The sequence below is a fragment of the Heteronotia binoei genome, chromosome 3, assembly GCF_032191835.1.
Source record: "Heteronotia binoei isolate CCM8104 ecotype False Entrance Well chromosome 3, APGP_CSIRO_Hbin_v1, whole genome shotgun sequence".
NCBI lineage: Eukaryota > Metazoa > Chordata > Lepidosauria > Squamata > Gekkonidae > Heteronotia > Heteronotia binoei.
The window spans coordinates 90,357,471-90,501,649 of NC_083225.1; the positions used below are offsets into that span (position 1 = coordinate 90,357,471).

At 42.6% G+C, this 144,179-nt stretch overlaps 1 protein-coding gene across 1 annotated transcript; it reads right to left on the reverse strand.

Moving 5' to 3' along the window:
- Positions 1–8,517: 8,517 nt before the first annotated feature.
- Positions 8,518–67,267, reverse strand: DIPK2B (divergent protein kinase domain 2B). The gene is made up of 5 exons (XM_060234180.1): positions 66,901–67,267; positions 51,964–52,228; positions 18,026–18,199; positions 12,848–13,136; positions 8,518–10,127 (listed from the first exon to the last, which is right to left on the reverse strand). The coding sequence occupies exons 1-5, from the start codon at positions 67,125–67,127 to the stop codon at positions 9,790–9,792; spliced, it is 1,293 nt and encodes a 430-aa protein (XP_060090163.1). The 5' UTR covers positions 67,128–67,267; the 3' UTR covers positions 8,518–9,789.
- Positions 67,268–144,179: the final 76,912 nt, after the last annotated feature.

Sequence of the window (144,179 nt, forward strand, 5' to 3'; positions counted from 1 at the left end):
TTACAAGATTATACATGGGATGGAGAAAACAGAGAAAGAGGTGCTTTTCTCCCTTTCTCACAATACAAGAACTTGTGAGCATTCAATGAAATTGCTGATCAGTCAGGTTAAAACAAATAAAAGGAAGTACTTCTTCACCCAAAGGGTGATTAACATGCAGAATTCACCGCCGCAGGAGGTGGTGGCTGCTACAAGCATAGCCTGCTTTAAGAGGGGATTGAATAAAATTATGGAGCAGAGGTCCAACAGCAGCTATTAGCCACAGTTTATATATATGTGTGTTTGTGTGTGTGTGTGTGCGCGAACACACACACATATATTGGGCACTGTGTGACACAGAGTGTTGGCCTGATCCAACACAGCTTCTCTTACGTTCTTATCATGATCTGCAACTTGTGTTTCACAACTTGGTGCATGCTTAAAGTCACTGTTAATTACTCGATCCCTTTTTAAGATTGGCAATGTGTGGTGATTAACATGTGGAATTCACCGCTGCAGGAGGTGGTGGCAGCTACAAACATAGCCAGCTTCAAGAGGGGATTGGATAAAAATATGAAGCAGAGGTCCATCAGCGGCTATTAGCCACAGCATTTTATTGGAACAGTCTGGGGTAGTGATGCTCCGTATTCTTGGTGCTTGGGGGGGCGGGGGGCAAAGTGGAAGGGCTTCTAGCGCCACTTGTGAACCTTCTGATGGAACATAGCTTTTGTTTTGGGGGTTTTTGCCACTGTTTGATACAGAGTGTTGGCCTGATCCAACACGCCTTCTCTCATGTTCTTATTACGATCTGGAACTTGTGTTTCACAACTTTGTGCACACTTAAAGTCACTGTTACTTATTTGATCCCTTTTTAAGATTGGCAATGTGTGGTGATTAACATGTAGAATTCACCGCCGCAGGAGGTGGTGGCAGCTACAAGCACAGCTTGCTTTAAGAGGAGATTGGATGGAAATATGGAGCAGAGGCTATTAGCCACAATGTGTGTATGTGTGTGTGTGTGTGTGTATTGGCCACTGTGTGACACAAAGTGTTGGATTGGATGAGCCATAGGCCTGATCCAACATGGCTTCTCTTATGCTCTTATGTTCTCAGTGTGTTTTACAGGAGAAACTGTTGCAAAGACATTCATGACTAGTTCTGCAACCCATTCTAATAACACTGCCCCGCTAATTATTAATTGCAAACACCTACAGTTTCTTATTAACATTAAAACCCATCCCTGTCTTCATTGTTGGGGATAAAGCCTGCATCTTTGAAAACTGCCACTGTTCTCTGCATCTTTGAAAAACTGCCACTGTTCTCTGCATGCACACAGGGAGCTTGCCAGTCTCCAGGGCTGGAGAATTAGCTCTGGCTGTCAAAACAAAACGCACATCCTTGCAAACGAGTTCTCACAGAATCATGTCTGGGAAAGTGAATTCCAAAGTATCCTTTCCCACCTTCTAAATTGATCGATCTTATATATTGCTAACTGGGAGACAAAAGTATTTAACCCCACAAACTGTCCTAAAAGGTCAACTGCTCAAGGGCAGTGAGTTTATGGTGAGAACTGTAGAAATTTATATATCTCAGCCTTCTAATCTGATCGATCTTATATATTGCTAATTGTGAGACAAAAGTATTTGACCCCTCAAACTATGCTAAAAGGTCAAGTGCTTAGACTGGGTCAAGATAAACCGAGGAAATTAGGTTCTCAAGCAATATATTTTCAGAGTCAAGCTGCCATATGTTTTCTGAGCCCCGCACCCAAACAGATATAAACAGAAGCCCAAAGCTTCAATCAAAAGAATCTTGGCAAATTACAAAAAGATTTCTGTACATTGCCCTAAACGGAAAAGCCTTATAATTCTTATTAAGGATCTCCAAATATATCCAGCTCAGAGAAATCCACAGGCAGAATTTCTAGAGGCAGGGTGTCATAGCGGTTAAAGTGTTAGCCTGGAATCTAGGAGACCCAAATTTGAAACCCCCCCACTCTGCTAAGAAGCCCTGCTAGGTGGTAATTTTGTTTTTTATTTATTAATTTACTCTGGCTTTATATCCCACCCTCTTTGCAAACGGACTCAGGGCGTAACCTGGAGCTAAACACTCCCTCTTTCAGCCTAACCTTACAGGGTTGTTATGAGGAGAAAATAGAGGAGGGAAAGTTTTTATAAGCGCTGAAATCAAAACTCAACTCCAAGAACACACTCAAGGGATCAGTCAAATTAAGGAGAAATTTAAGGGAACTTTATCTCAAGAAAGGGCCGCCCAAAGGATCAAAGTTTTGGAGGTACACTGAGAAACCATAATCTACACTTCAGAGGAGTGTTTGAAAATTTCAGGAAGACCAACCTTGAAGACTGCTTCTCAAAGCTTCTACAGCATGGGTATCAAACATGTGGCATAGGGGCTGGATCAGGCCCCCAGAGGGATCCTATCAGGCCCCTGAGCAACTGGCTCTTGTCTGTTTCCTTTTCCCTCTCACTTCCTTCTGCATCGCAACTGACTTTGCAAAGCTTGCTCAATTGCACAGGAGCTACAGAGCAAAACATTGATTTTTCTCGGTTGAGGTTCCTCCCCTTTCTGGTCCCCTGAGGAGGGAGGGAAAGAGCCAGAGCTTCCTTTGCCCAATTCCCTGGATCCCATGGGAAAAATACAAAGAAAGCACTTTAAGACCAACAAGTGCTAATGTTGTAAGCATGTTTTAAGGTTTTTTTTTTAAAAAAAACTTTAGTCATGTTTATGTCCTTTAAAAAGTTTATATCTCTGCTACCTAATCTTAAATAGGCCCAACATGGCCTGGCCCGATAAGGTCTCATGTCAGATCTGGCCCTCATAACAAATTAGTTTGACATCCCTGTTCTACAGGATTACTTAGAGGCCTCAGAAGATCCTCCTGATAGTGATCAAATATACAGAATCAAGTCAAGGTTTGCTTCCAAAAGCAGTCTGCCTGGGGACACAACTAGTCATATTTACACTCAAGAAAACAAGAGACTCAATATTGAACAAAGACACAGCCCACTTGTAGTTTTTGACAAAGAGACACAATTTTTTCAAGGTTTACCTACCTCTGTATTGAAGAAAAGGAAAGATTTTAACTTTCTCAGACAAATTTTAGAAAAGAAAGGAATAAGATACTGCTGGAGAATCCCATTCACCTTGGAATTCTCCTTATTTATAGGCAAAAGGGCAATTGTGATAACTGAACAGGCCAGGCTTTTAACAAAATTACTGGTGGGGGTAGAACCCGAGAAATTGGAGAATCATGGAAAGGAAAAGAAGAGAAGCTCGATGAAGCTACAGCTTTTTGATAGAAATGGATACTATGAAGATTTCATCAGTTATTATCAATGGCCTAAATTCTCTCTCCAAACAACCCAAGATATTTAATTGATTAAAGAAATATAATTTATCTATAATTTGGTCCAAGCGGGCAGCCGTGTTGGTCTGAAGCAGCTGAACAAAGCAGAAGTCAAGTGCACCTTTAAGACCAACCAATTTTTATTTAGAAAGTAAACTTTCGTGTGCTCTAAGCACACTTCATCAGACGAGGAATCCAGCATAGTGAGCAGAGCCATACATAGCTGGTAGGCAGTGGCCCAGAATGCAAAATGGTACAGATTTAAGAACCAATGACAGTGAAGTAAAATCATCTGGTAGGCAGTGGTTTAGAATGTAAAATGGTACAATGACAAAATAGTAAAATTAACAAATTGAGCAAACTTTGATCTGAGTAGCATGAGCATGCGAAATGTGTCAAAATGTGAGATTGTCTGTCAGTGACAATGAAAGATGGTCAAAATGTGAGATTGACTGTCAATGACAATGGGAGATGGGTTCAATATATGTAATGGGATAAACAACCAAAGTTCCTGTTTGAGTGTGTCAATACAGCTAAAAGAGAAATACAATGGATTCTCTTTTAGCTGTATTGACACACTCAAACAGGGACTTTGGTTGCTTATCCCATTACATATATTGAACCCATTGTCATTGACAGACAATCTCACATTTTGACATACTACTGTTTTGTTGCTTTCACATGCTCATGCTACTCAGATCAAAGGTTTGCTCAATTTGTTAATTTTCATTGTAGCAGAATTCTGATGGGAATTTTCAAGAGAAGGTAATCTTAATTTAGAGGTGAGGATTTAAATGAAACATTCTATAAATTTGTTTTTTCAGCAGCATTTTTATGTTAATGTCAGAGGAATGGAAACAAATGTAGGGAGTGTTTTTCTTAAGGAAAACAAATTCATTGGTTTACTTTGAGATGAAGTAATATATAGCAATAGAAGAAATACAAAAGGAAGGAGCGCAGTATATTAAAATGCAACTGGTAAGCTGTCATAAAATTACATTGTAAAAACAGGCCAGGGATTACAAATGTCATCAAACTGAATGAACAATTAACTTAAGGTCAGATGAAGACTCATGTCATAACCCTTTGAAAACAAATATAAGTTTGATAGCATATCCACATCCATATATTTGCAGCCTGAAACACAAGAGGAGACTGGAATCCAGCAAGTGCAGTAATACAAAATGGACGTATCTCAAAAGTTGCAGTTGTGTGACAGACCTTGATGAAGTGCCTAAAAAATCCAGGCTAGAACATTACATTCCAACAGTGAATTCAAAGCTTTGTAATGAAAAATGTGTTACTCTTAATGGACTAGCCAAGCCCATTCAAAGCCAGGAGGTGCTTCTTCCCCTTAATATCCATGTTCTCCAGCAGACTTACCAAATTTCCCAGTTCCTTTCAAGATCTCTTGTGGTGGAATAGCTGACAAAGAAAATGGTTCAGCTGACAAACACTGGCTGTCTGCTTTGTGGGACAGGCTTCAAAGAAATCCAGAAACCAGAATGCATCAGGCAACAGTGTTCAGTCATCATGGAGTTCTAGCACAAGATAACAAGAACCTGAGGTAGGAATTAGTTCACCAGCATCTTCTGTGCCCATGCGAAAGATTTGCACATACTTCCAGAGAAAATCTTAAAGAAGATTAAGCAGTGTTTTGTATTTGCTGCAGTGCTTGTATATCCTTTATGCTATTGAAAGTGAATTGTGTGTTACTCATAGAAAGAGAGCCCAGTGTTCTCAGCCTTTAAAGTTTTATCCCCCCCAAAAAAAATATTTTCAATTCTTTTAAAATCTGTTACCCATTTATTTCATTAATTTAGGTACGACATTGGCTAATGGAAAGGATTGCTGAATATAATGTAAAAGAACTGTTTGAGGTTAAAGTGAAAGTTCTAGCTTGTAAAAATAACTTTTATACTAGGTTCGTAGCCAGAAAAGTTTAGGGGGGGCCCAGGGGAGAAATTTTTATGTGTGGGGCTTTGGGGGCCAAAATGACATCTGACTTTGAGGACTACAAGCAGGACTTCATGGTGCTCACTGCCGAGGTCACGAACTACAATGGGAAGGTACCCAAGTTGATGAGCAAAGCAAGCAGATTGGAGGCCCTCCATTGGAGGGGCCACACTGATGGAAGGGGGGGTCTGGGTCCCACTGATGAATGGAGTGGCCTGGGTCCCACTGTAGCTATGGGCCTGATACTAGCATCTTTCATAGTGTTTGTATTTCTTCTATGGAAACGGCCATTAAGATCTGGGGCTATAATATTGATTGTTCTTAACTTGATTGGTATTAACTTGTGGACTGCTTTAAGCTCTTTGGGGAAGGGTGATCTATAAATAAAATGGTAAAATAGAGTCATGGTTGTTAGAGCCATAAGTGCTGTTCAACCAACCTCTTCTTGTGGTGTGCCTCAGGGGGCAGTTCTCTCCCCGATGTTGTTTAACATCTTTATGCGCCCCCTTGCCCAGATTGCACGGAGGTATGGGCTGGGTTGTCATCAATACGCAGATGACACCCAGCTCTATCTATTGATGGACGGCCGGGCTGGCGATGTCCCTACAAATTTGGACCGGGCATTACAAGCCGTGGCTGACTGGCTCAGGCTGAGCGGGCTGAAGTTGAATCCGGCGAAGACTGAGGTCCTTTGCGTGGGCCGCGGCGGACCGGGAGGGGAGATCACTTTACCGGCCTTTGACGGTGCGCCACTGGTACCAGTGCGCAAAGTCAAGAGCCTGGGAGTGCTACTGGAATCCTCTTTATCAATGGAGGCCCAGGTAGCCGCCACTGCTAGATCCGCCTTCTTTCACCTTAAGAGGGCGAGGCAGTTGGCTCCCTTCTTGGAGCGCACCGACCTAGCAACTGTGATCCACGCAACGGTCACTTCGAGATTGGACTACTGCAATGCCCTCTACATGGGGCTGCCCCTATACCGAACACGGAGACTTCAGGTAGTCCAGAACGCGGCGGCCAGGCTACTGGAGGGACTACCACGGTGGGAACCTGCGCGGCCTGGGCTGCGGGATCTGCATTGGCTGCCGGTTGTCTACCGTGTTCGCTATAAGGTGCTGGTCATCACCTTTAAAGCCCTATATGGCCGAGGACCTGCCTACCTAAAGGACCGCCTCTCCCCATATGTGCCCCAGAGAGCGCTGAGATCCGGTTCTCAGAACTTACTAACAATCCCTGGGCCAAGAGAAGCTAGGTTGAAGGCTACCAGGGAGCAGGCCTTCTCGGTGATAGCCCCTCGTTGGTGGAACGACCTTCCTGAGATGGTGCGAGCCCTGCGGGACCTGAACCAGTTCCGCAGGGCTTGCAAAACATTTCTTTTCCAGCTGGCTTTTGAGATAGAACTTGATTAACCCAACGAATGGACATCTAGCCATCTTGCGTACATTATGATACAGTATTTTAGCACCATTTTATATATTTTAACTATTTTAAATAATTTATTTGTGACTGATATATTTAAAACTGTTTATGTTGTTTTATGTGAATCATGGGATCCCCATGTCTGTTAGCCGCCCTGAGCCCGCCTGGCGGGGAGGGCGGGATATAAAAATAAAATATTATTATTATTATTATTATTATTATTATTCTGTTTCAGTAAGTCTCAAGGCATCATTGACAATGGTGGAAGACATCCAGCCTAAAGGAAGGCTGTTTGGTGAATGTTAAATAGATCTTCTCCCTTCCTGGTTCAGGTAAGTTGCTGCACAGTGCTGAGCTGTGGGATGGAGGAATTATGTAGCTGTTGTGGTCTTCTTCTTCTACCTCCTACAGCTGTTCTTTAGAGCAGTGGCTCCAAACCTATTTGGCACCAGGGATTGGTTTCATGGAAGACAATTTTCCCACGAACTGGTGGGGGAGGCGGTGCTGGGGGTTTTGCCACTCCAGGCTGCCCCCCCTGCCCATGCCACATCTGTGCCCCCCATGGGGGTCTTTAAATGGGGGGGGGAGACTGGGGCTGTTTCTGCCTCCCCTTCCCATTTAAAGACCCCCGCCAATCAGCTGATCGGTGGTCTATAAATGAGGGGTAGGCTAAGGTCGCAGTGGTGCTGCCCTTCTGCCAGCTCAGGCTATGCCGCCTCTTTAGTCTGGGGCTGCTCTGCCATGTTCCGCAGCCCAGTTGCTAGCAGGCCACGGACCGGTACCAATCCATGGCCCGGTGGTTGGAGACCCCAACTTTAGAGAGGCCAACGAGGAGAAGGTTCCAACTTGATTTGAAGCAGTGAGCATATGGTGCATTAGGGTATCAGAGAAAAGGCAAGTGTGTGTGCAGAACAGTGAAGGGTGTGTATGTTGCTGCAGCAGTGGCTGGACCTCACATCCTCCTTTGGGGGAATCTGTATAGAATTTAGTCATGTTATTTCTAATAACATATACATACAACCTCCCCCCCCCCCAAGAGTTAATTATAAAACAAATGATTCCTTAATGCTGAAAGAAAACCAGTCTCTTTCCAGAAAAACAGGAGCTAAATAAGCAGGAACCAAACACTGACCACATAGATTAACTTGGTCTTGGAACTGCATTTTAATTTTTTTCAGTTGCCACAAGTCAAATTGGGGAAGGGGATGGATAACAGAAAACATTAGAATGCAATAAATTGCCAATGATGCCATCTGGATTACCTGTGAACAGCAAATTCCAAATGAAATGGCTGCTTAGAATGATTCCATAGAATCCTGGAACAGTTGCCACAGCAACAAATAACATTTCTCTAGATAGGAAAATTAAATAATTTTTACCATCTGTGATAAAAGAAAGTACAGTAGAAGCAGTTGGAGAGTGAGACCACAGAGTATGCCACTGGCAGCTTTAGTTCTTTGTCATCCCACTGGGGCAGCCAAAGTGTTTTTTAGTTGCACAGAGAGAGATGCCTATTTCAAGGTCCTACCAAAGATGGAAGAGGGAGAATGGTAGCCTTCATCAGGATTATCCACTCTGCGTTATTTGAGAATAACCAATAACAAACAAAGTGATTTGATATTATTCAGATGTTTTCCCTGCAGCTGAAGTAAGTTTGCTTCCTACAGAAGAAATCAGTGACACCAATGTGGTCCAACACACTCTGGATAGTATTGGAGAGGTCTCAACAAGCAGGTTGCAGAAAGGTGCACAAATTCTTGTTGAAAGAATGTGTTAAATTGAATTAAATGTCAATTCAATTCAATTCAATCAGTCTTTATTGCCACATAGCAAGCTAAATGTCATTCTTTCGACTTCAAAGATGAAAGAGGCATGTGGATGACAGCTCCAGCATTCCAGGCAAACATATTTTTACTATTTGATGTTGTAACAAAGTTAGAGCCCAGTTGCACTTTTAAGACCAACCAAGTTTTATTTAAGGTATGAGCTTTTGTGTGCACACACACTTCTTCAATTACATAAAAATGGAAGGTAACAGTTAAAACTTATAGACAGAGGCTGATCAGCAGATTAGCATGTAATATGATGAAGATATGTGGAGGCAAAACAGGAATAATAAGTTTATAGGGTCGAAAGTTGTTTGGATTTAATTACCCAGTTTGATGTAGTGGTTAAGTGTGTGGACTCTTATCTGGGAGAACCGGGTTTGATTCCCCACTCCTCCACTTGCAGCTGCTGGAATGGCCTTGGGTTAGCCATAGCTATTGCAGGCGTTGTCCTTGAAAGGGCAGCTGCTGTGAGAGCCCTCTCAGCCCCACCTACATCACAGGGTGTCTGTTGTGGGGGGAGAAGTCAGGAAATTGTAAGCCGCTCTGAGTCTCTGATTCAGAGAGAAGGGCAGAGTATAAATCTGCAGTCTTCTTCTTTTTCTTCTTAAAGAGGAACAACAGTGAAGCAATAATTATGTCAAAATAGGAAATAACTGTAAAAAAATATTTCTAATTGTGGGAATTATCTGAGACTCCTTCACAATGCTCCATTTGTCACTTTTCACACATGAAGGTAATAAGCAGTATTTTTTGTTGTTGGGGTGGGGCTCAATGTTACACATTTCAATTTTCATTGCATTACGTTACAATAACTATACCAATATATTCTAAATATTGTATCAATATTTTGTTCTTTAGAGGTGTTGTGTCAGAGAAATCTATTCTTATATATTGCATTGTGTTACAAACAAGATTCCAACATGTTATTCCAAAGAGAAGTGCATTAAAATTCAGAGGATGTATAGCCCTTCTTGGGGAGAATGTGTTTAGCATATATAACTTAACTTGTTATTCCTGTTTTGTCTCCCCATATCTTAAAATACTTCCATCATGTTACATGCTAATATGCTGTTCAGGCTCTGTCTTTAAGTCTGAACAGTTATCATCCATTTTTATGTATCTGAAGAAGTGTGCATACATACGAAAGCTCATACCTTGAATAAAACTTCATTGGTCTTAAAGGTGCCACTGGTCTCTATTTTTTTTCTTTTGCTTCAGACCAACATGGCTGCCCACCTGGATTTATTTGGTATTGTATTTGCAATCAGGGTAGCGGTAGGCAAAATGAGAGTGGCAAGGTTGGAGAGGCTTCAAAATCTCTGCCAGCTTCTGAGCTCCAGAGATGACTTTTTGTTGAGCTAAGAAACTGTCAGCACAAATGGCCAGAGCACTGTCAATCTCATCTTGAATAGAAGGCAGGAATTTGTCCTTTAAAAGTTTAGGCAAAACCTCCTCACACACCATGAAGAGGTTCTGAGTGTGCTTGATGGAGTTACAGGAGGGAAGCACAGACTGACAGTCCACAGCCAAGCAGCTGAATATGTCATTATGTGCTTGCTGGTCTTCCATCAATGCGGTTCCTAGCAAAAAGAAATGGAAACATTAGTTTACAAACATGTGCGAGCAATGTTCTATTCATACACTCCTACGGTACTTCATACTATGAAGCAAGTCAAGCAACAAACTGCTCACCCCCTTCCTGTCTCCCCCACTGAGAGAAGACATGAGCCAAAAGAATAAAAGCCACTTCTTGGTCATATGAAAGCCCTTGCTTGTCTTATCATTCCCTACATCAATATTTTCTCTTATATGGAAAACTAGCAAGGAGTAAAGAATTTTCTCTCACAGCCCTTAAAACTTTGTTGATCTTAAAAGTGCCACTGGACTCTAACTTTATTCTAGCTTTTAATGTGTAATAGATTATTGAGCAAACATGTGTCGTCCCCCTCCTGCAATCTGAAATTATATAGGTCCTATGAAGATGGCAGTGTTGAATTCTTAACTGTCTTCTATGTAACGTTTTGAAGTTGAATGTAAGGACTGCAAGATTCAGTTTTTCTTTACACGCAGTCTGAACGTCATAACAATGTGGAGATAGTGAACAACACCATCACTGAATGAGTCACTATTCCTGTAATTAATGATTTTGAATCCTGTTTCAGCCTCTCCAAATAGCTTGGGGTGGAGGGTTTTCTCAAAGGTGTCATAAAGTTACACCACAAACATGGCATAGACTACTGAACTTTACAAACATGTAGTACTTGCAAATTGATTTTTTTTTTAAATTGGAGCATACAAGAGAACTTCAGAACAAAATCAGCTTGTGTTTCATAGATTACATGAAAAGCTATAGTTGGCTTTAAAAGAAATGGGTGTACCACAGTATCTGATTGTTCTCATGCACAACCTGCACTCTTGTCAAGCATGCGGGTTCAATGACGAGTCGAAGTTGATACAAAGACTACATTTATAGATAGACTGATACTTTAGCCAAAGGCATTTCTTGAGAGTAATGAAACTGATACATTGATACAAAACTTTTAAGGCATACTTCAAAGGGATTTCAAGGGAGGGGGCTGCGGGGAAGCGTTCACACCTAAACTATCAGACTGTATACTTTCCCAGAACGTTTATCAGAACTTTGTCCTTGCTTTCACCAGATGTCTCATCCTCCCTCCGGAGGATATATGGGAAGGTGCTGATTACTTTGTTCCCTTCACACTACTCTAAATTAACAGTCATAAAGCGGGAAGAAAAAAGGGAAAGAATAACAAACAAATGAACTGAGGTCCTTCATGACAATTCACAGACCAGATATAGGCAGGACCTTAAAGCAATCAATTGGCAATAATGTTCAACGATGCTTGACAACTCTGGGAAACAGGCTACTGTTAGGAGAGAATATAGAGAAATAGAATGGTTTCCAATTGGCAAAGGTGTCAGACAAGGATGTATTTTATCTCCCTATCTGTTCCATCTATATGCAGAACATATCATAAGGAAAACTGAATTAGACTTAGATGGTTGAGTGAAAACTGGTGGAAGGAACATTAACAATTTAAGATATGCAAATAACACATTACTGACAAAAAATAGTGAAGACTTGAAACAACTGATGAAGGTTGAAGCAGAAATTGCTAAAACTGGATTACAGCTGAACATGAAGAAGACAAAAGTGATGACTACTGAGGAATTGCAGTTTTAAGGGCTGCTGATGAAGAAACTGAAATTGTTCAAGATTTTCTATGCTTTTGCTCCATCAGCCAATAGAGCGACTGCAACCAAGAAATCAGAAGAAGATTGAAACTGGGAAGGGCAGCCATGAAAGTACTAGAAAAGATTTTTAAGTATAAGGATGTGTTGCTGGCAACCAAAATCAAGATAATTCATACTATGGCATTCTCTGTTACAATGCATGGGTGTGAAAAACGAACAAAGAAGAAAGCTGACAAGAAGAAAGTTCATTCATTTGGGTTCAGTGGATTCTCAATCAAATTATAAATGGATTAAATTAAATTAGTGGGCTCTGGATCAAATTAAGCCTGAATTCGCCTTAAAATGACTAAATGGAGGATATTGTACTTTGGTCACATTATGAGAAGACAAGAGTCACTGGGGGGGAAAACAATAATGTTAGGAAAAGTTGAAGGTAGTAGAAAAAGAGGAAGCCCCAACATAGAATGGATTTTCTCAATCAAGGAAGCCACAGCCCTCAGTTTGTAAGACCTGAGCCAAAGCTGTTAATGATAGGATATTTTGGAGGTTATTAACTCATGGATGACAGGTGATTTGACAGCCTGACAATTTTCCAATGTAACATAACCACTTTTGGTGGTTGGAATGTGGAGTGCCCCCCAACTAGTCTCCATTCAACACACTTTAGGCAAGCTGAATTGTGTGCAACTGTTTTTTACCTAAGGGGGCTTCTCTAATATTTGTCTTGTTTTTGGGTCCCAGCAGCTTGAAAGCTAATTATTTTGCTCTCTTTCATCCTAATCTGCATTGCATGATATTTTATGCACCCTCACACCGCTTTGAAACTATCCAGCTTTCCTTCAGGTGGGCATATTTATAACTTAAAAGTATTCATTTCAGTACAATTAAACTAGACCTGTAGCAGTGTTGTGCTACAGCAAAATGTATGGTTTATGTGCTAGCCAATATTTTTCCTCTTGGACTTTTAATTAACCAATTGCCTATAAATGCTAGAAGCTAAAAACAGGTTAATAACATTTATTTTTCTTCCTCCCTTGTTATATTCTCTTGTGCTATATGATGAATGAAAGATGAAACTGTGTACCTTCTTGCATGTCAATGATTCCTAGTCTGCTGGCATCCCGGATGAATAAATACCCATTGGTAAAAACTCCAAATGTGTCAGCATCAACATGGGTGAAGTAGAAGTAGTAATTCAGATCATTATTCATCATGGAGTCAATGATAGCAAGAAGTTGGAGAGCTAGGTCTGCTGCCACATCAGGAGAAACACTATAAAATTCCTTCAAAGGTCTGGTGCTGGTAGTGACTATTAGCCGGCCACAAGACCCCAAGTATTTTGGAAAAGGCCACCCTTCTGCTTCAGGAAAGATCTGCAAGGGAGAGGAAACGAAAAGGGTGTCCATATTAAAGTGGCAATACAAATATGATCATTGAATATAAAGTGCATTTATGTAAAACAAAAATCTTGAATCTTGCAGAATTATTTGCTATATTGCTTTACACTCCTTCCTTTCCTAAGTAGGATAGAGTTCCAAGAAGGATTACAGGGATATTTGGTGGTGGCCAATGGCATGAGGTCACTTCTGGAAAAGCATTACTTGGCAAAGTTTCATGAAGACAAATCTGGTTCTACTTTACAGTAAAGAACACAGCAAGACACTCAATGGGAAGCCCTATGAATTCACAAAATTTTAGCCTCTTTTTACAAGTTTCTCAACAATTTCAATGGGATTTAGGTTTGCTTCATACTCAGGAATAGTGTCAGGAGTAGTTATGTTCAATCATCTGCCAGTTTGGCTCATATACTTATTGAGAGTTACACACTTAGGGACCTGATAATTCACCAATCTGCTAAAAAAAGTTCACTTACATGATTAATGGCTTTCTCAGTGCTGCCACCATCTACTACTGCCCCTAATTTCTAAAAGCAATAAAGTTAAAAGGTATGAATCTTGAGATTTTTGAGTTGTGAATTACTACTTAGATGCCTTCAGTGTCTGTCCAGGAACCAAGCTAATCTTGTGATCACTTCAATATAGCTGCTGCTAATTGTGCAGGTACTAAAAGTGGATCCAATGACCATCATTTTAAGGATACATTCAACCATGCAAGTGTTAAGAAAAGGAAAACCACAAGAAATTCCATTATTTACAGATAAATTAGTTTAATGATCTAATGATGCTGAGAAGTGGCTGCTGCTCCTTGAATCTTCCTGCCTGAATTATTAGGTGTGGCATGTTCACTGTGTGGGAAGGGAGTGGAGGAAGAGGGAAAGACACTGTCCAATGCATCACATGTAAACAAGAACTTGTCCCCATGGAACTGCTAGTATGGATGCAAGCCAGCGACTTGTGGCATGATCACAAATAGATTTTGTTTGGTGACATTTTACTGCCTCAAGAGACAATTAACTTTGACATAGGGTAGTGAATATACCCCAACATGACTTTTCTAAGTTTTTTTTCACACTTATGTATGAAGCTACTCAGTGCTTCACAATTTTCAGTTTTACATCCTTACTCATTATTATATATATATTCTGCATTTTACTCATGAATATCCTCAGTTTAAGTTCTGAAAATTTTCTCTTACAGAATGAACCAAATCAAGGGTAAAGTCATATAAGTAATTTTCCTTACACTGTTCTCCCAGTTTAAGAGGTTGAGAAAGTGGTCTCTGACATCAACTGTGGAACACCTGCAGCAAGGCTTATCAGAATGGGTGAGAGTAGACACATCTTACATAAGCACACCAAATGTATAGCCAGTTTTTCCAGACTGTTTAGTATAACCCATGTTTCATTGTCAATGGTCAAGATGCTGTGTAGTAAATTAGTATGTAAAATTTCTGAGAATACCTAGCCTCTTGAAGAAAGGAAACAATGGAGATCAAAATCTTAAATATTTATTGCTTATTTTTATAATGTTTAGTGTGTTTTTTAAAATAAAATGATTTAGCACTCACATTAACAATATGTCTATTGCACTAAACACTTCACAATACCAATTAGGCAACAATAGATATTAGCCACCAGAAGCTGTCTTGAAGTTGTCTTGTCTTCAGTGGGAGAAATATACAGCTATAGGGAGTGAACATAACACACATTGTAAGCTTTCAGATGTGTTCACTTAGAATTCTGGCTTGATGGCAACCTCACAGCAATGCCAAGGGCAGAGGATCTCTGGGATACAATCTTTGTTATCTACTGAATTGTTTTTATTAGAGTTATATTAAAGGGTTTACAAGGACTGTGATATATTTGTTTCACCTGCTAAAATAGTCAAATACACCCAATTTTTCTAAAAACGGATGCACAAGAATGGTCAAAAATAATGAATTGTGTTCCTCATTTAAAAAAAAACCACACCAATATTTGCATTTTGCATGGGATATTGCCTAGACCTTACTTGCAGGATCTCAGATTGTTTGAAACTCAGTTTAAAAATGCAGCTTTTTATGCCTTAATCCGCAGGCCCAAGTATGCAGTTTTTTATGCCTTAATCCGCAGGCCCCAAAATGCAGTTTTTTATGCCTTAATCCGCAGGCCCAAGTATGATTTGTCACATTTCTTTATGGTCTTTCATGCTGTGCCCACTTTCTTGCTCTCTTCCTGGCTAATTCAATTCCTGGCTAACCTGCTATGCAATTTCTCATGTGTATGAACAGATGCTGTGCAATTCTGTAATTTAGTTTATATTGTATATTCTGGCAAATGGCACTCCTAGTGTCTAATTCAAAAACCCTGACACTATAGAAAGGCTTCCCAACCCTCTCGCCCTGGCGGGGGACCCCAGGATTTCCACCCTCTTCCCCTGCTCCCCCAAAAAACGGAAGCGGGGGAGGGGGTGGAAACGGCGCCAGGGAGCATGGCTAGCCGCTGCATCCCGGAGCCGGTGAGGTCGCTGCGCCACTGCTGCCCCCTCCCCTCCCACCGCAGCTGCTCCTCCGAGATGAGCCCAGGCTGAGCCCATCTCAGAGGAGCAGCCAAGAGGCGGCAGCAGCACAGGGGAGGGCGAGGCAGGCCAGGAGCATGGCGAGCTGCGAATCTGGGCCCTTCTAGGACCCGGACTCGCAGCTCGCCACGCCCCCAGCCCACCTCCACCCCCCCGCTTCCACCCCAGAGGCGGAGCGGGCGTGGCGGCAGCGGCGCGGCGGCCTCTTCTCTGCTCGCTGTGGCTGCTCCTCTGAGATGGGCTCAGGCTGAGCCCATCTCGGAGGAGCAGCCACAGCGAGCGGAGAAGAAGCCGCCGTGCCGCTGCCGCCTCTTCTCCGCTCGCCGTGGCTGCTCCTCCGAGATGGGCTCAGCCTGAGCCCATCTCGGAGGAGCAGCCACGGCGAGCGGAGAAGAGGCGTCAGCTGTGCAGCGGCGTCGCACGCTCCAAGACGGGGCGGCTCGCCGTTCCCCCCCTCCCCCCTAGCTCCACCCCAGTGTCTCCTGGCTCCACCCCCAAAGTCTCCTGGCTCCACCCCCAAAGTCCCCAGATATTTTTGGGGTTGGACTTGGGAACCCTAACTATAGACCACATTTAGTCTGTATAGGGAAGTTTCTATATGGATTGAAATAAATTCATTTATTCAATTTATACTCAGGGCAGCTTACATCATAAAACCAACAAGATAAAAATAATGAACAATAATTAAAACCAACAATCAGTAACAAAACCCCCATGTTTTACATCAGAAAAACCCATGTAAGCAGTGGTCATTTTGTAGAAAAATAGGTGGCGGAGCTCATCCAGGGATTGTTATGCAGCTGCACATACTATCCAATGGACAAGGAGGTGAAACTCTCAGGAGGAGGAGGTGGAACTCTCAGAAAGGTTCAGGAGCTGTGCTCCTGTGAGCTCCCACTGAATCTGTGGCTTGCATGTAAGCAGATGTACTTTATGTTACTACAGTATTGCTAAAGAAAATATTTTTTCCAGTGCCATTTCTTTCTTGAGCACAGTGAATCCCAGGACAATGTGCTCTGATTCTGGTTTTATGAGGTTAAGAACTTGCAATCTACCCCTCTGTCTTCCAGCCTTGGACAGTCTGGCCAAAAGCACCACCAAAGCCTGACAATATACCCTAGAAGTCGCAAGGCCTTGCACCTGGGCTAATACATGGCACATTTCCAGATGCCAGCCAAAGGGCCAGACCAGCTAACAGGATCCCAGAATCTGGAAGATATTTCAATATGGAAAAAGGGCAGCTGTATTCACATAACAACAGCTCTTCTCACAATTTGGGGTAATCCAACAGGAACATTTTCAGCATTCCAGCTAGTGTCTCTTTGAAAATATCTCTTTTTCCTGAAAAACTTCCCTTTTACATGCAAAACCTCTGGCAGTAGTTTTATGATATCTTTCCACAAAATTACCTACATTTTTGTTATCAGTATTCACACTGATCATTCTTTGCGTTACCAGGAAACATTAACTTTTGATGTTAGTTGCAGATACATCAACTTTGAGCCATCAGCCCTAGATTCATACATTCAGGATGCACCATTAAGGTGCCATCCCACCTACTGTTCTATGGCTGGGAGCCCCACCAACTCAATTTACCCCTGCATCCTGCCTCTAGGACACCTTTTAAAATCTATAAAAAGGAACACCCAAGCCCCAGTGCTTTGAGTCACTCTAGGGTACCTAGAGAGCCACACCCCCAAACTTACAATTTGGGTCCTGGGTCATGATACACTGGTTGTTCACATTCCCTTATTCACAGATATCTGCACAAATGGATGGTAAATATCACCTCTCCCTTTATGTCTCCAAGCTCCTCTGTTTCTCGGTAGTCTCGTATGTGTGTATGTTTGATTGCTTTGGTATGAGTGTATTTTTATTTTTAGCAGTGGGTTTTCAATAAAAATAATTTTCTTTTAATTTGGACTGGTTTATTTTGAGTGCCCTCCTGGAACTGACTTTGGTATACACAGGTATAGGTCTTGCCTGTTACATCCGTTTGCCAGACTGCTCTCTATGCTAATTTCCCAAGACAGCCAATTTGGGTAATAAAGTGGTCTTGATTTCAAGGAAGATGAAAGTCCAGCACAATTTGGAAATCAGATATATACATTTAGGCTAGTTTTTAGCTCAAACACCTCAAAGATTCAGAAGTTACAAGATCTACCATGTCTGATGTAGCATGGTGGTGATGAAGCTGACTGATACTTCTTTTCAAAGTACGCTGCTGCTGCTCACACTGGGCAAGGAGATTTACAAAGGGAAGATCAGGATAGCAGTTTACACTACAGGAAGGTAAAAACTTGTACCTGTAAGATAATGGGATGTGTATTAACTGACAGTGTATACAGTAGGCGTAATTTATCCCGATCTGAGAAATGGTCCATGAGGATGCTACCAGCATCTGGCACTTCAGCATATCGTCGCACAATCCGGTCCAGCAGCCTCTGAGATGGGCAGCGAAGCAATGGTGTAGGAAGGCCCTGAAAAGAAGAGGAGAGAAAGAATCAGATTTTTTCTTATGCACATAATGTGCAGATTTGATAGAATAGGCCTGCATTACATATGCAATTTACATTTTTAAAATTTATTTAAAACAATTTTCTGCCACCTTTCTACCTGATTGGGGTCACCAAGGTGATAGACAAAAAACATTAAAACATTTGAACAATTTAAAACAACATAAAATTATAAAATAATTAAATAAAAACTCATAACATAACAGAGCCAGGGAGGAAGGTCAATAACCAGGAAGCTTAACCTGTTGGCAGAAGACACAGATTGAGAGAGACAGTTTGCACAGTACAACAGATTTTTATTTTATTTTATTTTTTTTTAAAAAAAACCTTTCATTTAGGAAGTACAAAGTGAATATTTTCAAAGGTTTCAGAGCCTTTTCACCATTGGAATGCAAGTATTATAAATGCTGTCCTCTTCCAAAAAGCACTACCAGAAGCACTCTTTACTTTTACTTTTCCTAGCAGAAAATTTAAGTGTAATAAGAATTAAACTTGGCAAGTGGTGGCAGATCTGTGATTGGACCTTCCCAGCATAAATTGTGGCTGCCTAAAGAGGTAAAAGAACTTTTGTGATGCTTTTGAGGTATGGTGCTGGAGAAGAATCTTGAGAGTACCTTGGACTGCAAGAAGATCAAATCAGTCAGTCCTAAGGGAAATCAATCCAGACTATTCCCTGAAAGGTCTGATGCTGAACCTGAAGCTCAAATACTTTGGCCACCAAATGAGAAGAGAGCACTCACTGGAGAAGATCCTGATCTGGGAAAGACAGAAGGCAAAAGAAGAAGGGGACGGCAAAAGATGAGCTGGCTGGACAGCATTACTGATGTAACAAACACGAATTTGAGCAGACTTCAGAGGATGGTGGAAGACAGGAGAACCTGGCGTGACTTCGTCCATGGGGTCGCAAAGAGTCGGACTCGACTGTGCGACTGAACAACAACAAAGAGGGAAGAGGGAATTTAATACACAAACACAATTTTGCTTGTTGAAACTGCTCTCTCCATATTGCTAGTAGTCCTGGAAGAAGGGGAAAACTTCATTTCAGAGATAAGAACAGTATGAGATAGGTGAGTCCAACTGCCAATAATGTTTCTGGGTGAAAGGTATTTTTTAAATTTCCTCTGTCTGCATAGCTCAGATCTACATAAGGGCTGTATGAGACTGCAATTCAGTTTTCAAAAATAGGTAAGATCCAGTCATGGATCTCCCAATGCCTCATGAGTCTACATACAATTACACTGTAAGTCACCTCTAACAAACTGCTAATTGACAAGTGTCATTTATGGATCCCACCCTGTCCAGCTGTTTATTGTTATGTTATACACAACAGAACAGTAAATAGCCTCTGGTTTCTATGCACAATGGGTGGTGCTGGGGATGAATTGGTTCACAAACTAACTTTCCATGAACTTTCCATCAGCTGGCATTAACTTTCCTTGAAGTTCAAAGAGGTTTGTGCTGGTTCATGAATGGATACATTTCCAGGCAGATTGCCTCCTCTCAAACTATATGTTTATCAAACTACAAACCAATATTGGGGGGGGGGGGGGAGAATTCTCCAGCTCAGGAAATGCTGTTGTCAGTGGCCTCCCATTATTGTTTTATGATTTTACAAAGGAAGGAAGCTAATGATGGGCCCCTAAATGTTTTAAACTTTCTATAATAAATACATGTATTTTTGCTTATGATTTAATTGTATAATTTCCTCTTAATTTTTGGCCCTTAAGTTGTATATTAACCTTTTAGGTTCTTGATCACAAACTGAGCACAGAACTGAAATGAACCGCATTTTCTCAGTTCGTGCCTATCCCTATTGCAGTACTTTGATTTATTCATAGGTCTGAATGGCTGCTACTTTCATTATTTTTATTGTTATTATTTGTCTTTATAATGTTGGTGCTTTATTGACTGTTGACATTGTTTTATTTGGATTTCATTAATTGCGTTGTGAACTACCTACTGTGTTACTTTCATATTATAAGAATGTGTTAGAAATTTTCTTGAAAGAACAAATAAATGGGCTGGAACGAGGAACTCTAAGGAGCTCTTTCTCCCATGTGAACCTTCCACTGTCTTTAGATCATGTTCTGAGGCACTATGTGGTCATCACAGGTCTTCTTAATGGTGACATTTGCCTTCTGGAACTTTCTCCCAAGAGAGAAATACCTGTTTCATTGCTTATTACTACTGAGGGGTCTGGTTGAAAACATCTGTTAGAAAGCCTTTTAGAGGTTTTGGTCTTTTATAGCTCATGTCACTCACTGCCTTTATCTTGAGCTATATGGTTTTTGCCCTTCAGTTTTATTTAACATTGTTTCAGAGAGTCATAATGGACTTATTTGCAATTTTAGGATACAAGGGAATTCTTGATACAAGGAAATTGCTAGTAAAATGAATAACATATGGTTCTGTGGACATGTGTATTCATGAATGAAAGCTGAAACAAATTTGGAAGCAAAATTCTAAGAAACAGTGCTACTAAATTTGCCGGCAAAATTTCAAATGTATGTTCTCCAGGAAGTAGAAAGAAAAAGACTGTTGTTTTTACTGCTTGGAGCCTGAAATGATTGACTGCAATAATTCCTTCCATCTGTCAGGCCCCTTATGACTTGCTATTACTTTTGTGGACTGCATTCATAGTGATAAACAGGACCTCCACTCTTTACCTGAGGCCAGTCCAGTATAAGCTTAGTAAATTACAGCCTGAGGCTATGTGCCATATGTGCATGTCAGAGAGTTACACTAGATAGAAGTCATATGGTGTGGACCAAAAGGACCTAGAGGTTTTATAAAATACATATGTAATCATATAGAAACATTAAGAAAGTGATCCTGCTTACTCATGTGTAGCCAACGAGTACAGAATGCGCAGCTTGGCTGTTATCAGGAGCTAGGTGGAACATGCATATTAGTTACTCTCATTCTGTAGTCACTCCACTGACTGACCATTAGTTACCAGACTCGGTTGAAGGTATTGACTATCACATATAAAGCCCTTCATGGCCTTGGACTCTTATATCTATGAGACTGTCTCTCCCTCTATGCTTTGCTACAACAGCTGGGCTCATCTGAATAGGGCCTTCTGCAGGTTCCAACCTGCAAATGAGCAAAATCAACAACTGTCCATACGCGTGCCTTCTGCATTGTGGCCCCCACCTTGTGGAATGGCCTGTCTGAGGTCAGGAAGGTTTCCACTATCATTTCTTTCTGCAAATGATGCCAAACTGAATTATTCAAGAGGACTGTTCTGTGTAGGTGATAGGGCTGCACTGTACAACTGAGTTACTTGGACAGATTCTCAGTCTATGTGATATATACTACTGTGTGTAGTTTGCTGTAAGCTGGATCCTGCTATATAATCTTGCATCACTTGATGTGTCATGCTAGGACTTTTGCTTTGCTTCTGTTCTGTTGTGTATTTTTTTAAAAAGATTTCTGGTTGATGCTACAGCCCTATTTCATTATTTATTGAATGCCCCATCCTGTTGACCATCTTGACTCATTTTGTATAATCCACATGGAGTCTCTGCTTGAAAGGCAGACTAAATAACATAAATAATAAATAATAGTAATAAATGGGATGTGGATGAATAAACATATGCGCTGTTCACATGACAGAATTGGTTATAGCAAGAGACTCAGAGGACTGGTTGTTCGCAAAATGTCTGAGCTAGATGGGATTATTCTCTCTCCAAAACTTCAGGCAGAACTTTGGAGGTACTTCTGTATCCAGCATTTCTCCTGGATGCTCAGATTTCTTAATATGTCAGCTAGGCCTGCTACCATGGAAGATGGAGACCTGGAAACCATCAGGCATGATATGATACCAATGTTGTAATGTTTTTGATCTGAAGCTGTCCTGGTAGATGGTCCATGAATTTTAGCTAGAGCAAATGCTGCTGCTTAGTTCTTGAAGAGGCCCAACTAGCACACTCATATTTCACTTATTCTGGAACATTTGTACTGGTTCTAATTTGTTTATCTATACTAATGTATTTATTTATTTCATTTATAGTTTGCCTTTGAAACTGAAGACATATGAGGTTCTACTTCATATTCAGTCTTACATAGAGATCCCAAAACTACTGCATATCATCCCTCAGAAGATTATTTAATTCTCTCTTGTCCTCTCAATGAACTTTAAAACCTTCACATTTGTCACCTTTAAATAAGATTTTTAACTTCTTTTCTGATGTGCTTCTGTGGATTATATTTATGTTTGTTGATATTTTAAATTCTACGGATAACTATAGTTCTGGTTTTAAATTCTGTAAATTACTTGGAAAGATTTTTATTGAAAAGCAGTCTAAACCCACTTTGAATGAATAATAACCAACCTAGTGAAGACTATTTTTACAATATTTATTGATTTAAAAAAAAAACCTTGGCTGATGATTTTGTTTGGAATTAAGGTAGTCTTGACACCCCTTCGCCTCCTTTGCAAGTGAGCACTGGATTGTTGAGTTTTCAGTGACTGGCTGTTTAAATCAAATGTAAAGGTTTCTTTAATTAAAATAATTGTTGACTGAATAACAGATTTTTTGTTCTGTGACTGTGCTTTGAAAGCTCACAAGTGCTGTATAAACATGTGACATGTAAAGGGTTAATGCCTCACATGGCCAGACAGCCTTTGTGACAAGCTGCTCAAATAGATTTCATTGGCTAAAACAAGTTGAGAAGAAAGAGTTGGGAACTGCCTGCTGAAAAGAATTCAGTTTACCACTGACTGAGGACTGGGAATGTTGGCAAGGAAGAGTGGGAGAATCAGTGAAAAGGACAGAGCTTCTAGTTTAGAAAAGTAATTCCCTGCCCAGTTGAAAAGGGAGATTTCTAAAGAGTGGAGTGATCCCTGGCTTGTTTAGAGAAAGAATTTGAGTACTTGATAGTGAAACCTGAAGAGTCAGTTAAAGTTAAAAAAAACTTATACTGGAGTGTCTAGCAGACACTGAAACCAAAGCTTCTCATTTAAAAGATTATAAGACTTTGTGAAAAGCTTAAAACTCTTACTTTCTGGAAACATATGAACTGGAGTTTGTGAAATTACTAAGTTATCTCAGAGTTATTACTGATTCACCATAGACATGTTACCCCAGATTTCACCTGACCACCTGGAGAGCCAGTTTGGTGTAGTGGGTAAGTGTGTGGACTCTTATCTGGGAGAACCGGGTTTGATTCCCCACTCCTCCACTTGCACCTGCTGGAATGGCCTTGGGTCAGCCATAGCTCTGGCAGAAGTTGTCCTTGAAAGGGCAGCTGCTGTGAGAGCCCTCTCCAGCCCCACCCACCTCACAGGGTGTTTGTTGTGGGGGAGGAAGGTAAAGGAGATTGTGAGCCACTCTGAGACTCTTCGGAGTGGAGGGCGGGATATAAATCCAATATCTTCTTCTTCTTCTTCTTAAATAAACTATTTTCTTTATTTTTTAACTTTCTAAAGTCTCTTGAGTGCTGTTATCAGAAGTATAAGTTAAGGAGGTGATCTTGTCTCTTCCCTCAAGTCCCTAGGCTGAGCCAGTATCAAAATATAATATTGTAACAGGGTGGGACAGTCATAACTTTCAAATAAGAAGAAAACAGATAAAGGGGCTTCTCAACCAGAAAGGAAGAAAAAACAGATGGAAAGGGAAGGAAGAGGGTGAGATCACCATAGGTTCCTTGTTATATTAAAAAAAGAATCTAATTAATTCTAACTTTTTTTTAAAACTTTAAACATTTTATTAAGGCATAAAAGTAGCTTACAATCCATAGCGCAAGAAGTTTACCGTCAAGATTAACAGAAATAACATCATAAGCTTAATAGACAGAATACAGAGCAAAAACAACCTTTAAAAACAAAATACAAACTGAAGGTAATAGTAATTATAATTATAATAACACAGTATTTGAAAATAAAATAAGATCAGGGAAAGGAAAAAGGAAGATATAATACACTTTAAATAACTTGAAATTAACTTGTTAAGAGAATTTTATAGCAAAAGGAAATCCTTATACATTTTATTTTTAGAATAAGAGTTAGCATAAAATGGATCGGTGTCAAGCTTTTCTAGAATGGGAAGCCAAGTTGCCAGATATTTAGCGTAGGCTTGGTATGGGTCTTTCTGGTCTATGGCTGCCTGAATTTTATCCATTACAATGTGTTCCCAGACTTTAAGTAGCCAGTTGTCAAGTGTCAAATTCAATGAGTTTTTCCAGGACTGCGCAATCGTGGTTTTAGCAGCTGTCATGAGTTTAACTATCAAGGATTTTTTAGAAGATGAAAGACGGGTATCGGACCAATGATTGAGACGTATCCTTGTTGGTTCATCTGGGATCAAGACCCCAGTTAGGGAGGAGAGATAGGCACAAATTGAGGTCCAGAATGGTCTGATTTTGGGGCAGTCCCACCAGCAGTGAAAATAAGAGGCTTTGAGCCCACAGTTTCTCCAGCAGTCTGAAGAGCCTAACTGGGTCATATGGGAGAACTGGTTAGGAGTAAGGTACCAACGTGCTATCAATTTAAAGTTTTGTTGATATATATTTATAATGGTAGATTGTAGGGCATCACTAGCCCATATAGAGTCCCATTGGTCGGGAGAAAGGATGATGCCACAGTCTTTATGCCATTGGGTGGTGTAAGAGGGTAAGGTTGCTTCGAGTTTAGACAATAGGATTCGATACAGCCGTGAAATGAGACTTTTAGGCGTTCTCTCTTCGTGAAAATGAAGAACCAGATGTTCGTAGTCAGATGAAGGGCGAGAAAATGAAGAGATCACTTTAGGGTCCTGAAGAAAGTGCCTGATTTGAAAGTATTCAAATCAAGGTGCTGGCTTAGTCAAAACTTGGTCTAGATCATTTTTAGGTAGAAGTTGTTTAGAAGATGAAAGAAGATTAAAGAAAAAAACTTTTGAGGAGTCTCTCCAGACCTTGAAAGAAAAGGGTAGTTGGGCAGGAAGGAAATATTTTTGTCCTATAAAAGATGAGATAGTAGAGAGTCCTGGAGCCAGAAAATGACGCTCCGAATCCCATACTGACAAGAGCGCCCTGAGGAATGGGTTCATGAATTGCCACGGTGGGCGTTCATTTTTCTTGAGCCATAATAGTTCGTAGTATTTCAGTGGGGTAAAGTGAGCTTCCTCTATGGGTGTCCACAGCGGCGGGGGATGTTGGTACAATATTTTGGTCATCTGGGATAAAATAGTAGCTTTATAATACTTTGCAATGTCGGGAACTGCTAGGCCACCTTTTTGTCTTGATCGACATAAAGTTGAAACTTTGATTCTAGGCTTTTTATATTTCCAGATAAAGGAGGTCAGTATTTGTTGCCAGGATTTTAAAGTAGGCTGAGAGATCTCAATAGGAAGAGCCCGAAAAAGATATAAAAACTTGGGAAAAATAAAGGATTTAATTACATGGATTCTTTCCATCCAGGATAGTTGCAACTTATCCCATTGCTTGAGCGTGGTAGTAATCTCAGAAGCCGTGGCCGTGTAGTTAGTTTTTAATAGGCCAGCTATATTTAAGGGGATTTTCAGCCCCAAATAGGACCAGGAATCAGAGACCCAATGAAAGGGGTAGTTTGCAACTATGTCTTTTTTAGAAGTATCGGAAATTTTAATCGGGTAGAGAATTGATTTCGAGTGGTTAACTGAAAGACCTGAAAGTTTACTATAATCAGACAGGAGAGAGGAAATGGCTTTAATAGACTGTAGTGGATTTGTAATATATAAGACTATATTGTCGGCAAATAAACTTATTTTAAAAGTAGAATTTTGGACAGAGATACCAGAGATCTCTGAAGAAAGCCGTATCAAATTTGCAAAGGGCTCTATGACAATGGCGAATAGCAGTGGTGATAGGGGGCACCCTTGACGAGTCCCTCTTTCTAGGATAAGTGAAGAGGACTGTTGACCATTGATTTGTATAAACGCGGATGGACAGGAATACAAAGAATCTATAACCGTTCTGAACCTAGGTCCGAAACCCATGTGATGTAAGACTTTTTTTAAGGAAGAGAGGTTCTACACTATCGAAGGCCTTCTCTATATCTAAGGCAAGAATGCAGGAGTTGTATGGCTGAAAAGTGCAATATTGAATTACGGTAAGTTAATTGTTTGTCTAGTATTGTCCGTGATATCGCGATTTGGAATAAATCTTGATTGGTTGGTGTGAATATAGAGCCCTATGATTGTGTTCAATCTAGCAGTCAAAATGGAAGTAAATATTTTATAATCGTTATTTAGTAAAGAAATGGGGCGGTAAGATTTAACATTTAATGGGTCTTTGTCTTTTTTGGGAATCATAACTATTTTCGCCTGGGACCAGGAGGGAGGCATACAGCCGGAGTCTAGAGCAAACAGTGGTAAGGTGAGGTACCAGGGAAAGATTGAATTTTTTATAAAATTCTGAAGGTAGTCCATCTCTACCTGGGGTTTTATTGATTTTGGAGGCCTTAATGGCGTCAACGACTTCAAGGGAAGAAATTGGAGAATCTAAAAAGGCTTGGTGTTCGTGGGAGAGTTGGGTAAGGATCTTCTGGTTTTGAAAAAAGTGGTCTATTAGGTGAGAAGGAGGATTGGACGAGGTATATAGCTGTTGGAAAAACTGATGGAAGGTGTCCAAGATTTTCTTATTTGATGAGTGTATTTTGCCAGAGTTGCCTCTAAGACATTTAATCTGTCTCTCACCTAGCTCTTTCCTGAGTTTCCACGAGAGTAGCTTCAACGAACGGGGGTGGTTATACCAGTATTTTTGTTTCACGAATAGTAGATTTTTTCGAATATTAGATGTTTCCAATAAGTCTAGTTTCTGTCTTTCGAGAACAAGTTTTTGGTAAATTTTATTCGAGCAGGTTTGCTTGTGTTTTTGTTCCAAGTGTTTAATATTGTCTAAAATAAGCTGTTTCAGTTCTAATTTTCTTTTTTTGTAGGCCGAATGCAGGGAGATACACTTGCCTCGCAGAACAGCTTTCATTGCGTCCCACACAATTTCTTTGGAAACCCCACAATCCAAATTGTTTTTGAAATAAAGATTAATCTCTTGCTCTAATTGTGTACAAAATTCTTGGTTCAGAAGGAGTGATTTATTTAATGTCCAATTAAATGAAGGCCTGTCCTGAGAACCAACATGCAGTGTGCACTCCAACCAGGCGTGGTCGGAAAGTGTCCTGAGGCCAATATTGGTGTAAGAAACCTGGTTCAATAAGGAGGGAGAAATAAGAAAATAATCAATCCTTGTAAAGGTATTGTGTAATGCCGAGAAGTAGGTGTAGTCCTTAACCCCCGGGTTATGCAGTCTCCAAACGTCACATAAGTTAAAATTATGAAGGACAGATTGCATAGGTGCTGGGGAAGAAGTCGGGGGAGAGTGTGGCTTAAAGGATCTGTCCCACCTGGGGTCTATGATTTGGTTAAAGTCCCCCCCCTATAATGACTGCCCCTTCTTGGAAAAGGGCAAGTTTAGAAAGCGTGTCTTTTATAAAGGTAATTTGTGAGTAGTTGGGAGCATATAGAGAAACCAGAGTGAAAGGAGAGTCATTAAGTGTACCTTTTATAAAGATATAACGTCCTTGGGGATCGACTTCTTGAGCCGACAAAACAAACCGGGTATTTTTTGAAAGTAGAATGGCGACTCCGCGTGATTTAGAAGAACCAGGAGCTACGTACTGTGTATGGAACCACTTAGATCGAAGTATGGTGGAGCTTGCCGACTTAATGTGGGTTTCTTGTAGGAAAAGAAGATCAGGTTGTAATTTGGTCAAAGCGGAAGAAAGCCGCTTGGCTTTAATAATGTTGTTAAGGCCTCTGCAGTTGAGAGAAATTAACTTTAAGTCAGACATAATTTAGATACATTAAAGTAAAAAAAAACATTGTTAAGATCCATATAACGCCTGTAGAACCCGGACTGGGGCTCTGTATAACAATGATGAGAAGAAGTAGAAAAAACAAGTAGCAATGACCAGATTTCCCTTGTTCTCACAACACAGAATAAACAAAGAGAGAACACTGGGGTGGGAGTACCAGGATTGGTGACCTGACTGCAAAAATCTAGGTTCCCAACGACAACCATATTTGTCCGAACCAAATTGAACAAACACAAACCACTTTTCAGTATAAATGTAAAAATTTCCAAAAACCCAAACACCGCTAAAGGGATCCACTGAGTTCGTGGGTCATGGCCAGAGTATACCAGAACATACCAGTGCTGGTCAAAAAGCACCGTCTGAAAAGGGCCATAAATAAACACCAGTAAAAGGTACCTTTTCCCCTTAAAAAAACAAATCAACAATATTAACAACATAAATCTTACTAAACTGTTCATTGTTTCCAACCAGGAAACAATGCAACTTTACTCAGTATATAAGAAATATACAATCTAATATGGAGGGAGCAAAAAGAAGGAACATCCCGGCTGTTCCCTTAACAATGTGACATAATAAGAGGAAAGAAAGACCCCACTCCCTTAAACCAGAACAAGATGGCATGGGTAGTGCAAATACAACTGTTCAGAAGCAGGAGATGGAAGTAGCAGGAGGTGAACTGAATGTCCGTGGAGAAGTCAGCGTCGTCTTCTTGGCTTGAAAGAAAACGGTGGGTTGGTTGAACGAAATGAAGTAGCCCCACTTGAGTCAGGAGATGAAGGAGAGTCAATGTTTAGTTGTTTAAGAAGATCACAGCCGGAGGTGAAATCAGAAGCTGTTAGCCGAAGGCCCTGGTGAACAACCAGTATCTGGATAGGAGAAGCCCAGCGGAAGCGTATTTTGTGTTCAAATAGTGAGTTTAGAATCGGCTTCATTTCTTTTCTATGCTGCAGGGTTTCCGGTGAAAGATCAGCTAGAACCAGGATCTTTTTTCCCTTGTAGAGTAGACCCTCTTCAGATCGGGCTCTCTGTAAAATCAGGGTTCTGGTCCTGGAGTCTGGAACCGTGGCGAGTATGTCTCTTGAAAAGTCTTTTGACTTGGGCTGTAATGCCCCCAGACGGTAGGCAGAATCAATAAGAGGGGCGACTCCATCTTGGAGGTGGAGGGCTGAAGCAAGCCATGAGGCAATGAAGATTTTTACCTCCTGGTTCTCTTCCGCCTGTTCTGGCAGGCCTCTAAATTTCAGGTTAGCAGCCCTTAATCTGTTATCCAGGTAAAGCACCTTCTCATGGAGCCATAGGTCTGAGCTTTGCAGGGCTTGTACAGCCTCGTGGGCCACCGTAGCCATATCCAGCGCTGAGTCTGCAGTTTGAGTGACTGCTGAAAGCGTTTCATTAATTTTTTTTAGTTCTAATTGTAAGGGGGTAAAAGCTTTGCTGATCTTCTCCCCCATTGTGACCCCTATTGAGTCCTCCAAGCGTGAAATCGCCGCTTGAAATGTTTGAGTTGTTAATAAAGAGCCCTCTTCCTGAGCAGGGCCGGGGGAAGGGCTGGACGCCATTTCAGAGAGAGGTAAGGGCCCGGGGCTCGTTGGAAGAAAGTTTAGTACCTGCTGCGTCGGTGTGGCTTTCGCAGGAGTTTTCTTGGCTGCCTTGGTGTTCCCTGCAGTTCGTTTGCCCATGCCAGGTGAAAGAAATAGTTGGGAACGGGAGCAGGAGAAGCGGGAAGGGACTGTGAGCCGGGAGCTGCCGCTTCAAGCGTCCGCCATCTTCCGCGTCGCCGTGCGCCCCCCCCCCCCCAATTCTAACTTCAATGTTGTCAAGTTACAGGTATTTCTGGAATTTTTTTTTTTAATCCATCAAAATCAAGTTTGGAATGTGAACAGTATGGACCAAAATCTGGCATGTATTTAGAATTTAAATCAGTGCTAAATTTTTAACAGTGGAGAACACACTTTTCAGACAGAGGACCACAGATTCAGTCCCTGGCATCTTGAAGTTCTCAGGTAGCAGGAGAAGTAAAGCCCCCTCTGTCTGAGATTTTGAAGAGTTGCTGTCTGTCAGAGTTAGTAGTACCGGGGTGGATAGACCATGGCTTACCATGGTTAGTATACTCAACAGGAAAAATTGTATTTTAAACAATAAGCTAAAAGAGACAAATCTGCAGGACTGAGAATGTCCTGATATATTATGGAGTATGATTATTATCATTGTCAATAGTTTTTTAATGTTAACTTTGTAAGAAGATTTTTAAATGTTAGCTCTGTAGGAGGATCTTTATTTTAAAACCAAATTACATTTTATGTTATAGTTATGAGTCTTAAATATATTTAAAACTCCAAACAGTTCAGATTGAAGTCATGACTTCTGGAATTGAAAAGCAGACATGAGAGATGCTCACTAACTATATTCTATCTGCATATGAGCATACAGTTAATGTCAGGTTTTCTCTGGGGCAACCAAGGTTTTCAATATTGGAGCATTTGTAGTTTACTATAAAGACTTTCATTGTGACAGATGAAATAATCATTGTGGCAGGCAACTCAGTGGATAGTTCAGTCAGACAGGGCAGGCAATGTAAAGTGAAAAACATTATTTCATGGTCCGTCATTCTGATTCATTGTTAAGTTTTGTCATAAGTCCTTTCACTATAAAAGAAAACTACTTGAGCCATTGAGACAAGTTCCATTTTCTGGTCTTGGTGAAAATAAGGATCTTAGATTTTGTGTAGTTAATCACCAGACTTTCTTGACAACAATAACTGGAGAAAGATTGCAAGGCCCTATTCAGTCTGACCCTGTTTTGAGACAAAATCACAGCATCATCCACATAAAGCAAAATAGGTAGACTAATCTCAGCTAAGGTACACTAATGGATGGCAATAATATAAATTAAACAAGAAAGGTGGATTTGTTAAATTCCCATTGCAACCACATTTATTTATTGATTTATTATTTTCTACTTATAACCCACCCTTCTCACAATGGGCGGGTTATACATCATACTTGAGCAGTCAAATCTAAGGATAATGTTGAATAAATTCAAGGAGCCTCTTGTCCATGGTAGTTTGATTAAGTTTGTTCCACAATCTTGGGTGATTTATGGAGTTGAAGGCCCCTAAAGGTCAATAAAATCTGCATATAATCTCCCCCTTCTTAAAAGATGAATATTTCTCAGCCAAGTAATAGAGAACTAGTCAGTAGTCATATGTCAAGAAATCCTATCTGTTCATGCCCCAGTATGGTTTCTGATTTCATCCAATCCAGGAACTTCCTTAGTAAGTAAGCAGAATATAATTTTCTTAGAGCAGAGAGAAGGCTGATAGGTCAATAACAGGATGGGTCACTCCAGGATTCCTTTTTAAATATCAAGACAATAATAGAATGTTTCCAGGAATCAGTTATTTGTCCTCTGATGTTAATCTAAGTGACAACTGGGACCAGGACTGTGGCCCACCACAATGGATCAGCCTTGAATAGCTCATTAGGAATTGGATCAGAGCCCAGAGCTTTAGATGCCCTGAACCTGTTTTTGGGAAGGGCAGGATAGAAATCTAAATAAATAAATAATTGTATTGAGATAGACCAGAAGGCTTTACTGTCATTATTAGTGATAGCTGAGATATCAATATTCAGCCTTTATACAGCTTCGAATACTTCATTAGGGTTTAGATCAGATTGTGCAAATTACGCAATTACACACTGAGTCATACTGCAAGACTTTGTTAACAAGGATGTTACAATATATGGACCCCATAGTTTGAGCCTTATCACTAGAGTTAGAGCTCCAACATAAATAACGGACTTTATTTTTATTTTGTGTGTGAGAGAAACTTCGTGCTGCAATAAGATAGTGTTCTAAGGATAGGTTTATAGATAAAGGCCAAGAAGCAATCACTTCCAAGAAGTGCTAGGGTTGCTAAGTCCCCCGCAGCCGCCTGCAGGAGACTGTTTCCATGTGTGAGGCGCATTGATGTCACTCGCAAGAGATGATATCGCACCGGCGACATCATGTGCTGGCCGCTCTCATTGCTTCTGGAAAAACTCTATGGTTTTCCCAGACGCTCTAGCAATTTGGGAAGGAAAACTCTAGAGTTTTCTCGAAAGCTCCTAGAGCGGCCAGCATGTAACATCGCCAGCACGATGACATCATTGCGAGTAATGTCATTGTGCTGGCGACATTGGGAGAGCCATCCCCCTTGCTGGCCCAATGCGGGCCAGTGGGTTGGGAACCTCCCGGCACGGGAACTTGGCAGCTCTACAGAAGTCACCAACTTTTAGGAACTTAAAATAGGGAAGATATTCAGGTGGCGCCAGGATATAATCTATTACACTGGTTCCTTTGAGACACATGTGTGTGAAGTCTCCATCTCCATCAAACTTAAGAGTAGCCATTCAGAGGGATAAAGTTTCTCTGAATCACAAATTTAGCCAACTCTAAATCACTTCTGTTTATTACATCATCCTTAGATTTTCTATTATGCCAAGCAGGGCTAAAAAATTAATCGTTATCAGAGCCCAATAATTTAGAGAAAAGCATATAGTCATTACTGCCAGTACTTGCATTAAAGTCACCCACTAGTACTAAAGGAGTCTCTGGAAAATGGGCTTGTAAGTCATCAACAATTTTACCCAGGCAATCTCATCTCTGGACCAATATACTAGGAGTGGAAGGGGGAATGTAAACAGAGGAAAGGACAACTGTCATGTCATCTGTCTGACAGGCAATGTTCTCTGTGCAGATTTGGGGCAAGAGGAAAGGAAGAGCTGAGTTCAATCACATAAATATCCATGTGTAGTCTGAAAATGAACAGTGAGGCCTTCTCAGAGTCTCTGAGGTGTCTGGACCACTTCCAGCTTTGAGGCCCCAACCATAATAAAAATGAGAAATAACACAAAACATGCCTTTTTAAAAGCTGCAAAACTTATCAAATACCAGAAAATTAGCAAGTGTCTAAATCTGAGGACTGCTTTGAACTTGAGCTGTCCCCCTTTTGGCCCTAGGGGAAGGCCAGGTCTGTGCTGGAAAATATCTGGAGACTTTGGGGGTAGATCCAGGAGAGGATGGGGTCTGGGGACAGGAGGGGCCTCAGCATGGTACAATGCCATACAGTCCACCCTTCAAAACAGCCATTTTCTCCAAGGGATGAAAGAAAAGTCCCAGGGTGACAAAAGACTTTTTGCTGTTGTTCAGTTGCACAGTCAAGTCCGACTCTTTGCGACCCCATGGACAAAGTAATGCCAGGCCTTCCTGTCTTCCACCATCCTCCGAAGTCTGCTCAAATTTGTGTTTGTTACATGAGTAACACTGTCCAGTCATCTCATCTTTTGCCGTCCCCTTCTTCTTTTGTCTTCTGTCTTTCCCAGCATCAGGATCTTCTCCAGTGAGTGCTCCTTTCTCATTTGGTGGCCAAAGTATTTGAGCTTCAGCTTCAGCACCTGACCTTCCAGGGAACAGTCAGGGTTGAATTCCTTAGGACGGACTGATTTGATCTTCTTGCAGTCCAAGGGCTTTAGGTACTTAACAAATCTCTAAAGTATTTTAACATCTGTAATTAAGAACAATCTGTAAAGGTACAAAGCCTACTTTGTCAAGGAAATTTACAAGCAACGAAGGGGAGCTGATCTTTGCCAGATGGAGATCAGTTGTAAAAGTGGGAGATCTTCAGGAACCACCTGGAGGCTGGCAACCCTAAACCCAAATAATAAAGGTTTACTGGTTCACATGCTATTTATGACCAAGGTTTTTTCTTTCTGTTTCACAGTAGAAAATGGGAATTAGGACAGCAGAGTTGCTACAGTGCTAAATGACAAAAGGTGATAAAGCATTGTACACAAGATAATGTGTTAAATATGTAGATGATTCTTAACAAGTCTTGCACTGAAACCTTGGGGCAGAATGAGAATAAATAATGGATTATTTTCCTCCTCAAGAGAAAATAGTCCACCCTATTGTACCATTTTAATATGTCCAGTCATTAACTTTTTAACACTGCAAGTTTCACTATTTCAATAAGTTTCATGAAGGTCTGGTAAAATCATTACCAGAAACGATCAAAATATAGTGTTGGCACCATAACCAGAAAGATAATTTTAAAAACTGGTGTATACCAACAACTGGCATGTGCGCTGAAAAACATTGATACTTCATTATACAGCATGCAAAAAAGTAACAAGTTTTATTCAAACTTGTTTGAATAAAACAAGTTGTTTTTCCCACTGAGTTCTGAATGCTCCCCCTTGAGCTGGCACCGGTCACTTGATTTTCCAGCACATGTTGCACCTCTGTATAGAGGCATAGCTGGCACTTCCTGTACAGGCATGAAACTTTAGCCTGTAAGAGAACTGGGACTAATCCCAACACCAGGGAGTGCTCAAATGGAAAGAACGGAGGAGTTTGCACAGTGAGAGAGATCTGTGTGGGACAGGCCAACCAGCAGACATTGGGTTTCATCCAAACTGAGCAAGGGGAAGAGGGAGTGGAAAGGGGAGGCACCCAAGCAGAGGCAAACATTTCTTATATGCTCCAGGGATATTTGTGAAGTTTGCTCAAAAGAAAAAGAAGTAATTACATGCTAGATCTCATACTTAAATGACTGTCCGTTTTCTAAATGAAAAGTTTATTGTTGCTCTTGATTTATAGCAAGAGTGCTCCATGGTTTAAAAGCCTATATACTTGCAATAGGAGGTCTTCTTTGCCAGATGGAGGTTTCCCATGCTTTCCCTGCACAGCTGCAGTTTTGTTTGGCCAAAAAATGCTCCATGCTGCCATCTTGTGGAGTATGGAAAAAGACCAATGGGAATGGGGGTTGGAAATTATGCAAGGCTGCTTCTGATCTTTATGAAAATGATCAAATAAAGGTCTAAAGTGTTTTAATACTTTCAGATCAGACATAAAACATAATGGAAAAATAATAGCAGTTATCTGAAAATGAGTTCTGAACAAGTAGCAGAGCAGGTAGGAGCAGTATCTCTAAAGTACATGTATTGCTTAAACTGGGTTCCTGCTGTACATAAATATATAAAAGAGTGGGGGAAATAATTTAAAGCAAATAATACAACAGAAGGAATGATCCTGAATTTTGAAAATTGTCCCTATAAAATTAATATCTGTGGATGTGAAAGAGAATTTCTTCAAAATCATGTTCTGTTGTATCTGACCCTTTATAGATTAGCATGTTTGCGTGGAACTCCAATAATCTGTGTTGGAGACACAGATTTGCAGTAAAGCAGATTTGCTCCAGACATTTTGGGAGCATCCTGTCATGCAAATATTTTAGATGCACATGGTGAATTTGATTAAGGACATGATGTTTTATAAAATCTCATTAGATTCTGAGATGATTTTGTTGTGCTATCTAAAAGTGTTAGTGACAATACAGATACAGAAATTGTTTTGAATTTGTTAATTGCAGCTTGTACATATATCTTGGCTTTTTGAGAAAACTGGGAATCTCCAGCAATCTCTGATTGGTTCTATTGTATATGGATTAATTTATATGACTAAATGGACATATTATATTATAAACACGGATGATGAACACTGTTATTGAGGTTATTGAGGAAGCCTCAGCATAGGTTCTGTAAGGGAAGATCTTGCCTCACTAACCTGTTACATTTCTTTGAGGAGGTGAACAAACATGTGGACAAAGGAGACCCGATAGATGTTGTTTACTTTGACTTCCAGAAAGCTTTTGATAAAGTTCCTCATCAAAGGCTCCTTAGAAAGCTTGAGAGTCATGGAGTAAAAGGACAGGTCCTCTTGTGGATCAAAAACTGGCTGAGTAATAGGAAGCAGAGAGTGAGTATAAATGGGCAGTCTTCGCAGTGGGGTAAGCAGTGGGGTGCCACAGGGCTCAGTACTGGGTCCCATGCTCTTTAACTTGTTCATAAATGATTTAGAGTTGGGAGTGAGCATTGAAGTGGCCAAGTTTGCGGATGACACTAAATTTTTCGGGGTGGTGAGAACCAAAGAGGATTGTGAGGAACTCCAAAGGGATCTTTTGAGGCTGGGTGAGTGGGCGTCAACGTGGCAGATGCGGTTCAATGTGGCCAAGTGCAAAGTAATGCACATTGGGGCCAAGAATCCCAGCTACAAATACAAGTTGATGGGGGTGTGAACTGGCAGAGACTGGCCAAGAGAGAGATCTTGGGGTCGTGGTAGATAACTCACTGAAAATGTCAAGATGGTGTGCGTTTGCAATAAAAAAGGCCAATTATTAGGAAGGGAATTGAAAACAAATCAACCAGTATCATAATGCCCCTGTATAAATCGATGGTGCGGTCTCATTCGGAGTACTGTGTGCAGTTCTGGTCGCCGCAACTCAAAAAGGATATTATAGCATTGGAGAAAGTCCAGAGAAGGGCAACTAGAATGATTAAAGGGCTGGAACACTTTTCCTATGAAGAAAGGCTAAAACGTTTGGGGCTCTTTAGCTTGGAGAAACGTCGACTGCGGGGTGACATGATAGAGGTGTACAAGATAATGCATGCGATGGAGAAAGTAGAGAAAGAAGTACTTTTCTCCCTTTCTCACAATACAAGAACTCGTGGGCATTCGATGAAATTTCTGAGCAGACAGGTTAAAATGGATAAAAGGAAGTACTTCTCCACCCAAAGGGTGATTATCATGTGGAATTCACTGCCACAGGAGGTGGTGGGGGCCACAAGCATAGCCACCTTCAAGAGGGGGTTAGATAAAAATATGGAGCAGAGGTCCATCAGTGGCTATTAGCCACAGTGTGTATATGTCTGTGTGTGTATATATATATAATTTTTTTTGGCCACTGTGTGACACAGAGTGTTGGACTGGATGGGCCATTGGCCTGATCTAACATGGCTTCTCTTATGTTCTGATGTTCTTAAGTCAGCAGGACAGACATGTTTGTATGTACAAACAGACCTTATACTTCAGTAGTCAATAGATTTGACCTTATGTATTTTTCAAGGCATTGTAATTTAACTTATTATTTCTATTTATTATGTGTATATATGTGTATTGCTGAATCTGTAATAAACGTATGTATAAAAGAGGATCAAGTACATCACTTGAGAGGATTTTGGTTCAACTGGTTAGAATGTTACTGTGGGTTTATTAGTGCTTATTCATTAACAAAGCTAAATGAAAATCTGTGGTTACAGGTAGTATATATGTGATTACCCAACATTAAAGGTAAATAATGGTGTCAGCTATTAAATATTTGTTATCCCTTTAAAAATTTCCACAGAAGAGCAGCAAAGAGGAGGAAGGTGGAGAAAATACAATGCCCTGACAGAATGACTTTACTTACCTTAACCATGCACATACATGAAGCTGCCTTATACTGAATTAGACCTTTAGTCTATCTAGGTCAATGTTGTCTACTTTGACAGCCAGCAGCTCTCCAGTATCTCAAGCAAAGGACTTTCACATCATCTACTGTCTGATCTTTTTTACTGGAGATGTCAGAGATTAAATGTTGGACCTTCTGCATGCTAAGCAGATGCTGTACCACTGAACCATGTCCCTTCCCCAAATCCCCACTCAGCATTACAGGTTGGCTCTTCCATGTTTCTGGAGATGAAACTGCCTTCTATGCTGCTTGTTCTAGTGACCAAAATATTGTGGCTGCTTTGTCACAGTTCTGTAAAAGGAAAGAACAAAGCAGGACAACGTAGTGGTGGCCTGTACTTCGCTGTAAAGATATGCACATTGATGAAACTGATGAGGCTTTCCAATCCCCAAGTCCCAGCAGGGGATCCCTGGTTTTACAGGCTCCCCCATCCCCAGCCAGCTGGCCAGTAGCGGAAAGCCTCACCCCTACAACCACCATGTACCTCTAGATCTCTGGCAGGTTTAAAAACCTGCAAACAGGCCTGGTTTTAAAATGTGTGTGTGTCCCTTTAAAAATTTGAGCAGGAAGTACTTCATGGGGAAGGGTCAGCAGCAGAGCCTCACCAGAGCACAGCACCTCCATTTGTTTTGCTTTCATTTCAGAGCAAGTAAGTGTGTGTGTACTCCTGTACTTTTCAGAAGTCTTTGTAGGGGAGCCAGTAATAGTATGTGTCTGTCTCTGTGTTTGTTTTGCATTGTTTTCAGAGTCTTTATATAGGAGCCTGTTTATGGGATGGAGGAAAACTTCACCTCTCTTTTTATTTGCCAGTGTTAGCCTGAAGAAGAGCAGTTCCTGTGAGTAAAGCCCCAGTGAGATCACAAAAATGTGAGCTTGCAAACTCTGTGCATTTTGGGTGCTTTTTTTGTGTTTACACTTTTATTTATTAGAATTGCAGCTATTGGGGGATGAGGAAATGATGACTATTCAGGTGAACGGCACTGCTGTATTTTTATGTATTTATTTTGGAAATGGGAAAGTCTGGCTCTGCCCTAAAAGTCTCCTGGCTCCACCCCCAAAGTCCCCACATATTTTCTGAATTAGACTTGGCAACCGTACTGATGAATGAGGTATAGTTATCCAACTATGCTTACCCTTCAGTTACTCAGATAGATGATTCCTGTTTCAGAAGTCCATTGTGCCGCAATTAAAATGCAATCTTATGCAGAGTCAGATTCAGGGCTTTTTTTGTAGCAGGAACTCCTTTGCATATTAGGCCACACACCCCTGATGTAGCCAATTATCCAAAAGCTTATAGGGCTCTTAGTACAGGGCTTACTGTAAGCCCCATGGGGTAAAAGGATTACTGAAGGAGGATAGGGAAATGGCTGAGAAGCTGAATGAATTTTTTGCCTCCGTCTTCATTGTGGAAGATGAGAGCTTTTTGCCCACCCCAGAACCACTAATTTTGGAAGGGGTGTTGAAAGACCTGAGTCAGATTGAGGTGACAAAAGAGGAAGTCCTACAACTGATAGACAAATTAAAAACTAATAAGTCACCGGGTCCGGATGGCATACATCCGAGAGTTCTGAAAGAACTCAAAGTTGAACTTGTGGATCTTCTAACAAAAATCTGTAATCTTTCATTGAAATCTGCCTCCATTCCTGAGGACTGGAAGGTAGCAAATGTCACCCCCATCTTTAAAAAGGGTTTCAGCGGAGATCCAGGAAATTACAGGCCAGTCAGTCTGACTTCAATACCGGGAAAGTTGGTAGAAAGCATTATCAAGGACAGAATCCGGCCCTTACCTGACCGCGCCGCCGCAAGAGGCTGTGGGCGGGGGCCGCGTTTGCCTCCCCAGATGGAGCGAGGCAACGCTTCCCGCCCATCCGGGGATTGTGCAGGGCAGGGGCTGGGGCTTTATAAGCCCAGCCTCGCCCTCCTACACGCACTTCGCCGCGTGTTTTGGGTCAGTTCGGGATCTCGTCGGCTTCCTCTCGATGCGGCCTGTAGCGGCGGAGGCGATCTTCTCTGGCCCTCCTGCTTGTCAGCGTCGTCGTCGTCAGCGGCGTTTGTGCCGCGGCGGCTTCCTCCCCCTGTCAGCTGTGTTCCTCTACTTTCCTGGGAGCGGCTGCGTGGAGCGACGGCTTTTCCTTTGCTGCGGCGGTTGCTGGCTCCAGCTGGACGGCGCTTTGTAACTGGCGGTAACGGTGGCGTTTGAGCCGCTGAGGGCTTGGGCGGTGTTTTTGGGAGCGCCATTTGGGCACTGGTTCAGTGCTTTTTGGTTTCTTAGTGGCTCCCTGGGGCTGATTCAGTAGGAGGCAGCTTCCATTTTCCTGAAGGTTTTTCTCCCTGCTGGCTGCTTTTGGGGTTGCCCTGGGCTGTGTTGCCTGGGAACTTGGCCGGGGTCTCACCTATTACCCACTGGCATTTGGACCTGCTGTACTGGTTCTAGGCAGAGAAGCCTTGAGAGCCGGGTGGGTTGGCCAGTGTTCAGTGGTTATTTCCTGTTGGTCTTGCAATGCCTCCCAAGAAGGGCCAGGGGACTTCCAAAGGCAAGCAGCCCGCGAAGGCCCAAGGCCCTGGGTTGGAGATGGAGACTAATACTAGGCAGGCCATTGTTGATCATTTGGCTGCGTTAGAGCGCCAACATGGTCTTGACCCTGGTACATCTGGGTTGCCCCGGGGGCGGAAAGTCGCAAGGGCGTCCACAAGGGCTTTCGAGGAAGAGGTCCTTGCCCGGCTTTCTACCTTACAGGACATGGCGGCCTGGCCCGTCCAGCGAGCCGACTCACGTTCCTGTTGATCATACCTCGGACTCCGATGATGGGGTTGTTCCTGCGGAGGGCCCTGAGCGTCCCGATGATCGCAGTGGGACTACACCCGTAGTGCTTGCGGTTGGCGTGCCTGGTCAAGAAGGTAAGCTGGGCGGGTCTGGGCCGGCGGGCTCTTGGCCATGGGGCGTTTGGGGCCCCCTTTATCAGCCTGCAGCTTCTCTCCCGTCAACCTCAGTTGGACTGGGTGCCACCACGGGGTCCTTGGGTTCTTTGGCCGCAAGTGGTAGTTGGGGACCTTGTGGGCAGGGCCAGATCCTGCCGTGGGGTGCTACGTCCGCCTCTCCAGCGCCCTGCCCCCCATCTATGTCCCAAAGTTTGGGTGGCCAGGCCATTCAAGATGGATCTCTGCCATGGGGCCAGTTGTGAGGGGGTCAATGGCCTCTTGGTTGGCCTAGTACCTCCAGTGGTTTGGGTGGTTGGCCCCCAGCCTCAATTGGGTCGGTCCCGTTCCAGTGTCGCCTCTTTGGTGACACGGCCATGCCATTGGGTGACCACTTGACGGTGGCCACTTGTGAAAAGATACTCAGGGGTGAGTATGTGGACGTCTTTGGCCTTCTTTACAGGGAGCTGGAGAAGAAGGACAAAGGCGAATTGGATGAGAGAGACAAAGAAAAGATCAAACGCAGGAAGGTTGAAAGGAATTGGGCAAACTGGTTGCCCAGATTTCTAATCTATGCTGGTGTAATAGCGCGTGCACAGCCTTTATGGGCTGCACCGCTATTCCAGTATTGTGATATTGTCTACAAGGCGTACATGGACTTCTCGGGAGCTGCGTGGCTGCAGTACGACGAGGAGTTCCGGATGAGGGCTGCTCTCAACCCCACCATGCCTTGGGACCAGATAAATCAGCAGCTTTGGCTGCAGCTCATGTCCCCTGCTAAGCCTAATGCAGGGGACAGGTCGGACAGTGGGCACCTGGTGAGTAGGCAGGCTGGTGCGTCTGGTCCCCACGTTGGTGCGGGGCAGTCAGTTCAACCCTGGCTTTTGTGCTGGGAGTACTCGTCCCAGGGGGGTTGCAACCGTAAGACCTGCAAGTACAAGCACGAGTGCCCACTGTGCGGGGGCTCGCATGCCTTGTCTGCATGCAGCAGGTCCAAGCCCCGGAGTGGCCCCAAGAGGCCGGGGGGCGGGGCCGGAGCCCATGGTTCTGGTAAAGGGTCCCAGCCCCATCAAAGTGAGAGTTCTCGGTAAAATTTTAGCGAGCTATCCTAGAGTGAGTGATAGAGATTACTTACGGGAAGGTTTTTGTTTGGTTTTCGTATTCCATTTCAGGGTCCACGTGGACCCTGTATGGCTAAGAATTTGATGTCCGTTAAAGGGATGGAACGAGTTGTTAGGGAAAAGATTTCGAAGGAGTGCGCTGAGGGCAGGGTGTTGGGCCCTTTCGATGCCCCTCCTGTTCCTAATTTGCGGGTTTCACCTTTGGGTGTAGTTCCCAAAAAGGCCCCCGGAGAATTTCGGCTAATTCACCACCTATCTTACCCCAGGGGTGGGTCGGTGAATGACGCCATTCCCGATTTCCTGTGCACTGTCCGCTATACTTCCTTCGACCAGGCTGTCAAGGTCGTTCGGCGCTGTGGGATTGGTGCTGAGCTGCCTAAGTGCGACATAAAGTCTGCATTTCGCCTGTTGCCGGTGCACCCGGACGATTTTGAGCTCCTGGGCTTTATGTTCGACGGTAAGTTTTACATGGACCGGGCACTGCCCATGGGGTGTGCTATTTCGTGTTCGGCTTTCGAACGCTTTAGCACTTTCTTAGAATGGGCTCTTCGTGAGCGGGTTGGCTCCGCCAACACCGTTCATTACCTGGATGATTTTTTGTTCGTGGGCCCCAGGGGTTCTGGCCAGTGTGGGCAGCTTCTTCGTTCCTTCCTCCAATTATCTGAGGACCTTGGCATCCCGCTGGCTCACGAGAAGATGGAGGGCCCCTCCTGTGTTCTGACCTTTTTAGGTATTGAGCTGGATACAATCAAGCAGGCGTCCCGCCTCCCAGCTGAAAAAATCGAGGGCCTCCGTCAGAAGCTCGCTGGGTTGAAGGGCAAACGCAAGGTTTCTCTCCTAGAGCTCAAGCAGGTTGTGGGCCACCTTAGCTTTGCTTGCAAAGTGGTGGCCCCTGGGAGGCCGTTTTTGCGGCGCCTATATGACGCCATGTGTTCTTTACGTCTCCCTCATCATCGGGTCAGAATCAGCAGAGGTATGCGGGAGGACCTCGAGGTGTGGAAACAATTTCTTTCTGACTTCAACGGGGTTTCCTTTTGGCGGGAGGATATGCGGATTGAGGCCGATCTGCAGATTATGTCCGACGCTGCTGGCGCTGTTGGTTTTGGGGTCTATTTCCGTGGCCGATGGTGTGCTGAGTCTTGGCCCGCCACTTGGTTGGATACGGACCTTTGCCGTAATTTAACGTTTTTGGAATTTTTCCCAATTGTGGTTGCGGTACGATTGTGGGGTGAGGAATTGGCCAACCATGTTGTTCACTTTTGGTGCGACAACATGGCTGTGGTCCAGGTGATTAATACCCTCACGTCCAAGTCAGTGCCGGTTATGCGCCTTGTTCGCTTTTTTACCCTGTGTTGTTTAAGGTTAAACATTTTGTTCCTCGCCAAGCACGTGCCTGGTGTGTGCAACGGGGTCGCGGACGCTCTGTCTCGTCGGCAGATGGAGCGGTTTCAACTTCTCACACCAGGGGCCGACCTCCTGCCGGCTCGGATGCCCCCAGAGATGTGGCGGCTTGGAGAGTCGAGGCCAACCGGGCCATGATGCTGGCCCTAGCCCCCTCTACCCGTAAGGCCTATGATCGCTCCGTTGAGCAGTTCACGGCCTTCAGGGAGCAGGTAGGATTGGCCGACCTTTGGCCGATTCCAGCAGCTCATCTCATGCAGTTCTACGTTGAGTTGAAAGGTAAGGGGCTGGTGGTAAGGACCATTAGGGCCAAGTTGGCGGCACTGGCGTTCACCAGCAAGGTGAAGGGGGTAGCTGATGCCTCTGATGACTTCAGAATTCGTAAAATGTTGGAGGGCTGGGCCCGTGAGCAAGGCCCGCGGCCTGATACACGGCACCCCTTTTCCCCTGAGGTGTTGAAAGGTTTCCGCAAATTATGGCCAGTTGTTTGTTATTCTAAATTTGAGGCTGCTTTGTTTCAGGCAGCCGCCATGTCCGCCTTTTTTGGCGCGCTTAGAGTCAGCGAGTTGGTGGTCCGCTCGCGGAATGCTTGTTCTGGCTGGGCTCTCCAGGCTGGAGATGTTGAAATTACAGGGGACTCCGCAGCCTTAAGGATGCACAGGTCTAAGACTGACCAGAGGCAGCGGGGCGTCACGATTACATTGGGCTCGTGCCATGATCGTGATATTTGCCCTGTTTTAGCTTTGGCCGAGTACATTGCTGTGCGGGGTGACGATGCCGGCCCCTTTTTCCGGCACGAAGATGGCTCCCCGTTAACCAAATTCCAATTTTGGTCCATGACCAGCCAAGCCTTGGACAAGCTTGGGTTGTCGGGATTTCGGTTTGGGACCCATTCATTTAGGATTGGGGCGGCGTCCACTGCTGCGGCCATGGGGTACCGGGGCCGGCCATACAACATGTTGGGAGATGGCGGTCTTCGGCGTACAAGGGCTACGTTCGTCCCGTGCTGCCTGGCAAGTTTTAGCTGGGCTGGTTTTAACATTGTTATTTTCTTCTGTTTTAGGTGCTGTGGCGCAGGGCGAGAGGTGGAGGATACTGATCGCCGGCCACAGCATGGTTTTTTGGGCCGCCCACCAAGCCCGGCGTTCAAGTTTGGGATCGCAGTTGGGGCTTAGTGAGTGGGCGGTCGTTGAGTGGCAGGGCCGTCGGGGCCTTCGCTGGGACGGGCTCCTGCCACTCTTGTTTATGGGGAGGAACGGTCCTCCGCCACACATCTTGCTTATTCACCTGGGAGGCAATGATTTGGGCCTGGTGCAGGGGAGGGCCCTGTCACTTCAGGTAATCGAGGACCTCAAGGTGATCCGGAGCAGGTGGCCCGAGGTGCGGTTACTTTGGTCCGCCATTCTTCCGCGGCGGGTGTGGAGAGCGGCTTGGGACCCCGTGGGGTTAGAGAGAGCCAGGCGCAAGGCCAACAGAGCGATTAGGAATGCGCTCCGGGAGGGCCTTGGCCTTTTTGTCCCACACCCTGCCATCAGGTCGGATCGGGCGGACCTGTACCGGCAGGACGGAGTCCACCTGTCCGTGGCAGGAAACAGGGCGTTTTTGGGCGAGCTACAGCTGGGGCTTCGGCAGGCTTTAGGCCTGCCGGTGGGCCCAGTGGCCTAAGCTGAGGCTTGGCCCTGGGTTGGTGGGTGTTTAAGTTGGTTTTCAGGTTTCGGTGAGCACCCACGGTTTTCCCTGATTTAGGGAAGTAGCGGGATGGGACAGTAGCAGGGTTCTATGGCCCTCTGCTGTCTTGCCCGCTATCGGGTCGCCTCTTCAGGCAGGCCGTCCCTGGGTGGGCGGCCGTGCCGTGGGGTGTATACCTGGCCAGTGCCGGCCTGGCAGCAGCCGCTTCTAGCTGGCTGCGGCCGGGGGCAGGGTGGATCGCCCTTCCAGACAGGGAAGGGACCTGGGGTGTCTCCCTTGGCCTGTCCGGCAGTTTGTTAGTTTTGCCCCATGCTGTTCAGCTCAATAAAGTTGCCCTGTTTTCCATCCAAATATGGCTTTGTCTCGTTCTTCCGACTGGGCGGGCAATCCGGCCCTTACCTGACCGCACCGCCGCAGGAGGCTGTGGGCGGGGGCTGCGTTTGCCTCCCCGGATGGAGCGAGGCAACGCTTCCCGCCCATCCGGGGATTGTGCAGGGCGGGGGCTGGGGCTTTATAAGCCCAGCCTCGCCCTCCTACACACACTTCGCTGTGTGTTTCGGCCCTCCCTCCCTCCCTTTAATAGTACAGGTTTTCCGGTCGCCGGTTTTCGGTGCCAGGTAGGAATTTTTTCATCCCATCTGATTGGCCTTTGCTGGGATGTTTTTCGCCTACCTTGTACTATTTGAATTTAGGTTGGGTTTTAATCGGTAACTTTATTGGCGGGTCTTTAAGTTGGTTTTCAGGTTTCGGTGAGCACCCACGGTTTTCCCTGATTTAGGGAAGTAGCGGGATGGGACAGTAGCGGGGTTCTACGGCCCTCTGCTGTCTTGCCTGCTATCGGGTCGCCTCTTCGGGCAGGCCGTCCCTGGGTGGGCGGCCGTGCCGTGGGGTGTATACCTGGCCGGTGCCGGCCTGGCAGCAGCCGCTTCTAGCTGGCTGCGGCCGGGGGCAGGGTGGCTCGCCCTTCCGGACAGGGAAGGGTCCTGGGGTGTCTCCCTTGGCCTGTCCGGCAGTTTGTTAGTTTTGCCCCATGCTGTTCAGCTCAATAAAGTTGCCCTGTTTTCCATCCAAATATGGCATTGTCTCGTTCTTCCGACTGGGGGGGCAATGAGTAGGCACATTGATGAACACGGGTTATTGAGGAAGACTCAGCATGGGTTCTGTAAGGGAAGATCTTGCCTCACTAACCTGTTACATTTCTTTGAAGGGGTGAACAAACATGTACCATCTGCAGCAAGCTTTCTTCTGCCTGCCCTCCAAGTTTGGCAAAGATTGGATTTGGGATGTTCAAGCTATAGCTTGCCAAAACAGGAGCCTCCAGAGAAGCTCAATTGTGGCTCAGGTCCCTGAAACTTCAGCAAAACATGGCAGTGGCAAAGGAGCTCTGGCGTTAGACCTCCTGGTTTAACAGCATTTTATTGCCTATATTAAATCACTATACTCTCTTTAACTGCCTATGCTGAATGATATGCTGCTGGGGAAGGTGAGGGTGATTTATATATAAATGGAATAATCCCTGAAACCAGAGCAAGGAACACCTTCCCAGCCAAGAGAGGTGTTTTAAAATAATGTGCCACTGTTTGTGGGAAAAGGAGTCCCTCAAAGCCTCCCCCTGAATCATCCAGTAGAAGTAATTCTCCTCCAGACTCTCACTGGAGGACTAACTCTTCCTGCTGCAAAGTGAAAACAGGGTGTGGTGTAAAATCTGTTCCCATACAGCAGAATGGGAGCTCCATGGTTGGCTTCCAGAGCTGACAATCAAGCTATGGACAACTACTTTTGGTGTTTCTAGGGCTCTCCACAAGTCCACCCCCAGCATTGCCTAGGAATTGATTGAATCGGTGCCAGGCTGTCTGGCCAACAAACCAACCACCCAAACCTCCATGGAAAAAAATGGCAGTTTGTTGTTGGTTCAGGAATGGTGCAGGCAAACAAACCAGGTCAAAACAAACCACAAATCTGCCCAGTTTGAGTAAAAATTCAGTTTGTTTTGCGGTTTTTGCCCATCCCTAGTCAGTATTATCTCATACTGTGGCCAGGGGGAGCAGCTGTGGTTGTGGTTGAGAGGAGATAATAGCAGAGGGAAAATTTGAAACATGTCAAACTTTAGCTCATCATTACACTATGCTGTCTTTTTCTCTGTCTCAATAGCATTAGCTTTAAAAAAAAATACTGCACAGATTTTAAATAGAGATAAGTAAATTTTGTCAAATACTATTTTATTGTTGGTTTTAACAAAATAAAGTTTTAAACTATTATTTAAGCCATTTTGAAGTATGGGGAAAGGTGGAATATATATGTTTAAATAAATACATTCTGAACAGAGTGTGGCTCAACAGTTCTGCACAATGGGACCATGGGAAGATAGATGAGATTTTTTTTTCAACAAACCAGTTTGCATGAAAATGAGAATGGGGATTTTTTAAAAAACATCCCAATTACAGGAAAAATGATATCTAGCCTTTTCTAGGCTGTTTTCACATTTGAGGGAAAACTCATTGGGGCCAGGCTTGCCAGCAACCACCATGTGACTTGATACTATGCCACTAAAATAACTCCTACATACCTGCTGCTTGCTGCTGTTCAACAGCAGCCACTGCACAAAAACTAATGTGGTGTAGTGGTTTGAGGTTTAGATTAATATCTGGGTTCAAGCCCAGTTCTGTCATGGTGCTCATTGGGTGACCTTGGGCCTAACCCACCTCACAGAATTACTGTGATGATAAAATGGAGGATCTGAGAATGATGTGAGCTGTTCTGGATCACCACTATGGAGAAAACCATAAATAAAATAAATAAATATAGGTAAAGATGGGGACAGACTGGTAAGTGGGAAGGACAGAAGGATGCAGAGAAAGGTAAAAAATATGGGTGTTGCCAGTAGAAGGGAAAAAGAAAATAGTGTGGGGAAGGGGATACATGGAAAATGGGTACCCCCCAAGTCCTTGAAGGTTCCCTGCTGTGTAGCCTGGCCCTGAAGCTGGCATTAGGCAACTGGACCTGGCCAATGGTCAGCACCATGCAACTGGGCCATAGTTTTCCCAAGTAGAGCCTGCTAGGAGCAGGGAAGCAGGGAAATCGGGGGGGGGGGGGCAGATAAATACAAGTTGGCTAGTGAACAGAAAGAAGAAGAGGAAGCAAGAAAAGGGGAGAGACTATTGGGGGTTTTAAGGAAGGGAAAGGGGAAACAGTTGTTGGAGGAGATATGATACACCTGCTTGAAGTCCTTGCCAGTTTGGTGTAGTGGTTAAGTGTGCGGACTCTTATCTGGGAGAACCGGGTTTGATTCCCCACTCCTCCACTTGCACCTGCTGGAATGGCCTTGGGTCAGCCATAGCTCTGGCAGAAGTTGTCCTTGAAAGGGCAGCTGCTGTGAGAGCCCTCTCCAGCCCCACCCACCTCACAGGGTGTTTGTTGTGGGGGAGGAAGGTAAAGGAGATTGTGAGCCGCTCTGAGACTCTTCGGAGTGGAGGGCGGGATATAAATCCAATATCTTCTTCTTCTTCTACTTGGGTGCAATGTTCCCTCTAAGCTCCACAGTGTTGTGATCAGAAATTCTACCCCATGACTGAAAAAAGCTAGTAGCATTTAAGTTGAGAGTATCATGTAAATTGGTTTTTAGAAGATTACTTCCATAACCATGTAAAAATATCAGAATATATTATTTTAAATTACACTATACATTAAGAATAATGTAAACATTATAAGAGAAAACAGAATCAAGTCAAATTTCACTCACTTCTTTCCACTATATTGGTCAACCTGGCCTCTGGAGAACAGGTCTGCCCACCCCTTTCCACTATACTGGTAGACATGGCCTCTGGAGAAGAGATCTACCCCTTTCTGCTATATTAGTAAACTTGGCCTCTGGAGTACAGGTCTACTTGCTCCAATCCACTATATTGGTAGAGCTGGTTTTGGACTCTCACCCTGTGCTGAGCATTAGAAAACATACAAGCACTGGGGGGTGGGGGGGGACTCTTTCAGTCTACTTTGGGGTGGGGTTTTTTTGTGTGAGATATGACAACCAGCACATACAGAGAGTTACAATAGTTTAATCTGGAAGTGATCGTTGCATGAATCACTGTGGCTAGATCATGGTAAGTAGGGTAGGGGACCAACTGCTGGGCCCACCTCAGATGGAAAAAGGCAGCCCTTGCAGTGGCGGTGACCTGTGCCTCCATAGATAAAGAGGCATCCAGGAACACCCCCAGGCTCTTCACCTCTGTTGATGGCGTCAGTTGGGTGCCATTGAAGGGTGGGAGTCTGATCCCACTCCCCACCCCCTTCTGACCCAGACACAGGACTTCTGTCTTTGACAGATTCAGTTTCAGCCGGCTCTGAGGCAACCAACCAGCCACGGCCTGCAATATCTCACCCAGTTCTTCAGGGGCAGAGTCTGGGCAGCCATCCATAAGCAGATAGAGTTGGGTGTCGTCAGCATATTGGTGACAGCCCAGCCCATATCTTCGGACCATCTGGGTAGATATTAAATAGCATCGGGGAAAGAATTGCCCCCTGCGGCACTCCACATTCTAGTGAGTGCCGCTGGAACAATTCCCCCACGAGTGCTACCCTCTGTCCCCGACCATGGAGAAAGGAGGTCAACAACTGAAAGGCTAATTCCTGAATCCATGCGTTGGCAAGGCGGTGGGCCAACACCTCAAGGTCGACCGTATCAATGCATGTATGCAGAGATGATATTTTTCCTTTGCACAGACAAAAGTGGTTTCTAGCAACATCAATACTTAGAAAATGGAAAATACGCAATGCATAGTTTCTCAGCAGTAAAGCTTTTTTTTGTTTCTAACAGCTGACAATGAACCTTTCTATGTGCATTAGAGGCAAATATAACAACTGGCTTCATTTAATTCAATGAAAGCCCTCCTCAGGTAACCATTCCCCCATATCCTCCATTTAGGAGGAATGCTGAGATAATTCCTTTGCTGCTTATTTGGCTGAGAACAATTCTTGATCACTTAAGTTTTGCTCCCTCAGTTTGTGTACTTTTCAGCCTGTTTATTCCAACTGATGGTTTTTGCTGCTTTGAGTTATTTGTAAGCTTTTCACAACTCTTGTCTCATTAGCTTTTCCCTCCTGTTCAGAAGAGTCAGCAAGTGCCCAACCATGATCCTGAGACTGCAGGAACTGTGGGCAGAATACAAGATCTTCTCTTAACTGTGTGATTCATAAGGAATTAAGTAAAAAGGCCTGCAGAATTCCTGCTGCATAAAATGTATTGCTATAGAAGGATGACAGTTTAAAGAAACTCAAGAGTCCTAGTCTTGTGCCTTTGAGCTCTGGGCCACTAGATTGTGCCTGATGCTGATGGAGTACGACACAGGGCTCTATACCATGCCTATGTCTGGAGGAATTCTTCCTGGAGGCCCTTCAGTACCATCCTTTGATATGACGCACCACCTACAGAATGGAACTGAAATCAGTCAAGACACAAATGCTGGTTTGCCTTTTGACAAAGTCCCCGGCACCAATGCTGAGTAGGTGGATCTAAAATGGTGTTTCCCAATGGCCACCAGGCCACGCAGGCCTCGATGCTAGTTCATGGGGCCTCCCATCCCCTGACCTTCCCCCATCGCATCACTCTTTCTTTCTTTCTTTCTTTCTTTCTTTCTTTCTTTCTTTCTTTCTTTCTTTCTTTCTTTCTTTCTTTCTTTCTTTCTTTCTCTCTCTCTCTCTCTCTCTCTCTCTCTCTCTCTCCCTCCCTCCCTCTCTATCAGTCAGTCTTTCCCCCTGTCTTCCCTCTCCTCTCTCTCTCTGTCAATCTTTTCCCATCTTCCTTCCTTCCTTTCCCTCTCTCTCTCTTTCCCTCTCTTTCTTTCTCTCTCTCTTTCTGACAGTCTTTTTCCCTGTCTCCTTCCTTCCTTCCTTCCTTCCTTCCTTCCTTCCTTCCTTCCTTCCTTCCTTCCTCCCTCCCTCCCTCCCTCCCTCCCTTGCCATTGTTAATCTGAGTAGATCCGGGGGGGGGGGGAGGAGGAGGAGAGAGAAGCTTGAAACCCCTTGCCATTTTCCCAGGCTGAGAGCATTTTATATTTTTAGTTTTCTGCTATGTGATCTTTGTGCTTTTTCTTGATGTTTTATTTTTAAAATTGCATTGCAAAATCCCACTATTGTCCTACCTTTTCTAAACAAAATATTGCAAGAGTTTTAGGCTTGTTTGTACATAATTTCCTGTCTCCTGGCTCCACCCCCAAATTTTAGTGGGTTATGAAGGAGAAGTGTAAAAATAAACGGGTGGAGGGGGGGAAGTTTGGGAAACCCTGGTGTAAAAGATTAAAGGTCATGTTCCTATTGTTTATTGAGACTTGTTAACCAATAGGAGCTTCCTTGAAAATTTGCTCACCTACTACTTCACATATTCCTGCGCTAAACTCTCAGCTTTCTACTAGTCAACATCTTCCTTTCCCCTCCCTTATGTCATTCCTATAAGCAGAAGACAATTGCATTGACATGGTATGCTTGCTGCCCACTTCACTGCTTAACTTTTCTGCTAGCTAAAGTGATCTCAGCATGGTTTTGAGAGTTCCTGTGGTGGTGGTGGTTGGGGGTACTTAGCCATCCATGATAAGGTCTTTTGGCAGATAGCTCAGAATTTTATGAAAGCCATATCTGTCTCAAATTATGTCTGCCACTACACAAAGTATACATTTGATTCGGTGTCCTATTCAGGGCAAGAGCATGATATGGTAGGGGTGGGGGGGGGAGCTTAATATAGCTCCTTTGCCATAAAGAAATCATTATCTGGTGGGGTTTAGACTCCCAGTAAGACTGACATTCTGCAAAGGACCAATTCTATATTTCCTGAGTGTCAGAAGTATGGTGGGTTAGCTCTAGAGACATGGCTTTATCTGTTCTGGAACTGAAATGCTAAAACTCCCTCTCTATAGAGGCGTCAAGCTTGCTTGGCACCAGCCTTTTAGGTGGAAGGCAAAAATATTCTTATTCCTTCATGTCTTTGAGTAAAGCTTTTGCTTCCACTACCATGGGGTTTTCACCACTGGTGGTAATGCAGCTTTTATGACTTTAGGTTTTAGACTCTTGAGTTTTATCTGAAGTTATCACCTTTAATGGGAATTTTTACCTGCTCTGATACATATTACCTTGTGTTGCTGGTTCTTTATGTTTTTAAAAATTGATTGTGAGATATAAATAGTTTAAATAAATAAAGTGTGATTACCTTAGTAAATTTCCATTGGCAAATGACAAATCTGATAACTCTCAGTTTTAGTTGCAAATATTTAGCCCATTATTTCCCCTTCTTTGTTAATCAGTTCATAGCAGATGCTCATAAAGTTACAATTGTTTCTTTGTGACTTTTAATGTGTGTGTTGCATAGGGGAATAGCAGCCTGTAACAATAAAGCAAGCATTATGAAAAGAGGATTCCAAACATAATGCATTTCACAAGCCTGTGTACCAACCTGAACTAGGTCTAAGGTGAGGCGTTTTGCTTTCAACCATTTCTGGAATCTCTCAGTCTTCCATAAAGCTCGCTCAATGCTGCAGCTTTTAGCAAAGGTAAGAGAAGTACAGATTCTCTTGTCAGATTGGTCATGCTGGTATTTTGTCATTAATCTGGAGATTTCAACTGGCCGCCAACTTTTAGTGTCATCGGTGTAGTTTCCAGAGTAGCAAAGGAGGTAGTTCGGAGGCAGTTTTAAATGAGAAGAAAGCCAGCTGTCAAATCTATCATTAAATCAAGAAAAATTACAACACAGTTAATCCACCTTAATCCAGTCAAACATTAACATATTGCGGTTGTTGCCAAATTCTTACAGCTTTAGATAGGATTCCAAAACTGATCTATCCAGCACATTTTTATTTCACCCTTTCTGCCAGAAGCTCAGGGCAGCATACATAGTCTTCCTTCCCACATTTTATTATCATATCATCCCTGTGATGTAGTTGAGGCTGAGACAGTGTGACAGGCTCAAAGGTTCTGTCCTTGTAGATACTATATCCTTTTTGTAGGGTGTGGAATCTTTGACAAACAACTCATTGTTGCTCGAGGATCTACCATTGCTTAGTTTTTTTATTCTATGCAATGTCACACAAAAGCTCCCAAAACCAGCAGAATATGTGTCAAGAATCCCAGAAGTATGTAATGGTGAACATCACCTGATACAAACAGTCAATAATCAGAACCATATCTAATATGAAACACAATTATGAAAAAGATTGGGGATAGGAAATAAATGGGTCCTAGAAAATAAGTTCTATAATGCAATTGTGAAAGGTGTTCCACTTCACAACATTGTTCCTCTTCTGACTGCATATTGTCTAGGAAATTGGAAACAGTTAAATGCTTGTTTGATGTATGGCTATTGATTGTGCCTTGAGCAGATGATACTTTTTATATTGTGCTCTTTTTATCTATTTCTGAGGTTTCTCTATGTTGCCTTCTATTACTTAAAGTGAGGTTACTTTATCCCCCTGTTATGTATTTGTTGAGAAAAGGAATGAGACCTCTAATTAAGATATAACATAAGAAGAGCCCTGCTGGATCAGACCAATAGTCTATCTAGTCCAGGACTATGTCTCATACAGTGGCTGACCAATTAGGACAGAGGCCAAGGCCTTCCCTTGATGTTGCCTTCTGGCGCTGGGATTCAGAGAATTAGTGCCTCTGAATGTGGAAGCTCCCCTCAGTCACCATGGTTAGTAGTCTGTGGCTCTGCAAGGCAGTCCATTACATGTTTATACAGCTCTTATGAGCTTTTAAAGTGCAGTCTGTCACAGTAGTTGAAGTCCTCCAATATAATAGCATTAACTGCTTTCATCACCTCCCTTATTTCATTCTCCATCATAAGATCAGTCTTAAGGATTTGATCAGGTGGGCGATAGTACACCCCCACTTTTAAGTAACCCTTTCAGTCCAGTATTTCCACCCCATATCACTTCTATTAGGGAGTTAATTTCCCTGATGCTTTCTTATCTGATTCTATGCTCTCTTTGATGTACAATGCAACACTAACAACAACCCATCCCTTTCTGTCTTGCCTTATATCCAGGAATGACAGCATCCCATAGATTTTCCCCTTTTCTACCATGTTTCTGAGATGCTTACTATATCTAAATTGTCACTGGACACCAAGAAGTCTAGCTCCCCTTGGCTTGGAAACTTCTAGCATTGGCATATAGACACCTATAATGTGTTTTCCTCTTCAGTAACCTTTGCCTCCCTTGGCCCTATAGTTGCCAAACATGACCATCTTTTTTAATATCAATCACCAGCAGCCTGGATCCCTTTTGGTGAAAGTGAGACTCATCTCTTTTGTACAAGTTCAGCTTGTCCCAAAATGTTCCCCAATGCCTAACAAATCTAACCCTCCTTGCAGCTCTGTGCGTGGAACTGGCAATGCTTCTGAGAATGTTTGACATTCTGGCCTTTAACCTTCTGCCTAGTAACCTATATTTTTCTTCCAGGACCACATGACTGTATTTCCCAATGTTATTACTGCCAATGTGCACCATGACTGCTGACTCCTCCCCTATCAACCTATCTAGACAGGTTGTGATGTCTGCAACCTTTGCACCAGGCAGGCAAATCACCATGCGGTCAAAATGCCCATCACAGACCTTACTCTCTATATTCCTAATGATCCACCCACGATCAGAAGCCCATCTTCCCCCAGCCCCTAGGGGTATCCCTGATATGATATCAGTCCATCACACAAAGAAAGGGTCCCTTCTAAGGAATCACATCCATCCTCCACAGACTGACACCTTCTGACCTGAAGACTCTCACTCTCCACAACAGCAGAAGAACTTTCCGAACAGGAGTGGAACTGTTCTGGTAAGTTCCTGAAGGTCTCTTCCCCATATCTCTCCCCCTCTGTCTCAGTTTCTTTAGGAGGTTGGTAACTCTAGTCTCAAGGGAATGAGCCTGCTTCCTGAGAGCCATGAGCTCCATGCAGCCACACCCATGATTTTTACCCTGTGGGTAGAGAATCGTACATGTGGCATTCTCTGCAAAATATTGGATAGCTCTTGCTCTTCTGCTGTTTTTTTACCTTCATAACTGATTAGTGGTTTAAAGAGAGCTAGAATAATGCAGGGTCCCCAGACCTAATTCCCCAGGCTAAAAGCCACAGTCCAAGAGTCCTTTGACTCTTACCCTCTGCCTAGGAGGAGCTTTACAGTTCAGAGATCACAGCCCCCACCTCCCAGCAGCAACAGCAGAGGGTGGGGACTGCAATCAGCTCCAGGCAAACAGCCTTGCTCAGTGAGCAACAGACCAGACAAAAGATCCAATAGACTAGGGATGCTAGTCCCCAACGACCCCCCATTTTCATGGGCTCTTGCTCGCTGCTGGCTGGCTGGCAGGCATGGGAAACCCCACCCCAACAGTGACCACTGGTGACCACCCCTCTTCCTTCCTCCTGTGAGATTTAAAGGGCCCTCCAGCTGATCGACGGGAGCACATGACCCTGATTGGTGGGAGTTCAGGCATGCGCATTCCCACTTACAAAAAGCACTTAAATGGTCCCTTTAAATACTTTTTGCAAGTAGGGGCCATGCACACTTGAATTCCAAGTGGTGAGTTTGCCACTTGGTGTTCAGACATGTGGGGCATCAGTGTGCCAGCTTGCAAAAATCATTTAAAATGGTTCTTGACAGCCAGTGCCAATGGCACCTTCCATGGGGCTGCATCCATAACATGATGATGTCACTTTTGTGTGATGTCATCATGTTGGGGACATTCCTGCTCCCCTCTAGGAACACCCCCCAATGTTGCCTGCTGGCAAAAAGGCAGGACCTGGCAACCCTTCAACAGACCCAGACAAAAATACCACTTTTTGGCAGCTGCAAGCACCCACTCACCTGCAAACTGTGTTTTCTTACAAAGCAACTTCAGTTAATGCTCCCCAGTAGTTTAGCAGTTTAGGAAAGGCAATCCCCCACCCCCCAAAAAACACTCACCTTCCCAGAAGCTTTCTTCTGGGTTCTTTCTCCCAACCCAGCTGGCTCAATTAGATGTTAAAAATTTGTGTGTTTCATCAAATTGCTCTAAACAGCCTCCCCTCCCCCATTTTTTTCCTGTGTTCACAGAGAAGATAACAACAATTAGGACATTTTATTGAATGCCTACCATTGGACTGGGGAAAAAACACCCTCTAGTGTATATTATCTGAGCCTTTTACAGACTTACGTACAAAATAGTCAGTCTTGTAAATGTTCAAATAATGTTGGCTGTACATTTTTTTGTCTAATGGGAGGCATTTAAGAAAATTTTCTAATTGTAAGAACCTTCCCTGTGAATATGGGGTGGGAGGGAGGGGAGTCCTAATTTAACATCATCACAACTCTAATAGTAGTAATTCAGACATGACTATAGCCTTGGCAGGATGTTCTGACTAGGGTGGGGTTATCTTATGAAGCTGTATTAACAAAAAATAATGAAACTAATTTCAGTGCTTTAAAACTGGAATTTCTTTCCTGCTTCAAATGATTTTAATTTAAAAATGCAGATGGCTTCCACAGTTAATGAGAAATGAGTATGATTTCGAAAAGAGCCTAATGGTGTAGTCACCCAATCTAAATTTTAAAAATGATTTAGGAATGTATGAGCCTTGGGCAATAATCCTCAATTAGAAAGCAACCCCAGTGGAATCCCTGAAGAGTGTTTGGCTTGACTATGGCTGTTTTTGTGATCACTTAATTTAAAAATGTATTTTCTTCTTTCATGGAGAGTAAAATCTGTTTATTTATGCACAAACACTTAAATTCATTTGAATTACCAAGTTATATTTGTGAATGACAATTTATTAAATGGTTAAATAAATAACACTGAGAATCATTGCAGTGCAGCTGTGAACTAAGTCCAGGGAGACCTACAGGGAAATCCTAAGCAAAGTTAGCTCCACGAAGTCAGTAGATTTAGGGTATAATTCTCCTTAGGGCTGCACTATTAGATTTAAATCCTCACTAATGGTGCAGTGTTAAGAATTCTTCCCAGAAAGTAAGCCCTGTTGAAATGTCCTGAGTGGCATTTAGGGGTGTGCAAAAAAACAACAACACGGAATTACACGGATTCGGAAATACACGGGGCCAAAAAGATATGGAATACCACGTATTTCCTATTACCGTACTCAGAATAGCCGCATGTATGGTAGATGCACAGCTATTTCCGAATATACAGCCCCATCATACCCTATGGCCATTAAAATCAATGGCAAAATAGAGTATATTGGAAGCCGCCTGGAGGGGAGGGGGTTTGAGGGAGAGCCCCCAATTTTGCAGGGGACCTTCAAGGGACTCTCCCCTACAAACCCTCCAAGTCCCAAAAAGATTGGGCCAGGGGGTCCCATTCCAGCCCCCAAAACTGCAGGGAACCCGCAGGGGACTCTCCCCCACAAACCCTCCAAGCCCCAAAAAGATTGGGCCAGGGGGTCCCTGTCTTTGGGCTCCCCAAAAGGCCCATTGCCACAAATGATGGTGAAAGCCCAATTAGCCACTTCCTCCACTATAATTGCTGTGGGGAAAGTGGCTCTGGTCAGAGGGGGGTTTGAGGGAGAGGCCCCAAAACTGCAAGGCAGCTTCAGGGGACTCCCCAGCATGAAACCCCCCTGGCCCAAAAAGACTGCACCCATCAGTGGGCACCCCAAAAGGAACACTGCTCCCAATGGTGAGAAAAAACCAATTAGAGCCACTTCCTCACTGTAATTGTCGTGGGAAAAGTGGCTCTGGGGAGCAGGAGGTTTTGAGGAGAGCCCCCCAAACTGCTGTGCAGCTTCAGGGCACTGTCCCACACAAAACCCACAAGGCCCCCCCAAAAAAATTGGACCAGGGGGTCCAATTCCTGGAGCACCCAAAGCCAAACCTAACTTCACACCAGAGAATCTCTATAGGACTCAAATGCACTACATCCCTCTATCTACTTTATGAACCTTGCAGGCCTGGAACCAATATAAACCCAGTTGCCAACATCACTGCCACACAAAACACAATCTGCTCAAGGCTGCAGCAAACACAGATGCCAGCTCTCCAGCCCTGCCCCAAACAACACGGGGAGAGCTGGCCAAGCACAACAAGCCTGCTGGTTCTGGGTCTCTCACCCAGGTGCCAGCTTCCCTGCCACAGAACACACAATCTACAGATGCCAGCTCTCCAGCCCTGCCCCAAACAACATGGGAAGCTGGCCAAGCACAACAAGCCTGCTGGTTCTGGATCTCTCATCCAGGTGCCAGCTTCCTCCCCCCCCCAAAAAAAACAGAACCAGGAAAAGGGACAACAGGAGAAGGCCAAGAAACTCAACTGTTAAAAAAGTGGCCTTTTAAACAATAAAAATTAGGCCAAACAGCCCCCCCAAGAACCAGAAGAGAAAAGGAACAACAGCAGCACAACACAGCAGCAACTAATCAAACACAGAATCCTTTTAAAGCAGTAAAAATCTTAACTTTTAACAATACAGAAACTCTACCAACCCCTCCCCCCCAACCCCCCCCCCCTTCACTCTAACCCCAAGAAATCCAAGCCACCCAAATCAAGAAAAGTAAAAGGACATTGCACTTTTAAAAGTCCTCTCACTAAAGTAAGATACGGGCAAATTGACAAACCCCCTACCCCACCCCAAGCCCCCATCCCCAGCAGAATCCCCTAACCCCAAATAAGCTACCCAGTACTCACCCACCCAAATCTGGATAAGTAAAGGGTCTCTGAGTCTTAAAAAGTCCTTTTACTAACTAAAATAAAAACAAGAACCCCAAGACTGTCTTACTTTAGACGTCTTCTCTTCTCAAGGCAGGTTGGAAAGGCTGAGAGAGAGCAGCAGCAGCTGAGGCCAAGGGCCAGTGCAGCACAATCTCTCTCTCACACACCAACAGAAAACACAACAGCAATGGAATGGAGTGCAGCCAGGCAGACTCTGACCCTACACAGAGCAGTTTCAAAAAATAGCACTGCTCCGTGATTGGCCAGAGTAAACCCAAGTAAACAAAAGAACAACAATGTAGCTGATGGCTGAGGGATTAGCCCAGCCATCAGCTACACAAAAGCCCTTCAAAGCATGCATTTGCAATGCATATTGCAAATGCATGCTTTGGATTGGCTGCTGGGGCACCTCTCCCCCTCCCTCCCTGATCCCAGGGAGGCTATGGGAGAGGTGGGAAAAGGCTTCCAAAGGTGGGAAAGGAAGCAAGCAGCTCTCCTGAGGCTGCAGAAGCTCCTTTCCCGCCTTTTCCATTGACTTCCGTATACTTCCGAATATAATGGCCCATTTAATGGCCTGAAAATGGAATTGGAAGTATACGGTGCCATATGCTTCCGAATCAGGGGTGATTCGGTGGTCTATGCAGTTCGGCCGAACCAAATGCACACCCCTAGTGGCATTCTGACTAAACCTATGTCAGTTCAGTTCAGCAAAATTTACTGTGTAAAGCCATTGTCCATTGCAATCACAGCAACTTACAAGTTAAAAGCAGTCAAGGACTCTAAAATTAACACATTCAAATTTAGATTATTCACAATCTTGGTTACATATAGCATCCCCATGATTCCATAATCAGGCTCTAATTGTCCAATTAACAACATAATTTTACTGTCTACTGGATATTGCTTTTGCCCTAATTTTGCTAGCAGCCAAAGCAAAAAGTGCTACCTTATAAGAAAACATACAGTCAATATCTGAAAACAGAAATATTAGCTTATCCATATCAGAAGCAATATACAATTGATTTGTTATTGCAGTCAGAAACTTGCATCTAGGTTCTGAATACAGTGAGCAAACCATAACTTAATGAAAGAGGTCCTCCACAGACTAAACCTATATAGTATTGCTCTCTAAACTATGAAGCCTAGTTGTTCATTTTGAGCCAGCCACTATCTCATCTTTTCTAATAGAGCTTTTTGAGTAGATAAAATGGAGAAGAACCATGTACACGTCCTGAGCTTCTTGGAGGTAGCAGGATAAAAATGCCACAATAGAAAGACAAAACATCACTCTCTTCCAGAAGTCTTCAGACAGGAAATGTTGGCTACACTTCAGTTTTGTATGTCCCGTCTTTCCTATTACCTTCTCCTCATAAAGTGCCATTAGCGTTAGCTGCCTCATGGAGTCCCATGTGCCTGCAGTTAAGATCAGGGATCATGGAAAAGTGTGTTAAGTTCAAAGTGCTTAAGAACTGGTGAACTTGCCTATTTTTCAAGCTCCATGTCACTTAGTTAATGAGGAAGCAGAACTACAAGCTATCTATCATACCCCAATATTGCTGGAATCACAATCAAACATAAATTTGAATTTTAAAAATATAAAACCTAGATATTGTCTTGACCAAAATAACAGTTACAAAACACTTATACAATCATGGAGTTAAAGTATAGAACATTTGTAAAGCTAAGCCATATTATTCACTTTAAAGAAAAAAGGGAAGGATGCAACATAGTAAGATACTTTGTAGAAAGTTGGATACCTTGCATTTATTATTTGAACATTTGATATGGTCAGCAAACACACACACAGAGTACATTTTTTTACGATTTGTAAAACACAGTACAAATCTGCTTCACTGTATGTATAAAATGGCTTGTTATATAAACCCACATACAAAGTACATATTTTTAGCATGTGTAAAATACAGTACAAATCTGGTTCAATATACATATAAAATGGCTTGTTATATATCCAATTTATATTTCATTCATAAAATAACTTATTTGAACCACAACAATAATAGTGGTGCACTTGTACCAAAGAAAATGGGCAGCAAGAGAGGGAGAACAGTGTGTGTACCTAAACTGAGGGTAGGTGACACTTCAATGTGTTGCAAAACAGTAGCAGGACTTACAATTTTATTCTCTTTGCAGTAAGCTACTTCTCTGCTTAAGCAAGTGAGGGAACCACAAGAGGTGCTGGTACAATCACTTGAGCTAATAATATAACAGAAAGCAACAGGCATGGCTTATATATTTCATTCTTTCTAAGACCTACACAGCTATACACCTAGATGGGTAGAGAGTCTCTGAGGTACTGGCAGTGCCACCAGGGCTGTTCTCCCCCCCCCCCCCCCCGCCAGCATGTCTGTCCAAGCTCAACCCTCATCTACCATCGCTTCTTTTTGCTTGTTTCACAGGCTCTGTGGAGCCCACTCAGCTAGAGTTGTCAATCTCCAGGTGGGGGCAGGGGATCCCCTGGTTTGGAGGCCCTCCCCCTGCTTCAGGGTCATCAGAAAGTGGTGTGGGGGAGGGAAATGTGTGTTGGGCAGGCACTCCATTATTCCCTATGGAGACCGATTCCCATAGGGTATAATGGAGAATTGGTCTGCAGGTATCTGGGGGTCAGGGGGGAGCTGTTTTTTTAGGTAGAGGCACCAAATTTGCAGCATAGCATCCAGTGCCTCTCCTCAAAACACCCTCCAAGTTTCAAAAGGATTGGACCAGAGGGTCCAATTCTATGAGCTCCCTAAGAAGGTGCCCCTATCCTTCATTATTTACAATGGAGGGAAGGCATTTAAAAGGCATAAGGTCCCTTTAAATATTATGGCCAGAACTCCCTTTGGAGTTCAGTTATGCTTGCCACAACCTTGCTCCTGGCTCCACTCAAATATCTCTTGGCTTCACCCTCAAAGTCTCCTGGCTCCATCCCCAAAGTCCCCAGATAGTTCTTGAATTGGACCTGGCAACCCTACACTCAGCAGAATTTGCTATTGGTTCATTTTAGTTATCTAGTCTACATGTCTTACATGTGAAAATGCCCTGACAGAACCTGTTGCTGAATTTGAAACCTTTCTTCACAGGAGGCAGTACGGCCCAGTGTCAGTTATGGCCTTGAAAGAGCCAGGAAGAAGCCAACTGCCTCAGCCATGATTAGTTTCATTCCCCATGTACAGAATGAGAATCTCTATAACTTGCCTTCCAAGGTTCCTCTAGGGAGAAAGACAAGTAAAACAGTTCTCAAGTAATGGTTGTAAAAGTTCACTGCAATTTACCAAAATTGCTCACTCCTACAGATTACTACTCAATATAAAAACATTAAACCAGATTAATATTTTCCTCCAGAAACTTTTAAAGGTAAGGGTAGTCCCCTGTGCAACTACAGAGTTGTTACTGATCCATGGGGTGATGCCACACCAGGATGTTTTATGGGGTGGTTTGCCATTGCCTTCCCCAGTCATCTGGAGTTCACCCCCAGCAAGCTGGGTACTCATTTTACTGACCTTGGAAGGATAAAAGGCTGAGTCAACCTAGGACTGTGCTAAAAGGCAGTGCAAACATGACTGGGTCATACATCAGGTCACATGTTTAACCAGTGCACTAATGACCTGAAATGTTTAGTAAAGTGTCATCCATGCCAGAAAAATAGTCCACCCTTATATCATGTTCTTTCATCCAGGGACTGTCAAGTATATTTCTATGTACCAGTTAATTAGATTGCTCAGCAGGGTGGGGATTTGGTAATCTCATTCTGCTAATGAAAATTAATCAAAACAAAGAAAAGAAGAGGAGGTAGCATGGGATTGCAAACTACCACAACAGACACTGCTGTTGAATGGTAACATCTGCCAAAGAACATGGACTCTACATTGTCTTCTGGCAGGTAGGAAGTCTATCTTGAGTGGTCTTATTCATTACTTCCTTCTCTCTACAAGTCAGTACTTGTTGTCTACAGTACTTGTTTTTATGAAAGCCCCATCTAATAGGGGACCTGTAGCTAAAAGCTGCTCACAAGATTTCAGCAGAATCACATCACACGCTATGAAGACCTGCCAGGAGGGTGGTCATATTAATCACAGGAGCAAAATGCACTTTCCTTGTAGCTACATATTGCAGGAGCAGATATCTAGAAATAAAGCAAGTGTCTTTCATGAAAATTTGCCCACAATTGTTCTAATTGATGAGCACCCAAGAGGCTTATTAGACATCCTAGATTTCCTTGGAACATGTATTTGACTACTATGACACTACATTAATAGGACTTCTCAACAATTCATATTACAACCACCACAGCAATCAGGATGTCCTACACCATTTCTTCTCTGTTATCAATTGGTATCCCAGTTGATGAGTCTATGGTGCCAGGGAAGGTGCTCACCATTCTCTTCAGGGGTGTTGAACTCCTTTGTTATGAGAGCTGGATCAGACATAAATGAGACCTTGTTGGGCTCTGGGCCATGTGTGTACCTATTTAAGATTAGGTAGCAGAGATACAAGCTTTATAAAGGACACAGACAAATACAATTAAAGATTTTTTAAAAAACTTAAAACATGCTTAAAACATTAGCACTTATTGGTCTTAAAGGTCCTTTCTTTGTATTTCTCCCATGGGATCCAGGGAACTGGGCAAAGGAAGCTCTGGCTCTTTCCTTCCTTCCCCAGGAGACCAGGATGGGGAGGAACCTCAGCCAATAGAAGGAAGAGAGGCTTGGCTCAACAGCTCTGCTGTGTGATTGAGAGAGCAAAGTAAGCTCTCCCTCCTCCCCAAGGGAGGAGCCTCAGCCAATGGAGAAAACGGAGGTTTTGCTCTGTAGTTCCTGTGCGATTGAGCAACCCTTGCAAAGCAAGCTGTTATGCAGAAGGAAGCAAGAAAGAGGGAGAAGGAAGCAGACAACAGCCAGCTGCTCAGGGGCCTGATAGGAACCCTCTGGGGACACCCCTGCTCTAGATCATTGACTGCCATAGAGTAGCAGCTAAACTAACGTGTTACTTGAGAAGGTTTGGTGAGATAGGTTTAGCTTAAGTTCTGTTGTGTATGTGGACTTTATGTTTCATGTGTGGTGGTAGTTCCTGCCTGGCTCATTGGAGCCTTAAGGACTGAGTTTGGGGACACTGGAACAACTGGAAACAAGATCCAAATCTCTGCTTCCACAGGCCAATCATCAGCCCCCCTGCTGATTCAAATGACCCAATGAGGTTCTAGCGTGGGAACTTTGGTGTGTATATCGTTGACCCTATTGGCTTAGTACAACAGTTTGACTATTACCATGCTGGAATTACAATGAAGAAGCTTTGAAGAAGAAGATTGTAGATTTACACCCCGCCTTTCTCTTTGAATCAGAGACTCAGAGTGGCTTACGATCTCCTATATCTTCTCCCCCCACAACAGCCATCTTGTGAAGTGGGTGGGGCTGAGAAGGCTCTTACAGCAGCTGCCCTTTCAAGAACAACTCCAACTGCTACCATTAAGTTTCCAGCAGCTATTTAATCTGGTCCCAGCCCATCCTAAAATGAGATATCTATGTGCAAGACTCAGGGGGCAGATGTGTGCATGTGAGTGCGCACATTAAATCCATATGGAGGCATGGCTAGATTGGGCCAAATCTTTTGTGTGATTGCATCCACAGTCTTCAGAGGCAAACTCAGTTTGTAGTGAATATTCACATTCACCTAGCCACTAATGATCTCTACTTTGCCATGTTTGTGTCTACATACAGAGCACAGAGTTGCACCTCCCTTGCCCATCCTAATAACAGGCATTTTGCTAGTTTGGAAGGGAAAAAAATCCAGGCAACAATGTTTCCAAAGCTAAGTCTTATAGCTTTAGTGCAGTATCATTTATGTAAGAGTGAAGTCCTAAAAATGTAGTTTTATTCAACTTGGTCTAATAGTACTAGTATAGTTACAAGTGGAAACCCTCATGGACTTGCAGGAGACATTCCATCCCACTATTTTCTCTTTGCCTTTCCTGAAAATACCAGGCGTCTCTCCTTCTCCTGCTTCTTTCTCTGCTTCCAACCCATAGGGAACCTACACTTATGTATACCTTTATCTTGAATTTTCCCTCTTCCAGCCCAGCAGACTCCGCCTAGGAAAACTATATCCCAGGTGTGTTGGGATATAGCGGGTCAGGCCCACTTTCATGGTTAGGAACCCTAAAGGGCATGGGGAGGATGTCATTTTCCCCTGTATCCCCTGTATTTTCCGCTTTATCCTGCCTTTTATTAGAATTCTGTGCTTGCCTAGCAACAGCTGCTAAAGGACTCTGTTTCTTAAAGCTACAAGTGCTGCTTTTATCATTTTGGTTTTCTTAAAACCTTTCAATGTTTTTTTAAAAAATATGTCAGATTTTTCTGCAATTCTGGGGTGTTTTTCAAGTTTGTAGAAAGTTCTGTCTTGCCCATTATCAAGTCCAGTCACTGGATTTAAGTATCTGTGGATATATCTTTGCTATTAGATATACAGATGATGATTGTTGTATTTTATCTCTAGTTTATTAGTACATTTTCCTCCACCATGTATATTCCCCACACACTAGTAATTTCCCTTCCCAATACTTCTAAGGCTCTAAAATCGGGGTGTCAAATGTGCAGCCTGGGATTAGGCCCCCAGAGGGCTCCTATCAGGCCCACAAACAACTCACTGTCATCTGTTTCCTTTTCTCTCTCTTGCTTCGTTCTGCATCATAGCTTGCTTTGCCAGGCTTGCTTAATCGCACAGGAGCTACAGAGCAAAGTCTTTATTTTCTCCATTTGCTCATACATGAAGCAACTTATGTACAAAAGCTCACAATGCCCAGCCATTTCATGTTTTCTCTTGGGTCTTAGACTCAAAGCATTGACCATGAGATTTCTATAATGAAATCAATAAATCAATAGTAGGTTTACAGCTTACAAACACACACCTGAACAACATCTGAACAGCCTACTCAAGATCGCTACAGCACAGACATCGTCTCTAGATTTTTATGTAATAATTCAGAACAAGAGGTGTCAGTTATCAGAGACTGTTAAATAAACAATATATTGCAAGAGTGCTAACCTTTTAAGCATATTACATTTTTTTTTAAAAAAATCATTAATTGTGTATGTCTGTGCCCTTTAGAAAGTTTATATTTCTGTTACCTGGCATTACATTTTATTACATTTATGGCCCGGCCCAACAAGGCCTTATTTATATCAGATCTGGCCTTCATGAGTTCAACACCCCTGCTCTAAAAGCATCTTTAGGACTTTAAATCATATTGTAAAAGAATGAACATTTCTCTCGTACAATGCTCTACCTGTTGCCATTTTACCTTAATAACTTTCATTCTAGTTCTCTGCGTTTGGGAATGAAAACATATCAAATCATTGTGACAGTTTGGTGTAGTGGTTAAGTATGCAGACTCTTATCTGGGATAACCGGGTTTGTTTCCCCACTCCTTCACTTGTACCTGCTGGAATGGCCTTGGGTTAGCCTTAGCTATCACAGGAGTTGTCCTTGAAAGGGCAGCTGCTGTGAGAGCCCCCTCAGCCTCACAGGGTGTCTGTTGTGGGGGGAGAAGATATAGGAGATTGTAAGCCACTCTGAGTCTCTGATTCAGAGAGAAGGGTGGGGTATAAATCTGCAGTTGTCATTGACAATGCCTTAAAAAACACATACATTTGACAATTGTCATGGCATTTTGTACAAAAGTTCTAAATGATAAATCAGCATTCTTAATATTTCAATCAATTGTCATGATGTGAAAAATCCTTAAGTATAGTCAACCTAAACTACAGTATTTTTAAGTGCTGGTTTTAAGCATGAAAATATCTTGGTTTGAAGTATGTGGATGAATGCCTTCTCAGGCATATTTATCTTGTGCCTTGGGATCATCAGTTTATTCCTTCTTTGTATATACTTCCACTCCAAAAGGTTCAGTGGGTAGCTACAAGAGTCTAGTCCTGTATGATACCTAATGAAGATAATTCAGTCAGTTCCTTCAAATTGCTTAAAATCCGTTCAAGAAAACATTTTAGTCTGGTAAGTAAGTGGCATTGGTTGTATTTAGCTTATTTTTAGCTACTGATTTGAAAAGAGAATTCATAATAATTTACTGTGGATTTTAATATATTATTTTAAAAACATTAACAAAACCTGGGAGAATCTTCAAGAGTTTACATTTATTTTCTTGAAAACAAGTTCAACTGGTTTCTGCAGGAAGGCATAAACTCAAAGTATGTGAAGTAAATCAGATTCAACTAGGCTTAATTTTTCTGCAATCTTGTCTCTTGAATTCTGGCATCAAACTCACCTTTCCTGACATTAATCAACATAAATAAAGTTCAGGGTATATTAAGTACACTGTCAAGATGTGTTTATGCACATGTACTATGGTGGTTGTAGTCATTTTTTAATCCCCTCCCCCTGCAAATTACATAATGGTCATAAACCAAGTTCTTATTAGCTGTTTATCAGCAAACATCTTCAGTGAACAATACCGATATAAATGTATTTTAGTACAGGTTGGTCATCTGTCTTATTAAATGACCAAGGGTTAAAATCTGAGAAATTGCTTACAGTTGTTGTAAAGGTCTATTTGTTATTGATAAAGTAGACATACAGAAATGATGACCTTATAACAAATTATTTTGAGTCCTTTTTTTTTCAAAGCAGGAAGGAAATTTTAATAGATGCACTAACCCATATTCTCCCCACCCACAATATGCTATGAAGATTCTGACCTTATTTCTTCTTTAAAGAATTTCTTGCAAATTGATGTTCCAATGCAGGCATTGCATTTATCAAGTCCCAGAAAAGCTCGACCAAAACTGTAGCTGGGTTTGATGCGGGGTAATGATGTTGGGGAAACTTTTCCTTCTAAGATACCACTGGAGCTAGGGTTCAAACACAGCAGAGACAGCAGCCAAAACACAAAATTGCAGCAAAGGCAGTATAGCCAAGCCGTCATCTCTAGTACCTGCCAGCTCTGACCTGGCTTCTGATATACATTTATAAAATTTTGGGAAATTTGTCTTAGGACAGCTAGAGCTTTTTCTTCTTGCCTTCTAGTTAGTTGGTAGCTTCAGAGGCTTTTTTGGGGGGAGAGGAGCACTGACTGGGGTAGCTGCAAGGAAATACAGGATGATGCAGATAACTTTTGTTGCTATAGTTACCTTTCCTCTACTAGGAGCAGCTGCTGACCCACCCATAACCAAGCACAGAGCGCAACAAAAGCTTTGCTCATCATCATGTTGAGGCGGACAAATGAAGGATATCCTGTCCAAGGAACACAAGGTATTCAAAGCCCAACAGGAACTGCTTCAGATATGAACAATAGTTATACTTGAAGCACATGAAGAATGAAAAATTAACCTCTTGTACGATTTGTGTAATAGTAATATACAGGTCATGATATAGTTCAGTTTTGTACAAGTCAATTTCATTCATATTGTACCGTCTAACAAATGAATTGTTAAGAATTTAAGAATTGAATGAATTTGTTAAGAAAACAGTATTGAATGTACATGTGTGCAGTTTAAATAGTTTGGTTGTGTGCTTCTTGGCTCTTCAGGGATGTAATTTATTGATAAAAATAGTCTATCCCCAAACTAACATATCTGTGCTAGACACTGTGGGAACAATAGATGGATTCTGCCTACCCCCCACAGTACATAGTAAATCATAAGAAAAAAATCAATTTAAATAAAGTTTTATAACAAATATGCAAAACTGTATTTTATGGTGGAAAAGCCTTCAGCAACTATGGTGATTTGTTGCTTAAGTCATCTGGTGGATAAATTAAATATATTCTCTAGAGAAAATGTAAACAAAATGGTTCTACAACTTTCTGGTATTCTTAAACGGGTATTCTTAAACTTAAACTATAATGCCCTAAAAACATCACGTCTGAAGGAAGATTAAAACACTATACAGCTTTGATTTTTTGATTTTGTCTTATTGTTCACTTGTCAAAAGTCAGAATACATTTACATGAATAACTAACAGAATTCTGAGAGTTCATCAGAAGACAAACCCTTCTGGATCAAATCAAGTGTCCCTCTAGCTTAACATAAGAGCCACAAAGAATAAACGTCAGATGTTTGAGAGCCGCAAGACATGAATGTTAGATGTTTGAGAGCCACAAGGAAGGAAGGCAGGCAGGCAAATGCATGGGGGGAGGAGGAAGGAGAGAGAGAGAGGTGGAAGAAAGCAACTTTAACTTAAATGTATTCTCTAAGCTGCCAGCGGGCTTGGCTTGGAGAAGTGATTTAGAGAGACAAATACCTTCTCCAAACTGGCCAATGGGGCAGTGGGGGCTTCAAGAGACACAAAATATGTGTAAAAGAGTCACATGTGGCTCCTGATCAGCAGTTTGGTCACCCCTGCTCTAGCCCATCGTTCTGTTTTTCGCAACTGCCGATTAAATGTCTCCAGAAAGCCAGCACTCCATGCACACAATAAACCTCTCCTTCTGTTGTCCCAGCAACTGGCATTCAAAAGCGTATTGCCTCTGAACATGGAAGATCCAGTTAGTAGCCCATATAGTTAATGTTAAAGCTATCCTCCATGAAAACATTACTTTAAGGCCACCTAAGATAATAGCCAATGGCCATTACTATATTTCATTCCAGTGACTTCCATGAATTAGGTTTAGCACTACATGAAGAAGTGGTGTCTTTGTCTGTAATAATTCTTCCTTTTGTCTATTGCTTATCTCCAAGTCTATTGCTTATCATCAATGTCTAGTATTCCGGGAAAGGGAGAACAAGTTCTTCTTTGCACCATCTCAACACCATACATAATTTTATAAACCTTCATTATGTTCCCTATAATCTTTTTTCTAAACTGAAAAAAATGCTTTCATTTTCCTTATGAGAAAGTACTCCAGCTGGATTATTTAAAATGTCCCTTTCTGCAGCTTTTCCCGGTCTACAATGTTCTTTTCAAAATGGTGCAAACAGTACATGATATTTGAAATGTGGTTACACCACTGATGTCTACCTAGTTGACACTTGCAGGACAATGAGGTGAAGACTTGAGCTTGTTAAATGGGCTGTGTCAAGTGCCTTGCCATTTTTTCTGTTTGCTGAAGAACTTTCACTTTTGTCTTCTCACTTCTGCTGCTCCTATCTCCTTGAAACAGTTATCAAAATTTCTTCACACTAGTCTGAGGAGTTACTATGGGAAATCAAGGTCGCTTCTCCAGATTAGGAACACCTGCGAAAGGGGCCTGGGAACAACTTGGGGGGGGAGGGATTACTGCTTCCTTCTTTCCTTTGAAATTGTAATGGTTTAAGTTAACTCTATATAAGGGGACAAAAAGCCCGCCGAGCCAGTCTTTGCAGAGTCTGTCCTGCCTATACACTGCTGTCGTGAGACAATAAACAACCATTAATGAAGTGGATTGTTTGTGGTTTTTGAACTGCTGGGATCTTGACAGACTGTATCACTTCAGACTGCAGCAGTGGATTCCAGCTATGAAAATTCCTGCTCAACCATCACCTATGAACCTCCATGTAAACATGCTGGTTGCTGAGGTCTTAAAGGTCACAGTTCTCCCCAGTATTGATGGGGTCCAGCTGATGTTTTCTGACTTGGTTAACAGTATAGAGTTTGTATTGGATCAAGCATTACTGCTGGAGAAGCAAGCTAAGAGAACTGCAATATATATTGACTCAGCAGATCTGGCCACATGAATCCATGCTTTGGTTACTTCAAGACTAGACTGCTGTCATGCACTCTACATGTGTCCTAAAAACTTCAACACTCTAGAGGCAATCTCTTTACAATGGAAACATGTGACGTGCTGTAGAGCTTGTGAACAATATTCAGTACAACTAAAATATACTATTTGTGGGGCTAGGATTGAAGGTAGATCTCCAAACATATTCCAGGGTAGTGACCAAGCTATGGTTAAATAAATGGCAGAAAACAGATTGCTAAGGGTTTGTGTAATAGAGCAAATGGATAATTCAGAGTCCTCTGTGTATTCCAACTTGCAGAAATTAATTTATTAATTTGGCTTTTCTTAGGCCTGTTTTAAAGAGACAATTCTCAAATAAAATATTATATACATTGATAGATGATAGCAGAAGTGGCTCAGCTGCATTAGAGGAAGGTGCTTGGAGCAGGGACAGAACTGCTAGTAAACTGTTGCTGAGAGAGGAGAGCCTGCTTGCCTGGGAGAGGTTGCTGGCCCCACCCTCTACTGTTGCTCTGGCTGTTGAGTCAGAGTTGGGTGGGGGCTTGAGCCTTTAAATTACAAGGCTCCTCCTTGCCAGAGGCGTGAGCCTTTAGCGCAAGCTGAAGGGTGAGAGCCAAAGGGCTCTTGGCCAGTGGTTCTTAGCCTGGGGGTTCTGTAGGAAGGTGGGCAGTTCCTCACAAGTAGTCTCAAGTGGCACTTAGTAGTGGGATTTACAGGGAAGTCAGGATAAAGAGAATTTTGAAATGGATTGCAGCAGCATGGCTGGTGAGGGAGCTGAGGCAGAGACATGTAAAGACTGCGGGGTATTTGTATTTCTACGTGAGAGTAGTAGCAATTACACTTGCAGCAAGTGTAAGTTAGAAGCTCTGCTGGAGGAGAAGATATGGGAATTGGAGGCATGATTGTCCACACTGCAGTGTATAAAGAAAGATGAGGATTTTCTTGACAGAACTCATGAGGTGCTCTTGAAAGGACAAGAGGAGGAAGAGGAGGTGGTATCTCAGCAATTGGAAGAGAACCCAACACAGGAGGAGGGTTCGTGGAAAAATTTAACCCGAAGGGGCAGGAAAATCAGGAGATGTTCTGAGCTTCTGCTGCTCAGCAATAGGTTCCAGGATCTCCCCACAGTAACTGATTCTGAACCAGTGGAACAAGGCCTACTTCCCCAGCCTCCATGAGGCTTGAAGAAAGTTTCTCAGGATCCTGTGTATAAGAAGCCTGGAGCTTCTGCTCCCCAATATAGGAAGAGGAGTGTGGTGATAATTGGAGATTCCTTGCTCAGAGGGGTGGAGCCCAAAGTGTGCTGACCAGACTTGTCATCTCGAGAGGTCTGCTGTCTGCCAGATCACATCCAGGATGTGACAGAAAGGATTGGAAGACTTATCAAGCCTACGGATTATTATCCTTTCTTGCTGATCCACATGAGAACAAATGATACTGCCCGTCACAGCCCTGAACATATTAGAAAAGTCTATGTGGCTTTGTGTCAAAAGGTGAAGGAGCTGGAATCACAGGTTGTGTTCTCGTCAGTTCTTCCTGTTAAAGGCATTGCCATGGCTTAGGACATGAAAGAAGAATACTTCAAATAAACGACTGGCTATGTCGATGGTGTCATCATGAAAGATTTGGATTTCTGGACCATGGATTACATTCTCAAGATAGTAGTATTTTTATCGAGAGATGGTTTGCACCTTACAAAGTTTGGGAAAAGGGTGTTTGGTAGCAGCCTTGCTATCCTAATAATTTAAACTAAATTGCATGGGGGAGCAAGACAATAATTCAAAGCCTCGTATGATGCCAGAAACTGGGGATAAGAACACTAAAGCTTGCAGAGAGTGGCACATATGCTAGGTAATGTTAGCTTGCAGGTATGTATGGATGCATAAAACATGGATTCCAGTGTCTCTACACTAATGCACAGAGTATAGGAAACAAACAGGAGGAACTGGAAGTCCTAATACAGGAATGAGACTATGACACAAGAGGCCTTACTGAAACTTGGTGGGATGACACTCACAACTGGAATATTAGGATTCAGGGGTACAACTTATTTAAAAGGGACAGACAAATGTAAAAGGGCGGACGAGCAGTATATGTGAAGGAGGTATAGAGTGAGGAAATATGTGAATCTGAGCATGGTAGCTCAATTGAGAGTCTCTGGGTAAAAATAAGAGGAGTAAGAAATAACAGTGATATTATGGTGGGGGTCTGCTATAGATCTCCAAGCCAGACAGAGGACCTGGATGAGATACTCCTACAACAGATTGCAAAGTTCTCCAAGAGAAGGGACACAGTGATCATGAGAGATTTCAATTACCCAAACATCTGTTGGAAGTCCAACTCTGCTAAAAATGAAAGGTCAAATAGATTCCTGACTTGTCTTGCTGACAACTTCCTTTCCCAGAAAGTGAAGAAGAAAACAAGGGGATCTGCTATCTTGGACTTGTTTCTCACCAACAAGGAAGAATTGATTGAAGAAGTGGAAATAGTGGGCATCCTGGGCAGCACTGACCATGTTTATTTTGGAATTTACAGTCTTAGGGAAGGGGAAAGCTATATGTAGTCAGACTTATAGGTTGGACTTCAGAAAGGCAAACTTCGACAAACTTAGAACTATGCTGGGTAAAATCCCATGGTCAGAAATATTTAGGAAGAAGGGGGTTCAAGAGGAGTGGGAATTTCTTAAAAATGAAATACTGAAAGTGCAATCACAAACAATTCCTATGAGAAGAAAAAATGGGAGAAGCCTAAAGAAGCCGAGGTGGCTTCATAAACAACTCTCTAAAGACTTGAGGAATAAAAAAAAGAATCCTTTAGGAATTGGAAGGAGGCCTTATAGCCAAGGATGAATATAAACAAATCACCAGTCCTTGTAGAGAAAAAGTTAGGAAAGCTAAAACTCAGTATGAGCTTAGGCTGGCCAAAGATGCTAAAAACAACAAAAAAGGGTTCTTTACTTATGTTCAGAGTAAGAAAAAGAGCATGGACATGGTAGGCCCATTGCCAGGGCAGGAAAGTGAAATTATAACAGATAATGAAGAGAGGGCGGAACCGCTCAATCCCTACTTCCCCCTCAGTCTTCTCTTCTGAGGGAAACAGTGCTCAACATGGCAAAAACAAAACATATAATGAGGGTATGGAGTTCCAACGTAGGATCAGCATAGGGGTAGTACATAAACACCTAGTTTCTTTAAATGAAACTAAGTCCTCAGGACCAGATGAACTGCATCCAAAGGTTCTAAAAGAGCTTGTGGATGTAATTTCTGAGCCCCTGGCTATTATTTTTGAGAATTCTTGGAGAACAGGAGTGGTGCCGGAAGATTGGAGTTGGGCGAATGTTATCCCCATCTTCAAGAAGGGGGAAAGGGAGGATCTGGGTAACTACCGACCCGTCAGCTTGAAAAGTTTTAGAACAGTTAGTCCCGGAACATTTAAAAAGGATAGCTGTGATTACAGCATGGGTTTCTCAAGAACAAGTCATGTCAGACTAACCTGATATCTTTTTTTGAGAAAGTGACTACCTTGCTGAATCATGGGAATGCTGTAAACGTCTTTTATCTTGATTTCAGTAAGGCTTTTGATAAGGTTCCACATACTATCCTTGTTGACAAGTTGGTAAGATGTGGTTTGGATCCTGTTCCCGTTAGGTGGATCTGTAACTGGTTGGCAGATTGCACCCAAAGAGTGCTTGTGAATGGTTCCTCATCTTCTTGGAGAGGAGTGACAAGTGGAGTGCCTCAAGGATCTGTCCTGGGACCTGTTGTCAGGCTCTGTTCATCTTTGATATTAATAAATGCTGTTACTAACCATATCCAATGCTGCATAAAAATGCTCACTAACATAGAAACGGGGATAGTCAGGAGGGAGGGGGGAAGAGTAGAAAGCAGCTTCCCAGGAATATCAAAGGTTGCCAAGGCCTCTTTGAAGTAGACATTATGTGCCAGATTCTCACCTCCTCTCTGGAGGCCCCAAGGACATTGCTCTGGGAATTGTAACCACCAACTGAAAAGATAAGGGGGGGGGGGAAGCGTTGGGAAAAGTCTCACATGCAAAGTAACCTTTTGTTTTGGGAATCAGGGGGTAGAAATGATTGCTTTGATGTAGAAGGTTAAATGCCAATAGTTCGAGCTGATCTCCATCAGTTCCAATACCTGCCATGCTGAAGTAACTCTGAAGTATCCAATAAAGACAACTTTGTTTCAAATACTAAGTCTGCTTACTTGTGAGCTTCAATGAACCTACGCCTGACACCTGTTTTGTTCAACATCTTTATCAATAATTTGGATTAAGGAATAGAGAGAATGCTTATTAAATTTGCCGATGATACTAAATTGGGAGGGGTTGCAAATACAGTAGAAGACAGAAACAGGATACAGGACGACCTTGACAGGCTGGAAAACTGGGCTAAAACCATTAAATGAATTTTAACAGGGAAAAATGTAAAGTTCTGCATTTAGGTAGGAAAAATCCAATGCATGGTTACAGGATGGGGGAGACTTGTCTTAGCAGTAGTATGTGCGAAAAGGATCTAGGGGTCTTAGTGGACCATACACTGACCATGAGTCAACAGTGTGATGTTGTGGCTAAAAAGGCAAATGCAATTTTGGGCCGTATCAACAGAAGTATAGGATCCAGATCACGTGAAGTGATGGTATCGCTTGACTCTGCTCTGGTAAGACCTCACCTGGAGCATTGTGTTCAGTTTTGGGCACCACATTTTAAGAAGGATATAGCCAAGCTAGAAAGGATCCAGAGGAGGACAACGAAGATGGTGAGGGGTCTGGAGACCAAATCCTATGAAGAAAGGTTGAAGGAGCTAGGCATGTTTAGCCTGGAGAGGAAGCGGCTGAGAGGTGATATGATCACCATTTTCAAGTACATGAAGGGCTGTCATATAGAGAATGGTGTGGAATTGTTTTCTGTGGCCCCAGAAGGTAGGACCAGAACCAATGGGTTGAAATTAAATCAAAAGAGTTTCTGGTGCAACATTAGGAAGAACTTCCGGATAGTTAGAGCAGTTTCTCAGAGGAACAGGCTTCCTCAGGAGGTGGTGGGATCTCCTTCCTTGGAGATTTTTAAACAAAGGCTAGATGGCCATCTGACAGCAATGAGGATCGTGTGAATTTAGGGGGAGATATTTGTGAGTTTCCTTCATTGTACAGGGGGTTGGACTAGATGACCCTGGAGGTCCCTTCCAACTCTGATTCTGTAATTTATTTTAACTGACTAGTCATTCTTATTGCTGGTTTACTCCATATCTATATATATGAAGTCAGGATTTTTTGCTTTATGCTGTCGCTTACTTGCATTAACTTCTTTTGCCATTTTGTTAACTGTTCTCCAGTAAGTACGCTTACTTCTTTATTCCATTCTTCCCTGCTCCTGGCATTTGGGAATTTTTTGGTTGGTTTTTCTTTTATTAGCTACAGTATAGCTGATTTCATATGTCTGAATCAAAGGAACTATGAATGAAGGAGAAGCACCACTATTATTCTCCAGAAACTATGATGTAGGGCTGAGTAGCGTAAGAATTTATGATTTTATTTATACACACATCCACACACACCCTGTTTGGTAACACAATAATTCAAATGTTGAAGAATTATTTGTTAATTGTAGTTTGAATTATATTAGGTTGCTTTGTTTAATTGTTCAAGTATAAATTTACTATTGGTAAGTAAAAAGGAAAAGGTTGATAAAATTGTTTTTTTTTCTGAAAAACATGGCTCCATAGTTTGGTTTTGGGTCCGAAGATACAAATAGTAGTGAGGATTCTACATCTACAGTTACATTGGAAGAATTCAAAGAAATGTTTTGGGCCCCTTTCAAACAGCCTTTATAATCCATTTAAGTAGCTGGTTGCTAATGGATTTTTTGTGTCATTTTAGACACAACTGTTTTAGCAACCAGCTGCTAATTGATTTTATTTATGTTTTCATACAAAGCAGCTTGCATCTAGTTAGCAAAGAAGGGTTAAGCTGTTTTTTAAGTAAATGGCTTTCTTCTGTTTTTACCTCTTGCTTGTGTTTCTGAATCACTGCAGTATGCTGTTTAAAATGACTGCAGTGCTTCCAATAGTGCTGCTTCTCCCCCTTCCCCTTTTCACCATAAGGTCTTTCTAGAACTTATTACAATCGTTCTTAGTTGAGTGCTATAACACTAGACCAAAATAGCACTTTAGTGCTGTAGAGGGACCATTGAGATGCCTTGCTTCTATTTTTGGTCTAGTTCTATAGCACTAAACTTAAAACATTTTTTTTTTAAATCCCACAAGAAAGATTGCATGGTGAAAAGGGGCAGCAAAAAAACAAACAAACAAGCAGCATTGAAATGCTAGAGAGCTTTAGAGATAGTTAATTAACAGAATGAAATTTTCTGTATGAAACCATCTCTGTATTGCATTACTCGGGGGAATCAAGTGAACTACGGATAACATCTGGTTTAGCATAGTAATATGACAGGGGCCTTGGTGATATACAAAATTAGATTGTGGTATCTCATAAGTACAAAATAGAATAAGAAAACGGGGGAAAGTGGATGCTCTAGAAAACAAAGTTGTTAATATAGTACGAAGATACAGAAGGATCTAGCAGAGCAACAAAATTAATTAGGTGATGAATTAGCAATTTAGGAACAGTTATTAGTTAAACTATCTCTATGAGTTGAATTAAAGCAAGAGAAACAGTGTAATAATGCAGGGTGTCAATGAGGTGGTAAAGGTCAGGCAGCTTCTAACCTTTGTATAAAATTGGATGGTTTCTCTATTAGATTTGTATTGCAGAAAGAAAAGCTGTCCCTGGTTGCACTGCATCGGAGATCAGAGCTTCCCTTCTCCGGCTCTTGGTTTCAGACCAGCTGCAGCATAGGCAACTCTGGATGGCTCTTGCTGGCTGCTAGCGGGCAGAGGTGGTGGGCAGGGGCGTAGACTTTTCAATTTCCCGGGGAGAGGGACTGGGGCCCAGCCAGAGGCATTTGATCTAGTGACATCATAGGGAGGAACCAGTGACATCACATGGAGGGGTCTCCATTATCACTACCTATGAATTTATAGAGAAGTTCCCTCCCCATAAATTTAGGGAGCATCCCCCCCAACAATGCCCATGGACTGGGCCAAACCCAGGGAAAGGTGGGAGTGTGCCAGTGGTTATAGTGGTATCTCAGAGGTCTCTTGCTGTGTCCTGTTTTTTAAATTCACTTTTAGAATAGTCACTTTAAGATCTGCAAATATACATATCATGTGCAAAGGACAAACCAATGGTCACAAATCTGACAGTAAAAGGCAATACAGAAAAACTTTAGGGGAACATTTTATAAGTTTCCTTGGATGTTCACTTACAGGTGTCTTTTTTCTGCCTCATTAATAAAGTACAATTGTACTGAAATTGACAAAACTATGGCATCACAGATACCTTTGTTTAATAAATATATGGGTCTCTGGCCCAGGGCAGAATATAAAAGTTTCTGGGTGCTCAATTTCTGAGCAATGTACAAAGTTCAGAGTTAGTGGCAATGTTCTCACTTCAAACTCATATCCTACAAAGTGATTCAAGTACATTTTGAGGCAATTCAGAACAGTGTCCATGGCTTAGAATACTGCTTAGAAATTCCACCATTTGGGGGGTGGGTGGGCTCCCTCTGGGTGTCCTCCCCCCCCCCGGAAAAGTGCACACGCAATACATCGCCTCTCCTTTCCCGGTGTAGTGAACGCTGTGTGGTCACTGTCTGGCTATACCTGGCAGATGGTCACTGCAATGGCCTCTCCTATATTACTGCATCCGTGGCAACACCTTCTCACTGGCCCCCTCGTTTTCACAGAGTTTGCCATGTCATGGTGCGAACGAATGTCCGGCGGTATAACCGCATGGGCAGGCTGGGCTCACCAACCTCGCCAGCCAAGAGAAGGAAAACTCTAACATCAAGCCCGGGCAGACAGAGCTCGTTAATGTAACATCAACCACCTGGAGGACTCGCTGGCGGCGTCCTGGCTTACTGGGCCATGGCAGATGACCCCATGGTGAAAGGGTGGAGCCAGTACTGCGCACACTGCGCCTCACCTAAAAATTCCTCTGCGCAGGCCTGCGCAGGCACATCCACAACCCACAACATACCAAGTCCTGCAGCGATGGGCAAGGGGCGGAACGGCAGATGGAAGGTGCCACTGGAAGCCGCAGTCCCGATCCTGCATGTAGGCGGTTCAGGGTATTGGTCGCCTGATACTGACCTGGAGACGAAAGCATTTTTCGGCAGTACCCTGAACGACTAAGCAGCCTTATTTAGGGACAGCACTGCTTGCTCCGTATGGAGAGGGGCCTAGAAAAGGTGGCCTAAACAAAGCTTGTCTTCTCCCCCCCAGTTGGCTAGCCACGGTCAACGGGCATCCTTACTTGCGGTCGAAAAATAACAACAAAGAAAAGGCATGCACCTGCCTCACAAAGTGTGCAAAGACTAAAGCTTGCGTGTTGGAACATCAGAACCATGCTTGACACAGTAGACAGTGGTCGCCCTGAACGACGCTCTGCTCTAGTTGCCCACGAACTTCTCAGGTTGAATATCGACATAGCAGCTCTCAGTGAGATTCATTTCCCTGAGGAAGGTAGTCTTCAAGAACACGGTACTGGCTATATCCTCTACTGGTCGGGTAAGTCAAAGGCTGAGAGCCGCCTTTCTGGTGTTGGCTTCATGGTCAGGAATTCCATTGCCTCTAAACTCGAAAACCTGCCAACAGGTCACTCAGATCGCATCATGTCTATGCGCCTCCCACTTCAAAACAAGCAGCATGCAACACTCTTCAGTGTGTATGCCCCAACCCTTCAAGCAGATTCTGCAGAAAAGAACAAGTTCTATGCTGATCTATGCTACCTCGTACGGAAGTCCCCTACAGAGGACAAGGTGATCATCCTTGGCGACTTCAATGCCAGAGTAGGTAAAGACTCGGAAGCCTGGAAAGGAGTTCTTGGCAAACACGGCATTGGCAACTGCAATGATAACGGGTGCCTCCTGCTAGAATTCTGCACGGAGCATCAGCTCACCATTACCAACACTATCTTCCAGCAGAAGAACAGTCTGAAGACAACCTGGATGCACCCACGGTCCAAGCATTGGCACCTTATTGACTACATTCTGGTGCGCCAGAGAGACCTTCGAGATGTCTTACACACCTGAGTAATGCCCAGTGCAGAATGTCATATGGATCATTGTCTTGTACGCTGCAATCTCTGTCTTCACTTTAAATCTACACCCAGGAGAGGCGGTATCCCCCCGAGGAAGTTTCAGGTTGGCAGCCTTCACTCAGCCGAAGTTAAAGCTGCCTTCCAGGCAAAACTCCAAACAAGAATTGAGGACCCCAGTTGCCTCACAGATCCTTCTCCAGAAGCACTCTGGGAACATCTAAAAACTACCATCCTGTTGACCTCTGAAGAAGTCCTCGGGTTCTCCACAAGGAAGAACAAGGACTGGTTTGACGAGAACAATCAAGAGATCCAAGAATTACTGGCGAAAAAGAGATCTGCCTACCAAGCACATCTTGCTCAGCCCTCCTGTCCCGGGAAAAAAGCAACCTTTCGCGCTGTATGTAGCAACCTCCAGCGCAAGCTTCGAGACATTCAGAATGAGTGGTGGACCAAGCTTGCAGAGAGAACCCAGCTGTGTGCAGACACTGGTGATTTAAGAGGGTTCTACGAAGCCCTGAAGGCAGTATATGGTCTATCATATCAGGCTCAGAGTCCCTTGCGTAGTGCAGACGGCCAAGTGCTCCTCACAGACAAGGCATCCATACTGAACCGGTGGTCGGAGTATTTTCAGGTTCTCTTCAGTGCCAATTGCGTAGTTCAAGATTCAGCAATCCACCTCACCCCACTTCAACCAGTGAAAACAGAGTTGGATGAGATCCCCACCCTAGAAGAGACTGTTAAAGCCATCAAGCAACTGAAAAGTGGCAAGGCAGTGGGAGTTGATGGAATCCCACCAGAGATCTGGAAGCATGGGGGCATAGTACTACATAGCACATTTCACAAAGTACTTGTCACCTGCTGGGAACAAGGCAAACTACCACAGGACTTTCACGATGCAATCATTACTCTACATAAGAACAAAGGGGAAAAGTCAGATTGCTCCAACTACCAGGGGATAACCCTGCTCTCCATCGCAGGCAAAATCCTTGCTAGAATACTCCTGAACAGACTGGTGCCCACTATTGCAGAAGAACTCCTCCCAGAGAGCCAGTGCGGCTTCAGAGCTAACAGGAGCACCACCGACATGGTATTTGTTCTCAGGCAGCTCCAAGAGAAATGCAGGGAACAGAACAAGGGTCTATATGTGACTTTTGTCGACCTTACCAAAGCTTTTGATACCGTTAGCAGGAACGGCCTGTGGCAAATCTTGGAACGTTTAGGATGTCCCCCAAGGTTCCTCAGTTTGGTCATCCAGCTACATGAAGACCAGCGAGGCCAAGTTAGACACTGCAACGATCTCTCGGAGACCTTCCCAATAGGCACAGATGTAAAGCAAGGCTGTGTTCTCGCGCCAGCTCTCTTTACGATCTTCTTTAGCATGATGCTTCAAAGAGCCGCAGTAGATTTAGATGATGACGATGGTGTCTACATCCGCTATCGCACTGATGGCAGCCTGTTCAACCTGAGGTGACTAAAGGCCCACTCCAAGACAATGGAAAAACTTATCCGAGAGCTACTGTTTGCTGGTGATGCTACACTCGTCTCCCACTCGGTATCAGATCTGCAGCATATGACGTCCTGCTTTGCAGAGGCTGCCAAGCTATTCGGCCTAGAAGTTAGTCTGAAGAAGACAGAAGTTCTTCACCAGCCTGCACCCCAGGAAGTTTATCACCCTCCTTGCATCACTGTGGGTGAATCAGTTTTGAAGACAGTCCAGCAGTTCAGCTATCTGGGGTGCATCATCTCCTCAGACGCCAAGATCGACAAGGAGATTGACAACAGACTGGGAAAGGCAAACCATGCGTTTGGCCGACTGCATAAAAGAGTGTGGAGCAACAAGCATCTGAAAAAAGGCACAAAGATCAATGTTTACAAAGCGGTTGTGATGACAACCCTCATCTACGGCTCCGAATCATGGGTTTTATACCGTCATCACCTGTGACTCCTTGAGCGCTTTCATCAGCGCTGCCTTCGCACCATCCTCAACATCCACTGGAGTGACTTTGTGACCAACACTGAAGTCCTCAAGCGGGCGGAGGTTACAAGCATCGAGGCATTTCTGTTGAAGACGCAGCTGCACTGGGCAGGGCATATCTCCAGGATGAAAAACCACCACCTTCCCAAGATTGCCCTGTATGGCGAACTTTCCACTGGCCATCAAAATAGAGGGGCACCAAAGAAGAGGTACAAGGACTCCTTGAAGAAATCCCTTGGTACCTGTTGCATTAACCATCATCAGTGGTCTGACCTAGCCTCAGATCGCAAAGCATGGAGGCACAGCATCCACCAGACTGTCTCTTCCTTTGAGAACGCACGCATAGCTGGTCTTGAGGACAAAAGGAGATCGAGGAAGAATCGTACTGCTACAGCACCAACCCCAAATCAGACTTTTCCCTGCAGCCACTGTGGCCGGACCTGCCTGTCCTGCATTGGTCTTGTCAGCCACCAGCGAGCCTGCAGCAGACGTGGACTACTGCACCTTTCTTAAATCTTCGTTCGCGAAGTCAAGCCAAGAGAGAGAGAGAGAGAAATTCCACCTTAAAAACACAGATATTCAGAACAAATCATTAATGAAAATCACAGGATTCAATTTATGGAAAATGACTGCATTCCTGTGCATGGTATATTTCTACTCTTTAGGTTCAACTTGCTAAACACATTGAGCTTCAATAAATGATCTTCAGACAGCTGAAATACAACTTTAACTTTTAATTAACAACACAAACTGTTTCTTTAGAAATTACTTTTAGAAATTACACTACCATCAAATATTCTCCCAATCCCCTGTTACCCCTTCTGCTCCCACAAGCCTCCTTTCCTGCTATACCCCACCTCCCCACCCAGCAATTGCCACGTGCTGCATAATTTGTGGCAAACCTTAAAGATTGCTTCATCTAAGTACAACATAGCTGTTAAGGTGCAGCTATTCAGAAACTCCTGTACTTAACTGACACTGAATGTGTTTTTTCTAATAGATGCTCTTTGAATGAACTCATTAGCTATAACATTAAGATCAATTTCCCCACAGTTTCTTCTGCAATCATTAAGTTTGAGTCCAGTAACACCTTTAAAACCAACAAAGTTTTATTCTGAGTATAAGCTATCCTGTGCTAGCACACTTCCTCAGATACATCGAAAACAGTTTCCTCAACCCTTACTTACAGGGGTTGAGTGGCTGTCAGAAAAGCCAAGATGTAAGGCCAGTTGTGAAGAAACGGGCTCTAGAAGGAGGCTCTGGGCAAGTGCCTGCCACCCTTGCTGTCTTCCCACCCAAGTGAAGGCATTGACCCCCCCTCCCACCTCAAGGGGAGCTAATGTCTGCCATCTAGAGAACAGTTGTAAATTTGAGTGACCTCCAGTGCCTCCCCAGAAGGAAATGGCATTGTACCTGTCTGAGGTTCCATCCCTTCTCAAACCCCACCCTCTCCAGGCCCCACCCCTAACCTGGAGTTGGCAACCCTATCTCCTTTCCTTTATCTGTCCCTGCAGCTTCTACAGTGGGGGGGGGCAAAGTAGTTTGCAGCATTCCCCTCTCCCCCCATGTGATCTGAACAACCCTGAGAGGCAGGTTAGGCTAGAAGTATATGGCTGGTCCAAAATCACCCAATCAGCTTTCACAGCAAGAACCTGGGTCTGGCAGATCCCACTCTGAAGCCCTAGATTGTATGTCCTCCTCAAATTCCACCACAGAATCTCCAGAAATTTCCCACCAACTTGGAAAAGTGCCACTAAAGGCCAGCATCCCAGGAAAGGTGCCTCCGTTGCCCCAATGCTGGCAAGGGCGACCGCAGCTGTAGCAAGGTTCCTGGTGTCATTGTGCACACCACCACTGTCCACCATTGCTCTGCCTCGCATCTGTGATGTAGAGGCAGAGTGACAGCGACAGCAGTCGGGAGCCTCGCTGTTGCTTCTAAGTGGACTACCTCAGTCTACTAAGTGGACTATTTTAGTCCACTTAGAAGCATGGGTGGGAAAGAGGACCCAAACCTGTGCCATCTCCCCAGCTCAGCACTCCAGTCAGCCACCTATTGCGGCTCAATGGATGTGCCTGGCCTGCAGCCAGTTGCTGGGGGACCTGTTAGGAACTCTCTGGGGGCCTGATTTGGCCCCCAGGCTGCATGTTTGACGCCATTGGTCTAAAGCATCATTATCTTTATCTCTACTCTCTGGAAGAACAGGAAGCTAATTCAATTGCCAGCCATAGTTATGCAAATGAATCAGCTTGCAAAGGAATGGAGGGATTTGGTGTTAGGAATCTGCAGGTGAGTCCTGGAGGTTTTCCTAGAATGACTCCCAGGAGGGATCCCAGCATGCATTTGGGACCTGAGTGGACCAGGTAACAAGGGGTAGAGAATGATGTAAAATGGGTGGAGTCAGGGGTTCATTAAAAGTGCTTGCCCCAAAGTGGGGAGGGTCTCTTGTAGCTGGCATTGGAAGAGAATAGACTGCTACACTCTGGTCAGCAGTAGGGATGTGCAAAAAAAAAAAAAAAATTCGGTAGTACATGGATTCGGAAATATACGGGGGGGGGGGGGAATACGGAATCCCATATATTTCTGAATTCCGTAGTCAGAATAGCCGCATATACAGTAGTTGTGTGGTTATTTCCGAATATATGGCCTTATTATACCCTATGAGCCACTGAAATCAATGGCAAATAGGGTTTATTTGAAGCCGCCTGGAGGGGAGGGGGTTTGAGGCAGAGCCCCCAAATTTGCAGGAGACCTGCAGGGGACTCTCCCCTACAAACCCCCCAAGTCTCAAAAAGATTGGGCCAGGGGGTCCAATTCCTGGGGCACCCAAAGCCAAACCTAACCACACCAGAGAATCTCTATAGGACCCAAATGCACTATATACATCTATCTACTCTATGAACTCTGCCAAACAAAACACATTCTGATCAAGTTCTGCTTTGAAGACCTGGCTGCAGCAAACCCAGATGCCATCTCTCCAGCCCTGCCCCAAAGAACGCGGAGAGAGCTGGCCAAGCACAACAAGCATGCTGGCTCTGGGTCTCTCACCCAGGTGCCAGCTTCCCTGCCACAGAACACACAATCTACAGATGCCAGCTCTCCAGCCCTGCCCCAAACAACACAGGGAGAGCTAGCCAAGTACAACAAGCCTTCTGGTTCTGGGTCTCACACCTAGGTTCCAGCTCCCCCCCCCCCCAAAAAAAAAACCAGAACCAGAAAAAGGGCCAACAGGAGAAGGCCAAGAAACTCAACTGTTAAAAAAGCGGCCTTTTCACCAATAAGAAACCTCAGGCCAAATCAGTCAACAACACCCCCCCCCCCCTAAAACCAGAACCAGGAAAAGGGGGATAACAGGACAGGAGGATGCAAAACCTGCAGCAATAGATCCTGCAGAATAGATCCAAACAGAAGGCCAACACAAACTCAACTGTCAAAAAATGGCCTTTTAAACAATGAAAATTAGGCCAAACAGCACCCCCCCAAAGAACCAGAACCAGAAGAGAAAAGGAACAACAGCAGCACAACACAGCAGCAACAAATCAAATACAGAATCCTTTTAAAACAGTAAAAAACTTAACTTTTAACAATACAGGAACTTTACCAACCCCTCCCCCCCAAAAAAACCTTCACCCTAACCCCAAGAAATCCAAGCCACCCAAATCAGGAAAAGTAAAAGGACACTGCACTTTTAAAAGTCCTCTCACTAAAGTAAGATATGGGCAAATTGGCAAAACCCCCCCCACCCCAGGCCCCCTCCCCCAGCAGAACCCCCTAACCCCAAATAAGCTACCCACCACCCAAATCTGGATAAGTAAAGGAACTCTGAGTCTTAAAAAAGTCCTTTTACCAACTAAAATAAAAACAAGAACCCCAAGACTGCCTTACCTTAGACGTCTTCTCTACTCCAGGCAAGTCTGGTAAGGCTGAGAGAGAGCAGCAGCAGCTGAGGCCAAGGGCCAGCACAGCACAATCTCTCTCACACACCAACATAGCAGCAATGGAGGAGTCCAGCCAGACAGACTCCTTAAAAAGGTTCTCTGGCCCTACAGAGAGCAGTTTCAAAAAAATAGCACGGCTCTGTGATTGGCCAGACAACAGTGCTTACTTGGATACCCAAGTAAGCAAAAGATCAAAAGAACAACAATGTTGCTGATGGCTGGGGGATCAGCTACACAACAGCCCTGCAAAGCATGCATTTGCAATGCATTTTGCAAATGCATGCTTTGGATTGGCTGCTGGGGCTCCTCTTCCCCCTCCCTCCCCTGATCCCAGGGAGGCTATGGGAGAGGCGGGAAAAGGCTACCAAAGGTGGGAAAGGAGGCAAGCAGCTCCCCTGAGGCTGCAGAAGCCCCTTTCCCACCTTTTCCATGGATTTCCGTATATTTCCGAATATCTATACGGAAGTATACGGGAAGCCATACTTGGCACCCGCATAATGAGCCCCAATTGGCTCCTTATACAGCCGAATCAGGGGTGATTCGGCGGTTGATTCGGTTCGGCTGAACCGAATGCACACCCCTAGTCAGCAGCCAGCAGCCATATTTGACCACGTGGCTGGGCCTGGCTAGATGCAGGAAGTATAAAGCAATGATGTATCCTTAGAAAATGTTGTAATTTACTAAGTTTAGATTTGCTTGCCCTACTTCTACATCTCATAGGGCCAGGACCTGATCTACATATTTTTTGAGGGGGAGGGGGCAAAATTAAAAAATGGCGCCCCCTTATGGGCCATTCTATCTTATGGTCCCATAGAATACAATGGACTCCATATCCAATTTGGCACGCTCCCTTCCATCAGCACCTAGGGCAAGCACTCCCCTCTGCTCCCCCTTGATCCGGCCCTGCATAGGGCAAATTGTTTTTAAATCAAGGGGAGATGGATGTGATTAAAAACAACTTTTATTTGTCCTGATTGCTAATCTGGTGCTGTACTAAAAGATTTCTTGTAACCTTTCCCTCTTATTAATAAACATTTTACTATTTTGAATGCTGGCAGTAAAGCTCTGTGCCACATAGTTCCCCAACTGCCTTAGACCATGCTGTTTTAAGAGGGGAGTCCTGGGAAGAGGGGAAGCACATAGTTGGCAATGGTGCCAATCCTCCAGGGGTCTCTCAAAGAAGAACATTGGCCTCCGTGGTAACCAGGTGCTGGGTATCAGAAAACTTTGGGGTCAGGCATCAGAACTGGAAAGGGGCACTGAGAGTCCTGTTCCTCTCAGTCAGGACCCCTAAACTGAGCAGGTGGTGGCAGCATACCCTAGTGGCAGGAAGCAGAATAGCACCCTCCAAGAAGGGCCACAAGCCCAGGTAGGGGCTAACAGAATTGGAAGTCAAATCAGGCCAGTTCCATCACAAACTGTACATGGCAAGTCTATGCACAGATCTTCTTTTATGTCTAAAACACATTTTCATAGCCCCCCCCCCCACACACACACAATGTGAAACAGGGCATGTGGGATATGAAATATTCTCTGAAACAGTAGCATTTTCCCAGGCAAAATGGTTCTTCCTCCCAAACGGCAGTCCTCGCCCCCTTTCTTGGCATAGCAAGAAAGAGGAAATAATGATGCCTGGTCTTGGCCAGCACAATGCAACAGCCATTGTAAGGATGCTGGCAATCAGCAGCATGATGTGCAACTCAATCCTTTGCCACTTTTGGCAGGGAAGGATCAGGAATGAGTTCTACATACCTCTGCAGATTGCCTTCTGAAATGTGGCAGTTTCTGCTGAAGGAGGCAAACCATTCACTCTGTTCATACACTCCCCTGGAAACTTCTGAGATGGGGATGGGAAGAATTAATGAAAAGGAAACCCTTTTTAGGTGAGCCTCAGTTGCTTTACCTTGGAGCCTTAGCTTTGGATTTTGATTTCCTCTGGTGCCTGTTCAAGTACTTCTTCTGTTGTGCTTGCTCTCTATATTCTGGCTTGATTAACTGATACATGATGGGTGGGAAGTCTTGCCTTGAGGCTGAGGTTTGTATTTGATAGGGTGTCCATTCCTTCCAGCATGATACCATGAGCATCAGGGCAATTTTTTGAGTGTTTCTGAAGGTTTGTGTATGACAATTGCCATCAATCCGAGTAGCCCTGAGGAGTGGAGACAGCACAAGCCTCCCTTGCAAACAGGAGCTCTGCTGCACTCCAGCTCTGTCCCTCTGCTTTGCTTGTTCCAGAGGGAGAGGCAAGAAAGGACTGGGAGTTGCTTAGCAACCAACTCATACATTTTCCAACTACTTACAGAGGAGAGTTGGAACTCTGACCTACAAAGCTAATTCTCCACCCATGGGAGTATACATGAAATGTGAGGCAGAGAAGCTGGGTGCCAAATGAGCTAGAGGAGACTCTAATGGCTTCCATATAGTGAGCTTGTGGCTATAATTGAAGCATTTCTCCTTTTATCTGATTTTTTCTTTTTATTGATGGAGCCAATTAGATAGTGTTTTATTTTTTTTTCAGATATAAGACTTATTCTCTGTTTCTGTGTGTGTGTGTGTATGTGTGTGAGAGAGAGAGCATTTAAGAAAGTGATTAAGTGCATAAAGCATTAAATGGATTCACCACTCTGTAAAGTCTGTTTTTAATGAAAACTTCACTTAAACCCTTCTCCCTCCACTGCATGACATGCCAGAAGTATCTATGGCTGTAACAGTGTTTTCTGGTGTTGTCTTTTTTGTCAGAGGCATGCTGAGAAATATTTGAGGAAAGGGCCTGCAGTGCCAGCTACTTGTGCAGGCTGACCATAATACGCTGGTGGGAACAAACAACAGGAACTATGGGAGGTAGAAGACTTCATGGTTTGGTTCTTGCAGGTGTCTTGCAAGCTAATACCTGCAAGAAAACCAATGGAAACATTATGCACTAGGAAAAAGCTGACTAAAAATCAGCTTCCCCAAAAAAACATTGGGTAAAAGTGGTCTCAAAAGACCTGAGGGAGGGGGCAGAAATGGGGAAAAACAAAACAAAACAAAAAACCCAAAATGAAAACAAAAAGCACAACAGTGTGTGCAGAAATTATGAGATAAACCAAAGCAGTATGGGACCAGAACAGCTGGGGGTGGGGGGGAATGAGGAAAAGCCCCCACTATGCAGCCATCCAGGCTTTACTAATCTTTCTCAAAACTTTGGAGTAAACCTACTTCCCCAAAGCATTGACTTGGTGCAAATAACCTGTGTGGTGCAAACAGAGGAGGAGATTGGATGTATACCCTGACCTTCACTCTGAATCTCAGAGCGGTTTAAAATCTACTCCCCTTCCTCTCCCCACAACAAACACCCTGTGAGGTAGGTGGGGCTGAGAGAGCTCTAAGAAAACTGCTTGAGAGAACAGCTCTGTGAGAACTTGTAACTGACCCAATGTCACCCAGCAGCTACATGTGGAGGAATCAAACCCTGATCTTCCAGATTAGTCTGCACACTTAACTATCCACCAGCATTATGCTGATTTATCACTAAGTACATAGAAAGGCACAGTTGAGAGAAGTTAATTCCTCCCCCTAACTAGGTGTCAGTGATACATGCCAAGTCAACCATTTCATCCAGGACTTAATCTGCTGTTTTACCTTTGACGGACCTAGCACTGAAAAGCAACATGTTATAGCTCATCAGGTTGTTGATATGATCACCAACATTTTCCCAATTAGAGGAAAAACCAGAAAGGCTAACAGCATATAAATATCTGCTGTCCCTACCCCTTACCTTCCCCCATCCCACATCATGGAAATATCCCCTATTCTGACCCAAGCACTGTTCCCCAACCAGCAGGTGAAACAGGAACAAACATGAAACCACACAGAGACACTAAACAGAAATCCAGAAACCAGCTCTCCACTGGTTCTGAACACAGAAAGACAAACTCACAAACCAGATTTCACCATATTGAAGAGCACAGTACTGGTTATTTGTTATTTATCATAATAGTGGTTTGTTTTATGTACTGCACTCCACATAGCAGATTCACTTTCTAGACACCTTTGTTGCAACTGTGAGATGGACATATAAGCATTCACTGTGTAAGAGGATCCTACCAGCTGCTACATTTATGTTTTCAATCTGGCATACACTGAATGATTCATTATCTATAGTGAAGCAGTATAATACAGCTGCATTTGTTCACTTGGTTTAGATGGGAACTAGAAAGGATTTATACTAGGTGGCATTCTTAAAACTGCACTGCCCAGTCGAAGAAGAAGAAGAAAATGATGATATCGGATTTATATCCCGCCCTATACTGTGAGTCTCAGAGCAGTCACAATCTTCTCTACCTTCCACCCCACACACACACACACCAGACACCCTGTGAGGTAGGTAGGGCTGAGAGAGCTTTTTACAGCAGCTGTCCTTTCAAGGCTGTGAAAGCTATGGCTGACCCAAGGCCATTCCAGCAGGTGCAAGTGGAGAAGTGGGGAATCAAAACCGGTTCTCCCAGATAAGAGTCCGTGCACTTATCAATACACATCAAACTGTGATGAGACAGACTGACAAATAAAATTGCCAGTGCCAAATTAGGAAATTTCTGGAGATTTTGGGGTGAAGCTTGGGGAGGGTGAGGCTAGGACAGGAGAGGGGCTTCAGCTGTGTATAATGTCAGCAGTCCACTCTTCAAAGCAACCATTTTCTCCAGGGGAATTGATCTGTCATTTGGAAATCAGTTGTAACCCCAGGAGATCTCCAACCTCTATCTGGAAGGTAACCAAAACCAGAAAACAACTGTGATATAGATGCTAAAATTTACTGTAACAAACTTATTATGCAATATCCCATAAAGATATTTTCCAAACAATATGGAGCAACCCAACCCTACAAAGCTAGACTAGTACTAGCACTTAAGGACAGAACAGGTCTCAAAGAGAAAGAACACTATTTATTACCTACAGCTCCCAGTTGAAACAGGGAGTTGAAACATATCAGTGAACTACAGCCCATGATTAACATACTTGGAGGAAAAATGTTCTGCTCTTTTAAAAAAGGTTTAATGGGATTTTATTTACCTTGATGGAACTTAACGCATACACACATAGCTCTGTGCCCTGAAAAGCGTCTGCTGTCCATTTCCACAGATTAAATCTCTGCAAAAGCGGAAAGACGTCTTTCTCCAGTTTACTGACAACCCTGCTGATGACACTTTTGTCCCACAGGCCTTGGATAGCAGGCCTTGATTTGTTTATAGACGTTGTCCTAATGTAAAACAATTATTCAACAGCAATAATGGACTTCCTAACAGAGACATTGTCATCTAGCCTCTTTCACTGAGGCTAGATGACCACTCTGGCCATGTGTCAGGCAACATTATCAGACAACCTAAGAACAGCATTTCATTTATCTGCTCATTCTCTGATGTAATACATGCAATTATCTGTCAACAATGCTCTTCTGCAGTCTACATGGGATAAGGGTGCCGGTTTCTATGCGAAAGGATTTTATATGAAAATGGCAGCATTCAGAACTGTGTGGGAGAAGATTTCAATCTGCTCAGTCTATTATTCTTCTGCTGACCTGAAAGTTTTCAACAAAGAAAATTCAGACTACAGAGAAAAATTGCTGAATTATGATTTTTCAGTAAGCTTGACTGTATGAACAAAGTGTTAAAGGTAACAGTTTCCCAGATGTTAAATTGCGTCATTACCAGTGTGAATTGTCCCTGTGGAGGAATCACCTCAGCCCTAGCAAAGCACATGCCTACTTCCCTCTACTCCCAGATTAACCCTTTCTTCTGCTACTGCCACTGCCACCACCCACTAGGGCTGCCAAGTTTCCTGGCTGGACAGGGGTTCTCCCGCTCAGGAGGTCCCCAACCCACCAGCCTGCATTTGGCTGGTGGAGGATCCTTCCCCGATATTGCTGGTGTGATTAAGTCACTTGCAAGTGATGTCATTGCACCAGCGATGTTGCGCACCAGCCACTCTAGGAGCTTCTGAGAAAGCTCTGTGGTTTTCCCAGATGCTCTAGTAATTTGGGAGAAAAACTCTATGGCACCAATCCCCTGCTGGAGGCTGCAGTCCCCCGCCAGAGTCTGCAGGAGTCTTGGCAACCCTACCACCCACTAATGGGGTGAAGAGCCTTTCTCCACAGTCTCAGTACTGTGAGGAGCTGTAGCTGAGTGGAAGAGCCTCTTCTTCATATGCAGAAGCTCCCAGGTTGAAAGGAACAGCCAGTAAGAGATGTGAAAGACCTCAACCTGAAACCCTGAAGAGCTGCTTCCAGCATAACTGAGTAAACTGACCATGGTGGACCAGTGTTCTGATTCAGTATAAGGCAGATTCATGTGTGTGTGATCTTTTATGTTTTTGACTTTTACATAGAAATGTCATGACCTGCATTTCATTTTTTAATTTTCCACATTAAGAAAGGGGGGCATACACATCACAGTTATAATATGATTATATTTTATATAACTTTATATAACTTAAATAATTTTTATAACTTTTTCAAGGCACTCATCTAAAAGCCAAGACTGTTTCAGATAAATATGGTATATCTGTTAGTAGAATACATTTTAGTTATGTGATAAAATGGACTCTAATACACATGGTTTATACCAAGAGTCCACAAACATTTTGAGCTTGCTGGGAGGAGTTGGTGAGCACCAAAATTTTGGAAGGAGTTGGTGAGCACCAACATAAATGGCTGCCACAAGAGGTGGAGTCAACCCCAAAATGGCTTCCACAGGAAGTGGAGCCAAATGCAATACCTCTTTTCCCATTTTGCAAAAAAAACTGCAGAAGGGGGATAAAAGAAGAATAAAAAGAAATGAAGAAAAGCTGCAGGGAGAGAGAAAAGGGATTTTTTTTTTTAAAAAAGGGGGAGGGAATGAAAAGGAAAGCCCTATTGCTAAGACTTAGGAAAGCTTTAACACTTACCAGTTCTTCTAAACCTCCAGAGCCTATGCCTGCTGTTGCAGCAAAAACACCCCCCCCCACACACACACTTTCATTTCAATGAGGGCAGCCAATAACAAACTTTCTGAAAAACCCAACTGGTGGCAGGGGAGGTACTGATAGAATGCCAACTCGGAGAATCTTGGCTTATACCACAATCAATTTGTTAGTCTTTAAGGTGCCACAATACTGCATTTTGGGTTTTTTTCAGAAGAGATGAAAACAGATATTGCACTGGAATTTGGCAGAAAAAGTGAATGATTGTTTTCACATAACAGTTAGCCATTTTATTTATCACCAACAAAATAACATGTTCTCTGATTTGCTTGATTGATGCTATTCTACAAGCCTTTGAGGAACAGCTGTTTCTAATAAGATGCGTTATAACAAAATAATTGGGTGTCTTAGTTGCAGAAACATTTTGTACAAATGCTAATGATGTTTATTCCCTTCATAAACATTTCCAGGGACTTTTCTTTTATCAGTTACAGCAAATAATTATACTGATAGATTAAACCAAGAAAGAAAATTTGTTTTTTAGCTTACGGGAGGAAAATTTTTTCCCTGATTTATGTCTGATTGAACGTTGCCTCCTCCAGCTTGAAGTACACTACTTGCTATTTTTAAAAGCTAACATAAAAGGTTACTTTCTTATATTACAATGTTTGGTTGCAAGATTGTTAACACAACTCATTCTCACAGACTGCCATCCTTGTGGTACTGAAGCCTCACCATGAACTACAGCATGTCAAGATGGGTTGTGGGAAGGAAAGACAGCAAATGTCCCAGGGATGAAGTAGGGGAGGAGGAAGATATGTGAGATGAAAAAGGAAATAGAAGAAAAATTAACAGAAGGAGATGGATGCATACATGGGAAGGAGGCAGGCAAGAAAGAGAGCCTGCACAGGGAGGGGAGGGATTCTCCCATGGTGTATTGATTAGGTAGCTCCAGCAAGGGGCTCTAGTAATCCCATCCATGGCCCTGTTCACATGTTACAGTGACGCAGGTATATCCTGCAAGTACATGCGTATATCTGTTTGTAAGAAAGAGCCAAAGTGTATTCACTTTACATATTAAACTAGGGACCAGTACATGGATAAATGTGGGGTTTAAATCATACTTTCAGCTGTACATGCTCCAGACATAACATGGCAACCAGGGAGTGTGTCCTAATATGCAAATGAGTCCCTGCTGGGCTTTTTCTACAAAAAAAAAGCCCTGACTGATGTCAATAAGGAGACTCACATGTAAATCTGCATAATGCTTACATTTCCTCCCCATTTAGTCCATGGAAGAGAGGCAATGTGAAGGAAGTTGAGAAGGGCCTTAAAACTTGGCAGAGGGATTACAGAGCTGTCGAAAAGGAGTGGAGCTTTGAATACATGTTTATGTTCATGCATGAAAGACAAAGTTCCCCCAGTTTGGAGGCCCTCCCCCCCACTTCAGGGTCATCAGAAAGTGGGGGAGAGGGAAATGTCTGCTGGGGGCTTCATTATACCATATGAAGACTGATTCCCATAGGCAGGGGTGGCCAACGGTAGCTCTCCAGATGTTTTTTGCCTACAACTCCCATCAGCCCCAGCCAGCATGGCCAATGGCTGGGGCTGATGGGAGTTGTAGGCAAAAAACATCTGGAGAGCTACCGTTGGCCACCTTTGCCATAGGGCATAATAAAGAATTGATTAGTGAGTATCTGAGGCTCTAGGGGGCTGTTTTTAGAGGTAGAGGCACCAATTTTTCAGTACAGCATCCTGTGCCTCTTTTCAAAATGCCCCTGTAGTTTCAAAAAGATTGGCCCAGGGGGTCCAATTCTATGAGTCCCCCAAAAAGTGTCCCTATCTTTCATTATTCCAAATGGAGGGAAGGCATTTAAAAGGCATGCAGTCCTTTCAAATATGATTGCCAGAACTCTCTTTGGAGTTCAGTTGTGATTATTACACCCTTGCTCCTGGCTCCACCTCCAAAGTCACCAGATATTTCTTGATTTGGACCCTAAATGTGCTCCAGGACCCATTTTCCCTGGTGAGATATATGCCGCTTGCTGTGTTCTTACATTGATTCTCATGCTACTTATTCTTTATGCTAGTTTAAGTAAAATTAATGCTTTAATATATAACAAGGATATTTTAGGTTAAGCTAAGCTACTTGTTCTCAAAGTGTTTTTCTGTGCAGGGGTATGCTGAATGTGATTACAAGAAAAATTTCTTGTTGGAGCTTATGTTCCAATAAAATCCCATGAAATCTATGAATCTGGTGTCCAAGTTCTTTCTTTTCCTGAAAGTCTCTTTCCCAGAGTAAGATTCAAAAAGATCCCTTTCACAAGCATGAGTTTAGCTTGGAAATAACACAGATTAACAAGGGCTATTGTCTCAAAGCCTTTAGTCAAGTTGCACTGTGGGAAACGTTATATATATGTATGTGTATTAATGATGCTAAGAGCCCCGTGGTGCAGAGTGGTAAAGCTCTGCTCACGACCTGAGTTCGATCCCAGCGGAAGCTGGTTTCAGGTAGCTGGCTCAGGTTGACTCAGCCTTCCATCCTTGCGAGGTCGGTAAAATTAGTACCCAGCTTGCTGGAGAGGGGAGTGTAGATTACTGGGGAAGGCAATGGCAAACCATCCAATAAAAAGTCTGCCATGAAAACGTAATGATGTGATGTCAATCCAGAGTCATAAACAACTGGTGCTTAAACAGGGGATTACCTTTACCTTTTATTAATGAGCTACCCTGAGTTCTTTGAGAAATGGGTGGGATAAAAATGTGTTAGGGTGGTCAATTAGTTCAACTTCCTTTTTAAAAAAATCTGGAGCACGTTCAATATCAAATATAACCAGGTATAACCATTTTGGGTTACAGTTTTTGAAGGAAGCGTAAACCATATAAGATCTCAGCCCTTCTATTTTTGTTGTTGTTATTGTTGTTGTTAGGTGTGTATCTCTGCATTCCTCCAAGGACCTCGGAACACAGTTTCCTCCTTCAGTAATCCTGTGTAGCAGGGTAAACTGAGAGGAAATGGTTCACCCAAAGCCAGTGCTGGCCCAAGGGCATGTGGTGCCCTAGGCAGGAGCCCCACCGTCCCTCCCACAGTGCTGCAACACAGCATTGCGGTGCCTGCCCACCCCCTCCTACTCTTCCCATCACCTCTCCCTTGGCAATCAGAGCATGCCACCACCACCGCCTGCCTCTCCTTTCCCTTCCCTTCGCCTCCCCCTGCGTGATCATAGCATGCCGTGCCTGGGCCGTACCAGCTGTGACACAGCATGTATATTATATTTCTGAGCATGCACTGGAGGCTTCTCCCCCCTCCTTTCCAAAACCACATTCTCTGAAAGATAAGATAAATGTCATGTCACGGCCTGTATGGCACAGGTGTGGTGCACTATGATTGCGGGAGGGGGGGAGGCAAAGGGATGGGAAGGAAAGGGAAAGGAGGGGCAGGTGGGTGGAGAAGGCAGGCAAACTAGGCACTTACCTGGGGCACCGGGGGGAGCCCAATTTGGCGCCCCCACCCTCCTGGCACCCTAGGCAACAGCCTAGTTTGCCTAGTGGATGAGCTGGCTCTGCCCAAAGCCTAGTAATGTCCTGATGGAGGTGCCTGAGGTGCCCTGCCACTGGAACTGCTTTTTTCTGTGAGTTCCTCCCTTATTGTGGCTTGAATATTTAAAGGCCTGAAACCAGATGAGGAGGACAAACCCCACTGCATCCTTCTCTTGCAAATGACAACCTTCCTCCTAGCAGGGTTCTGATTCTATGCATCTGGCATTTCCTGTGTGGTTCTGGGCTTTTAAACATTACAGCAATGCCATAGGATGCAAAAGAAGCTCCTGTGGTAGAGCTGTAACATGGAATAGGTAGCTACAATCAGTATTTGAGCCTGGGTTTCCTTTGATAAGTTCAACACTCTAGGTAAAAATACATTTTACTGCAGTTTGAAGCTGATGTAGATGCCACACCTTTCTTTGCCTCCAAAGGACAGAATTTGACGTTCAGATTTAATCTCTTCCATGAACTATGTGGCATTAGACAAGACACAGTGTCTCTGACTCAGCTTCCCTACATCAATAAGGAATAAGAAGTATTCTGCTAAATCAGGTCACTGGTCCATCTAGTCTAGCATCTGGTTTCCTACGTGGCTGACCAGATGTCCCCGAGGTCAAAACTTCCCCCTGCTGCTGCCCCTGGGCAACTGGCATTCAGAGATATGCTTGCTTCTAAATATGGAGGTCCCATTCAGGCATTACAGCTATTAGCTATTAAAGGAGCTGACCTCCAAGAATTTATCGAATTGTCTTTAAAAGACAGTTAGTAGCCATCTTTGTATCTCATGGCAGCAAGTTAATTATGCACTATGCGAAGTACTTTCTTTTATTTGTTCTGCTAGTAACAGGGCTTTTTTTTAGCAGGAATGCACAGGAATTGCGTTCCTGACTGGCTTGGCATTGGGGTGTGTGGCCTAATATGCAAATAAGTTCCTGATGGGCTTTTTCTACAAAAAAGCTCTGTGTGAAGTTATTTTGGTATCAGAGGGTGTGGCCTAATATGTAAAGTAGTTTCTGTTGGGTTTTTTTCTACAAAAAAAGCCCTGGCTAGTAGTACCTATTTTACCAGGTTGTTTTAAGGGCTTCTGAGATGATAACTGGATCCAGTCACAAAGATAAGAAAAGAGCTTTTATGTTTTCTTAAGATAGTAAATTTCACCAATTCTTCTCTCAACCTGCAGCTCTCCTTGGCCCCTGAAATTTTGTTCTAGGGAGTCAGTGGTCCTTCATGAACAATATAGCAGAGGTCTGCAATAGGAGAAGAGAATAAGCAACGAAGACAGTACAAATCTAAAGGGCACTTACATTTTCTTCATTTGGTTGGATTCAGTATGCAAGAGCAGCCATGCTGGGTGAGACCAATGGTATGTCTATTCCACAATCCCATTCAAATGCCACAGAGAAGTCCACAAGCAGGGACCACAGACCTTGATTGCTCCCCAGCTTCTGACAATCAGGCATTCTGCTTCTGAACCTGGAGGTCCTGTTCAGCTGTTAAAGCTAAAAGCCAGTTATGGAGGGGATAGAAGTTGAAAGCTCAACAGTACTATATAATATATGGTGATATATGGTTAACATCAATGTTTTCTCTAAGCTGCAGAGTTTTGTGAGCAAAAAATCTATGAGCTACTGGTATTAAAGTTGTGAGCTACTGGTATTAAAGTTGTGAGCTACTGCATAAATTAATGTGCTCTGGGGTCATCATTCCTGAGCTAAGACAAAAATGTGTGAGCTGGAGGCTAAAAATCTGTGAGCTTGTTCACACTAACTCAGAGGGAACACTGGTTACCACATCCCTACAAATTCACTTCAAGGTGCATCCTTATAATAATAAAACAGTATTGGTATTTACAAAATAGAGCCATTGGTTGAAAACTGTACTCCAACAATCATTGGCCTATAACCCATCACTCCACATCTCTGTGCACCTACTGGCTCACTCCCTTGTCTCCCACTCACAGCAGCCCCAGAATTGTGGAAACAACTGCCAAAATTCTCACATACACTCTTGCCTCTGACAGGAACACATCTCAAGCACTTTGGTGGCTACTCTCCCTTAGAACCCCTCAGAAATGGCTTCCGCTGACCAGTGCCCTCCTGAACTGCCTCCAGGCTGCCAATGCCTATGTGACTCTGCTGGTCAACAACACTGCCCATACCTCACCAATGGCCTTAAGCCCTCAGAGTGGCTACTGCTGTCCTGCACCCTCACAAAAGTCCTCCAGATCAGCAAGTACCTCAGTTGGCCCCTAAAAGGCCCACACAGGTGGCTGACAACAGCGCTCAGCCCCTCTCTCACTCACAAACTCACAAGCAGACTTCACATGGGGCCTTGCTGCTCTGCCGCACACTTCACAATGTCATTAGGACCTCCACCATCAACACCACTCTGACTCCCCCTGCAAGGCCCACAAAACAGCCCTCAAGGCTACCGCTTGCCCTGGACTGCCTCCCAAGTTCAGGCAGCACTGATCACCCTCTTCTGCCCTTCCAAGGCTGCATTCACAGCCCAGATCCTGTACATCCACCTCCGACACAGCCCCAGAGCTGCCACTGCAAAAAGTTGCCAAGTCCAATTCAAGAAATATCTGGGGACTTTGAGGGTGGAGCTAGGAGACTTTGGGTTTGGAGCCAGGAGACATTGGGGCAGAGCCAGGAACAAGGGTGTGACAAGCATAAATGAACTTCAAGGGAATTCTGGCCATCACATTTAAAGGGACGAAGTCCGCACATTGCTGTGTTGAAACAAGGTATTTACTTTGACATCAAAGCAGAGCTTAGTCGGCATAAGCCCCAATGTGACTAAGTTAAAGTTTTCCTCATACAAGCCGCTTTTATTCAACCCCAAAACAAGCAGGCTTATCTACTCAACATTCCCCCACCCCCTTGCTTTCCTTCCAGTAATCTCCCACTTCTCTGTCCCTCTGCTTATCAGTTTAGCAGAAGCTCCTCTGAGGGGCCTCTTTTATCTACTTTTACAACCTTTGAATTCACACCCATTTTGGGCTGTGTGGCCTCCAACAGTCACTCTAAATGTTGCATCAGACATTCTCTTTTGTTTTTGAAGGCAAAGACAAATTTTCATTTATTATAGGGGTGTTCATTAATTATTCAGGGGTCCCTCTTCATTCCCCCCTTTCAGTCTTCTGAAAGCTTTTTTTTAAATTTTAAAATCTCAAGGAGACTGACCATCATCAGCATTAAACAAATCAATTCTGTATGCCCACCCAGGAAGGGCAGCTAGGTGACAATTTGGTTTTCGACATTCCCAAGAAAGACTGAAATGACACTACAATGGGGTAATGAAATAGTATAATGCCAGAGATGGGGTATAGATGGGTCACGGGAGGAGAGAGACAGTGATGGGATTATCCATTCACACTGGCACATCCCAGTATTTTCCATATAGAGAAGATGTGTGTGTGTGGGGAAGAAGGTCACTCAGAGGCATGCCTTGGCCAATATGGAGCCTTCCAATATGGAGTTTTCCTGGTCTCCATCATGGGGCCTTTCTGGGCACACAAGCTAGCTTGAGAGGGCCCCCCATGTCTTTTAAGGCTACCCTCTTTATTTGGCAGCACTCTAGTATCAATTTCCCCCCCTTTGGCACTGTCCAGTCCTTGGAGGGTATGTGCCACATTTCATGGTGCACTGCTGATCAGACTTCAAACAACCAGGGTTGTGACACAGTTGGGACAAAGGGAAAGGAATGTCAACTACCAAAAATAGGCTATACATGAGTTAAAAATATAAAATAATCCATTTATGGTATATGCATTGAATAATTACATATGTCCAGTCTAAATTTGTGAACATAGATCTTGGAAGGATCCTAGAGAACTTATTTCTTTATCAATAAAACATTACTAGTTATGATGCAAGAATAAAAGAAGTCATCTCAATTTCTAAAACACACAAGGGATATATGCAAATGACATGCTATAAACTGAATCAACTCATGTGCCTTTATGGCAAACACCCCGCTTTAGCCTAGGTGATTAAGATACACACATTCAGACATACTTGAAAACATTGCCAGCTGTGGGCAGTCCACACCTGGCCACATTATCACAATACAAAAACCATTTTCTGACTAATTCCTTGTTCCCCTCCTCTCTTAGTCTAACAAAAAGTCTTCTTTCTTGAGTTCATGGAGAGTTTGCGTGTTCTATGCATGACAATCTTTGCTCAGGGAAATCTGTTTCTATTGCAGCCAAAAGGAATTCCTTTTCCTGGAAGCACAACTTGGAAGTGGAAGTGGGCTGCTGTTATGATCAGCTGGGGCAGCCAGCCTTTTGCTAGGCAGGAGAATTTCCCTGGAAATAAGTTTTCTCCACAACTCAGTTTGGATGGGGTTCTCTGGGATGCCTATCTTCCAACATCAATGAGGCATGACCAGGCAAATTTCAGGACCTCTAGGTAGATATGGAAGAGCCTGGAAAACATACTTGGAGAAACAAACTAATAAAACAGCAATAATAGGTGCTTTTTCCCTTTAAAGCTTTCCTTGGCTGTCCACAAATTGCCATAACTTGAGTCCAACCCTGTTGAGATAGGGTTGCACAGATTAGCTAAATTATCATACTTGCTTTGGACAGGAGACTTCCTCCTCCTCACATGGACAAGGTCTCCACCCTTCCAATGTTAAAGGGCAGATTTCATACACCATACATTATGCAGAACAGAAATCCACAATATAAACCTATGCATCATTTCTCATGATTCAGGCTAGTGCATATCCATATAGAAAATGAGCACCTAGTGGTTCATGAGATGCTTTTTTTGCTGCAACAGATATGAATCTAAAAAAAGAAACATAAAATTGTGCACAAAATTAGGAGCTCCAAAAAGAGATTACCAGAGTTGGAGTTACCCCTGGATTATGAAAATGGTCACAAAAAGGGAAGAAAAACTTCAAAAACAAACACAAAACAAAATTGAGGCCTCAATAGAACAATGCCAGCTTTAACATACATGTATGTGAGGGATCAGACCCCAAAAAATTAGAGAACTGGATTAGAGAATTTAAACCATTGGACATCAGTGGGGTGTTCAAGTCCCACTGAACCCCATCTTCCTCCGTGTCAGCTCATCCAGAATTTGTTCTGTGGGTCTCACATAGATGTGAGAGTGGGTTTCATCAAACTTTTAACAACAAAAATCCTAAAAACAAATAATAGTTAATCCTTAAACAAACAATTCTTAGCAGACGTACCAGTAATTCTTAAAACTACTATATAATAATGAGCATGCACTAAATTTGAATTGCAGATCCCGATTTTCTTCATATATAACAAAATGATCCCGGAAAGCAAATTCTGGTTAATACACCTTGACAAAGAAGGTTGAAATAACAGAGAGGCAGGAACTTAAAACAATTAAATGGAAATGTGCTATCCAGTAGCAAGCCTGACCAGGACTGGAGACTGGATTGAAACACAAAATCAAGCAGAATTGGAGTCCTACCTTGGTAAGAACATGAAACATAGAAAGGATTTTCTGAACAAAACACTCAGAAAAGTCATATTCTAACAAGATACTATAGATGGAGGAGCTGAATAGGAAGATTGATATGCACAGTTCATAGATGGAACATAACTATAAATGACATCAAGAGAACAAATGAAGATATACATTTTGAGGAATGCAGAACATTATTAAAGTCCAGATTTTCAATGAAGACCAAGGGTTTTCAGGAATCCTGCCTACTCAATTACCAACAAATCTAGAAAAGGTATTTCCATAGGAGACATGACACTGAGAATAACTGGATCACTGGTAAAGCAAAGTATTAGTTTCTCAAGACTTAAGAGAGAAGCTGCACAGTGAGAGGGCAGTTCCACCCAAGGAAGGGTATAGATGTTCCTCTATAACACGTTATAACTTCAAATGGAAAGAGGTCTTGTAGAAACCAAAATTTGTGAAGCAGAACCTCAAAACACTGTTCTAAACAAAAACTCAGTACCAACAAAAGGAACACCCCCAGATCCAAATGAATGAAAAGCTGGGAAGCAGTCCAAAGTAAGACAGAAAAACTGCCAGATGCAACACCTTAAGAGCACATGCTTCTGATATGAGATGTACGTAACAAAAATCCCAATAGAAATAAAATTTCCAAAAGGTTAGATACTGTATTGCTTTAGCAGAATAGATTTTCCATATAAACCCAAGACTGCAAATATAAACTTTTAACCCATTATCTCAGATTAAAAAAACTTAACAAGAGATCTGTTAGGTGCACCATTTCTTTAAAACAAAGGAGATCATGAGCTAAATATCTTAAAAATATTCCCCTTTAAATTAAAGCTACAAAATCTAAGTACAAGGGAAACTGATAACGGCCACTAGAAGAATATTCTCAGACTCAAAAGGTAAAGCAAAGAGAAATTATCAGAGGAATAGCTTCTAATCTAGAAGAACTCTTAGCCTCAAGGCAGTTTACAAACAAGGTCTTTTTTCTAGCAGAGAAAGATTAGCTGTAAGTGGAACTTTGGGATGCCAGCTCCAGGCTGGAGATTTCTGAATATTTGAATCAAACCTGAAGGTTACAAGGCATGCAGTTCACCCTCCTGGACACCCGCTCTCCCAGAGGCACCAGCCCCAATGTTCTGGGCATTACATTATATTTTTGGGAGTGATCTGCAGGTTCTACCTGGAGACTGGCACCCTGGCAAAATATAGTAGTGTTTTGAGCAAGCCAAGGAGCTTTCAAATTGGCTTGCTTATTTTAACATATACACATATTCCTTCCAGGCATCTAGGACTACTCATTTTGTTTATGGAGACACACTTGCAGAATTTTGAAAGTTTGAATTTGTATTTTTTAGACCCAAAATCAGGAGAATATGAGAATTCAGAAAAATATCTCAATTGTGCCTCCCCCTTTGATACCATGAGGCATATATATAAACACAAGATGGGTAAGGTGATGATATATCTGCTTGGTGAGGGTTCAGATTTTACACTTCATATTTCTACAATTAAGACTAAATTTGGCTAAGTGCCTTTTCTTTCCTAAAACAGCTAAAGATTGTCTGCAAAAGTTTTCCTAGCCAAAATCCAGTTGCTAGGACATAAATTCCTTGCAAAAGAGAAAACTTTGACTCTTTGCAAAGATGCTGGCAATTTACTTCTTTTAAGGAGACAGGATTAACTTTGTATCAGGGACAAGGTTTTTTTTTCTGATTATGAGAGGAGATAATTCAAGCTCTGGGTGTTTCCTTATATGCATGTGAAAAAGATGACACCTGGAGTTTTCCATCAACGTAGTCACATAGTTAAGATTTTCAAATGACCAAATTTCTTTCCTTTTCTGGTTCTGTTAAAGATTTCAGATTGATTAAAGAGAAGAGAATTAGCATTCCTTTCCAATGGGGGAAGGGCAGGAAGGGAAAAGTCCCCTGTGCAAGCACCAGTCGTTTCTGACTCTGGGGTGACGTTGCTTTCACAACTTCACAACATTTTCATAGCAGACTTTTTTTACGGGGTGGTTTGCCATTGCCTTCCCCAGTCATCTACACTTCCCCCCCTAAAGCTGGATACTCATTTTACCAACCTCAAAAGGATGAAAGGCTGAGTCAACCTTGACCCGACTACCTGAAAACCCTGCTTCCACTGGGGATCAAACTCAGGTCGTGAGCAGAGCTTAGGACTGCAGTACTGCAGCTCTAACACTCTGCACCATGTTGTTCTTGTAGGGAAAGGGCAGGAGGACGGCAAATTTGCAGTCTTTAACTTCCCTAAGCCAGGCTCCAATTTGGGGCTGATCTAGGCACTCTCTGTACATGCTCAGAGGCCTTTCCTTGAGCCTGAAATTTATAGAACTAAAGCAGTAAATATTTAACAAAACTAGTTTAATCTCTCTTTCTCAGAGGTATTTGGTTCTGGCATTTTAAAGGTGAAAATAAAGGTACAACTCTCTGAATCTCTCTCTCAACCGTGGCAATAAATTGTATTTATTTAATTTGCATCCTGGCTGCATTTTAAAAGAGCTGAATCTAAGTTCTTTTGGGCTAACTGTAATGTAGTAGCCATGCACTAACTGAATTTTAGTGCTAAGATAACTGAATAGCCTTAACTGGATACACCACAAGGGTCTGGGAAGCATAAAAATAACATAATGAGTACATTTCTTTGCCTAGCCTGTCAGACGTGTAACTTAGTTGTAGTATCAGGATATATGTAATGTACTGCTTGACATGACTAATGCCATATTGTACTCTGCTGTGACCCTGCTTTTTACTAACCGTGAGAACAACAACCTGTAGTCTTCCCCAAGCAACTCCAAACCGCAAGGAGAGGAATTTCACACCCGGCCTAGAAGCCATCTGGGCCTTTGAAGTTAGCATGCCCAAGGCAACCAGTGGGGAGCTTCCTGGGAGCAAGATAAGGGAGGTATGGGAAGCACTGGCTGTCTATGAGAGTGTGAAAATACTATAGTGTTTCCTTCCTTTGAAATGTACAAAAAGGCCAGGCACGGCCTTGGAAGTTATCTAACTCAACTCGCCTCTTTACTAGACTGACTGTTCTCAAATAAATGGATTAATTTTGCAACACTATGATCCGTCTTTGTTTGAAGTTCCTCGTCTGACATAGCCTAACCGAGACTAGAGCCTATTATGCTGAACAGCCTCCTGACATAATTCAATTTGGGGAAACCCTTGGATTCCATCTGGACATTTGAACTCTGTATGATAATATCTAGCTCTCTGAATTTATACCCAGTTAGCTAGTTACATTGAACAACTCACTAAAACCAATGCTTTCATGCCTATTTTGTAAAATAAACTTTCTTTAAGTTTATTTTTGTGGTTATTTGCTTTCAGGGCCACCACAATCTGAGCCAAACTTATCCACTAGCCCTTGGAAGTACCTACTATCAATTTGTGAAAACTGACTTGTGGAACCCCTTGCTGCAGTGGTGTGACTTAGTTTTCTCTAGAGTTTTCCTAATAGGCAGAGGCTTGACTATGGCCTCTGTGCTAAAGGATTTATCCAGTCTGGTGGCAACCTACCTTTCTGGTGTTTCTGGGGGAAATACCAGACTTTGGACCTGTGTTGGACTATCAGTTGGCAAGTCTGCTGACCCACCTCGGCCAGACAGGTGGCAGTCTTTGTCACACTAACAGAGATCTCATCTTTTGGGCAAGGCCACATTCTCTGCAGTTAGTTTTATTTCCTGAATGGGGTTGCCATATCTAGACAGGACAGATTGCTAGAGATCTAAAATGGAAGTCTAAAGAAAGATGAAATCCCAAGGGAACCAGGCTCTGAGCTCTCACTCACACCAAACTTCCATTACCCTGCAGAGAAAACTAAGTCTGCAGCCTGGAACTTTGTGCTGTGATTCCAGGAGATCTCCAGGCCTCCCCCTGAGAACTGGCCTCATCTAATTTTAGTCCAAATCATTGTTCTTCTGTTCTTTATTTTATTAAGGGGAGAGAGGTCCTTGCTACCTTACAAAGCCAGGTCTCTCCATTCTAAAAGACATTCAGAGCCAAAAGTTAGATTTTTCTTGTAGGGGAGGTTTAGGGACAAAGGAGCCTTGCCTGCCCATGTGGAACTACCATTCTCTAACATTTCCCAGAATTCTGGCTTCTAAGTCCCCATGGCACCAAACATTTAGACAAGACACTTCTAGGGAAAACAGAAAAAGAAGAAGAAGACATTGGATTTATATTCTGCCCTCCACTCAAGAGTCTTGGAGCGGCTCACAATCTCCTTTATCTCCCTCCCTCACAATAAACACCCTGTGAGGTAGGTAGGGCTGAGAGGGCTCTTCCAGAAGCTGCCCTTTCAAGGACAAGCTCTGTGATAACTTTGACTGACCCATGGCCATTCCAGCAGGTGCAAGTGGAGGAGTGGGGAATCAAACCCGGTTCTCCCAGATAAGAGCCTACACACTTAACCACTACACCAAACTGGCTCTCAAACAGAAAACAGGAGCTGCCAGTAAGGGGTCTGGCAGCCAGGGAGCCCTGAGGGTTTACACTCCCTTTCTCTTGTGACCCAGTGAGATCTCCCTACTGGGAAGTACACAAGAGAAAATCCCTCTTGCTTAGAGGCTTCATCTCTCATTCACACACACCACAGAAATCCTCCCAGATCCTAGCTTCTGTGCTTCAGCTCCAAAGCAGAGCCTAATAGACATAGCTCAAGGGGTGATCAGACCCTTCTTCTCTTCCAAGGAGAGGCAATCAGAATTCCCAGACAGTTCATACTCAGAATCTTGAAGATCTTTCAATTCCCTGCACACATCGGTTCAACCAGGCGTGGGATCTTGGTTGGCTGACCAGGCACCCTCCTCCACCAGGCAGAGAGAGCTGGACTTATCAAAAATGTGACCGTAGTGCCTAGTCTGCTCTTCCTACCATGAGGGTGGAGGGCAGACGGTTATGCAGTCATCCAAGGGGTAGAAAAAATCCTTAACCCCGTTATTTCCCGGCAAATGCCACCATTTTATACGAGACGTGATCCAAGTTGACAGGCTCGTAAGTGAACATCACCTTTGGAGCCAGAATTTATAAGGAATTTGGATACCATACGGGATTAAATAAGAAAGAAGAAGGACTGGACATCTCTGGACATTGATACACTGTGGATCCTTTCCTTTTGTGAAACTTTTTGATATACTGTGTATTTGGTATTATTTGAAATTAATATAGAACTTAGAATTATTTTGTATATATTTTATGGTGGGTTTTGTACACAGTGGTTGTTGTTTTCTGCTACAGACTGTGTTGCCACTTTTATATGGTGTGACTCTCGCTGCGCAGCTGACTCTCGCAGCACAAGTAGGGCTAGGTCTCCTGACCTCAGGTGGCCAGAGGGAAGTCAGGCCTAGTTCCTCCCTGCATCTCCTCCTCCCACCCTTCCGGACCCCAGGTCAGTTTCAGACTGGTTAAGGTGCCCCCTCTCTGGCCGATCACTTGATCGGTGGGGAAAACGGTGCTGAGCTCTCAATCAGCATGAGGGCATGCTGATGACAGGTCGAACAAACTATGTCCGAAAAGGGTGCCGCCGCTGCTGCTCCCTCCCCTGCACTTCCTGGATGGGAAGGAAGTGCAGGGTAGGGAGCAACTGCAGTGGCTCCCTTTTCGGACACCGTTAGTTCAACCTACTGCTGGCCTGCCCCCGCACTGAGTGAGAGCCCAGCACCGTTTTCCCCTCTGATCAAGTGATTGGGCGGGAGGAGGGGTGCCTTAACAGCCTGAAACTGACCTGGGGTAGGGAAAGGAGGGAGTAGGAGGTGCAGAGAGGAGTGACACCATGGAGGGAGGCGTGGGGGGCATGATGCCATGGCAGAGAGAATGGCAGGCCACCAGGGGCCCCACAACCCAGCACAAAGGCCTGCATGGCCCGGTGCTGGGTCGTGACCCTGCCATTGGGAAACGCTGCCTTAGGGCAAATCACTTGCAGGTTTGAGGTAAGTTGTCATCAATATGTTGATGATACCCAACTCTATGCATCCTTATATCCTATGTATCTCTTGATGATGCCATAAATGAGTGGTGTCAAACTAACTTGTTATGAGGGATGGATCTGACATAAATGGGACTTTGTGGGGCCAGGCCATGCATATCTTAAAATGTAATGTCAGGTAGTAGAGATATGATGGAAACACAATTAAAGCTATTATTTTTTTACTTAAAATACAAAACATGCTTAAAACTCTTGGATGTTTTGTTTAAAATGGAAAAGTGGGGAAATAGTGGGATTTGGCAATGCAATTTTTAAAAATAAAACATCAAGAAAAAGCACAAGGATCACAGCAAATACTAAAAATATAAACCAAAAATATAAAATGCTCTGGGCTTAGGAAAACATGGAATGGCTGGGCATTGCAAGCTTTTCCCCCTGCCTCCAGGTCTACTCAGAGTGGCAATGGCTCTTCAGTGTAATATCCCCCATGGGCTGTGGGTTATTTATTTATTTATTTATTTATTTATTTATTTAATGACTTCTATCTCGCCCTTCCCAACAAGTGGCTCAGGGCGGCTTACAACACAGGAATCAAACATAAACAGGGTTCCCATGTTAGAGTACTCACTAAGCCCCAGTTCTAAGGTCCATTCAGCAGAGACATGCTGGCTCAAAGCATCAACCTTTTATTTGCAAGCTCACACAACTCCAGCAAGGAACGGCTTCTAACTGGCCATATAAATGCTGAAAAGTGAAACTGAGCTCCACTCCATTAAAAATACATTGCAGCACTAACACTTCAGTATTAACCAAATCTGATCTTGAAAAAAAGATTAACTCCTCAATCTCATGGTGGCAATATCTTCAAATTACTCATATGTGTAACCAGATTAATATTTCCAACATTGTCAAACAACCCCTGACAGAGATTGAATTTAGTCTTTTAAAAGCTCAAATATCTTGAAAGCATCTGATTTCTTCCATTTACTCAGCACTCAGCTCCTGTGACAGAAAGAATGTACTTATTTATCAACCAACAAGGGACAAATTTTGTGGAAAAATATCTGAGGAACAATGGGATGAAATATGGTTTTCACCTCCTTTTAAAACTAATGTGACTGAAATAAGGTTGTAATCCTTCAAATTATTATCATTATGGTACCTGACTCCAAAAAACTGGTTCATATGATCCCTTCAGTGTCACCTAATGCTGGAAAAAATGTGGCTTGCAAGGGGACTATCTACATTGTTGGACCTTCTGCCCCAGTTTACAAGGTTTTTGGGAAGAAATAGTAACAAGAATCCACAACATTACCAACATAGCTATAGAATACACACCTAAACACATTGGCCATTTTCCCACTTACCTTACCCCGGAGCGACGTCCCTCTTCACCGCACTGCGTCTGCGCGGATTTCGCACAAACTGCTGCGCAGCACCAGGAAGAGCCGCGTAGTCCCGGGGCTTTTGCGTCGCAAATGTAAACCGCCAAAAAGCAGGTTTACATTTGCGACGCAAAAGCCCCGGGACTACGCGGCTCTTCCTGGTGCTGCGCAGCAGTTTGTGCGAAATCCGCGCAGACGCAGCGCGGTGAAGAGGGACGTTGCTCCGGGGTAAGGTAAGTGGGAAAACGGCCATTGTTAACTGGAAGGATTTCTTATGAATGTTTACCACACAAAAAGGAAACTATCTCCTTTCTTCTGTCAGCTACTAGGACAGCTGTAGCCATGAGATGGAAGTCAGATAAACATTCAGTAATTAACCTCTGGCATAAAAAAATTGTGACCTACCTATATCATGGCCAAGATAATATTGCTCAGCTTGAATGTCCTCTCTCTCCTCCTAATTTCTATGCTGTCTGGTCTCTTATTCTAGCATAACTAACCTCACAAGAAGCAGTAGAACAAAGTAGGAATCAAGTGTACCTTAAGACCAACAAAGTTTTATTCAGAATGTAAGTTTTCATGTGCTCCAAGCACACCTCATTAGATGAGGAATCAAACGAGGAATGCTGTACCTGATTCCTTGTCTGATGAAGTGTGCTTGGAGCACACGAAAGCTTACGTTCTGAATAAAACTTTGTTGGTCTTAAAGGTGACTCGACTCCTACTTTGTTCTACTGCTTCAGACCAACATGGCTGCCCATTTGGATCTACTCACAAGAAGCAATTCCTAATGTAATTAATAACTTGTCATTGCGGAAATGTCTTTTGATGGAGTCAAATGGATTTACACTAGTTTCTTATTCAGTTTTAATATCAGTTATAGGTATATTTGGAGAAATCAAGGGAATGTTTCATGCAAAGGTGGCCATGATAATGGACAAAAATGGTAGGGACCAAACAAGCAAAAGAGATCAGGAAGAGGTGGCAAGAATACACAGAAGAATTATACAAGAAGGATCTCAATGTCCTTGACAACCATGACAGTGAAATCGCTGACCTTGAGCCAGACATTCTGGAGTGTGAAGTCAAATGGGCCTTAGAAAGCATTACTAACAACAAAGCGAGTGGAGATGACGGTATCCCAGTTGAGCTATTCACAGTCCTAAAAGATGATGCTGTTAAAGTTATGCACACATTATGTCAATAAATTTGGAAAACGCAACAGTGGCCACAGGATTTCAAAAGGTCAGGTTATATTCCAATCCCAAAGAAGGGTAATGCCAAGGAATGTTCAAACTATCACACCATTGCACTTATTTCACATGCCAGCAAGGTCATATTAAAGATCCTACAAGCTAGGCTTCAGCAGTATGTAGATCAGGAACTACCAGAAGTTCAAGCTGAGTTTTGGAGAGGTAAAGGAACTAGAGATCAAATTGCCAACATCTGCTGGATTATGGAGAAAGCATGGGAGTATCAGAAAAACGTCTATTTCTGTTTCATTGACTATGCTAAAGCCTTTGATTGTGTGGATCACAACAAACTGTGGCAAGTCCTTAAAGAGATGGAAGTACCATAAAAGGGGAAATTCCAAATACTTGGTCAGAAGCTGTAATTTCGTTGATCCCCAAGGAAGATAGAGATGTCACAAATGTAAAGAACTATAGACCAATTTCATTACTAAATAATGATTATAAGATTTACACAAGAATCTTGGCAGAACGACTTAAACAATATTTGATTAACTTTATAAAGGAAGATCAAGCGGGATTTCTCCCTAAAAGGCAAATAAGAGACAATGTAAGAACTGTTGTAAATATTGTAGAATATTATGAAAAACACCCAGAAAAAGAGGCGGCATTATTTTTTGTGGATGCAGAAAAAGCCTTTGATAATTTGAACTGGGGCTTTATGTTTGCAGTAATGGAAAAAATAAATCTGGGAGAATATTTTATAAGAATGACGAAAGCAATATACACGGATCAATATGCAAAATTGTGTATAAATGCAGAGCTTACAAAAATAATGAAGGTGAGCAAAGGTACAAGACAAGGATGTCCGCTTTCACCATTGTTGTTTATAATGACTCTTGAAATTTTGTTAAGGCAAATACAAGATGACAAAGAGATAGAAGGATTGAAAATTAGAGGATTTTTTTATAAATATAAAGCATTTGCAGATGACATTGTGTTCATAACTGAGAATCTGATCCAAGCGATATCTTTGTTGATAGCTAAGATAAAAGAATATGGAAAAATGGCAGGACTATATATAAATAAAGAGAAGTCGAAATTTTTATGCAAAAATATGCAACCAAATAGACAGAAAGAATTGCAGATTTTGATGAGATGTGAAGTTACTCCTAAAGTTAAATATTTAGGTCTAGAAATAACTATGAAGAATATCGATTTGTATAAAAACAATTATGAAAAGTTATGGTGCAAGATGGACAAAGATATGATGAAATGGAATAGATTTAATTTGTCTTTGTTGGGTAGGATTGCTGCAATTAAGATGAATATTTTGCCAAGAATAATGTATTTGTTCCAAACTATTCCGATTGTGAAAGATAGCAAACAATTTAACAAGATGAAAATTTTAACAGATGCTAAGGAGAGGGGAGGTTTTCAACTTCCAGATTTAAGACTGTACCATGATGCAGTTTGTTTGACATGGATAAAGGATTGGATAATGCTGTTAAATAAAAAACTTTTATTGTTAGAAGCTCATGGGAACAAATTCGGCTGGCATGCTTATATGTACTATGGGGAAAATAAGATGGACGGTCTTTTTTCTCACCATTATATTAGAAATAATTTACTAAATACATGGATAAAATATAAGAAATATGGTGATGAAAGAAAGCCTCTTTGGATAGTGGCAGCAGAAGTAATAAAAATAACAGCTGAATCTGATGAAGAGAGAGGGATGTCATATAACCAGCTGCTAAAGATTCAAGGTGATAAAGTTGAATTAAAACCTGCAGAAGAGTTAAAAAACAAGTATGACTGGTTTCAAATGCAACAAATAAAAAGTTTGCTGGAAAATGATATTAAATCTGTTGGAATTAGACGTGAGCAAACGGAATTGGAAAGGGTTCTGCTTGGAGATAATGAAAAATTAATATAGAAAATATATAAATTATTGTTGAAATGGTCTACAGAAGAAGAAGTAGTAAAATCTCAAATGATTAAATGGGCAATTAAAGTAAACAAGGAAATACAAATGGATACATGGGAATATCTTTAGAAGAACTTGTGAAAATATCAACATGTCAGAGTATTAAAAAGAACTGTTTCAAGATGATGTATAGGTGGTATATGACTCCGAAAAAACTGGCAAAGATGAGTAAAAAGATGTCGGATAGATGTTGGAAATGTAAGGAACATGAAGGTTCTTTTTACCATACATGGTGGACTTGTGGAAAAGCGAAAAAGTTTTGGCAGATGATACAACAAGAAATATCGCAAATTTTGGGATATGATTTTAAGAAAGTAGCAGAGACTTTTTTATTGGGATTACAAATGGAAAAATTTCCAAAAGAAGATAGAACTTTAATTTGGTACTTGCTCTCAGCTGCTAGGACATTATATGCGCAGTTATGGAAACAAGAAAAAATACTAGAGAAATGGGACGATTGTGAAAGTTTTATCATGGAGTGAGATGGATAAACTAACAAGAATTTTAAGAGATTATGATTTGGAAGTGTTTAAGAGGGAATGGAAGAAATTTAGAGGATATATAGAAAAAGAGTGGAATTTGAAAGGACATTGGGCAATTTTTTAACAATGAATTTAAGAAAAAGGGAAAATTGAACTTTGATGGGTTAAGGGTACCTTTATAAGTGAACTTAAGTATATAACATCGGCGGAAGTCTAGTAAAGGAGGGAGGGGGGATTAGAAAAATATCATAGGGGTTAGGGATTGTAATGATATAATTTGACATTGTTACCATATGCTATTAATAAATTGTTTTAAAACATAAAAAAAAGAAAAGAAAAAGAGATGGAAGTACCAGACCACCTCACATGTCTCCTGAGAAACCTGTATAAGGGTCAAGAAGCAACAGTCAGAACGGGATATGGAACAACTGATTGGTTTAGAATAGGAAAAGGAGTTTGACAAGGATATGCAGAGTACATCATGCAGAATGCTGGCCTGGATGAAGCACAAACCAGAATTAAGATTGACGGGAAAAACATCAACAACCTCAGATATGCAGCTGACACCACTCTAATGGCAGAAAGTGAGGAGGATCTAAAGAACCTCTTGTTGAGGGTGAAAGAGGAGAGCACAAAAGTAGGCTTGAAACTCAACATCCAAAAAAACTAAGATCATGGCATCCGGCCCCATCATACCTTGGCAAATAAAAGGGGAAGACATGGAAGTAGTGACAGACTTCACATTTCTGGGATCCAAGATCACTGCAGATGGTGACTGTAGCCATGAAATTAAAAGTCGTTCGCTCCTTGGGAGGACAGCTATGGTGAACCTCGGCAGTATAATAAAAAGTAGAGACATCACCCTGCCAACAAAAGTCTGTATAGTCAAAGCGATGGTATTCCCAGTAGTAATGCATGGCTGTGAGAGCTGGACCATAAGGAAGGCTGAACGCAGAAGAATAGATGCTTTCGAGCTGTGGTGCTGAAGAAAAATCTTGAGAGTCCCTTGAACTGCAAGAAGATCAAATCAGTCAGTCCTAAGAGAAATCAACCCAGACTGTTCCCTGGAAGGTTAGATGCTGAAGCTGAAGCTCATATACTTTGGTCACCAAATGAGAAAGGAGCACTCACTGGAGAAGATCCTGATGCTGGGAAAGACAGAAGGCAAAAGAAAAAGGGGATGGCAACAGATGAAATGGCTGGACAGTGTTACTAATGTAACAAACATGAATTTGAGCAGACTTCGGAGGATGGTGGAAGACAGGAGGGCCTGGAGTGACTTTGTCCATGGGGTTGCAAAGGGTCGGACTCGACTGTGCGACTGAACAACAAAAATATTTCATTAGTTGTTATATGACTTATATGACTTTGTCTTGTACTTTTGGTTATATTATTTGCTCTATGTAAGCACTATGATTGTGATATGTATATTATATACTTTGATTAAAAAATGCAATAAATTGTTTTTTGAAAGAAAAAAGAATACATTGCAGCACAGACAAAGCTACAAGGAAACACAGAATGGTCTATCTGGGCACAGAGACCTTAATGGAAAGTCCATTTCACATTTCTTTGCAACTTTGCAAGCCCAGAATTGCTTATTGCTTCAGCCCGCAAAGACGAGGAAGAAGGAACTGGAAACTTTGGCAGCCTCAGAGCTTCAAAGGGAGGGGATAGGAGTGGGGAGAAAAGAGAGGGTCTAATTAAAGCCCTGAGTGGGCCCGTTCTGGACATTTGACACCTCTACCTTAAATAATTGCCTGGCTGCCATGTTTAACTGGCTAAAAGTGAACAATTTGAAACTAAACCCTGAAAAGACAGAGGTAATGCTGGTTGGAAAAGTGGAGGTCTTGAAGGACATTGTCCTCTCCCCTTTTGATAGGACTGACACTTGCTGACTAAGTTAAAAGCTTCATGGGTTATATCAGATCCAACTTTACTACTGGAAAAGCAAGTTAATGAAGCTACAAAGAATGCTTTCTACCTTCTTAGATTAGTCTGTTAGATGACCTCTTACCTTGATATGGCTGATTTGGCCATCTGAGTACAAATTTTTTATTAGTTTAAGTAGAAGAAAAGACATAGTAGGGAAATAAAGAGAACAAAGGGAGGAGGTACAACAGAGAAATAGGAGAAAAACAGAAAATATTTCAATTACATTTCTACAACAAAAAAAGAAGAAAAATACCAAATGTTTTCTATCTGCAAGTCTTTGAGTTTTAACCAAATATTACCATCAAATTCTACAGCTTTAGCAGCTTTTTAAACTTTTATACAATTCTAATACCTCTGATATAAATCTATTTATCTTTGATACAACAAGGATCAAATCACTTATCGAAAGACGAAAGAAAATCAAAGAAAAAAGAGAACTAAACTAACGGAATAGATTTAAAAATATTAGAAGTAAGCATATACAGGTAAGATGAATATACACTCTTTATCCATAAAACTAACTTATTTGCTTCCAACAGGAGTTGAAAATAAGAGCACAATACTTTGTCTATGTCAATATAAACCAATTCCAAAGTTGGAACACAAGAGCAGATCTTGGATATCATATATTATCTATATTCTCTTCATTAATGTGAGTTAAACATAACCAACTATTTGTGTAAGTTAATTATTAAGTATTCAGAAATTATTTAGAAGCTTTTGGAGAGACTATCTCCAACTATCATATTACTTTAAAAAGAGGAGGCTTGATAAACCATAACGACCTCACCCCCCATACATATTTATTTTTGCCTAGGGGGAATATAAACCAATTCCAAAGTTAGAGATCAGGTACAGATCTTTGATATCATATAATATCTATATTATCTTTACCTTAAGAAGAGGAGGCTTGATAACGTAACGACCCTATCCCCCATACATATTTATTTTTGCCCTGTGGCGCAGAGTGGTACAGCTGCAGTACTGCAGTCGGAGCCCTCTGCTCATGATCTGAGTTCAATCCCAGCGGAAGCTGGTTGTGAGGAAAAGCCCCCTACTTTTCTTTCTTTTCTTTTTTTTTGCTTTTTAATTTTTTTTATTTGGGAAAAGTGCTTCTTACAAAAGGCAGCTGCAAAGTAACAGACTTCAGCAATAATTTGATTCCATTAAAAGTGAAAGGAGACAACAATCTAAAGGAGACAGAAGCAGCAGAAGAACAGACCAAGGACAATCCAGCAGCATTAAATATAATAAAAGATTAAAGTTCCATTCGAGGATTAGGGAAGGAGAGGAATTTGGTAGCATCTGCAGCTCTTCCTAATAGATCTAGAGCCTGGCTATTGAGTGGCTCTTGGGTTCTACAGGTAAAGCAGCATGCATACTGAACAGCCCATACAAGTCCCACCTGCCCATATCAGATGTTCTGTGAGGCACCTAAGACCCTCTTTTAAATTGGGATGCAGAAATGACTGCCCAGATAAAAGTTTGCTCAGCTAGTCTGCAATGTTCCAAAAACTAATGCAAAAAGATTCCAACATGGTGATGACTTATTGGACAAATTGCTTGATCAAAACCCTCTTTGGCTAACCTTATTCCTACGCAGCCACCCACCAAAGGAGTGGAAGGGCAACCAGGAGGTGCGTGTGCATGTGCTGGTGTCATTAAGAAGGTGCCTTACACCCACATTAGAGTAGCTGGTTTAAAGACCATTTCCACAGATCTGGCTAAAACCACAATATTTGCTTCCAAGTCCAGCTGGATGTCAGACCATGCCCCTGGAGAAAGATGAGGAGTGTAGTGTGTATGAGAAGAATAAAGGGGGTGGAGTGAAAAGTTTTAATACACACACATATATATATAGATATATCAAGTTGCCCAGCCCTTGTGATACAACTTTGCATTTTATTTGTATATACATACATAGAAAGTTCTCCTTTCACACACAAACACGTTTGCCTTTCATGCCAAACAGTAAAAACCCGGAACATTCGTGCCTGGTTCTGGTTACACAGTAGTAAATAGTAATGTGCAAGTAAACAAGAGACCAAAACCACAAATGAACACATGTACATCGGGGAGGGTGAAGGGTGTTGGAATGGAGCTGAAGCCAACCAAGAAAGTCGCTGGCCTGAAATCTTGAAGTTTTTTAAAAAAAAATTGTTTCCATAGTCCATAGCAGAAAGAGAGGCCGTTGGCTAACTTCTGCCCTCCCATTCCCTGTTCCCGCCCCTCCAATGCATGGCCACTGCTCTCAGGTTTGTATCTGGGCTCTTTCAAGATGAGTGTGGAAGTCCTGTAAACATGTGAACCTTGGAACTGGATGAATCCTGTCAGGAACACAGATATGAAGCAACAAGTCTAAGCTAACTGTTTGACAGTTAAATTCATTTTTACAAAAACTAATGTTTTAAAGGTTTATTTCATTTCATTTTGTTTAACAGAAGGGGGGAAACACACTCCAGGGGCTGGGGGAGTTGGAGTTTGGGACAAGGGGTGGGTGGGGGAGGAGACAGACCCTGGGTAAGTTTATTACAACAGCAGCACCTGGAATGGATAGGCCTGCCTAGGAGAAAAACACAGGCACTGCCATGACACCACAGGAAAAGAGCTACTGCCTGAACGCTGAGCTGACGGTCCAAACTCCACAGAGAGATGCTATAGATCCAGGTCGTAATAGTCTTCCAGCTCGTCGTGAAACAAGTCCCACTCGTCCTCGGAGTCTGTCAGGCCCCCTACTTTTCATACACATGGACATCATGATCACTAGTATGGTTGCCAGGGTGCCTGGAGATTTCACTCTCACACATCTGCTCTAAGAAGTGGACTTTGCTTACAGTTTCTAAGGCTTATGTGGCAGCTTTGCATTCTACATCTCTGAAGGGTGTTAGCCAGAACTACAGACATGCTCCAGCTGCTCCTTGTGTGCCCAGTCTTGGCCACTGCAGTGGAAGAAGCCAGGCCACCATGTTTCCAGCCTATCTCCATGAACCAAAGGCTTAACAACAGCAGAATCCATCTTGCTTTCCTGATCCAAGCATACCCTGCCAGGCTGGACTCATTCCTTCTTAGAGGGAAAGTCACACGTACACACCCTGAGCCTGCAAGCAACCCATTTACCCCATGAATGGATTAACAGCTCCACTGTTGATCCTAATTGCTCAGCAATACCAGAACAATAACTCTTGCCCAGGAAGAAGATAAGGAAGAGGAAAACCATCTCCTGTCTCAACCAAGTGTTTTGTCTAACCCGGGTGATACCTAGGCCAGTATTTGATTCCCTATTGTCACCTTTCCAGATAATCCCATTTAACCTTAAGTATCCAGCCATTCCCATTCTCTCCCTAGTCTAATACTTTGGAGCCGCCCCAGGCAGCATTGCAGCTTGGAAATTTCCAGCTTCACCAGACTAAGGTGAAGTTCATTAGTCAAAACTGGCATCCAATTAGGTGTCAGCAAGGGATGTCCAGCCTCCTTGGTCATCACAGAGCCTCCCCCCTGCTCCTCCCCAAGACCTCCCAGTCCCTAAGGGTCTGAGGAAGCCTATTTAACCTCTGACCCAACTCCACTCATGTGTGTTCTCTATTCAGCAACCCCCATATCCCGCTGTATAGATCCATCCCCGATTCCTGATCAGTTTCGGGTCCATTCCCCATTCCCTCATTCATCGCCATCGGAGTCTTCCTTGGAGTCTGCGAGAGGTAGTATCACCCTGTATGTTTATCCTTATATGTACCCCCTATCGATCTCTCTATATTTCTTTAGACCTGTGTGAATGTGTGATTGTTTTTGTACCTTGTGTGAAAGAACTATTATTTCAAATAAATTACAATTGATTTTATTAAATTAGAGTCCATTTTATTGAGCATCACTCTCTGAATGGTTGAGCCTGGTATACATAGATAAAAAAGATTCCTATTAAAGCCAAGTGTCCATTAAACTAATTCCCCAACCTCGTTTTGAGGGCATTTGGCTTACATGGTTCAGGTAGCCGGCTCCAGGTTGACTCAGTCTTCCATCCTTCTGAGGTCGGTAAAATGAGTACCCAGCTTGCTGGGGGAAAATGTAGATGACTGGGGAAGGCAAAGGCAAACCACCCCATAAAAAGTCTGCCGTGAAAACATTGTGAAAGCAATGTTACCCCAGAATCAAAAACAACTGGTGCTTGCACAGGGGACTACCTTTACCTTATTAAGGAGAAAATAATGCACTCTCTACAACACAGTCTCTACTGGGTTACTCTGCTTGTATTATAAAGTATAAAACCTCCAGATTATAAGCTTCCAGCTTCCAGTTCAAAATAACTTATCAGTTCCATTACGTTGTACCATTGGTGACCAAATATAAAGACACAGTTTATAATTCCTTCTTTTTAAAGGCTTTCCAAGTTTTGATTTTTTTGAAGCCGTATATAGCTTCTCCCCTCAACATGCTCATCTGTTCTGCTGGGAACAATAATACCTATATACTGTCACTTCTCCTTGCAACAGCTTTGATAACTTGCAATTTCTGCTCTTCTTTTAAAACTGCATAGGTCGTCTCCATCTTGATTTCATCCAGCACATTTCCAGACTGCTGTTTATTCACTTTCTCCAACTCATTTGACACCTCTGGGATCACTCGACATTCCTGCTCATGTAGATTTTCAATTTCACTGTACTTCAGAAGAAAGTTTTCCACCCACTTTTCTAATAACTCCGCTAAAAGACCTACTCCATGCTTTATAGAAGATATGGTAGCAAAAAAAAATCTTTTTTATCATCCACTTCATCTTGCCAAATTATCTTTCCACATAATTACTCAGTCCAATAACAAAAGTTAATAAATAGCTCAGAGTCCCAGTTAGTTTATCCTCCAGCTCTCCTCCTGCCATGTGCTTTTCCCTTACATTCCAATTCAAACCACATCAATTCCACTCCCCATCAGATAAATTCTCTTAGAAAAATATGCAGCTTTTATTCAGACTGTATTATAATATGTTAATGTTCCAATTGTAGCTTATTTAATTATAAACCAAATCAATTTGAGTGTCTGTATTCAGTCCAATTAAAAACGCCGGAGAAAAGGATGTCAATTTTCAACAGTTTGTTCTTCTCCTTTTGGAAGCCTCTCTTGTGGGGGAGGGGGATATCGTCCTTCTCCCCCTCCTTTTGAACAGTCCTGTTTGGTTTTATGATAGGAATTCCATTAGTCGGTTAGATTGTAAAGTAAACTTACTTGCATGGTAGAGCTTCAGCAATTGCAGTAGAAAAGAAAACGCTTAGAAAAGTTGCTAAGACAAAGGAAAAGTCGGGCATTCACCTCTTGTTGCCATCATGGCAATTGGTGCAGTGGAGCATCAGAGTGACAAGAGACTCAGGGGCTGACCGCTGTCATTCTTTCCGGCTCCTGTCAAGTTCCTTGCTGTCAGGGAACCTTTCCCCGCCCCCCCCCTTGGGGTACAACACCTGTGGCACCCCTCCAATCACCTGATTCGGGGGGCTGCTAGAGACAAGCTCTGCGGACCCCACCAAAGATGAAGCACTGAAACCTGGAAAAACTGATTTGGCCATCTGTATCCATGCCACAGTATTAGACTACTGTAATGCACTGTACATTGGTCTCCTCTCAGAATTAATTTGGAAGCTCCAGCAGGTGCAGAATGCTGCAGTTCAGCATATTATTCCTACTCCATTGACTGCCCATTTGTTACTGGGTTCAGTTTAAGACATTGCCTATATCAGGGATGGCCAAACTGCAGCTTTGCAGCCACACATGGCTTTTTCATACATACTGTGTGGCTCTCAAAGCCCCATTGGCTGGCTTGGGGAAGGCATTTGTCTCTTTAAATCACTTCTCCAAGCCAAGCCAGCGAGCAGCTTGGAAAACACATTTAAAGTTGCTTTCTTTACACCTCTTCCTTCCCAATCTATTTTCCTTCCTTCTTTCCTTCCACATGGCTCTCAAACAGCTGACAGTATTTTACATGGCTCTTGTGTTGAACAAGTTTGGCCTCCCTGGCCCATAGTATACAAAGCTCTTTGTGACCTTAGTATTGCTAATCTGTGGGACTGCCTTTCGCGCATGCTCTACTACAACAGCTTCGCACATCTGAGCAGGGCCTTCTGAGGGTGCCAACTGGCAAATAGGTAAAATCAATAGCTGCCCATACACATGCCCTCTCTGTTATGTTCTCCGCCTTACAAAATTGCCCGCTTGAGGAGGTCAGGAAGGCTTTCATTCACCTGGCTTTCTACAGATGATGCAAAACTGAATTATTCAAGAAGGCTTTACTACTGAGGCAATAGAGCTGAACTGTACTAAATGATTCACAGAGTTACTTGGATAAATGATTAGGGACTGTGGTCTATGCCTCTGTGTATAGCTTATTGTAAGTAGTATCCTATTATACAATTTGTGTACCATTTAATGTGTCATGCTAATACTTATGACATAGTACAGTCCTCTCTGATTGGTTGCAAACTTCTATAATATTAATGCATTGTTTATTGAGTGTTGATGATACTGGCTTACGCTGCGTAATACACCTTGAGTCCCAATGAGAAAATCAAGCTATAATAATAATATAGCTTGATTTCAATAATATTTTGGTAGGTAATCTCTATTCTGATTGTTATTAATTTATTTTGTTTTTATTATTTTTATTGTTTATTTTGGAAACTGATTTTAATTACAGATTCCCCCTACACACTTTTAATTTAATGATAAGAGGTTCATTTTAAAAAAAACAAAACACCTGTGTGGCTTACTCAGCTGTATGTTTGTGGCTATTAATTTCTTTTAAGATATTTTGAGACCATATATGATAGAAGAGCTTATTTAAAATTTTAAATTGTTCTTATACTAGTGAGTCCTGCCTTCTTCCCTGCCTAACTTCTACCACTATAAAAAATTGTGGCCTGCCTTCACAGACCATTTTTTCACTTAGAGATGCCGGATGCCATCTTCTATTCTTTCCACGAAAGAAATAGTTCTACCACTCTGTTATAAGGACACTGAGCTCCCAACTATAATAATATTAAATTAGCTCTGCATCTAGGAAGCAAATTAAATTACAGCTGAGCATTTAATATTTTTCATTCCAGATTTAAGGAGCCAATAAACCATTTTTTCCCCTATAAAAATTGCCAGAAGCCTTGTTCGTGTGATCAGTGTTACTGCTCTTCAGCATTTCATTCCTCAAGATGGCACTCTTCAACTATAAAGCTTTTGAAGGACACTGAGTAAGAATTAGTCACAGAAGGGAATTTAAGGGGAAAAACCCAGGATATCTTGGGGAGGTCCAATTTAAGCAGGAACAACTGCAGCAATGTTCAAACAGAACAACCACATCAGACGCTGACAGCTCAACTTATTGATATTTATATTCCAAGGATTATACTTCTTCCAAATGCTAGATGAAACCATTCATTACTATTGAAATTACTGTTGTCAGAACCAGAGTGCAGTATAACCAACCACTGTAAAAATGGAAATGCTTTCATCTTGCTTCTGAACTTTGTAGTCCCAAATTCTAATTATATATATTTTATATGATATGGAAGAACCCTGGGAGACATCTTTATTATTATTTTCTTTCCAGGATCTGTTTTAATTTTTATTCTGGAGGGGCATTACATTGGGCTGTGGCAGGATGCCAAACGAGAGATCCATAGTTACCAAGAAGAAAAAGAACAGTATATTCCCATGTAATTTAAACTGTTACATGGGAACATATTGTTCTTTTTCTTCTTGGTAGTGTGTTTTATTTTATATCAGCTGTGCTGTATCTGTTTGGAGCTAAGTATTCTAACATGTTGGATTCCAACCTCCATTGCTCTTGTCTGCTTCTTCCGAGTCTTTGCTGCTGCTGGGCTCTGACTGATCCAGGACACCCAGCTCTGGCTGACCCAAGGCAAGTGGAAGGCCTTTCTGTCTGCCATTTTGAGAGGGTTCTGCTCCAGCTGCAGTCCTCACACCACATAATACACTATTCCAGAGGATCCCCAATCCCAGGAGCAGATTTCCCAGAGCTGTGGAGGGACGTTGCAAAGACCTGTTTTGTGCATGGAATTCCACTTGTGGTTCTCTGGATGCTGCACAATGAGCAGATTTGCCTTTGCAAGAAGGAAAGAGTATCTTGAACTCAAAGCATGAATTTCCCTCTTCCTGCTGCCAATATTCTTTTTAGTAAGACTTGAATTTGTGGCAGGACTGGAGTAAACAACAATATACTGCTTTTTCAATGGAGGAAACATGTCATCATATTCAGTCCAAATCAAATCAAAATTATATTATCTAAAGATAAGGTTGCCAGCTTCCAGGTGCGGCCTGGAGAGCTCCTACTTTTACAACTGATCTGCAGCTGGCAGAGATCAACTCTCCTGGAGACAATGGCTGCTTTGAACGGTGGACCCTATAGCATTGCACCATGCTGAGGCCCCTCTCCTCTCCAAACCCCGCCCTCTCCCAGCCCCACTGTTGTGTCTTGCATTGCAGTCCCTGAATTTCCAACACAGAATGGCTATGCATGCTGAGGTGACTAGCAGCAAACTGCAGGTCACCTGACTGTAAGGGACAGAGGTAATCCACCTATGAAGATCTGTGGCGCAAAGTTTAACTGGTCAGGATTGGACCTGACTAGGAAGGGGGTTGTTCCAAATAAATGAATATAATCGGGGACCTGGCCCCACCATGTTGTCTTTGTGATGTAGTCGCCAATAAAGAATGTTTCCAGTTGAACGTCTCCGAACCCAGTACATTACACTGGTGACGAGGATGGGATACTGTTGAGCCAGCCTATCGCTCAGTCACACCGCATGCTCCGCACATTGAGCTCCAGTGCTCCGCACTCAGTAGCAAAGCAACATGGCTGGGATCATGGCTGCTGCACCAGGACAATCCCTACCCAAGTTCAACTCCACCTGACCTGATCTGTGGGAGTCATGGGTGGACCGGCTCAGCTACTACATTGAGCTGCACAAGATGGAGGAAGCCGCAGAAAAGAAGGCGCTCTTCCTGAGTTTGTGCGGGGTGGGGACCATCCAGCTGATGAAGCGACTCATCGCACTGACCACCCTCGCAGTTGTCACCTATGTGAACCTGATCAAGGTGATGATGGCCCATCTATCCCCACAACCCACCTGCCTCACATGCAGGCACGCTTTCTACACATGGCAGCAGTGGCAGGCCGAGTCCATGGGGGAATATCTCACCAAGCTCTGAGGTCTCACCCTGTGATGCGACTTCACAGAGAACCTGGAGGACATCCTACTCGACCGATTCATGGTGAGAGTTCTGGAGAAGAAACTGCACCGCAAGTTGCTGGCCACTGAGGACAAATAAATTACCCTCGCAAAGGCAGTCCGACAGGTGACCACCTTCGAACAGGCACACCACAGACGGCCCGCAATGAGCATGCACCAAGCCACGACCTCATCGGCCGAGTCCGATGGCTCAGATGGGGAAGAAACACATCAGCTCCACAGGCCACTGTGCCAAGGGCAGCGATCCACAGCTCAACCACAGGTCACTGAGAAGCCAGCCTCAAACAAGTGTGCTGGCTGCGGGGATCCACATGAGCGCCGCGACTGCCCATTCCGAAATGTAAACTGCAGAAACTGCGGGAAAATGGGCCACCTCGCATGAGCATGCCAGGCCAAGGTCAACTGGAGGTGGCAGTCCATGCACCATGACTCAGCTGACACACGACTGCTTCAACCAGCATCCAGGTAATGAACTTACCCCTGGACACCCCCATAAGATTAAGGTGTCAGTCCTGATAGAAGGGGCTCCCTGCCTGATGGAACTGGACACAGGCTCCTCCATCTCCATAATCTTGGAGGAGAACCCCCCAAAATTATGCCCCTGAGACAGCCCGCCATTGCAGCCTGCTGAGTTAGTTTTGCGGGACTTTCAGAAGAACCCTGTCCAGATTAAGGGGTGGGCCAAAGTCAGAGTAGAGTTCAAACAATTCAAGGGGATGTTGGACATACTTGTGGTGAAACGCAAGCTCACCACCCTATTCCGTTTGTGCTGAAATAAAAAATCGAAGCTGAGCTGGACCGCCTTGTGGCCCAGGGGGTACTTGAGTCCATCTCCTACGCTACGTGGGAGACCCCCCAAAGTCACTCCGGTGAAACCGAACAGGGACGTGCTCATATGTGCAGACTATAAATGCACAATAAATAAAGTCCTCTAGGACCACCCATACTCTGTTCCAGTGGTTAGCCATGTCCTTGCATCCCTGGTCAGCTCTAAGATTTTCAGGAAGCTGGACTTGGCTCAAGCCTACAAACAGCTTCTGGTGGATGCACAGATGGCCAAAGCCCAGACCATAGTTACGCACCGGAGAGCTTTTAAGGTGCAGCGGTTGCAATTCGGAGTTAGCGTGGCTCCGGGAATTTTTCAAAGCATAATGAACTCTCTTCTCACAGGGATTCCCGGAGTACAACCGTTTTTTGATGATGTTTTGATCATGGCCCCAGATGTTGAAGCATTTAGCTGCTGCCTGCAAGAGGTACTCTGCCGTTTTCAGACTGAGGAACTTAAGGTGAAGTGGGAGAAGTGCTCACTCAGGGTACCGAGGGTGGAGTTCCTGGGGTTTGCAGTCGATGCCACGGGAATCCACCCTACAGCCAACAAAACCAGGGCCATAGTCCAAGCTCTTGCCCCCACGTGCAAGGCGGAGTTTCCTGGGGCTCCTGAACTTCTACCATTCCTCCTTGTCACACAAAGCTGCCCTCGTAGAACCCCTACACAGACTCCTTGATAAAAAAAACCCAGTGAGTCTGGGGAAAAAAACAGGCCACCGCCTTCCAAGCGGTCAAGGACATTTTGGTGTCTAACGAGGTACTGCACCACTATGATAAGTCCCTCCTGGTGATTTTGGCATGTAATGCTTTCCTGTACAGAGTAGGGGAGGTATTGGGCCACCAAATCCCTGATGGGAGGGAGGTCCCTGTGGTCTATTATTCACGCATAATGATGGCAGCAGAGCGCAACTATGCACAAATAGATAAAGAGGCGCTGGCAATAGTGGCAAGGGTGTACAAATTCAATGATTACTTCTACGGGCAGTGGTTCATGGTTGCCACAGATCACAAGCAGCTGCTGGGCCTCCTCGCCCCAGATCATCTGACCCCACAGATATTGTCCCAGCGCATCCTGCATTGGAACGAGTTCTTCAGTGTGTACTCATACAACCTAGTCTATCACCAGGGCAAAGCGATGGGCCATGTGGATGCCCTCAGCGGTCTTCCGCTGCCGTTGCAGGACCCCAATCCAGTGCCTGCCCACCACATGATGCTGATTGAAGCCCTGCCTGATAGGCCTCTCCACGCCGCTGAGGTTGCCCATTTCATGGGCTGGGACCGTATCCTTGCATATGTTATGGACTGGGTGGGGAGGGGCTGGCCCAAGGGTAAGGTAGATGCTGAGGTTAGGACCTTCGTATCCCATCGGGATGAACTTTCAGCACACAAGGGTTGCCTCCTTTGAGGTAGTCAGGTGGTGGTGCCCCCCCCCCACCAGAAGCAAGTGCTCGACGTCTTGCACGAGATGCATCCAGGGATAGTGCATATGAAGGCACTGTCATGTAGCTAGGTATGGCAGCCAGGGATGGACGAAGAAATAGAGGGGTGGATAAAAAGGTGCCAGCCCTGCCAAGAGTCCCGGCCAGATCTGCTCAACACCCCCACACACCGCTGGGAATCCAACTGCACACCATGATCCTGGCTACACTTAGACTTCGCAGGGCCATACCAGGGTCAGATATATTTTATCCTGGTTGATGCATACACTAAATAGCTGGAGGTGATTCCCGTAGCCTCAACCTCCACCATGGCTGCAGTCAGAGCCCTACAGAGAGCCTTTTGCACCCACGGGATCCCAGAGACCATTGTGATGGACAACGATACCGCTTTTACCTCCCAGGAGTTCCAGGAGTTCCTGGGTAGGTACCTCATCCGGCACATATGGTCCGCTCCCTTCCACTCGGCCACTAATGGCCAAGCGAAGCGCATGGTTTGCACGACCAAAGAGGCTCTGGGGAATTGGGATCACCGTCTGGCCACCTTCTTTTTTGGGAACCGGACTACCCCAAACCCTGTTACTAGCCAGAGCTTGGCAGAACTGTTAATGGGCAGGTGGTTGATTTCCTGACTAGACAGACTACATCCAGACCGAGCTCTGGACCTCCGCAACTCTCCCAAGATCTGGGAAGCCACGAGGGGGTTCTTTCTGGGGGACCCAGTCTATGCAAAGAGCTTTTCCAGCAGCCCAGAGTGGATACCTGGCTGAGTGCTGTGGGTCACCGGGTCCCGCTTGTATGAGGTCTTGACGGAGCGGGGGGGGGGGATCCTCCATTGAAATATCGACCAGTTGTGTTGCCGTACCCTGCTGAGTGAACCAGAGGAACCTGAAGATGAAGAAGATGGAGAGAATGGAAGATCGCCACCAGCAGCCACTCCACCGGCCCTGGCATCGCCAGCTTCTGAAGCTTGCAGTGCAGTGACTTTAGGGATCTATCTCCTTGGCCTCCAATGAGGAACCAGCAGCACCAATCATGATCCCAGCAGCCCTCGTTCCCCCAGACAAACCTCAGTGGTTACACAGGGAATGGCAGCCACCAGCATACCTAAACTTGAACTAGGGGGGGAGGAGTGTTGTGTCTTACATTGCAATCCCTGAATTTACAACACAGCACAGTTACACGCGCTGAGGCGACCAGCAGCAAACCGCAGCTCACCTGACTTTAAGGGACAGAGGTAATCCACCTACAAAGATCTGTGGCCCAAAGTTTAACTGGTCAGGATTGGACCTGACTAGGAAGCGGATTGTTCCGGGTGAATGTATATAATCGGCCCCGCCATGTTGTCTTTGTGATGTACTTGCCAATAAAGAATGTTTCCAGTTGAACGTCTCTGAACCCAGTACATTACACCCACTTCCAGGTATTTTCCAATACAGACCTGGCAACCCTATCTAAAGAGTTTAATTTGCCCTAAGTTTAAGCTGACCTCCAAGCATATTTTCCAAATTACATTTTTAAGGCTTGCATTAGTGTGAAAAACTGCATCTTCTCCTCATGGCAATAATTCAGACCACTAATTTGTATAAAAGCCACTGTGCCATGGTGGAGATCCAGGTTCAAATATCCATTCATTTATGAAACTCACTGGATTATTTTGGACCAGTCACTTTCTCTCAGTGTAACCTATGGCACAGCTTGTTGTGAACAGAATCTTTGCCCTGAACTACCAGATAATAATCCAGATGCAAACCAAAAATAAAAATCACATATAAAAATAAATCATATGGGTTTCCAAGGGTGACCAGGGCTCCTGGAATTTTGCCCTCCCCCTTTGCTCTCCTGTGAAGATAAAAGGTAGTATATGAATGTCACCCTGAGCACCAAAGAGTAAAGGCAGATTTGAAATGTAATGGATAGAGTCAACATGAACAGAAGAGGGAATGAATGACCACAGATCAAATCACAATGTTCATAAGGGAGATTTCAGCATTCACTCTTGTGTGGATGAACAGTAGCACTGAACTAGTAAGCGGAACAGGAAATACCTCAGTTATGAGCATGTGAGGATCTTCTTGGTGGCTACCCCTAGACTTCAGAGCTCCCTCTTATTTAGCCCCCTCACTTCGTGCCTCCTGACATCATTTAAAGACTTTAAAATTATTTCTCATGAAAATCATCATCCCTAATATTAATATTAATTTTAATATTTCAATGTTTTTGAAGTTTAAAGTTTAACTATCAATATTTATGACTGCATTTCAAAAAATAAATTGTGAACTTCTTTGGGCATCCTTTTATGGATAAGTAGCATGTAAATATTTTAAATATTTATCTAAATGGCATGTAAAATTCTAAATGTAAATATTCATTCCCTCTTCTGTTCATGTTGGCTCTATCCATTACATTTCAAATCTGCCTTTACTCTTTGGTGCTCAGGGTGGCATTCATATACTTCCATTTTATCTTCACAATCAGGAGTGCAAAGGGGGAGGGCAAAATTCCAGGAGCCCTGGTCACCCTTGGAAACCCATACGATTTATTTTATGGATAGGTATGGATGATTTATTTTATGGATAGGTAGCATGTAAAGAGGTACTTGCTACTGATTGGCTTAAACACAACATTACTTCTATGTTGCTGTTGTTGTCACTTTGGCATGTCAGCAATTTCTCACCCACATGGTTGTTAATCCATCTGGCCTAGTAGCAGCTGGCACAGAGACTGGAACCCTGAGCATGCTGTGGTGACTGATGCCTTGGTTCAGAGCCCAGGCTCCCCACAAAACTGTTTTCAGAAGCTTCTTGAGACTGGGATCTGGGTAAGTAGATTTCTCAGAGTAGTGATGGACACAGTTGCAGTTGCCCTGGCATGTGCCCATATAATTTATGGATGTTCAGCATGGACATTCTTAACAGTTATAAAAGTGTACTGGCTTTCGAGGGCAACCACATATAGCATTATCTCATACGTGAGTATTCAGAAGTTACTTCCTAGTTAAAATTCATCCAGTTGCAATTTGCAACCATGATATTGTATTGTCATAAGGAACATTAGCATTACTTCCCAAATCCTTACTTTGCTTACTTTAATCTGTGGGAAATAATCCATACACAGTTATTAATAATAATAATAATAAAATTTTATTTATACCCCGCCCTCCCTGCCGAGGCAGGCTCAGGGTGGCTATTTAGTATTAAATACTAAAGATGGTATGGAAACTATATTTTCCATGATTCCACAATGGCTAGTTTCCTACTGGAAGCTCAGTCACCAGCTTTTCATGTTGCTGAGAGTAAGAAAAAAAAGAGCAGGAAGAATGGTGGCAATAGCCCAGTTTGGAAAGCACTTGATGGGGCTTGAACAAGAGAGTTCATTTCAGAATCCTCCGTTCCAAACATAGCTGACATAACTGTATGTAGCACTATGTCAAAGTGGTTATACTGTGTTCAGTAGGTTATTCTGCACAACAAGCATCAGAAAAGTCATACAGTTATTTCTGCTTTAACTATAGCTGATGATGATTTGCCCAAGGACACCCATTGAGTTTAGGACAGAGGTGACATTTGAACACAGATTCGTGTATATCAGTGTAATGTATTCTTCGTTACTGGTGGAGAAAACAAAAACCATGAACAATTTAAATAATATGTTAGATGCAATGTTTAAGATTGAGTTTAGATCCTAGTTATTTCAATGCATTAGCATTCTGCCCAGGGAAATGCTTACCCTTTGCATATTTGTGAGTTGGTTGTTTGCTATTCCACTGTATTCTTAAATTGCAGTGCTTGTCCTTTTAAAAGTTTGTCCTTTTAAAAGTTTCTGCCAGAATTTCCTTTGAGCAAGGTCTCAATGAACTGACCTCAGTCATCAACTTGTTATACTGTCAATTTGTATTGTTTTTTTACTCCTTTTTCAGAAATCAGCCTGCCCTTTTCCTTAGCCACACACATTATTCTGTCTCTAATTCTTTCAGGTTTACAAGCAATGTTATAATTAGGACATAGCAAGAGTCATGAGAAAGCTGAAACCATTTGTGTGTGGCCAAGTTTCTTGGTATGTCATGGTGGGTTTTTGAAATTTTGGCTTGCAAAGTGTTTTCAACGGGCACCATATTGCAGGGGTGGCCAACGGTAGCTCTCCAGAAGTTTTTTTTGTCTATAACTCCCATCAGCCCCAGCCATTGGCCATGCTGGCTGGGCTGATGGGAGTTGTAGGCAAAAAACATCTGGAGAGCTACCGTTGGCCACCCCTGCCATATCGCATAACAAGCAAATAAACTCATAGAGAATGTAAAGTACTTTTACTGACAGCATGGGATCTCCTGGATTCTCCATACTTGACTTACACATAACCCAATCCCAAATACACTTTCCCATATACAGGTGTACCATTGAAGGAATGCAACTGCTATATGGTGATAAAATTCTTCTTTGGTAACCTGCATGAATATAAACCCTAAACAGCTGTTCAAAGGCACATTCTTGACTGCCTGCTAGAAGATCAGCTCTATGAGTAGTTTCTGAGAAAAAACCCATAAAGCACTGATCAGCTTGTAGGGCTGTCAGGTCCAACTCAAGAAGTATCTGGGGACTTTGGGTGTGGAGCTGTAGAGTTTGAGGTGGAGCCTGAATACTTTCCTATTTCGTGAATAAATTAAAGTACAGCAGTACAGTTCCCCAGAGTACAGACTTCATTTCCTCATCCTCTTTTTTTTACCTTCAATGTGTCCCACAGCAGCTGCACTTCCACTAAAAGAAAGTTAAATTTGTCATAGGGATATAAATTGAAGGGTGGGATATAAATTGAAAGTAATAAATAAATACCCCCAGAAGTCCCTTGCCAGGCATTGATAACATTTCCAAGCATGGCTTTATTAAGGGACACACACACAGAGATTCACAAACCAGCCAAAATAAACACAGTTTTCAAGACCACATGTTTGTGATCTCACTAGGGCAATTTACTCAAGAGAGTTGCTGATTGTAACAATCTGCTGTATTTCAACAAACTTCTTCAGACAAACACAGGAAAATGAAAGTACAGAACAGGGCAGTCTATGGTGGAGTTTTCCTCCATCCCATCAGGTTCTAGTTTACTCTTTGCTACCCATTTTACTATGCAAATAGCTTCAGAAAACAACAGAGGGACCGTACTCTCTTCCTTTCTCACAGCTTCACTGGGAAGAGTCATGTGGCTCTGCCTGCTCACCCCCACTCCTCCTACTGAGATTTAAAGGCACACACACATTCCAAAACACAGTTTGCAAGCTCCTTCTAAACCTGAGGAAATTTAAAGGTACATCATGGATGTTGGTTGGGACTCCCCCCCAGCCAGCTGACTGGAGGTAGGGAGGAGCCTGCAAAACCAGTGGATGCCCCACCCAGACCTGGGGACTGGCAAGCCTACCAGTTTGTTTGGTGGGTGGAAGAGCAGTAGATTGAGGCCCCAGCATTTCATTAGGATGCTGCATGGGCTGGCAGTCAATGCTCATTTTATATTTCCCCTCTGTCACCACAAGGGAACAGTTTGTGTGACACTTAATTGTATTTTAATCTGCCTTTGTCTCGATTGTATTTTATTGAAATCATGGTTGTCCCATGTCTGTGAGCCGCCCTGAGCCTGCCTTTGGCGGGGGAGGGCGGGATACAAAAATAAATTTACCTTTACCTTTACCAGTTGTGTTGAACAGTGGTGAAAGGAATAACAAGTACCCCAAAAATCAACTGCCTCAGGCTTAGAGCCCAGCAATGGTTTCAAGTGCCCCCTCACATGGGGACTACAATCATTGTGACAGGAAAAGGATTATGCAGGTACTCAGAATTGCAAATTGTTTATTCAAGCGCTTTTGGAAACCAAAATAATGACTGACTGAACTAATGGAACAATATCCTAATGCGATATACAAAAATATGTGTGTTGATGAGTTATTATACTGTCATATTAGGTGGAGCAATAGTCAGAATCCAATAATTAATTGAGACAAATTAGATAAAAGAATGAGAGTCAGGCCCACAAAGCTAATTTGTGTCTAGTAGCACTTTAGAGACTAGCAAGATTTTTAGGGTGTCAGCTTTTAAGAGTCACACTCCATTCAATGTATTCAATTCAAAGTTCAGAGAGCATTGATCCTCATATGCTTATATCCTGAAAATCTTGTTGGTCTCTAAGGGACTATTGGAATCGAATGTAGCTGTTAAGGTTGCCAACCTTCAGATATCACCTGGAGAAGTTCTACTATCATGATTGAACTCCAGATAACTAAGATCAGTTCCCAAGGAGAAAATGGCTGCTTTGCAGGTGGACTTCATGGTATTATACCCTGCTGAAAACCTTCCTTCTCAGAACCTGTCAGGTCTGGGACTATCTTCAATAATAACAACTCTCCATAGGTACAGGATTAGTGTTTATTGTAAGACAGAACTAGTTAAAGCCAGTGTCAGAACTGAGATACAAATGCAGGTGTGTTACATATATGCTTCCAGTGTAACCATTACAAGCACACTTTTTGTTTTAGGTGCAAGATTAATTCAAAAGCAAAGTTTCTACAAAATATTTCAATTCCATTCTTACACTACAAGCAGTCTGTGCAATCACCATGAGATAACAATAACCTTGATGGCCAAGCTAGAAAGGAATAAATTGGCTTCTTTCATGGGGTACTTAACTTTCAGTTTCTGCTAGGCAAAACAAGGCATACATACAATGAAGAGAGAGAGAAAAAAAAATGGTAAGGGATCTAGACAAAAACCTGTCCAATGTGGCTACCCTCTGAAACAGAACAACACAGGAAGTTCTTGTGGGAATGATCTACTTATTTATTGGTTGTTCTATACTTTGTTTATTTGTTATTCTGCAGGAGAGTCATTGTGGTGCAGTGATTAAGAGCAGTGGACTGTAATCTGGAGAATTATGTTTGATTCCTAACTCCTTCACATGCAGCCAGCTAGGTACCTTGGGTCAATCATAGCTTTCTCAGACCTCTCTCAGCCGTGCCTACCTCATTGTGTGTCTGTTGTGGGGAGAGGAAGAGGTGACTGTAAGCTGCTCCAAGACTCCTTTGGGTAGAGAAGGGCAGGGTATAAAACTAACTCTTCTTCTTTCAAGAAAGAACCCCCAGAAATTAAAATGACCATAAAATACACTAACAATGCAATCTTAAACAGAATTACACCGTTCTCGATCCATAGAAATCAATGAGCTTAGAAGGGTATAAATCTGTTTAGTACTGCAGTATAAAGAAATTAAACTGGCAATAAAACTCTAGATGGTAAAGTAGCAGGTAACAGATCAGAGAAACAGTCCCTTGAGCACAAGCCTTAATTAAAAGCTAAAGCAAACAAAACCATTTCCACTAGATTGCTTAAAGCTCAGTAAATATGGTACCAAGCAAATTGCTTATGGAAGGCATTCTGCAACCCAGACACCATTCTCCAAAAGACCTTATATCTAGTACTTGCTCATATAACTTTTGATAGCAGAAGCAGCCATGAAAGTGTCTCTGACAATGAGGCAAGATTGCACAAGAGCTGGTGTTCTTTTAAATTCCATGGTTCATAGAAGTATAGAATCATAACATCAGAAAGAATCTCCAGGGTCATCTAGTCCAACCCCCTGCACAATGCAGGAAATTCCCCCACATACATATATTCCTAGTGACCCTTGTTCCATGCCCAGAAGATGGTAAAAACTCTAGGATCCCTTGCCAAACTGGTCTGGAGAAATATTGCTGACTAACCCCAAACTGGCAATCAGCATTTCCCTGGATTTGAAAGAAAGAGCCACAAGAATTAAGCTTTTGATGCAACCCTTCCTGCCCTCCTTCGCATGATCTGCCTAATCCAGAGAATCAGCATTGCTGTCAGATGGCCATCTAGCCTCTGTTTAAAAACCTCCAAAGGAGAACCCACCACCTCCTGAGGAAGCCTGTTCCACTGAGCAACTGCTCTGTCAGGAAGTTAATAATAATAATAAGTTTTTATTTTTACCCTGCCCTCCCTGCCGAAGCAGGCTCAGGGCGGCTTACAAGGCATGATATAAATATCATGGTATAACAATAAAACAAAATAATACAGTCAATAAACAGAACAATATAAATTATACAATATATAAGTTAACATTAAAATCATTAATCTAAAAACAGTATAAAGGTGCTCTCTCTCGGCTTGACTTCGCGAACGAAGATTTAAGAAAGGTGCAGTAGTCCACATCTGCTGCAGGCTCACTGGTGGCTGACAAGACCAATGAGGGACAGGCAGGTCCGGCCACAGTGGCTGCAGGGAAAAGTCTGATTTGGGGTTGGTGCTGTAGCAGTACGATTCTTCCTCAATCTCCTTTTGTCCTCAAGACCAGCTATGTGTGCTACTGTCGCAGTATATACAAGATGGCTTGATGATAATTCCAACTGCCTCGCCCGCCTAAGATGGAAGAAGGCGGATTTGGCAGTGGCTGCTATCTGGGTCTCCATTGTCAAATTCTTCCTAATGTTTAGCCAGAAACTCTTGTGATTTGATTCCAACCAGTTGGTCTGGTCCGACCTTTTGGGACAACAGAAAATAATTTCACACCATCCACTGTATCAGGGGTAGGGAACTTTTTTTCTGCCAAGGGTCATCTGGATATTTATAACATCATAAGCGGGCCATACAAAATTATTAACAAAAACCAAGTCTTTTCATCACTCATGGACTTCACATAGCATAAACAAGGGCTGTGTTGGGTTAAGTCACCCAGACACTGTGATCTAAGTAAGCCAGCTGGAGGAAGAACAAGATAAAAATGCACCAAGCATAGCTGGAAGGAACAAGATTGAAGTGTAGCCACTAGCTTTGCATCCTTCAAAAAGATTACTAAACCATAATAGTTTCTAAAAGCAAGTTAAATGTGAAGTGTGGGAAAAATAAATTCCTGAATAGTTTTTTTATTTTAACAAAGAATCAACCCCCATATTACTAAATGTCAACAGCAAAACTCCCTAATTCTTAGTTTAAAACAATTTTATTGCTAACATATGGTAATAAATCTATATCTTACATCTTTTTAAAAAACTTCTTTTATCTACCCCATATATTACTTTATACCCACCCCTCCCCCCGTTACTTGACCCCCGCCGGTGTTATTTACTTAAAATGCAAATATTTAAAGATACCCTTAAATATTAAAACAAACATTTATATTCTTCTTCTTTTTAAAACTTAATCATTATCAAAGATTGTCCAATGTCCTTTTATTTTCTATCTTCTAAACTTTTTCCATTCCGTCTTAAAAACTTCCAAATCATAGTCTCTTAATATTCTTGTTAATTTGTCCATTTCACTCCATGTCATAACTTTTATAATCCAATCCCATTTCTCTGGTATTTTTTCTTGCTTCCACAACTGCGCATACAATGTCCTAGCTGCTGAGAGCAAGTACCAGATTAAAGTTCTATCTTCTTTTGGAAATTTTTCCATTTGTAGTCCCAACAGAAAAGTCTCTGCAACTTTGTTAAACTCATATCCCAAGATCTTAGAAATCTCTTGCTGAATCATCTGCCAAAACATTTTAGCTCTTTCACAAGTCCACCACATATGGTAGAAAGAATCCTCATGCTTTTTACATTTCCAACATCTGTCTGGCATTTTATTATTCATCTTTGCCAATTTTTTAGGAGTTATATACCATCTGCACATAATCTTAAAACAGTTTTCTTTAATACTTTGACATGTTGAAAGTTTCATAGAGTTCTTCCACAAATATTCCCAAGTTTCCATCTGTATTTCTTTATTTACATTAATTGCCCTATTAATCATTTGCGATTTCACTACTTCATCTTCTGCAGACCATTGTAGAAGTAATTTATATACTTTTGAAATTAATTTATCATTGTCTCCAAGCAGAACTTTTTCCAATTCTGTTTGCTCTTTCCTTATTCCTTCGGTTTTAATATCATTCTCCACCAAGCTCTTTATTTGTTGCATTTGAAATCAATCATATTTATGATTCAACTTTTCAGCATTCAGTTCTATTTTGCCACTTTGTATTTTTAATAATTGATTATATGACAACCACTTTTCTTCGCCTATCTCAGCCGTTATTTTTATTACTTTAGGTGGCACTATCCATAACGGTCTTCTCTCATCTCCATATTTCTTGTATTTAATCCATGTATTTAGCAAATTATGTCTTATATAATGGTGAGAGAAAAAACCATCCATCTTCTATTTTCCATAATACAAATACGCGTGCCAGCCAAATTTATTTCCGTGACCTTCCAACACTAAAAGTTTTTTGTTTAACAAAAAATCCAAGGCGTTGATAGGAGTTGGTGGATCAGTAGAGGGATATGTTCAGGTAATGAGTGGTATGAAGCAGGGATGCCCTTTATCCCCTATGTTATTTATTTTAGCATTGGAACCATTAGTGAATAAATTAAAAAAGGACAAAAGAATTATAGGCTTTAAAGTTCCAGGTAAAGGGAAAATAGATGGGAATCTCTTAACAATGTATGCAGATGACATGATGGTGACAATTAAGGATGTGGAGCCCGCAGTGGCACCTTTAAAAAAGATATTACAGGAATTTGAGGAAGTGTCAGGATTAAAAGTGAATTTTTCAAAATCTTCGATGATGTGTGTTAATGTATAACTAGGGTTACAATTAGCAGTTTCAAAAATTTTGGGTATTCCCATAGCAAATAAAATGGTGAAATATCTAGGGGTAAATATTCCTAGGAATATTAAAAAAATATTTGAGTTTAATTATAAAAAAATCTGGAGTGGAATTCAAGTTAAAATGAGAGACTGGAGGAAGAGGAAAGAATCAATTAGTACTAGGAATGCTATGGTTAAAATGTTTCTAGTTCCTAGGTTGACTTATTTATTTTATGTATTGCCTTGGCATATACCAGAATATGTACTGAAGAGGTGGCAAGGAGATATAGATAGATTTGTTTTTGCATCAAAGAAACCAAGGATAGCTAGTAGGTATAGATATTATGGTATTAAAGATGGGGGATGGGGGATTCCCAATATAATTTACTATTATGATGCATATCAATTAAGGCACTTAATGATTTGGTTGGAGGGAGAGTTAGGAGAAGAGCTGAATGGGATAGAAAAGGAAAATTTAGAGGTAGTAGGAGGAAAGGAAAGTTTATTTGATAGAACGAAAAGGAGGAAGAAGATAGGTGATAAATTATCAACCTTTATGGGGCCCAGTAGGGTATGGGAGAAGTGGAAAAAAGAACTCGCTCCGGAGATATCATGTATTACTAAAATGTGGTATTATGATAAATTTGCTCCATTAAGGGGATCGCTGTCAAAGGAAGTAGGAGATAACCTGAAGAGGATTACAATTTGAGAATTGAAAGAGGTTTGGGGTACTGATGGGGTGAAGAAAGAGGAGTATAATATTTTGAATAATATTAATTGGTTATTAAAAAGTCAAATCTCCTCATTGTTGAAGGAGAAAGAACTTAAAAATATTGGTAAAAGAATTAATACTCCCTTTGAAAAATTGGTGAAAGAGTATGGAGAAGATAAGTCAAAAATAGTTTCAAAATTGTTTAAGATTTTATTAGGTACAGGGAAATCCCCGAGAGATTTTTTGAAGGAATATTGGGAAACAGATATTGAAGATAAAATTTTAGATGAAGATTGGGATTGGGAGAGGATTTTTAGATTACCTCCCTTTATTACAACATCTAGGTTAATGCAGGAACAGGGATTGAAGATGATACAGAAATGGTATTATACACCCATTAAGATGTATTATATTTCTAAATCAGGGAGTAAAAATTGTTGGAGGAAATGTGGAGAAATTGGAACTTTCAGTCACATGTGGTGGGATTGTCCCTTAGTGAAAAAATTCTGGGTTCAGGTTGGCATAGAGATGACAAAGATTATGGGAAGAAAAATAAGTATATCTAAAGCAATGGCAATTATTAATTTGGATGGTGTGGGATTAGGATCAAAAGAGGATAGTAAATGGATTAATTTGATGTTAGTAGCAGCAAGACAAGTGATAGCAAGGAATTGGAAAGAAGCTGAGGAACTGACAATTAATCACTGGAGGGATAAAATGAATAATATAATAATATTGGAGTATTTAACGATGAAGATACGAAGAATGAATGGATTAAAGGTTAGGGAACAAGAGGAGGGCTGGTTTAGAAAGATGGTGAGGTATCTGGAAAAGTTTAAACAATTTAAGACGATTGGTTGGTTAATAAGGAAATGAATGGATAAGAAGTTTAAATAGAGGGATGGAGTTGTATTTGGATGAAATGTTAATAATTATAAATATATGGAATATTATAATGTATCTATGGCCTGGGACTCTCACAGAGGTGTAGTGGTGTTGGAATATATAACAATAAAATTATTTTTTTTTTAAAAAAAAACCAACAACGTTATTGACAGTGTGCGTGGGAAGTACCGGTCTGAGTAACCTGATATGTGCAACTCCAGTAGCTGTGCAGGTAAGACAAACTCCAAGCAGCCAGTCAAACAAATATATTTGGGCAAAGAAGATAGAAGCAGTGTTAGGCAGTCCAAGGTTCATTCACAGTTATCAGTTCAGCCGAGTTAACAGTACTAAATCAGTTTCCAGTAAGAATAGTCAGTAAGCCAGTCCATACATTACATCAGTAGCCAGTCTTATCCAATCCTTCAGAGTAACAGTCAGATAGTCTAGATGTTGCTCCTCTCTCACGCACAGTTTCTCCTCTCCTTGTATCACCCGACCAAAGCTGAGAGGTAGACCTTTCCTGATATAGTGCAGCCAGCCAATCCCCATCATTGATTGCTACACAAGCTGCACCTGTTACTCTTGTGACTTGCCTTAGCCTGTATAGCATGTGTTACATAACACTTACTCAGCAGTTTTGTTTCTTAAAGAAACCTAACTCTGACAGTTATCCGTTCTTTCATCCACACTAAACAAACTGCTTCCTGATATAATTTTAAATTCGGCAGCTGAAACCCACCTCTTTCTTTTGCATCTGTCAAAATTTTCATTTTAATCCTTGGTTTCTTTCCAGCCCACACAAATTTTTAGATTTTCCTATGCCATTTATCAAATTGTTTGCCATCCTTCACAATAGGAATAGTTTGAAACAAATACATTATTCTTGGTAAGATATTCATTTTGATTGCAACTATTCTACCCAACAAGGACAAATTAAGCTTATTCCATTTTAACATGTCTTCATCCATTTTACACCATAACTTCTCATAATTATTTTTAAACAGATCAATATTCTTCATTGGTATCTCCACCCCTTGGTATTTTACCTAAGAGGTGACTTCACAACCCGTTAGTCTCTGTAATTCTTGTTGCTTGTTCATACGCATATTTTTACACAGAATTTTTGATTTTTCTCTATTAATACAAAGTCCCGCCAACTCCCCATACTCTTGTATTTTAGCTAGCAGCAAAGGTGTAACTTGTATGGGGTTTTCATTTATAAACATTATATCATCAGCAAAAGCTCTGTATTTGTAAGTAAATCCTTTTATTCTTAATCCTTCAATTTCTCTTTCTTCTTGGATCTGCATCAATAATATTTCAAGAGTCATTATAAACAAGAATGGTGAAAGCGGACAGCCTTGTCTAGTACCTTTGCTAATTTTCATATCTTCTGTAAGATCTGTGTTTATACACAACCTTGCACTTTGTTCAGAATATATTGATTTTATCATTCTTATAAAGTTTTTACCCAGCTCCATTTTTTCCATTACTGCAAACATAAAGTCCCAATTTAAATTATCAAATGCTTTCTCTGCATCTGCAAAGAATAATGCTACTTCTTTTTCTGGATGTCTTTCATAATATTCGACAATATTTACAACGGTTCTAATATTGTCTCTTATTTGTCTTTTGAAAGAAACCCTGCTTGATCTTCCTTTATAAAGTTTATCAAATGTTGTTTAAGCCGTTCTGCCAAGATTTTTTTTTCCCTTCCGCCCAGTCCAATGAGTTCTTAACTGTTCCATTAAAATCTCCCATTATCAAAACTTGGTCATAGGTCAATTCATCAAGCTGTTGTATAATGTCTTTTAAAAAAACATCCTTTGCACCATTAGGCGCATAAAGTCCCAATAACAACTTTTTCCCTATCTAATATTGTCTCTACTGCTACAAATCTTCCATCTTTATCTTTAAATACTAATTTTGGCTCCAATTCTTGCTAAATATAAAAAACCACTCTCCTTTTCTTCTGTTCAGCCAATGAAAAAAATTCCACTCCCAATTGTTTGTTCCATAAAAATTTATAATCCTTTTGTTTGATATGCACTTCTTGCAAACAAATTATATTACAGTTTTGTTTCTTAATCCAATGAAATGTTGCCCTTCTTTTTTGTGGTGAATTTAGTCCATTTACATTCCAAGACAATAATTTGTAATCCATCATGGTGCAAATTCTTTATTTTGTTCAAAAAAAATCTACGCATATCCTGTGCATTTGTAATTGTGATTCTTTTCCCCTGGAGTTCAAGCCTTCAGGTATTATCCATCTAAACCTCATTCCATTGTCTCTCAATTTTTCTGTCAACTTTTTATATGTTCTTCTATCATTTATCACTTGCCTTGGCAGCTCCTTCATGATTCTCACTCTACTGCCTCCCACTATCAATGTCTTTTCAAAGTTTTTACTCATGATCCTTCCCACCATTTCCTTTGTCATATATCTTATGACAACATCTCTTGGTAAGTTGTTTTTCTTGGCATAAAGTGAGTTCACTCTATACATATAATCATACATGTTTTTAGTCTCTTCAGGGTCTTCCTCTAAAAATTCTGCAATTATTTTTATTATATATTCTTTTAAATCACCATCCTCCTTCTTAGGTACTCCTCTCAGACGTATCTGAGTCTCCATCAATTTGCAGTCATGGGTTGTCACTTTTTCTTGCATTTTCCACAAGGTGGAATCATATACTTTCATTCTGCCTTCTACCTCCTGCACTTTCTTAGATGTTTCCTCAGTTTCCTTTCTGAGATCTTCCATATCTTTTGAAATCTCTTTTTAATTTTTTTCCCCCGATTCATTTATCATCTCTCTCACCCCTTTCATCATTCTGGCCTCTATTGCCTCCAATTGGTCCTGCATTTTTTCCAGTGAAGTAACCCTTGTACGGGGCTCCTTGTGTTCAGACATTTAAAAAACAATGAAAATTTGGATCTCACCAATTTCCAATTTGACTATCAGATTCAAAAGAGTAGGACTTGCCCTTTATAACAAGCCCAATTTTGCCGTCCTCGGAGCTCCCACAGCCAAGATATTTATTTTTAAAGTTTTTAAATCTTCCAAAATGGCGGTTGCAACTTTTTACTGCTTCTTACAATTTTTTCCCCTTTTAAAAACATCCGAGGTCCACACCAATAATATGACCAATAGTATTTAACTTCTTACCCTCTTCTCAGTTAACTCCAATAATTTTTAATGTCCCGAATTCTTTAAAAACATTGTTTTTATTTTGACCTCCCAGAAATGGCCACCAATGTTTCTCAATGGTAATAAATTCCTAGAGTAGGTTTTCCTTCCGCTACTTCCTGCTTTTGTTGCCACAAAGTCTCATTCACACTGGTAAGGAGATCTCACGATATTGGACGTACTTCCTGTCTTGCTTGAATGTGCTGCAGGTCTGTGACGATGGTGCTCTTTTTTCAAAACCGCAAGTAGACTAAACAAGAAATTCCTTTCCACTTTTTAGCACTTTTCAACACTGTCTTTTATATTTATAAAGTCCAAATTTCACCTCTTCCTCCCCTCTTCTTCCAGACTTTCTAGATTTTCCTTTCCCACCTTTTAAATTTATTCCATTAAGCTGTAAATAGTTCCGGAATAAAAGATAGTAATTTGTACCTTCTCTTCCAATTATCCAAGTTCCCACCGGTCTTGCAAAGCTTTAGATGTTTAGCAATGTCCAAGAAGGTTAGGATCCTGTCGAGCTTATGTCAAATAAATGACTCTGAAAACTTCTGCAGATTATGAATATGCAACTCTTCCCGGAGACCCCTCAAAGGAGCCTCCCATCCCGGGACTCCCTTTTAGCCAAGGTAAATCTTCACAAAGTTTCCTGTGCATATCTTGGACTAATCTCTGACTGAAAAAAGTAGGCAGTAGGCATTAAATTGCCTTCCACCACCACTAACAGAAGTTCCAGCCTGCTCCCGTTATGAGAAGCAGCTCAGCTCAACATTTTCCTCCCCCGGAAGTCCAAAAAAACCTCCCTAATTCTTTAACTACTCATAGGTCCTTTATTTTTTAAAAAAATCCCACTCCCATCAGGTGCATGATGCAAGTTTATAGTGAAATAAATTCCGGTAGGTTACGTCTGAATTGGAAAACAACACCCAAGGCCTTACCCAATTGCACCCTCCCCTCTCACCGCTGCTGCCTCCTCCTCCAGCTCCACCACTGACGGCTCCAATACCATCAAACTCCTGGGCCAGCCCTTCAGTGTCAGTCATCCGGTAATGGCCACTCGGCCTCCAAGTGACAATGCTCCATGGTGACAGCAAGAGCACCAAGCATGGCTATAGCAAAAGCATCTCGAAACATGGCACAAAGAAAGGAAAGGGAGCAGCAGCAGGTTGTGCGCCTGCACTTCCTCAGTACAAGAATATAGAGGAGGAGGAGACAGCAGCAACAGTAGCATCTTCAGTGGCACCCTTTCCAGTTTTAAACTGGGCGCTCAACCAGTTTAAAGCGTGACAGCAGTGGCACCTTAAACTGTCCTTGCATAATCATGTGACATGCAGTCACCTGACAAGGAACTGGGTAAGCTCCAGAAGGAGTTGTGTGCATGTTTCAAAAGCTGGAGTTGAGGAGAAGAACACTGAGGTCAGGGCGTGGCAGATGGATGGGCGGACACTCCCACTTCCAGCGCAAGGGGCATACTCTGCCAGTGACTGCTGCTTCAGTGCCAGGATTTCCCAGCTCTAAGGGGCCAGATGAAGTGAGCTCGTGGACCATAAACGGTCCGTGAAATGGACATTCCCCATCCCTGCTCTATATGACAGTTCTTCAAGTACTTGAAGATGGTGATTATATCACCGCTCGGTCATCTCCAGGCTAAACATACCCAGCTCTTTCAGTCTTTTCTCACCTCTCACCATCTTTGTTGCCTTCCTCTGGACACATTCTAGCTTGTCCAGATCCTAGCCTGCAAGTCCCTTCCCTCATCATCTGTTTTTGCTATGTTGAGCACCATTCCCCTCACAAGAGAAAATGTAGGAACTGAGCAGTCATGCTCTTTCTTCATCACCTGTTACAATTTCACTTTCCTGTCCTCACAAGGGGCCTACCAGGTCCGTGTTCTTTTTCTTACTTTGTACATAAGAAAAGAAAACTTTTTTGTTGTTTTTAGCATCTCTTGCGAGCCTAAGCTCATACAGAGCTTTAGCTTCCATAACTCTTTCTCTACAAGCACTGTTTATTTTGTTTATATTCATCCTTGATTATAAGATCCTCCTTCTACTTCCTAAAGTCTTTAAAAAAAATTCAAGTTTTTAGAGAGCTGTCTATGGTGCCATTTTGGCTTCTTTAGGCTCCTCTCATTTTTCCTTCTCCTAGGAATCATTTGTGATTGTGTCTTTAATATTTCACTTTTTAAAAACTCCAACCCCTTTTGAACTCCCTTCTCCTTAAGTATTTCTGACCATGAGATGTGTTCAACACATGTAGAGCTTTGCAAGGGAAAACTGGCACCTTTAATTTTGTTTGGAAATAGCCTGGAAGCCTTAATGGGTTGTTATTAAGGATTGTCATGGGCCAAAAAATGAACTGGGTGGTTTGAAAACAAACCAGTCCAGTTCATGGTTCATTTCGAACTGGTTCATTTTGCCGTGTCATTCCCAAACCCAAAAACAAACCCACCTTTTTTCTGTGAAAGTTCAGGTAGTTCGTTTTTGTGGTTCGTTCTCCAGACAACCTTACACTGATTCAATCAATTCCTAGACAACAAACACTAGGGGTGGACTTGTGGAGAGTCAAAGCATTTGTCCATAGCTTGATTGCTGGCTCTGGGAGTCATCCATGATGCTCCCATTCTGCTCTGTGGGAGCAGATTATATACCTGTATAATACCACACCCTGACTTAGCTGTTTTCACTTTGCAGCATGAAGAGAGAAGAGTTAGTTGTTATGAGAGCAGAAGAATTGTTTGCCATATGATTGGCTTAGGAAAGACTGAGGGACTCCTTTCCCTGCCACACAGTAAGGCAATTTTTTCTCCTGATTGGGAAGGTGTTGCTTGGGGTGGTTTCAGGAATCAAATCTGAAACTAGAGCTGAGCTTTCCTGGGGGCACCTGCTTTGGGGGCTATATCTCAGACATCCCAAATCCAATCTTTGCCAAACTTGGAGGGTGGATGGAAGCCAGCCTGCTGGAAACTCCTGGTGAGTTTGGCATCTCTAACTCTTGAAGGAGCAGTTCTACCACCTCCCAAGCCAAATGACCCAAACAAACCATGAATTGGTTCGGGAAATGGAAAAGTTCATGTAAGTTCATTGTTCACGGTTTGTGCAATCAAATGAACCATGAACCAATACAAACCACCATTTTCCCAGTTTGTGCCTATCCCTAGTTGTTATTTATCTCCATGTCATGAAAAAAAATTCTGCTGGCCATTTTGACACATTAAGCCTTTATTAAAGGAATAGGAAATTTTCCTCCAGACCCGTGGATAATTGTAGTGGCAAAAGCTCCCACTGTCATACCAATGTAAGCTGACAAAAGGCACTTTATGCCATTGATGCCTATATAATAGCACACCCCAAGCTGAAATCTTGGTTCTTAAGTGAGACACAATAGACACCATAGAGAACAGTTGAATACCTCCTCAGATGGTTGTACCATTTAC

Coding starts and splice junctions, on each gene's coding strand:
- DIPK2B (XM_060234180.1), bottom strand. CDS start 67,127: ATGACGGCTTGGCTATACTGCCTTTGCTGCAATTTTGTGTTTTGGCTG. Junction 13,137..18,025: donor CACATCCCATTATCTTACAG/GTACAAGTTTTT, acceptor TCTCCCTTGCAG/ATCTTTCCTGAAGCAGAAGG. Junction 10,128..12,847: donor AATCATTGACATGCAAGAAG/GTACACAGTTTC, acceptor TCTTTTTGCTAG/GAACCGCATTGATGGAAGAC.